Source organism: Ambystoma mexicanum, chromosome 5q, assembly GCF_040938575.1.
Source record: "Ambystoma mexicanum isolate Mex_15411 chromosome 5q, UKY_AmexF1_1, whole genome shotgun sequence".
Classification (NCBI taxonomy): domain Eukaryota; kingdom Metazoa; phylum Chordata; class Amphibia; order Caudata; family Ambystomatidae; genus Ambystoma; species Ambystoma mexicanum.
In genome coordinates, this window is record NC_090933.1 from 778,207,507 (window position 1) to 778,351,685 (window position 144,179).

Below are 144,179 nucleotides of genomic sequence, written 5' to 3' on the forward strand. Positions count from 1 at the left end.
CAATGCCATCGGCCTCAGGTGTAGGGCTTGGTTCCGTGGGTGAACATAGAGTTCCTTGTGCACATCCTTATTGGCCAGTTTATCATTGGAACGCCTGGATGCCCCTTCCGCACAATGTTTCGTTGCCTACAGGGTCAGCACCTTTGATTTATGTGGATACGTTGGTTGGGGGGGGGCAGGTGTGGCACCCTTCCCCGTTATATCACTGGAATTTTTCTCCTTGAGAGGCCTCCTCAGGTTCCAATGCAGTCCCCGGAGGACACCTTTTTCGGTAAATTTCAAAGGCTCATGCGTACCGACCCCATGAGGGAATATTTCAAAGGGCTTTTTAGGGAGATATTTCTGCCCGCGCCTCCGGCTCCACCCGTTCCTCCGGTGGTTCTGCCGGCGCCTCCCTTGCCTACAGTACCTTCCCTGACTCTTCCGCCTTTGCCCCCATTGTCCCCTGTGGACAAGGCAGCGCCTGACACGGTTCAGCAGGATCTTGACCTGTCGGATGATGCGCAAGGCGATCAGGACAACAAGGACCTGCCCCGCTCTATTAGAGCTTTTCATGACCGGGTACTGGACATGATGTGCTTCTTAGATGTTCCGGTGCGTGAGGCACCCGCTCCGCAGTAGGGTGTGCTTTCTGGGGCGTTCACCCTGTCTCCTTTGGAGCGTACCGACCTGTTCTTGCAGAAGAATGTTCTGGCCCAGGTCCGCAGAGTCTGGGAAAAGCCACACTCTGGACTTTTCGTCAATAAGTAAATTGACGCGCGATACAGGCTGCATTCTTCAGAAGAGGGGGCCCTGTCGTCTTGTCCGCCCCCCTCCTCCACAGTGGTGGCTGCGGCCACTTTGCAGTCCAGGCCTGCAGCATCCTCTTCCACGACGGCTACTCAGGTTCTGGGAAAGGAGAATAAGCTCCTTGACTCCCTTGGGAGAAAACTTTTCGCCAACTCGGCCTTGCAACTCGGGCAGGCCAATGCCAAACTGGTGTTAGCGGGGGCTAATATGCAGATGTGGAAAGGTCTGTCAGAGTTTGAGGAGTTCATCCCAGTCGAGAAGCTGGAAGACTTTAAGGCGGGATTATCCGATGCCAGGGTCTTGGCCCAGGATCCCCTGGAGGCTGCGGCTCATCACGTAGACACCTCGGCTCGGGGCCTTATGCTGGGGGTTGATACCTCACGGCAGGCGTGGCTGCATGCCACTAAATTCTCAAAAGAGGTGCAGGACAAGGTGTTGGACCTTCCGTTCGATGGTAAGGAGCTCTTTCATTCTACAACAGATGTAGAGCTCACCAAGACGAAGGATAGCACTCAGACGGCTAAGTCCTTGTCGGTCCTTGTTAAGACCCCTTTCAAAACCCAGAGACCATTGTCGCAAAGCCGACCCTCCTCTGGCTTTAGGGGCTTCCTTGACCGGAAATCTCACAGAGTGGATACCCCTTTGGGGAATAACTGCCGTAGGCAACAACGGACTCAGTTTTTTTCCCGCTCTTCAGCCTCCTCCTCCGGTTCAGGTGGCAATACCACTGAAAAACCTACAAAAGGAGGGTTCTCCGCGCTCGCACGAGATCCCGGTGGGAGGACGCATTATGTCTCATTGGGAGGCATGGCAGACCATCACCGACGACAGATGGGTCTTGTCAGTTGCTCGGGCGGGCTTCCGCTTACCCCTACCCCACCCTTCAACCCTCCTTTTCAGCTGTCGGGCTCGCCCTCCCTCAAAGCTGAGGTTCATAGACTTCAGGACCTCAGAGCTGTGGAACCCGCTCCTCTCGGGGAACGAGGGGAGGGCTTCTACTCCCGGCTGTTTACGGTGCCCAAACCCAACCAGGCTGGCCTGCGCACCATCCTAGACCTTTCCCAGTTCAATCTTTTCCTACCCCAAGAGAAATTCAAGATGATCACGCCCAGCCAGATACCGTCCTCCTTGCAGATGGGCGATTGGCTCAGTGTGGTGGATCTTCAGGATGCGTACATGCATATTCTGATTTGGAATCCACACAGGAAATATCTCTGTTTCCCTTTGGGAGAGGAGCACTTCCAGTTTCGGGTGCTTCCTTTTGGCCTCAGCTCAACGCCACGTGTCTTCACGAAGATGATGTCGGTGATTGCGGCCTATCTTCGTCTGCAGGGTATCCATGTGTATCCGTATTTGGACGACTGGCTTCTACGCAGCCCTTGTCCGTTGTCATGATGCCTACCCGCGGGCATCAGGACCAAGCCCATCAGCTCCGGGAGCAGGCATCCAGATACTTATTAAAACCCCAACAGCCCCGGCTGGGGGCTGTGTGGGTTCAGTCCTCGCGCCATAGGCGCAAGACTCATAGACTTTACTTACCTGATGCAGACCATGCTGCAAGTGAGTCCAAGCCAACGTGAGGCCTGGATGGGACTATTTTATTACAGGGACTATTTTTTACTCTGGCGTGGTTCTGGGGAACTTCTTACATGGAACTACTTTGGAGGCTATTTAAACCACGCCCGAACAGCAGCACACGCTTCACGTTATTCTGCATCCAGCAGCGTAACACTCACCGTGCCCGCAGTCAGCATCCAGTCTTCTGCCACGCCCGCCTCGAATCTGGAGCTCCTAAAACAAAGAGGAAAGTAAAGGACAAGGTTAGAAAACAAACTATTTTCGAATTCCTCACCTGATTCCGGATCCATCTCGCCTCCGGACCTGGAAAGAACATAATTTCAGTATGCGTCGCATCACCAGCTGCAGCGCCGCGCCATACTCACCAGTCCTCGCAGAATCTTTCGATTCGGCACTGCCTCCATTATTTCTTTGCCAGAAACCAACAAGGTGAGCCGGGAAAACCAACAAATATAACTCTTATCACCATAGACTTACCTAATTTACCACCGGAGGCATTATTCTGTAACTCTCCACATCTTCCATGTGCCACACCTGCAAAGAGAGAGAGAAAACAACACGTTAAACACGTGCAACATTTACCGGACAGCATCGGGTAATACAGACTCTTACCTGAGCGCCATCAGCTACCACGAGAGCATCTTCTCACGAACTCAGCTGCAAGACAAGGAAGAAAGGGGGGGAAACAAGAGTGAACATCGGACATATTGAACTCTATGAACTTGATACTTGCCCTCACCAGGAACCTCAGAGTCAATACTCTCCGGAACTCTCCCACACCTTCAAACCAGTGAAGTAACTGGCATCAACGCACCCCTGCAATCCATGCAGGTTTGAGAGCTCATCTTTCAAGAGTATAAGGTGAGATTGCTGAGAGGGCACTTCGGAGGTGATTAGTGGGGAGGACTGTGGGGAGGTGCCATCTCTAGAATCCACGGGTGGCTAAATGCATCTCTCCACTTGCACGAGAATACTTCTACGGGTCAAGCAGACAAGATTAGGAGGGCCAGTCAAGTCAGTCATCTCTGCACTATGCATCACGTTGGTGGAGTCCGCAGCCGTCCGGGTCCGACCGACGGCCCTGTGGGAACCAGGTGAGCGTAACATCCGTTGAAAGCAGCGGCCAATCTTCAGTCTCTCCTTCAGCTCCTGTTCCATCTTGGGCTGTCGGTGAACTGGCAGAAATCTTCCATGACGGTCTCGCAGGACTTGATTTTCCTGGGTTTTCACTGGAACACGATCGACTGCAGAGTGTACCTTACCGGGGACAGGATGGCGGATCTGTTAGCCACGTGTCAGATGTTTGCGCAGTCGGACAGGCTTCTGGGCCTCGTGGCCTTGTGCGTGTTGGCTCTTCCTCTTGCTCGTCTCAAGATGAGGCGGACCCAGATGACTCTTCTTAGTTCTTGGCGTCAGGCTGTGGACCCGGATTCCAATCTGATAATGATTCCGGCTTCTATGAGAGTGGACCTGGAATGGTGGTCATCTCTCAGCAACCTGTCGGTGGGTGCTGGGTTTCAAGACCAAGCCCCTACGGTGACGATCACGATGGACTCCTCCCTCCTGGGGTGGGGTGCGACGTTGGATCCTCTTCAGGTCTCGGATCTCTGGTCGCCTCAGGACAAGCTCCTCCACATAAATCATTTAGAGCTTCTGGTGATCTTCCTAGCGCTCAGAGTGTTCAGACCGATCATAGCCAACAAGGTGGTCCGCATACGCACGGACAATGTGGTGTCGATGTATTACATCAACAAGCAAAGGGGAACCAAGTCTCCCCCTCTCGTGGACCTGTCCATCCAGATTTGGGAGCGGGCTGTGCTTCATGGTGTTTGGCTGCTTTCAGTGCACATCCCGGGCCATCTGAATGTTACAGCGGATGCCCTCAGCCGGCAGACAGTGGTCAGCTACAAGTGGGAGTTGAAGGCGGAGGTCCTCTCATGGATTTTCTTGCGTTGGAGCACAGCGGAGGTGGACCTCTTCGCTTCGGCGGTAAACAAGAAGCTTCCTCAGTATGCCTCCAGAGGGGGGCTGGGAGCCTCCTCTCTGGGGGATGCTCTCGAGATTCCATGGCACAACATGAGAGCTTACGCCTTCCCGTCTATGCCTCTAGTCCATCGAGCAATTTGGAAGCTGAAGAACTCGGTGAACTTTTCCCTTCTGCTCATAGCCCCATGGTTGCCGGCCAGGATTTGGTTCTCAGAACTTCAACACCTGTCGGTGTATCCGCCAATCAGGTTACCAGTGACCCCCGATCCTCTTCATCAGGGGGAACAGCAGATGTGGCATGCCTCCCCACAATTGTTCAGCTTGGCTGCATGGTGCCTGAGTTCAAGTCTTTAGAACATCTTAACTTGTCTGAGGATAACATGCGTATTATCCAGGCAGCCAGGGAACCCTCGACTATATCCCAATACAGAAGTAAATGGCTCAGGTTCTGTCATTGGTGTTTGGAAAAACAGTTGGACCCAAAGAGGGCTATGATTGACACGGTGTTGTTCTTCGTATCCTTTCCTTCCTAGCAGAGTCGGGTGTTCACCTTCTGTCATGCATAACTTACCTTTCAGCGGTCTCCGCTTATCTTTGTATGGACCAATGTTCTTACTCTCTGTGTAATCCAGTGGTTAAGAGGCATTTTGCAGGCTTGACACGTCTCTACCCTCCAATTCGTAGTCCGCACCCGCCATGGGATCTAAATGTAGTCCTGACGGTGTTGTGCCATAAGCCTTTTGAACCAATGGCCAAGGTGGACCTCAAGTACCTATCCTGGAAAGTGTCCTTTTTGGTTGCCGTTACGTTAGCAAGGCGGGTGAGTGAGCTCCAGGCCTTGTCGGTGGAGCATCCCATTTTGGTCTTTCAAAAGGATAAGGTATCCTACGGACGAATCCTGCTTTCCTGCCGAAGGTGGTAACTGAATTCCATCTGAATCAGTCGATCTCCCTGCCGGTCTTTTTTCCGAACCCTACCTCAGAGGCAGAAAGGGTTCTGCACTGTCTCAATGTCAGAAGGGCTCTTAAGTTCTATCTGAACAGAACTTCCGAGCTTAGGAGTTCTTCTCAACTGTTTGTGACTTTTGGTAACCCTCAGGGTAAGCAGGCATCTAAGGCGACTATTTCTCAGTTTATTGCCGCCTGCATTACAGAGTCTTTCACCGTCCAAGGGCTGAAACCTCCTAAGGGTATTCATGCACACCTGGTGCGGGCAAGGCTGCCGCAGTTGCTTTTCAGAAATATGTCCCCTGGGAGTCCATCGCTAGGGCAGCTACTTGGGCCTCCCCATCTGCTTTTTGTAAGCATTATTGTCTTGAAATGAGCTCAAGAGCTGATGCTCAGTTTGGTCAGGCTGTGCTGAAGAACCTTTTTCAGTAAGGGATATTTCCATCCACCCGTAGTTCCTGTTAGGAGTGCTTTGGAATCTTTGGAATCTCCCATAAGCATGGAGGAAAGGAGACGGGATGTAGGAGTATAACCAGGTTACTCACCGTAGTGGCTACCTTACTCCTAGTTCATAGTCCCCTTTCCTCCATACGTCCCCTCTAATAAGGTTCCTCTGTTATTGCTAATAGGTCTCTGACCTGGCGATAGAAAAGGACTGATGGGCGATGCGGGGGCGGAGCCAAGGTGTGTGGGGTTACGGCCGCGTGCCGGGCCCTGCGCAAGAAAGAGAGGAAGGACACATTTTTGAAAAACATTTTTGGATGCTTTTTACAAAGTGCTCCGGTCCCGTCCCACAGGACGAAGAGATGTCCCATAAGTATGAAGGAAAGGGGACTATGGACTAGGAGTAAGGTGGTCGTTACGGTGAGTAACCTGGTTATTTTCCTGAATACTCCTACGTCCCGTCCCCTTTCCTCCATACTTGTGGGACATTCCGTCCTTTGGGATGGGACCGGAGCAGTTTTTATCAAAAAGCATAAAAAATTTAAAAAGTGTCCTTTTTTATGCAGGGTACTGCACACGGCTGTAACCCCGCCCTCCTGAGCTCCGCCCCGCGCATCGCCCTTCTGTCCTCTTCTCCACGCGGTTGGGGCTGGACGCACTTGCATCACTGAGAAATAATTTTTGTTCCCGTTGTCCTCTTCTGCTCTGGTTCTGCGGTCGCTTAGTCCCCCCTCTATGCCAGAGCGTCTGGGATTTGTGTCCTGTTCTTCATGCGAACGTTGCTTCGCTAGGGCGGATCCCATTCTCTTTGCTTGGAGTGTCTCGGCCCGGACCATCGCTGGGATTCGTGTTTCTACTGCGACTCCCTCTCAGTCCGGGCACTCCAGCGCCGCCTTCTTCGGTCGGAGGTCAGCATGTTCCTCCACCTCATTTTCAGCTTTTCATTGACGAAAAGAAGAGACGCTCGGTAAGTTCCTTACTTTTTAGGGGGAGGCAGCCGGGGGACTCCTTCCCGGGGTCTTCTAAGTCTGGGAGGGGCTGCAGTAGCTCTACCACCAGGGGTTCCCCTGAGGTGCCTCTCAGGCCTAATAGGCGTACCAGAGTTTTCTCGGAGGCTTCCCATGATGTACCTGCCAAAAAACGGACCACATTCTCTGGTTCACCTGTCAGGTGCTAAACTTCAGCCCAGTTCATCTGTGGCTTTAGATTCCGGGGTTTGCTCCGAGGTGTCCGTTTCTGGAGCTTTCCACACAGACACTTTGGTACGCCCTGAGGCCTCCTTTTCTGGAGCTTTCTGTACCGAGCCACAGCTCGAGACCCCTCATGAGGGAGCTACGTGTACTGGGAGAAAACCAAGGTTTCTCTTTTTGAGGCTAAGGTCTATACCAAGAAAACCGAGGGACCTGCTCTGAAGGTCTTGTCTGTGAGGTGGATTCCTCAGCATTCCTGCGCTCAGACACGGTGATACCGGTTCTCTCGAGGGGGCAAAGAGGGTGGTCATAAACCCCTACCTCTGCTGTCTCCCACAGAGAAGACACGGGCAGACGGGATAGCATTTTAAAACCAGTGACGGCCCAGCCGTCTGCTCCCAATTCACTGGATGACCCTCGAGCAGATCAGGATAGCAATGAGCAGCCCCGCTCTGTCAGAGCATCCCATGACCGGGTCCTGGATATGATGGCCCTCCTCGACATTCCAGTACCTGAGGCCCCCGCTCCACAGGAGGGGTTGCTTTCGGGGTGCATTCACCTTGTTGCTACAAGAGCGCACCGGCCTGTTCCTCCAAAAGGAGGTTTTGGCTGAGACCCGTAAGGTCTGGGATAAGCCCGCACACCGAACTACATATTAATAAGAGAATTGACGCCCGTTACAGGTGCCACACCTCTGAGAAGATCTCCTTGGCGTCTTGTCCGCCCCCTCCCTTGGCAGTGGTAGCTACGGCCACGCTTCAATCCAAGCCAGCCTCTGCGACCTAACAGCTGCAGCTCAGATTCTGTCCAAGGAAGACAAGATTCTGGGCTCCTTGGGCACGAAAGTCTTTGCCAACTCAGCACTGCAACTTCGTCAAGCAAATACCAAGCTCATCCTGGCTGCAGCTAATATGAGGCTGTGGAAGGAGTTGGCTGATTTACAGGAGTGTATTCCTGCGGATAGGCTAGACGACTTCAAAGCCAGTTTGTCGGACGCCAAGGTGTTGGCACAAGATCTGCTGGAAGCTGGGGCACACTACGTAGATACCTCACCTCGAGGACTTATGATGGGAATTGACACCTCCCGCCAGGCATGGCTCCATGCAACAATGTTTTCCAAGGAGGTGCAAGATAAAGTTCTGGACCTTCCCTTCGACGGTAAGGAATTGTTTCATTCTTCTATGGATGAGGAACTTACAAAGACCAAGGTGAGCACCCAAACTGCCAAATCTTTGTTGGTCCTGGAGAAGGTCCCAATTAAGGCACCTTATACACAGATATCAGGGTCTCAGTGTCGATCCTTCTCTGGCTTCAGGGGGTTCCAGCACTGCCAGGCGAGTAAAACTGAACCTCTGGTTGGCGGCATCTCGTCTCATCTGGAGGCGAGGCAGACCACCACCGAAGACCGGTGGGTTTTGTCTATTGCTCGGGCAGACTTTCGCTTGCCCCCTACCGCCAACCCCACTCTTCAACGCTCCCTACCAACAGATCGGGACACCCACCCTCAGAGCCGAGATTCAGAAGCTTCTAGAGCTCAGGGCGGTGAAACCTGTTCCCCTTGGGGAACAAGGGGAGGGCTTCGACTCTCGTCTGTTCATGGTGCCCAAACCCAACCAGGCTGGCTTGTGCATCATCCTCAACCTTTCCCTTCCCCAAGAGAAATTCGAGAGGATCACACCCTGCTAAATGAAGTCCTCTCTTCGAAAGGGCGACTGGCTCAGTGTAGTAGACCTGCAGGACGCTTATATGCACATCCTTATATGAATGCTGCATCGAAAATATCTGCGGTTCTCCCTGGCAGGGGAGCATTTCCAGTTCTGTGTGCTCCCGTTTGGTCTCAGCTCGGCGCTGCGTGTCTTTACGAAGATGATGTCGGTCATTTCAGCTTTCCTTTGGCTACAGAGTGTTCATATATATCTGTATTTGGACAACTGGCTCCTACGCAGCCCTTGTCCTCTAACGGCTTTGAACAATCTCCAGTCTCACCTCCAGCTCCATCTTGGGCTGTCAGTGAACTGGCGGAAATCTTACATGACGGTCTCTCAAGACCTGATTTTCCTGGGTTTGTTTTGGAACACGATCGACTCCAGGGTGTATTTGACGGTGGACAGGATTGCAGATCTATTTGCCACTTGTCAGCTCTTCGTCCAGTCAGAGCACTTGACGGCTTGGTGGTCCGAGAGACTAATGGGCCTCATGGCTTTGTGTGTACTTGCTCTTCCTCTTGTGCATCTCGAGACGTACTGAGCTGGCTCTTCGTAGCTCTTGGTGTCAGGCTTTGGACTCTGATTCCAAGATGATCCCAGTTCCATACTGCATGATGGTGGACCTTCTATGGTGGTCTTCGACCAACAATCTTACAGTGGGGGCCTCCTTTCAGGAGCCCTGCCCACAAGTGATGATTACCACAGACTCCTCCCTTCTGGGATGGGGCGCAACGCTAGTTCATCTCCAGGTTTTCGATCTATGGATGCTGCAGGACAGGCATTTTCATATAAATTATTTGGAACTCCTGGCTGTTTTTCTGGTGCCGAAAGCTTTCCAACTGTCCATCACGAACCGGGTGGTCCACATCCGCACGGACAACTCAGTGTCTGTTTTATATCAACAAGCAGGGTGGCATCAAATCACCACCTCTTGTGGACCTTGCCGTTCAGATTTGGGAATGGGCCATCCAGCACAGCATTTGGCTACTGGCGGTGCACATTCCGGGTCAATTCAATGTGACTGCAGACTCAATCAGCCGACAAACAGCAGCCAGCTGCGAGTGGGAACTGAACACGGAGGTCCTCTCCATCTTTCGCCAGTGGGGAACTCCGTAAGTGGACCTTTTTGCGAACTCTACAAACAGGAAACTTCCTCTTTATGCATCCAACAACGGTTTCAGGGCCTCCTCCCTAGGGGGCGCTCTCAAAATTCCACGGCACAACATGAAGGCCTATGCCTTCCCGCCTCTTCCACTGATTCGTAGGTCACTCTGTAAGCTCAGGAATGCATCGAATTGCACACTCCTGTTCATAGCTCCTTGGTGGCCAGCCAGATTCCGGTTCTCGGAACTTCAGCATCTGTCGATTTGTCCTCCGATCAGACTGGCGTTCATTCCCAACTTGCTTCACCAGTGCAATCAGCAGATGCGGCACCCCTCCCCACAATCATTCAGCTTGGTGGCCTGGTGCCTGAATTCAAATCCTTAGCGCGGTTTAACTTGTCCGAGGACAATATGCACATTATCCAAGCGGCCAGGAAAGCCTCTACGAGGTCTCAGTATAGGTGCAAGTGGCTCCATTTTTGCCACTGGTCTTTAGCTAAGCAGCTCGACCCCAGACATGCTACGATTGATACTGTCCTTTCGTTCATATCTCATCTGGCAGCTTTGGGCATTCATGTCTTGTAGGACTTACTTGCCGGTTATTGCTGCCTACCTGTCCACTGACAACTGTTCCTTTTCTTTGACGAACCCTGTCATTAAAAGGCATTTCGCAGGTCTATTACATCTTTTCCCACCTGTACGCAATCCTCATCCAAAATGGGATTTAAATGTGGTCGTCACCGCCTTATGCCATAAACCATTTTAACCTATGGCTACGGTGGATCTAAAGTACCTTTCATGGAAGGTTGCATTTCTGATTACAGTGACTTCGGCAAGGCAAGTAAGCTAGCTTCAAGCTTTGTCTGTGGAACACCCATTCTTCACCTTCCATAAGGATATGGTTGTGCTCCGTACTCATGCTTCTTTCCTTCTTAAAGTAGTGACTGATTTTCATTTGAATCAATCTATCTCGTTACCTGTCTTTTTTTTCCGAAACCCGGCCTCAGAAACCTAGAGAGTGTTGCACAATTAAGATTTCAGAAGAGCCCTGAAGTTCTATCTTGACGGAACGCCTGAACTCTGGGCTGCCTCATAACTCTTTGTTACGTTTGGAGACCCGAAAGGGAAACCTGCTTCAAAGGCTACTATCTCCCGATGGATTGCCCCCTGTATTTCAGAAGCGTATACCATTCGGGGCCTTCAACCTCGGAAGGGCATGCATGCCCATCTTGTACGTGGCAAAGCAGCTGCTGTTGCCTTCCAAAAATATGTTCCCTGGCAACCATTGCCAAGGCGATTACGTGGCCTTCCCCATCAGCCTTTTGTAAGCATTACTGCTTGGACGTGAGCTCCAGGGCCGATGCTCAATTCGGTCAGGCTGTTCTTAAAAACCTTTTTCATTAAGGAGTTTCCATCCACCCATATTACCTGTGAGGAGTGCTTGGGAATCTCCCACAAGTATGGAGGAAAGGGGACGGAACATAGGAGTATAACAAAGTTACTCACCCTAGTGACTACTTTACTCCTAGTCCATAGTCCCCTTTCCTTCATACGCCCACCCGCCGTCCCCTCTAATAAGTTTCCTGTATTATTGCTTAGATGGTAGCAGACCTGGCGATAGAAAAGGACTGGCGGGCGATCCGCAGGGTGGGGCGGAGCTCAGGAGGACTGGGTTACGGCTGTGTGTGGTACCCCGCCAAAAAAAGAGGACATTTTTTATTTTTGATGCTTTTTGATAAAAAGTGCTCCGGTCCCGAAGGACAGAATTTCCCATAAGTATGGAGGAAAGAGGACTATGGACTAGGAGTAAGGTAGTCACCATGGTGAGTAACTTTGTTAGTCCAACTAAGGGCTTAGTAAAACCAGTCAACATAGACCGTACAAGACTCCACTCTTAGTATAAGGCTCTACCTCCTGAGTTCAGGGTAGCATAAACAGAGCAGCCAGGCGTATCTTAGGACGAGAGATGGCTGTAGAATCAGTACAGTGAAATTGTAATACAAATGGTCCAAAGAAACACTGAAACACTATGTATTATAAAAGTAAATGGTTTATTTTAAATACAAGTAGGCCCAGATAAATCTTGGGGGAAATAAGTACTATCACAGATCACATAAACACATCATGAAGAAACACAACACTATGCTTGAAGGTGCACAGTCCAAAGCATATAACCTTATTTGGAACACCTAACAGGAGTTCTAGGGAAGTCAAAACCAATAGTTACTTTTAAATTGCTTTCAGTAATACAAGGGTAGTAGACCCTATCAGTTGTACCATGATGCTCAGCAAGAAATCACATAGTAATATCAACTGGACAATATACTTTTCTGATCTAGTGAAACACAGATACTAGGAACAGTATAAACCTATAACTCTGATTCAGGATAACGCAGTTATACGAGGAAAGTTGGACCTTGGGGTGTAAGATTCAATTGCAGTTTAATTTCAGTTCACAGATTAAGAGAAGCAATAACTCTAACTTATTTTAGGATAACACAATTATACTCAAGGTAAGTAAAGCATTTACTCTTTTTAAAGGAGCTATAAGCAACTTAAAGGCAGGTGTAAACCTAAGACTCTTTTTGTGTCTGTCTAAACCAGACCAGGGAAAGCCAAACCCAATGTTACACTTTATGAATGACTCAAAGATATTCTAGGTAGGTAAAACCTAATGCAGGCTTATTCTGGACAGGCTAACAGCAGGTCAGGGGAGGCAAGACCCAGTTGGGAATACTCATACATATATCCTAGTAGGAACAGTGAAGTGAAACCCACAGCATTACCTTTGGAAAGAGGCACAACCAAATCACAGGTGAGTAATATAATCTTACATTTACTATCTGTTAGAATGGCAAAAGAGTTTCTAAGGAAAGAAAGATTTTGCATATACTTTTCAGAATGGCACAACATTTCTAAGGTTAGTAATACATTGTGTAACTGTTCACTCTGAGTTACAGTTACTAGCCAACTTCTTTTGCAAGTAAGTACCTTTTAAACACTTTCTCGTTTCTGGCCAAAAGGCCCAATCCTTAGAAGGCTTTCTCTTATTCTTGGTGCATCAGTGTTCTCAGTGGCAGAAGGGGGATCCCTAGGGTCTAGTATCCAACAGGCCGGTCAGGATAGATTTTTAAGTAGCAAAAGTCAGAGTTCCTAAGGAAGACTGTTAGAACAAGTAAGTATTTTACTTTAGAGTTAGTTGGGGGACCAGGGGCTTCACAGAAGACACCATAGGAGGATTCCAGCAGGGGCCTGGGTGTACTGGACGAGAGGACTCCCAATCACAGAAAACACCCCAATAGTACACAAGAGAGTTAAGGTAAGTAAATATCCAAGCCAGCATAGTACCTCAGCACACAAGAAGATTTTGCAGCAGGAGGACTTCAGGATCTGCAGCCAAAATCCTGGTCGTAAGAAGACAGAATATCGGCAGTCGGATTCTCATCATTTGCAAGGTCCAGCACTCTGCTGAGGGGACTTTTTGGACTGGGATCGTGCCTCTGGAGAGCCAGCACAATGCCCACAAAGTTTCAGCAAGATTCGGAATTCGGAAGACTGTGCACCGCACAATGGCTCAAGGTCCCAAGGTATTGGGTATTGCAGCCTGCAAGGTCGCAGCACAACATGGGGATGGCTCAAAATGCAGGTCTTCTTGAGTTTAGTGGGTATCACAAGGCTCTGGGTCAGGGTCATCGTTTTTGGAGTCCCCAGGTCGATTGGAAGGAAGGGCTAAAGTAGGCTCCGGTTACACAGCAGGCTCTCCAGTCGCTGGAAATTGTTTCAGCTGCAAATTCATCATCATCTTCTTTGGTTCTGGTTCCAATAGTCGACTACCTCTACAGCTTCCAGGTTCAGACATTCATGCAGAAACCCAGCCAATCAAACAGCCTTGCAACATTCAAGCCTGCAGGGTTGGCAATCCTTTCCGGACATCGAGCCTCCCAGTTTGAATTGGAATCTCGCACTCGGGCTGGAAGACAAAAGGCTGCAGAGCTTTGGACTCCTCCCTCACTTCCTGCTTTCACAGATACTCTGGAGCCTGGGCGGGGAGTCCACAGGACTCCTGCCGAAGATACATATCACACAAAGGAGTTTTCCACCCTGGATGTCAAGGGAAGGAACAAGAAAGGACAAGGAACACTAAAATGGCAAAGAAAACAAGACGCGGACCATTTTGGTCAAATGAGCACACATGGGTGCCCTTACCGGGGCTGTGCAAACAGCCTGCGGTAAAGGTGCACCAAATTAATAAAAAGGTTCATTACCACCAGCCATTAAGGTAAGGTAAATTTGTCCTGTAACATAAATGTTACATTTAAAATGAGAAAGGGGATACTCAGTATCTCCCCAGCACTCCACATAAGGCGGGGGGGCTGCTGATCTCACTTAATAACATGGAAAAGGGATCCAAAGATCCTTTCTACCCTTGGGAACTGTAGTTCTCACAAGGTTTGCCAGTTAAAAGGGGAGCCCCTAGGGCAACCCAGCAACAATAAGCACTTATTGGCAAAAGGTTGTCAAAGAGGACACTTTTAAAAGGTACTATGGAGAGTCTTAAAAATGACGCCCATAAAAAGGGTAAAAGATTCTGTGTATGTGGAAAAAGGTTCCCACTCACAGAGGTATAAGGAAAAATAATCCAACAATAAAAGCAAAAAGTTCTGGGGTTGATCCAGGTCGGGAAGATTTATCATTACTATGAAAATCTTACCTAACACTGAACAAGAAAGGCCCTCATGTACAGCATTTTTGAAGTAGTGTGTTCTGGTTTTCGTCCAGAAAAGGGTAGTTCAGTACTAGATGTTTTAAAGATTCTCTAACCGGCTCTTGTTTGAAGAGTGTACAATTTATTTTATTTTTTAAACTTTATTGTACACCAGGTGAACAACTCACAGTAATGGCAAAGTATTATATTCAAGGCTCCACATATCATGCAGCATTACAGCTTCCCATCTCGTCTGAACTTGGGTTGTTAGGCAGCATTTATACATTTGTGCAACTCCCCAGGGCAGGCCACGGCACTGTTCCGATACCAAAACCAAAAAGCCATTTATCAATCTTCATCATTAACAGAGTCTGCCAGGCACTGATGCGTTTTGTCATATGTCCTTTGGGCAGCAGGGCCCGGGTAGTAGGGACAGATCCAGTTCCTCTGTCATATTGGCCCACATTACTTCATGGAGCCAATCTATCCATGTGGGGCGACATTTCCATGTCCAACGCTGCAAAATGGTTCTTTTTGCAAGTAACAAGCATAAGTTTAACAATCTATGGTGTGCTTTACCCATTCTCTCAGTGTGCCTCTAAATATATTGCACATGTACAAGTTATAGTTTTTGCCCCAATATCATATCCAAAGTATCTTTGTCCTTCAGCTTGGGGCGGTCCCATATCATGTGCATCAGGTTGGCTTCAGAGCTGTTATATCGCGGGCACTCTCCTGTACCTTGGGGGCTGAACTTGGACACCTTAGCTGGAGTGTAGTCTATAATTTTAAACTGTATAAATCGGTGTCTTGAGTTCATAGAAACTCTCCTTGTCAGTTGGCACTCACGCTCCCATAGTCCCTCTGGGATCGCGACCCCCAAATATGTTGCCCTCTGTTTTGTGATGTCGGGCCTTTACAACATGTCATTGTTTTTGCCAACTTATACAAAGTTGACATAGTTGTCCTGCTCCCACCTGATGCAAGTATATATCTTAAGCAAGCGTGTGAGTCCGGTTCAGATGGGAATTCGATCCAGCGTGATACCATTGCTGTTATAATGCACAGACACTGGAGTTTCTGTAAGGGCGTGTCCCTGATATGCAGACTCATAGTCTCCCCGTCTACAAACTAACGCCCCTAACATCCAGATCCCCAACAATTTGGATCCTGGCCCTGCCATGTTCTCAAGTAATTTGTCCGTGGTGGGTTTCACCACCGACATCCCCCATAATGGCAAATTCCGGTCATAAGGGGCCTGTGTGTTTTGTCTTTGCATACAGCCTAATTCAAGCCTTCCATGTCACCCCCACTGGGTCTAATTCGTGTCCACTTTGGTATATGCTTCCTGCCAGGAGTAGTATTAGTAGGGAAGGTTTCACCTGAAGCTTTTCCAATCGAACATGAGGCAGCTCCTGATGATCCATAACCCAGTATGAGGCATAGTGCTGCCAAAGGTTCCTAGACATAAAATCGAAATCAATAAAATCGAAAGTCAAAATGTCGAAAAAATAATCTCGAAAAAAAAAAAGTCGAATTTTTTTTTAATATGTTTTTTATTCGAAATGGGGGGGTTCCCCCCCCAACCCCCCTTTTTTCTATATTTTACCCCTTTTTTTTACTTACCAAACCCAAAAAAATATATATAAATAATAAAAAAACAAATTCGACTTTTTTTTTTTTCGACATTATTGATTCGACTTTTTTGTCATTCGACTTTATTTTTTCGATATTATGACTGGACACCGCTGCCAAATAATACAGCTCGAAATCTGGTGCCCCAAGCCTCCCAGCCCAATTTTCTAGGCTAATCGTTCCCACCTCATACGTACCGATCCCCCTGCCCACATGAAGGTTGAGCATATACCCAAGATCGGTGAAAAATGAGCACCCAGACCACATAAGTATGTTATATAAGTAGTACAAAAGCTTAGGAAAGACAACCATTTGGATTAGGGATAATTTCCCAGCCAGTGGAAGCGGAATGTGACCCCATCTCTGCAGGTTAATTCTACAACTGGTTAAGTAACTGCCGTAGTTGAGGTCATACGTCAAGGTCTTTGTGCGAGCCACCCTGATCCCCAGATGACAAAAGTCAGATGAAGCCCAGTTAAGTCTGGTTACAGTATCCATCTGATGCGTATTCTCTGTCAGTGGGAATATTTCTGATTTGTTGCAGTTAAGGCATAACTCTGAGTGCCTACCAAACTGCAATACCGCCTCCAGTATTTTAGGCAAGTGAACTTGAGGATCCCTGACATACAACAGGATGTCATCAGCATACAAGGAAATTATCTCCAGTCCCACTCCCACCCCCCCCCCCCCTTGCAGACCTGCCCTTCTGAACGGCTCTTGGATAAGATCGGCCAGAGGCTCAATCATCAAAGCAAAGAGCAAGGGCATCAGGAGACATCCTTATCTCGTCCCACCCTCCAGTGTAAGATTTGGGGAATAGATGCCATTCGTGCATACCCTGGCATACGGCTGTGAGTACAACAGGCGGATCCACAAGACAAAATTGGGGCTGAACCTGTAGTCGAGCAACACCTGGAATAGAAATGCCCAGAAAACCGTGTCAAAAGCCTTTTGCATGTCTAGTGCCACGGCGACTGCCTGGCTATCTGGTGGCACCCGTGCCATAATATTATAGAGACTGCATGTGTTTAGCGCTGTCTGGCGCCCTGGTATTAAGCCGGATTGGTCCCCATGAACCGTATGTGGCATCAGAGGTGAGCGAGACCTTTAGCTATTATTTTAGCATACATTTTCGCATCTGTATTTATCAGCGATAGGGGCCTGTATGATTTGCATCGGTCTGCCTCCTTTGCAGTTTTCAAGAGAAGTATAATTATTGCTTCTCGCATGGACTCGGGCATTATCCCGGCCAAAAGGGCCTTGTTCCATACGTCTGGTAAGTAAGTGGCCAATTCATCTTTAAATTCTTTGTAAAATTCAGCACTAGAGCCATCCGACCCCTGTGCTTTCCTGTTGGGTAAATTCACTATGGCGACTTTGATTTCCTCAAGCACCAATGGGATCGCAAGTAATTGCCTGGTCTCTGCCGATAATATGGTTGTGGGGATGTTACCCAGGTAGTTATTTATTTCAGCCTCAGTCGTTATGCTTTTGGGTGAGTTCAGGTCTGTATAGAATCTGTAAAATACTGCATTTATGTCCCCATCTAAGTGTGCTGGGTTACCGTCTGTGTCAACAATACAGGGTATATGTGTGCTTCCCCCTCTTTTTTTTCACTGCGTTGGGTAATAATCTCCCGGGCCTATCTGCTTCTCCATAGCGCCTCGCCACCATAGGTCTGTCCAGGTATTTCAGCTCTCTATCGGCTGTCTCCCTAAACACCTCTAGACATACCTTAATGTCATGTCCGAGTTGAGGGGAGGGTTGTGTAGCATATGTCTGCTGTAGGCTGGACAGTGTGGCCTCATGACACTTCAGTTCTGCCCCGATGACCTTTAGGACCCCAAATTCAGTAGATGGGATCACGCCCTGTATATGTGCCTTAAATGCCTGTCATAGTGTAGCTATAGATTCTACTGTGCCCACGAAGTATAATGCAATCTGATCCCTCAAGTTGGCACCAAATATAGGGTCTCTACGTGCTGCGAGCTTGAAGCGCCACAACGACTGCCCCTAACCCCCCGTCTTCAAGTGTAATGTCAGCAGTATGGGAGAATGATCTGAAATAGTGCAGTAAAGGATCTGACACTCCCCTGTCTCCGTCAGTAGGGCCCAGACACCAACCACACGTCTATCCTGGAGTGCATATCATGCACAGTCGAGTAAAACGTATAATCTCTCTTGTTGATATGTGTTGCCCTCCACCCACCCATCTATTAAGTCAGACCTATGGGTGTGTATGATTTTAGCAGGATTGGTAGGATCTCTAGGTGAAGTCGAGGTCAGATCCAGATCTACGTCTAATATAGGGTTCAGATCCCGTCCAAATATCACTAAGGCCATCAGGTAGTTGAGCAGAGACCAAATATCTCTAAATAAAACCCGGGGTCATCTATGTTAGGGCTATAGACGTTTACTAATAGGACCTCCCGCCTGCATAGTGTGCCATGTACCAGGATATAACACCCCCCCCTTCTTCTACTACCTTTCCAATAAAAGTGAATTGTAAGGTTCGTTGCATCAACGTACTCATCCCCCTGGGCCTTGTGGAGTATAATGGTATAGTGTTTGCAGCTCCCCCAGCCTTTTGCTACACTCTCTGCCTGGTGTTTCATCAAGTGCGTTGCTTGAAGAAAGAGAATCTTAGCCCCCTCACTGTTCGCATATGCAATTACCTTATGTGTTTTAATGGGATTCCCCAGCCCTTGGACATTCCAGGATAGTAAAGTAACCAGTGTACTATGTCTCGATGTTTGTGCCATGTTTGCTGTTGCCACATTTTATTATTAACTAGGCCTTGTTTCCGTTTCAGAGATACTGTGTGAGCCTTCACCAAGTGTGTTTTCTGTTTACATCCCTAACTAACAACAACCCCATCCCTCCCCGAACCCACCCTCGGGACCTTCCCTCCCACCCCCAACCCCCATTCCCCAACAAACTTCCACCCAATAGCGCCTGCAGAGGGGGCAGCCGTTGCCGCGCCGGGTGGTACCATGAACAATGAGACGGACTGAGGTCCAAGACACGTGTGAACCCTCCAATCAGTAATACTAAAATGTTTTTGGCAACCATTAGTGATTAATAACAATAAATGTATCTCCTGGAACTTTTCTAGCATTCAGTTGGCAGTTCCAGCACGGTCCCCTGGAAGTGGGATTTTGGACTCAATGAATGACGGTGCTTCCTCTGACACAGTGAAAAAATAAGTTTTGTTGTTAAATTGGCTCTTGAGGAGGCGCGAATGGAACAACATGGTGTATAACACGTTTCTTTCTCGCAGTAGCTTTTTAACTCCCTGAAACGTGCGCGTCTCACGCGGCACTGCCACTGTGTAGTCAGGATAAATATGAATAGTATTCAACCCCAGCTGAAACTTTCTTTTCCCTTGCAGCAGTATCAAGTCCCTGTCCCGATATTTCATTATGCGTGCAATAACAGGGCGGGGGTAATCTCCTGACTTAGGTTTGACCGCCATGACTGTTTGCTCGTTCCACTATGAAGTGAGGCGACCAACCAGGTTCTCCCAGCAGCAGCCCCTCCACAGCTGTTTCCATGTTGCCGCGAAGTGCGTCTTCGGGAACCCCAATAATGCGCATGTTATTTCTGTGAGATCTGGATTCCAGGTCCTTGCATTTGACCTTGACCTGTCTCATGTCACTAGTTAGAGTGGACACTGCTCCTTGCAATGCTGTCACATTATCCTGTGTGCTACTTATGCGCCCTTCCGCTTCAGCGATAGATGTGTTTCTCTCGCGAGTTGTACCCATCTGGAGGATACATCAGCCGTGATACCATCCAACTTGGTGTTGACTGAGTTGAATCTTTGCTGTACTGTCTCCAGCACACAGTGCAGGTCTGGTGTGCTCGCTATCTGTGGGGCCTCCGCAGCACCCAGCATTGAAGACTGCTCTCCAGGGCCTACAGCAAGTTTTGCTGCTCTTGTGGTAAAGCAGTCCATTGCACCCCCCCCTTCTTTCCGCCAGCCCTCTTTGTCATTGTTCTAGTCAAGTTCTCCAAGTTGTATAGCTAAATCTGCCCTGGGTACTGGCACTCAGAGGACCCCCACCGCTCTCCAAAGAACAGATCCTGGAATCTGGAGATCTGCTGATTCACCCGTGCTCACAACACATTTGTAGGCACACTTCTCTACTCGCAATTAAATGCATGTTGTTAAACACCTCCCTTTGGTACATGGAAGCGCCTCTAGCCAGTACTCACTGCTGTTAATGCTGATGTCTTAGCTCCAGTCAGTGTTGTGCCAATGGGGTGGGTCCAGGCTGCGCCCATGAGTCTGCACCCGGCGGCTCCTTCCCCACCCCCTCTGACTCCTATCACGGTCGGGCCCCTCTCGCAACGGTTTAGGTGCTCTGCTCTGTCTCTGCCTCCATGGAGTTATATTCGCAGTGGGATTTGTTACCGCCGGCCTACTGCCTTGTGTAGCGGTTCCACCTCTCACTTTCGGGATCGGGCTGGGTTATGCAGCTTTGCTGCCATCTCCAGTTTCTGAGTTCCTTTCAGTGTGCCAGCTGCTCCTGCACAACTGGGCCTTACGCAGCTGTCTCACTCCGGCTTCTCCTCTTTCCCAATCGAGCGCATCCAGGCACACGGACCCCGGAGATGCAGAGTGATATGTGCTGCCGACAGGCAGGACCAGTGCTGGTAGTAGCACCACCAGTGCTTGGTGATCTTATAAGCAGGACGATATCTCCAATTTGCAGTTATGGAGGGTCCAGTCAAGAATAATGACTGTTCAGGTCCACCCTTGCAGAGAGCTTAAGAGGGGTCTGCCATCTTGGCTTGCCAATCCACAGCGCCCCTGCAGAGTCTTCAATTTAAGGTCTGATTGGCATAATCTGGACGTCCGCCCAATCGTTCAAGGGTTGGCAATTGATTCAGATGAAAGCGCATATAGAGGGTACAAGATTTGTTGCACTGGAACAGGTAAATGTATTGTGGCAATCTGCCACTTTTCCTGACAACTGTTGGGTATTCCCTGTATGTTTTGTAAGTATTGGGACTTTCGACTGTCTCTACCCAGTCCATGTTAAATAGTTTGTTTGGCCTCTCCTGGGTTGTTAATCAGTTCCTCTTCTGATGGTTGAATGAGAATGAAGGTCCTTCATCTTGGCCCTAAAGATGGAAAAATACTGTAGTGAATTACACTCAATGAACTTACTCAAGTCAATGTACAGAGAGTTTGGAAGGGGTGATGAGCATTTTTGGATAAATATCTCAAGGATACTTTGGATTTAAGAGGGATCAACCCCAACTCGTGTCTAATGATCGAGTTGGGAATTGAGTTTGATAGCCCAAGACTCTCCTTCCATATGGGGCCTTGAAGGAGGTTTAGATAATGGCCAAAATCAAACTGTGTAATGTCTAAGCCATATAATAGTGAGGGTTCCACTTTAGTCGGATAGAACTTTATTAGCGCAAGCAATGAGTACTTACACAGTTGGTCGTGGAGTCTTTTCAATTGGTTGATTAAAGGATGGGATTTCTCTGTCACGGTTGTCCTCCATTAAATTTTGGATCTGCCGTTTGTCGAAGTGTAGCCCAGGTATCTAAGGGAGGATACCCTTTCTAGTCTGCACTCGCTCACCCTAAGGCACATTGTTTTGGTTTTCCTTTTGGAGGTAAAGATGATTATTTTGGATTTCTCTCCATTCATCAGGAGGTTGTTATGAATGGTGTCTTCAAAGAGTTGCTCCAACTTCCTCTGCAAACCCAATGGGGTTTGATCGAAAAATACAAAGTCATTGGCGAACGTCAGTCAATTGAGTCTTAAGTGGCCTAATTTAGCCGGGTAGCTACTGTTGAGAGGCCAAAGTTTGTCTAAGTCAGAGATGTAGACATTATACTCCTACGTCGTGTCCTCTTTCCTCCATACTTTTGAGACATTCCATCCTGCTAGACATGACCAGAGCACTTTTTGACGCATCAAAAAATATATTTTGTCCTGCTTTTATTTTTATGCGGGCCACTGTGCATGGCTGTAGCACCGCCTTCCTGAGCCCCGCCTAGTGCATCGCCCTTCAGTCCTTTGCTCTGCGTGTTTGGGTCAGACACTTGCATTGTGGGGATTTTGTTTTTTCCCATCTTGTCCCTTAACCCTTCCTGCTCCGGTTCTGCGGTCATCTTCATCTCCGTCTTTGCCAGAGAGTCAGGGTTTCGTGGCCTGTTCTTCTTGCAAGCGTTGCTTCGCGAGGGAGGATCCTCATTCTTTGTCTGGAGTGCTTAGGCCCCAAACATTGGTGTGATTCCTGTCTCTACTGCAACTCGCTATCTGTTTGGGCACTTCAGCGTAGACTCGGCAGGTGGGTGGGCGTGTTCCAGCGGTTACCTCTGGCTCACCTTCAACAGCTCAGCGACGAGAAGAGGGACTGTCTGGTAAATTCCTTACTTTTTAGGGCACCCCAGCCGGGTGGGTGACTGCTTCCCGGGGTCGTTTGGGCTGGGAGGGTCATTAACGTTTCTAGCCTTACCAGGGCTCGCCCTGAGGTATCCCGAAAGGGTTCTAAACTGGATACCAGCATAGCCTCTGAGGTTCCCCTTCCAGGGGCTAAGGGTACAGGAATCACAACCAAGGTTCCTGGTTTCAAGACAAATTCTACCGGGGTAACTCCTGAGGATCCCCAGTAAGGGGCTAAACATACCAGGATTCTTCTCGAGGTTCCCCGGAAAGGGGCTAAATGTACCGGGTTCGCGCCTGAGGATCCCCAAATAGGGGCTATAAAGAAAACCAGCAGAACTTAGGGCCCCCATTCTGGGTGTCTTGATACCGGGCGTCAGCCTGAGGTTCCCCCCAAAGGGGCTAAACTCCATACTGGTCCTGCTGAGGGGGTAAAAAGGCAGGTAAAAGTCTGAAATCTTCCAGTAACGTCCCAGCCAAGGTTCCCTCACAGATGGCTGAATTCAATTTCGAGGCTAAGAAGGCGGACAAACGTCTGAGGTCTTTCTTTACCGGCTCTGCAGAGGTTCCCTCACAAAGGGCTAACATGTACTCCAAATCTCCTGTAAATCCTGTGGTGACAATGGCCTCACGTAGGCCTGTGACGTAGATCTCCACAGGGAGTGACAAAATGGTGGCCCAACCTATGTGGTCGGAGGCGGCCATTTTGTCGAGTCCCTCCAAATCAACCCAGTGTGTCAGGGGGGTCCTGGGATAAGGGCCGAGCCGCCTTTTTCATTGTCCAGCCTGGATAGAGAAATCCTTTTAGGCAAGCAATCGATTGGCGCTTGAGATTTCCTTTGCTGCAAACAGTTGCGCTTACCCCAATGTCCGCTCCTCTGCATTATGACGATCCAGCAAGGGGCTGACCATTGTGGCAGCCTAACTCAATGGAGTTGTGGCGATACGGTCCGTTGGATCAGCCATTACCCACTCCTCAGTTTAGGCCTTGCCCGGAAGATGCGTTCTTTGGCAAATTCCAGGCCCTCATGCACTCGGATCTGATGAAGGCTTATTTTGGGGATCTCTTCAAGGAAATGTCCCCTAAGCCTCTCGAGCCTCAGCCTGCTCCTCTACCGCCTCACCAGGTACCGGAAATATCTCCTCCACTTCCAGCAGAGCCTCCTCCTCCAGTGCCTCCCCTGCCTCCATTGCTTCCACTTTTGCAGGTGCTGCCAACTCCTGCTGTGCAGCCACCTGAGCTAAAGGGGCCTGATACACAACGTCTTTTGGAACAGCCTTCAGTTTCTGCCAAAAAGAACGAGGGGCAGATGGATGAAGATAATGAGGGCCCGCCCCATTCTGTCCGAGCGTTTCTTGACCGGGTGTTAGATTTGATGACGTTGCTAGAAATTGCAACTCCAGATCCCTCAGCCCTGCAGGAGGGAGCTCTCTCATGGGCCCTGGCCTTAAAGTCACAGAAGTGCTCAGATCTGTTTCTTCAAAAAGATATACTTGCAGAAGCTGGCAAAATATGGGAGAAACCCCATAACGGGCATCACATTAACAAAATAACTGACGCTCGCTATAAGCTCCAGTCATCAGAAGACATTACTTTAGCTTCCTGCCCATTCCCTTCCTCTACGGTAGTGATGGTGGCTATGCTTCCATCTAAGCCTTCCTCCTCCAGGACTGCGGCTTCTCAGGTATTGTCTAAAGGAGATAAGATCCTCTTCGGTATCAGGGGGAATCTTTTTTTTGACAATGTAGGGCTTCAGCTATGTCAGGCAAACACAGAGGTCATACTTGTGGCAGCCAACCTCAAGTTTTGGAAGGAACTGTCGGACATCCAAGACTGTATTCTTCAAGACCACCTGGAGGTCTTCAAGGAAGGCCCTCCTGATGCTAGGGTGTTGGCTCAGGGTCTGCTTGAGGCTGCAGCCCATCATGTGGACACTTCAGCCCAGGGTCTTATGAGCGGGGGTGATGTTTCCCACCAGGAGTGACTCCACACTACAAAGTTATCAAGAGAGGTTCAAGAAAAGTGGCCTTCTTAATAGCGGTTACATCGGCCAGAAACATAAGTGAGCTGCAAGCCCTCTCTACTGAGCATCTATTCTTGGTTTTTTTATATGGACAAGGTGGTGCTTCGTACACATGCTTCTCCCTTCCAAAGATTGTTTCAGAATTCCGTATCAAGCAATCAATTTCCTTGCCGGTCTTAATTCCAAACCCGGCTTTAGATGCACAAACAGTCACATTAGCAGGGCACTAACATTTTACCTATGGAGAACAAGTGACCTCAGAGGCTCTTCTCAACTGTTGGTTACCTTTGGGAATTCAAAAGGAACCCCTGCCTCCAAGGCTTCCATCTCACAATGGGTTGCTTCATGTATCTTGAAAGCGTAGAAAGTGCACGCCTGCAAGCTCTAAAAGGCATCCAAGCTCATCTGGTGCAAGGGAAAACAGCGGCTGTAGCTTTTCAAAGGTATGTTCCATGGGAGACCATTGCCAAAGCAGCTACATGGTCCTCACCTTCAACTTTCTTTAAACACTATTGCCTTGGTTTCAATTCCAGGGCTGATGCCCAGTTTGGCCAGGCAGTGCTCAAAAACCTTTCTGTAAATGATTTCCATCCACCCGTTTCATAGGTCCTGGCTTAGGAATCTCCCAAAAGTATGGAGGAAAGGGGACGGGACGTAGGTGTATAACAAAGTTACTCACCATAGTGACTACCTTACCCCTAGTCCATAGTCCAGTTTCCTCCATGTGCCCGCTCGCCTTCCCCTCTAAAAAGTTTCGTCTATTTGCTAATTTGTCCTTCGACTTTGGCGATAAAAAAGGATTGAAGGGCGATGTGGTGGCCCAGCGTAAACATAAAAGAAGGACAAAACAAAAGTGTAGATGCTTCAAAAAGTGCTCCGGCCTCTTCCGTGTGACAGAATGTCCCAAAAGTGTGGAGGCAAGGGGTGTATGGACTAGAGGAGTAAGGTAGTCAGTATGGTGAGTAACTTTGTTAAAGAGTGCAGGGGCCAAAACGCAACCTTGTTTAAGGCTTACAAAGGTCCGGATTGGTCTTGACACTGTGCCCTCTTTGGTCAGTTTTACTTTAAGAGTAGTCTCGCTGTGAAGAGCTGCTAACAGCTGCACTAGCTTTAAAGGCGCTCCCCAGTCCACAATTTTGGTCCAAAGCACTTCCCTGCAGACCCGGTCAAACGCACTGCTCATGTCCATTGATTGCATGTAGATGGTGCCTATTATGCCTCTCTCCATGGCTACTAACAGGTGAGACATGGTATTTGCATTCAAGGCTGTACCCATGCAAGACCTGAATCCGACTTGGAAGCGGGAAATTATGTCAGAGTAGGATAACCAGTTGTTTAGGTCTCTCAAGAGGAGTCACGCACAGATTTTGCTGGATCCATCTAGGAGTGCTATGGGCCTGTAGTTGGTTGGTTTGTTTGTGCACCCTTATTTGTAGATTGGGACTACAATGGATTCAAGCCATGTCGATGGAAGTTTGTGTGTTGCAAAGATTGATTTAATTTAAGTTACGTCATTAGAAGCCCTAGCCAGGCCTCAGGATCGTTTATTCAATAAATGGATGCCAAATAAATACCTACTTCTTATACTTTCCCTCACATACACTGTGATTTTATTCTGCAGCTCCCACATTCTTTTTTCCTAAAAATATTGTTTGAATGGATGGTATCCTCCCACGTATTCCTCATCTTTTGATATCTCCACTATCCAGCTTCAGTTACTTCGGAAACATTTTCGGCAGGGAGTGTTGTGCGTTGATGCGGTCGACTCGATGTCCATCGAGGGCCTCCATCTCGAAGATGATGTCATCGAAGATATATATAGTACGCACAGCACCTGTTGGCTTCTGTTCCGTTTTTATGAGTAAGCCAAAGACCGGGTTTAAAAAATCCCAAGACTGCGATGCCAACATGTCGCTGATAGACCGACATCGAGTATGCTTGTGGTGTCTCATTGTGGAACACAAGACCTGTCGGAAGTGTCAGTCGATGACTGGGAAAGCTCTGAAGGAGCATAAAGAGAAATTGACGGTAAGTAAACTCCCCAAAAAATCCCCTTCTACTACCCAGTCGAAAAAACGTTCTTCCGACGAATCGAGAGACGACTCTCCTAGACGGAAGAAGACTAAAAGGTTCAGGTCACGGAGTGGCTCCCACTACTCCTTATTGTAGAGGAAATCGCAGAGGAAGCGTCACAAATCCCCTACTTTGTCATCCTCTTACGGCTCCTCCCAAGAGAGGACTATGGGCCTCATCACAATTTTGGCGGTAATCCTTAAATCCAGCGGTCGCGCTATTACCGCCGGATTTAAGAGTCCACCAAATCAGGACTTTGGCGGATTTCGCCCCAGCTCTGAGCTGGGGGGAAATCCGCTGAAAATTCGCGCTATTACTGCCGGCGGGAAATCCGCCGGCGGTAAGAGCGCGAAAATTCCCCATTGGGCCCAATGGGGAAAGGGGCATTCCCGAATGGGCTCAATGGGGATTAACATTGCCGCCAAACTTGTGATCCGGCGCTATTAGCGCCGGGGAGTCCGGCGGTAGGGCTAATACCGCCAGCGGTATTACCGCCGGCGTTACCACCAAAGTCGTGATCAGGCCCTATACCTTGCCCCACAAAGGCCTCTACTCCGACTGAATGGTAATCATTCAGGCAGAAAATACTGAACATTTTCGAGTGCCAGAAACCCTTGAAGCAAGTAGGCCACTCTTACCATGCTTTCTGAAGCCGGTAAGGAAAGGGCTCAAGCCAAATCCTGCACACCCTCGAGCCTGGGACGAAAGCCAGATTCCCATTGAGAGCCAGAGGTATCTAGATGCATTTGGCTTAAGGAAGTCTGTTACAGTGGTTACATGGATATAAGGGTACATGTAGGTAAAATGCAACATAAGTTTAGGTGCACAGTTTGGAAAGCCTCACCTCATGGTACGGGGTGCTACATCAAAACATGTTGTTACAGGTAGATAAAATGTGACAAGTTTAGGTGCACAATTTTGGAAAGCCTCACTTCATGGTATGGGGTGCTACAACAAAACATGCTGTGAGAAGGTGGGAGACACGCAGAGGCAAGCTGGTCATAAGAAGTACAACAATAAAGCAGCCACCACAGTCAGACGAAGGCAAGAGGATATGTGGGAGGAAACAATCCCTTCAAAGAACAAGTTGCTTTACACCTGGTAATGTTCTTTCCACTGGATGTTTCTCCGACGTATTCCTAATCACCCTTCGCAGCCTACCCTGCAGTAGAATTTCCATGATATTGCATCTTACGCTCCTTCCGAGTCTAGTATGGTCTAAACTGCTTTATTGCGGGTAGTTTTACCTAAGAATGACACAAAAAAAAAAACAGTACTGAAGCCAGCGGGCCCTACGCATGCTATATATACTTTTGATGACATCATCGTCAAGACAGAGGCCCTCGAGTCGACTGCATCAATGCACAGCGCCCACTGCCGAAATGTGTTTCTGAAGCAACTGAAGCTGGATATTGGAGAGATCAAAAGATGAGGATTACGTGGGAGGAACATCCAGTCAAAAGAACGTTGCCAGGAGTAAGTAACTTTTTCATTTAACATACTGTGGGAAATGGCATGCACAAATAAACCATACATCACATATACGTTAGCGCAGGATATACAAAGCTCATTATTCCATGTTGCATCCAGCAATCCTCCAAAGACTGTCATCCACCCCGCCCCGAAACATCTTAGCCCAGAACTTTGCACCCTGCCCTCAATGAAGGCATTACAGTAATGAAAATTTTGAATAAGCAGAGGTTCTGCAACCATGGCTGGGTATTTCTCTGCATATTCAATAAAAGGCTTCCAAACAGCTACATATTTGGCATATCAGCCTTCACACAGGGCAGTGGTTTTATCTGCCACCAAGATGTCCCATGTTTTCACCCACCACATCTGGACTATTGGACCTTAGAAAGTCTTCCAGTTTCGGGCAATGGTCGGCTTAGCTGCTAGGAGAAAGTGCCCAATTGGAGTAGTGCGAGGTTGACATCATGGACGGAGACACAGACAACAGATTCAAAGTGTTACAACAATATTTTAGTAAGAAAATGTCACAATGGAGTGAGCCATATCTTGCCCTAAGCAAATGTGAGGTTTCCCTAACTAAAGAAACTAAGGAAAGTCTGTGTCGGAAACCGTAACAACTAATACAAAACAATGTGTAGGGATATCAACCATAAACTAAACAGCAATTCAAACAAAGTACTGAGCAATTTGCAGCTCGGGGTTGCTCTTTGTCTCATTTTCCTCCAAAGTCAATAAATTCATCACACTGATCAATTTACCTTTGTTTGAAGCTTGAAAGAAACACAGTTCCACACTTTTGCAAAGGTTAGGGTGCCCTTCCCCAAGTTCAATAACGTTGAGGGTAATATGTCATAGGGTTTCCTTCTCCCAAGTTCAATGTTCAAATATAACACAAAAAGAAGTATCTTGAAACTTTGTCTAGCAATTGGTTTTCCACAAAACTTTACAACTCAGTGCTCACTTCCCTAAGTCTGAGATCCACTATAGCTTGTAGGGGTTGCTCGGGCTTGGCGCAGTTTCAGACCACACTGTCTACTCATTACAGGTCACGCAACCAGAAACCTAGCATTCGCTTTCAATAGTTCTGGATTCGCTGTGTAGTAGTTCTCTGGTCTTGGCGCAGTTTCAGACCACACAGTCCACCCATTACAGGTTGCACAACCACGAACTTCAGGCTTCCTCGAGAATTTCAATATTCTGCCAAACAAGTAGTTTCTCAAATGTAGTTTTCACACTTTAACATATGAGTGGTTTCTCAATCTTTGTTTCACGTTGTACTTGTAGTTCATTCAACTGTTAATTAGTTTTCAGTTTGTTGTTCATTCCATCACAAATGCAGCTTTTCTTATTTCATTTCATCAAACAAATTGTTATTCCATGTATAGTTCTTTACGTGTTTCACTTAAATAAATGCACCTTTATTTCTTTTTTCCAATTCGGTAATAAAGGTAACTTTACTTGTTTGATTCATTAAGGGTTGCTTCGCTTGCTTTTACTTAGTTTGGTATTCAATAAAGTAAACTTTGCATGTTTTACTCAGTTTGGGATTTGAAAAAGGCAACTTTGCATGTTTTACTCTGTACAGTATTCAATAAAGGCATCTAATTCATTTATGTATTCAGAATGATACCACTTCATCAATTTCCATTGATGGGTGCTGCATTCACTGTCCCTTGGCGTGCCTCAGTGATTAAAGTGTCCCTGACACTTACCCAGACTCAGCAGCTCCTTCCCACGGCTTCGCACCCTCGTTTTGGAAAAAAAAGGTTGCCAGGCACCTCTCTCCACTCACTCCAGCTCTCATGCACTGCTCCGCCTTTGCCATGCCTGACTTTCATGCATCTTCTTCGTCCCAGTATCAAAGTGATGAGAGTAATTGGTGTTTATTACTCTGTTGCTTCTTCCTTGTCTCAGTACTTGAATAGGGAAAGGGTTTAATATTAGTTACTTCTAATTGTGTCTTCCTTTTCTCAGTATTGTTAGGTATTCCAAGAGGAGAATGAAGGGGGTATACTTTATAATGACCCAGAAAGGTTGGAGGATGGTTAGGTTGGTTATTTCAGGGATCAGCGGATTATTGTGTTTTATCCTAATGTACTTTATCCCCAATCTTTCTCCTTCTCTGTTTAACACGCTAGGAATGATACTATCTACCATCCTTCTCGAGGCAAGGGAACAGGGTGAACAATATCCCATAACCACTTCTAGGATAGGGTTTCCTTTCCAAAAGGAAGATGCAGAATACGTGTCTCACCTAAGGGCATACCATCTCCAATCCCCAAGGATTCTCTATCCAGGTGATCCTCCCTCGCTTGTTCACCCCTGGGTTAGGATCCAAAAGCGATGGCCTTTCCTTGGCCACCTACATAGAGCATCCAGGGGGAGTAGATGTGAGAAGACCCTCAGGTTTCTCACATACCCCTCCCCTTTAAGACCGACTTCCTGCACTCAGGATCAAGGTTCCCTCTAATTATTTTTCTGTATGTGCGGAACTGGCTTGCTGTTGTGCGCACATTATTTTCCATGTCTGCAACTGACTAATGAGGTAAGCCACTTTGTGAGCATGCGTATTTAGTGACCTCCCGTTGCAGAAGAGAGTTTGGGAAGGAATTTCCTCTTACCAGCCACAGCAATTCTTGACAAATCTTACAACACTTTTTCAAAACACATAGGGCCTCATTACGACCCTGCCGGCCCGGAAAGAACAGTGGCAGTAATACGCCGCCACCGTTCTTTCCGGACCGCCTCATTCAGAGTCCTGCAGGCGGGAGGTGTCACTCCCGCCTGGTCTGACCTGGTGGGTTTAACACCACCCGCCTGCAGGTGGACATGGAAACACCGGCTCTATCATAGACGGAACCAGTGTTTCCATGGTCCCCATCCCCATGGAGTCCTATCGGACTCCATGGGAAGGGGGATTTACAGAATTGCGCCTCCGGAATTCCCGGGTCACCGGGGTCATAATGCCCCGGTTATTCCGGGAATCACGGAGGCGGAATGGTAATACGCGTCTGGCGGTAACCTGCTGGTTTTTCCGGCTCGGTTATCGCTGGACTCGTAATGAGGCACATAGGCTAAAATAGAATATGTGATGTGTGATTAAACGGAAAACTCATCAACCAGTCCAAGACTTCAACATCTGGCACAGTACCTTGCAGACATTTTATGCCACCGGAAAATCACTCATGTGTACTACAAAACACAAATATCTCTTGTCATGAACTGATGTGGCTGTCAAGGCATTCAGACAGAATACAACATTTTACGATGGATTAATGGCAATTGAAAGCAATGTGTGAAACATGCTGATAGGAGTTAAAGTGCCACTTTAATGAAGTAATTCAAGGGCCAGGAAAACATGCTTCTAATAATGTGTCTAATAATTTGTCTAAGGATAATAATTGCATCAGAATAACTGATGATCAAATATTCATGTGCCTATGCTTACTGTCCACATTATGTTGTTGTTTGGGTAGTGATAACACCAGCCTTACAGCTAAGAGACATATACACCATCCATTTTTACTCCCTAAAAAATGAAAATGTGCCCAACAAAAATGAGAAACAAAGAACATTGTGTCGCTTCAACCCATAAAGCTCCACTGATATTTTTCAGAATTAGTGACCAGTAGAGCAATGGCATAGGCAGGAACTCTTAAAATATTAATGCCTGATCTCAACAGGAATTGTAAGGGGAAGAACATCTTTTAATAAGCAGAAAGTATCCCTATTGGCCAAGCTAATTACTCTTTACTCCCTGAAAAATCATTTGACTCCAAGTAGGGAGACAAATCTGATAAGAGCCCTACTTATACCGCTGACATAGGAAGTTAAATGACAGGGCACATAATAAAGTCTATAGTTTTGCCCACCCTTGAGCCTTACTGAGGTTTATTATGGAGCCCTGCTGAAGAAGATCACATATATACCTTTTTTAGTTAATAGCATCAATTCATCAGAGATACAACTGATTAAGTGTCTTCTTCTGTAACTATGAATCCCTCTTCTGTAATTCTTTATCAGTTAAGTATGATGCAGGGGGATGCTAGAGACGATACAGACAGAACAAATGGTTATATTGAAAAGCCCTCAGCAACTGAGCATAGAAAGAAAAAGAAGGTGCTGTTGTTTAGACGGGTACTAGAATTTACTATCCATTAGCAAACAAGCAACACATTTCCTTCAGTGTACTGCCGAAACGTCTGACTTGGTTTTTGAAATTTGCTGCATTGTTCATCACCTGGAAGGAGTGATGACCTGAGCTCTTCCACCCATAATCTTCCCCGGCCCCTCTGCTAGCTTCCAATACTAGTTGATAGAGCACTGTAAAAAGTGAGGGATTGTAGCAGTAAACACTCACTGGGATATTTGCAGACCCAAAATACTTTGCAAGCAAGGCAAATTTAATGCGTCAGCGTATTACATGCATTTTAAGAATGTCATGACTCTGCATGTACGAAATTCTTTTGCAGTGCATCCAAGATTGTTTGCAACATACTCCACCCTTATATCATTGTGTAGGATTACACAGTGCTCAGTGAAACAATGTTTGCATAACAGCGAGCTACCATATAATGTGTGAAGGTCTATGCCCAAAGGAACTCTGAACACTTGGATACAAGGCAGATTGTGTGAAAAGCATACTCCTGTCTGACTATCCAGTGCTCTGATACTATGGACAAGTAATCACAGGCATAGTCCATACCCATTATCCCTTGTAGGCAGTGTTCCCTCTAAGCTGTGCGCATGTGCGCTTGCCCAGCTTCCTTCTGGGTGCCGCTCAGAAGATTTTTAGCAGCGCACACAGGCAATTCTCACCTATTAAAAAATATTTAATAAGGCACAAGCCATGGCAATTAATTGAAATTTGCTTTTTCTTAAAATAAGCAACTAGTCTTGATAGTCTGATAATTTGCATTATATACTATGCAAGGGTGACCGTAAATGCCTAAAATCCCTAAAAGCAAAATACACCAATAAAAGGTTAAACACCAATATGAAAACTGGCTCCGTGAACAGAAGAATCTAACCAGGATATGCCTGCACACATTAACCAAATAATGTTCCCTCCCCACCCAGGACTCCTAAGCTTGATTCTACCACACTTTTACCTTATGACTAACCTCTGTCCCAGAAAACATTAAGATAGTACCATACAACCTTGACTCTTCCTCTTAGCTCTTTGAAAGGTTAGCAGACGTGTACCTACATCCACTTGTTTTATGTTTGTTGTAATATGAATAACGTTCACATGCCAGCATTTCTGTTACTCATTGTGCCTTACAAAAAGCATCACCCACATGATACAATCGAACTACCAGCTAAAATATCGGCTACTGACTGTGAGTAAGCAGGCTACCTGGATTTGTAACCTTATCTCATGCTTCCTCTTCTTTGTACGTACATCACACAAGTGCTTTGAAGCGCCCCTCCCTTGCAAGTTAATACATTATAAAACTCAAATATTAATTTGCCCTGTAAGGATTTTGAGAAGACAAATGTGATGCTCAGTATCTTCTACTTTAGCATTACTAACATTACCCTATAAGTGGAGAACAACATTACAATATCATTTACTTTGCCTACAAGGGATAATGGGTATGGACTATGCCTGTGATTACTTGTCCATAGTATCAGAGCACTGGATAGTCAGACAGGAGTATGCTTTTCACACAATCTGCCTTGTATCCAAGTGTTCAGAGTTCCTTTGGGCATAGACCTTCACACATTATATGGTAGCTCGCTGTTATGCAAACATTGTTTCACTGAGCACTGTGTAATCCTACACAATGATATAAGGGTGGAGTATGTTGCAAACAATCTTGGATGCACTGCAAAAGAATTTCGTACATGCAGAGTCATGACATTCTTAAAATGCATGTAATACGCTGACGCATTAAATTTGCCTTGCTTGCAAAGTATTTTGGGTCTGCAAATATCCCAGTGAGTGTTTACTGCTACAATCCCTCACTTTTTACAGTGCTCTATCAACTAGTATTGGAAGCTAGCAGAGGGGCCGGGGAAGATTATGGGTGGAAGAGCTCAGGTCATCACTCCTTCCAGGTGATGAACAATGCAGCAAATTTCAAAAACCAAGTCAGACGTTTCGGCAGTACACTGAAGGAAATGTGTTGCTTGTTTGCTAATGGATAGTAAATTCTAGTACCCGTCTAAACAACAGCACCTTCTTTTTCTTTCTATGCTCAGTTGCTGAGGGCTTTTCAATATAACCATTTGTTCTGTCTGTATCGTCTCTAGCATCCCCCTGCATCATACTTAACTGATAAAGAATTACAGAAGAGGGATTCATAGTTACAGAAGAAGACACTTAATCAGTTGTATCTCTGATGAATTGATGCTATTAACTAAAAAAGGTATATATGTGATCTTCTTCAGCAGGGCTCCATAATAAACCTCAGTAAGGCTCAAGGGTGGGCAAAACTATAGACTTTATTATGTGCCCTGTCATTTAACTTCCTATGTCAGCGGTATAAGTAGGGCTCTTATCAGATTTGTCTCCCTACTTGGAGTCAAATGATTTTTCAGGGAGTAAAGAGTAATTAGCTTGGCCAATAGGGATACTTTCTGCTTATTAAAAGATGTTCTTCCCCTTACAATTCCTGTTGAGATCAGGCATTAATATTTTAAGAGTTCCTGCCTATGCCATTGCTCTACTGGTCACTAATTCTGAAAAATATCAGTGGAGCTTTATGGGTTGAAGCGACACAATGTTCTTTGTTTCTCATTTTTGTTGGGCACATTTTCATTTTTTAGGGAGTAAAAATGGATGGTGTATATGTCTCTTAGCTGTAAGGCTGGTGTTATCACTACCCAAACAACAACATAATGTGGACAGTAAGCATAGGCACATGAATATTTGATCATCAGTTATTCTGATGCAATTATTATCCTTAGACAAATTATTAGACACATTATTAGAAGCATGTTTTCCTGGCCCTTGAATTACTTCATTAAAGTGGCACTTTAACTCCTATCAGCATGTTTCACACATTGCTTTCAATTGCCATTAATCCATCGGAAAATGTTGTATTCTGTCTGAATGCCTTGACAGCCACATCAGTTCATGACAAGAGATATTTGTGTTTTGTAGTACACATGAGTGATTTTCCGGTGGCATAAAATGTCTGCAAGGTACTGTGCCAGATGTTGAAGTCTTGGACTGGTTGATGAGTTTTCCGTTTAATCACACATCACATATTCTATTTTAGCCTATGTGCCTCATTACGAGTCCAGCGATAACCGAGCCGGAAAAACCAGCAGGTTACCGCCAGACGCGTATTACCATTCCGCCTCCGTGATTCCCGGAATAACCGGGGCATTATGACCCCGGTGACCCGGGAATTCCGGAGGCGCAATTCTGTAAATCCCCCTTCCCATGGAGTCCCATAGGACTCCATGGGGATGGGGACCATGGAAACACTGGTTCCGTCTATGATAGAGCCGGTGTTTCCATGTCCACCTGCAGGCGGGTGGTGTTAAACCCACCAGGTCAGACCAGGCGGGAGTGACACCTCCCGCCTGCAGGACTCTGAATGAGGCGGTCCGGAAAGAACGGTGGCGGCGTATTACTGCCACTGTTCTTTCCGGGCCGGCAGGGTCGTAATGAGGCCCTATGTGTTTTGAAAAAGTGTTGTAAGATTTGTCAAGAATTGCTGTGGCTGGTAAGAGGAAATTCCTTCCCAAACTCTCTTCTGCAACGGGAGGTCACTAAATACGCATGCTCACAAAGTGGCTTACCTCATTAGTCAGTTGCAGACATGGAAAATAATGTGCGCACAACAGCAAGCCAGTTCCGCACATACAGAAAAATAATTAGAGGGAACCTTGCTTGTAGGCAAAGTAAATGATATTGTAATGTTGTTCTCCACTTATAGGGTAATGTTAGTAATGCTAAAGTAGAAGATACTGAGCATCACATTTGTCTTCTCAAAATCCTTACAGGGCAAATTAATATTTGAGTTTTATAATGTATTAACTTGCAAGGGAGGGGCGCTTCAAAGCACTTGTGTGATGTACGTACAAAGAAGAGGAAGCATGAGATAAGGTTACAAATCCAGGTAGCCTGCTTACTCACAGTCAGTAGCCGATATTTTAGCTGGTAGTTCGATTGTATCATGTGGGTGATGCTTTTTGTAAGGCACAATGAGTAACAGAAATGCTGGCATGTGAACGTTATTCATATTACAACAAACATAAAACAAGTGGATGTAGGTACACGTCTGCTAACCTTTCAAAGAGCTAAGAGGAAGAGTCAAGGTTGTATGGTACTATCTTAATGTTTTCTGGGACAGAGGTTAGTCATAAGGTAAAAGTGTGGTAGAATCAAGCTTAGGAGTCCTGGGTGGGGAGGGAACATTATTTGGTTAATGTGTGCAGGCATATCCTGGTTAGATTCTTCTGTTCACGGAGCCAGTTTTCATATTGGTGTTTAACCTTTTATTGGTGTATTTTGCTTTTAGGGATTTTAGGCATTTACGGTCACCCTTGCATAGTATATAATGCAAATTATCAGACTATCAAGACTAGTTGCTTATTTTAAGAAAAAGCAAATTTCAATTAATTGCCATGGCTTGTGCCTTATTAAATATTTTTTAATAGGTGAGAATTGCCTGTGTGCGCTGCTAAAAATCTTCTGAGCGGCACCCAGAAGGAAGCTGGGCAAGCGCACATGCGCACAGCTTAGAGGGAACACTGCTCAGGATTGATTTTGAGGAGTTGCTTCACACTACTTCCCAATGCCATACATCATTATTTGTTTCAAATGGATTTCCTTGCCCAGTATTAGATGGTAAAAAGGAAGTCTGTAGGGGACTGGCTTCCTGTAATAATGATGGAAAATGTGGGAAGTCAGTGGCAATGGTTTCTTCCGGGAATAATGGCTGAAGGAAAGTAGGTAGTTATCCCTTTTTTAATTTTTCACGTGGTATTAGGTTGGCCCTAACTGCAGTTTGTTTACTACCTGAATCTACGAGGGCTTGTACTGGGACTCCAACTACGGCTGATTCATAGGTAAACTGTGAAGAGGTTCCACAGAACAAAATACTTTGAACTTCTACTTCATCATCACCGTCAGGATAATCCTATTCTTCCCATACCATACACCCGATCTCCATGGGTTCCTCTTTTCTTTTCTGAGGACAGTTTTGGCTAAATGCCCCAGTTCTTAACATAAAAAGCAAGTTGGTATTAAGGGTTTTGTTATTTTCATCCCTCTTCATTTCTTCTTTAGGTTTGGATTCAGTTCTTCTTTCTAATTTGGTGGTCCTCCCACTATATGGATCTGTAAACTGATGTGGGAATGAAAGAATGTTTAGGGGCTACTTTAATTTCTCTTCTTTCCTCTGGCTTATGTAAAGAATGAAAGTACTTATTATCATCAGAAAAATGTTGAGCCATCTCAATAGCTAATGCAAGGTAGGTCTATTTACTTGTAAAACTGCTCGCTGGAGTGAGGGAGGTAAAGAATGAATAAACTGTTCCAAACTTAAAGCCTCTAATTCCTCAGGTCAAGTTTTCCTTCCCAACCAGAATGATCATTTTTGACTCGTTTTGCGAGTTCAATCCTGAGCCTAATCTTAAATTCCTATTTTTATGTCTGTAAAAATGACTATTATGACCTGTTAAAACAGTATCTCAGGTGATATGCCTAAAAAGGATAAGCTGCCATATTGATCGGTTTACTTTATTCAGGTACTTCAGTCCAATCAGGTCTCATCAGGTACATAGGAGATTAGGAAGTACAGACATAGGAACACACTGGCTGCCACCACCCAGGCTCACATATTTCAACTGATCTGGGTGGAACTCTATTCACACATATACGTTCCAATCATTCAGCTAAGATTTCACATATGACAGCACTCATTACATAAACCTCATACAAGCAGGATACAAGCACAGGAAAGAAAGTCAATAACAACACCTCCTTCCGTTACCACAACAAGCAGACCACACAGATGAAGTACATCTCAACACACCTTGCAATCAAAACCACCTCAACACCTCCTTCCGATACTGCAAAACATACACCCATCACAATCAGACAGCACAACACACAACCAGCACAACTGTGAAACCTCTGACACCAAGAACAAACTAGATAACCAAGGGAGTGGCTGAGCAAACGGCACAACACCGACATTGCTACTAATCACTACCCTTTCTACAAACCTTAGACACCTTTCACCCATCCATGCCACTGGCGGGTCACCAGCCTGCCACACTGGAGAACTAAACCTGCCCCTCTGGGCTACCAAACTCAAACCATCCTAGGAAACTAAACACCTCCGAACCGCCACTGGCAAACCTCAAGCCTGCCACACCCGAGCACAAACTGCCTCCTATATGGGCTGGCACGTGGCCCGCTACAACACCTACAAAACAACCTCTCTAACCTACTGAACCAGACCATACAACAAAGGCTCACAAGGATCAGGTGCATACTTACACCACACCTGAAACACACTCAATCACTGCATACCTACACAACATCTAAAACACACATCCTCACCTGACCCATTCCCAACACACACCAGCAACCAGATTACACACTGGTCAACCAAACCACAAGTACACAGCCTCAAAGTATTGGCCAGACACCCCGAGCCCTCAAAACGAGACCAGCTCGACACTGCCAAAAAGATGTTGGGGTTGCCCAGACTTACAGAACTACCCAAAAAAACGGAATCTGGGATGATTCCAGGAGTAACTCCAAAGTTGAAAAGTAACAAAATAAATCCTAGGTGGGATGCAGACACACCTGCATCACCAGCAAACTCTGCACCAGAGTCACTCGACGTGCCACGACTGATCACTACACACTACAGCTCCGCAGACTCTCTTGACCAGCCCACCACTGATCCATACACAAATACAACTTCCATGGCTGCATACACCCATGCATCACCAATGACTCTACCCCATAATCTCTTGACCAGCCACAACTAGTCACCACATACAACTCCTGTGGCTGCATGCGCACACTGCATCCCCACGCCTTACTCACACCTCAAAAAAAACATGTACATGACTAATCACCGAACAACATAAGTAACTTTCTATACGGGCTAAATCCCACAAAGCAGAAAATCCCAAAGCCTAAAAATCCATGCTGCTATTTCATAGGAAGCAACCCTAAAACCTGAAAATCCTCAAATTCGTTAAAACGAACATGTTAGGCAGCATCCATAAAACACTCTAAATGCACATCATAATCTCAGTTATCACCATTCATGCACAACCATACCAACTGTTAAAATCTTGGTGCCATAGTTAAAAGAATATCACCTAATACATGTCACCCAATACCTCCTGCAAATCTCAAACGTGTTAGACTAGAAAAGATGAACATCATCACACACTGATACTAAAGCCTATAAACACGCGTCCACAAAACATGCAGAGAAAATGTCATTTCCATAAAATGCTACAAACATGGGTACAGAACACTTCGAACCATTACAGCATAGCCTCCAAGAAAATGCATTATTTGCTTGGCTCCAGCGGTGTCATTGCCATGCAGAAAGAGCAACCATCCCGCACAATCAAGGCGGTTGGCCTCTCTCAGTGCTGCTCTTACTTCACCGGAAACCGCTTCTCTTTCCCCAGAAAGATGCTCTCTGTCGCCGCACTTCTGACCCAATGCAGCAAAGTTCGAAAATCATGCCCAGAAACAGCATGATGCGCAAGCTATTTTTTGCGCAGCCGTGCATGACCTTAAAACTTTTATCCATTCTGTTCTCTAGCATCCCCGAAACAGATGTAACCAGGGCTGTACCCATACATATTCCAAAGTAGGTCTCAATTACCTTCGAATCACTGTAATCTCGACACTCCCCCATGACCAGTACTTCAACTCAAAAGTCCCCAACTCATGAGAGTGCTCACAGCTCCTGCGGTAATTATACATCACGTTTTGGGTCCTTTGGCTTAAAATCACTGTTGTACAGTAAGAGGAATCCAATGCTTCCTGGGGCCCGATTCTGGTGGTATTACACCCTATTCTAAAGGTGGTGCAATATTCCGAAGTCGGAATCATTGCGCCACTTTTGGAGTAAGGGTGCCGGTTGCTAGGAAGGGCTGGAAACCGACCTAGCAACCGGCAGTCTCGTTAATCATGCCTTTGCATGGTTATTTATGTGGCACTCCTCCAATATAGCAAGCGCTCAAAATTGGCACTGACTAGGCACACAATTGGTGCCGTACCAAGGAGTGCCACAAGAAGAAGTTCTTAGGTGGGTGAGAAATTGGCTACCATACTCTCCACAGATTTTGGAGTTGAGAGTAGGAGAGAGAGGGGGGAGAGGAAAGTGAGAGACAGAAGGCAGCAGTAGGCAGGGTTGTGTTCTAGATTTAAATTGTATTTTAGTCAGTTGCCCTCAAATAGATTTAAATTGCACCATAGTGTTACATCCGCCCTACGTCCCGCAACGTGGTGACGTAGGGCAGCTTAATAAAAGCCCCGCCCCCTGGAGAGGGAGGCAGTTCCGGGCGAATACATGCCAGCGTGTGTGTGTGATCATTTCAGCGCTCCTGCCTTGGCCGCGTTCCAGGCCACGCGGCCTACTGGACCGGAGCCAGCTCCTCGGGCTGGGCCTCCGGAAAGCCAGCATCTAACAATGGCGACGAGGAAGTGAGCGAGCATCCACGCGCTCCACCACCATTTTTCACACGCGGATGCCACACGGACGCTCCGTGTTAATTTTTGGACACCCGGTGGGGGCCCCCACGATCACGTGACCCCCACCCCCCCCCCAAAAAAAAAAAAAAAAAAAAAAAAAATTCACTTCCCCTCCCACACATCGTTTTCAAGGGGGTGAATTTTTTTTTTTTTTTCTCTCTCGTCTCGTGTCATCACGGTCATCACCTGCACAACGCCCCTCGCATGGCACACGGGTCACGAAGCGCCAATCCATCGGAGCACAAGTGCCGGTAGGACACTGCCTCACCACAGGGCGCGCACGAACCCAGAGGGCGGAGTATCGTTGACAAAGCGCACGCTACACCATGGCGACTGGGTCATCTACCCCTGGACCCTCAACACCGTCCAGGATGGCGGCAAACCTGTCTATGGCGTCACCGCCGCCTCGCACGCAGGGGAGTTCGTCGACGTTGATCCAACCATTCAACCCATTCACAGACCCATCGTCCAGTGGGCCCAGATGGCAGCTATGGCTACAGAAGTTTGAGATGGCCATGGAATGTAAGGACATCACGTCTTCCAGAAAGATGAAAGCTCATCTACTCCTCAGTGTGGGCGACGAGGTGCTGCGCATCTTTAACTCCCTGGATGTCGATGACGGCCAAGACGCATACCGGAGTGCGAAGGACGCGCTAACAGCACATTTTCTCCCGCAACTAAATCCAGACTATGAAACCTTTATCTTTTGCACGACCATCCAGGCCACCGATGAGACTCTCGACGCCTACCACACGAGGCTGAGGAAGCTGGCCATGTCGTGTGAGTTTACAAACACTGAAAGGGAGATAAGGAGGCAAATCATAAATGGAATTCACTCGGAGAAGCTGAGGCGTCTCGTGCTCAGTGAAAAGGGCATCCCCCTACAACGCATCCTGGAACTGGGTCGACAGAGGGAGCTCGCCCACTCCAGGGCCGCCAACATGGAAGTGACCCTACAAAAACTTCAGCGTCACTTTCTACAGCGATGGTTGCTCAAATCTCAGACAGACAATCCGCGAGAAGTGAAAGTGGCAGCGGTTATACCCAGAACAGGTGGCAGCCTCGAGCACCAGGACCAGCTGAATGTGGATGGTGTGGTGGTCAAAGGCACGGAAGGCGAAACTGCCCGGCGCAAGGCACCACGTGCGGAGCATGTGGCAGGAAGGACCACTACGCGAAAGTGTGCAGATCAGTGAACACGCCACTGCAGCCTCCACAAGGATCCCAGGAAAAAGGGTCATCGAAAAAAAAGAAACAAGCCAGCGCGAGGAGAGTTGCTGTAGTCAACTCCTCGACGGAAGAAGAGGGAGATGACCTCTCAGCCCTACGACAAACAGCAGGCACGGAAAACGAAGGAAAGGGCCGAAAGGTGTACCTAGTATCTACACTAAACCAAGGGCCAGCACCGTCGAAAAGAACCGCCAGGCGACGAAAATGCATGGTCAACATACAAGGCCAGGACATACAGATGACCATTGACACGGGGGCCTCGGTAAACGTCATGCCAACCACCGTTTTCCAAACCCTCGCACCACGACCTGAGCTAAAATCCACAGACACTCGGCTATTTGCCTACGTCAGTCGGAAACCTCTACCAGTCATCGGGAGGTTCCGCACCACTCTTGAGCATGGCGAACAGAAGTTGTGGTCGAAGATCTATGTTGTCAAGGCGGGAATTGAAAGCCTGCTGAGCGGAGATGCGGCTGAAGACCTGGGCGTGGTCAAATTCATATGCCACATTGACGACACATCCGAGGTCGAGAACTTCCTCAGGCAACACCCCAAGCTACAGAGGGGGATAGGCTGTCTCAAAGGAAAGACCATCAAACTGCATATTGATCAATCAGTGCAACCACGCGCGGTAAGACACCGAAGGACACCCTTCCACATGAGGGAACAAGTGGAGAAGGAGTTAAGGTCACTCGAAGCCGCTGGTATTATTGAAGAAGTCACGGGACCAACACCGTGGGTTTCCCCGATGGTAGTCACCCGGAAGCCCAAACAACCAGGAAAAGTTCGGATCTGCATTGACATGCGCCTGCCCAATGCAGCCATAAAAAGAGAGCGACACATAACACCCACAATTGATGAAATCATCACTGACCTCACTGGATCGTGTGTGTTCTCAAAGGTAGACCTAAAGGCGGGGTACCACCAGCTGAAGCTACACAGAGAGTCGCGCTATATCACCACGTTCTCAACCCACCTAGGTCTGAGGAGGTACAAGCGCCTGAGTTTCGGCATATCATCGGCCGCGGAGGTCTTTCAACAAACCATCCAGGAGGTCATCAGAGGCATACCAGGGGTATTGAACGTGAGCGATGACATCCTAATACATGCACCGGACACCAAGGAACACATCGTGAGACTGAAGGCACTACTGGGCAGGCTGGAAAGCGCCGGACTCACAATCCATCGAGAGAAGTGCGAATTCCTAAAACCAGAAATAACCTTTTTTGGATACAGGTTCGACCGCACCAGCAGATCACCTGATCCCCAGAAAGTGGCGGACATACAAGCTGCCAGCCCCCCCACGACTCCCACCGAGGTGCGCAGTTTCCTGGGAATGGCCACCTACTGTTGCAGATTCATTCGGAACTTAGCAACCCTATCCGAACCGCTGCGGGAGCTAACAAAGGCCAGCACCAAGTGGGACTGGGGGCCCGAATGCCAGGAAGCATTTGAGAGCATAAAAGACTCCCTGTCAACTGATACCAAGATGGCCTACTATGACACCGACCTCCCGACAGAACTATTTGTGGATGCCAGCCCAGTCGGACTTGGAGCAATCCTGATGCAGGTCACGAAAGAGGGCACAAAAAGGTCGATTGCATATGCATCCAGGGCGCTCACAGCAACGGAACAAAGGTACTCCCATATAGAAAAGGAGGCAATCTCCGTTTTATGGGGGTTTCAACACTTCCACATGGACCTATATGGGCGCAAGTTCACGGCGATCACCGACCACAAGCCCCTACTATCAATCTTCATTGGGTCATCGGCACACCCACCAGCCAGAATCACCAAGTGGCTGCTACACCTCCAGCAATATGATTTCGAACTTGTCTACCAACCGGGTGGCGGCAACCCCGCGAACTTCCTGTCGAGACACCCACGACCAGCCACCCAGCAGGAAGTGTTAGTCGCCGAAGAAACGGAGGAGCACATTTGTCAAGTGGTCCACACCATGAGGCCCAAAGCGATAAACATTGAGGACATTGCAACAGAAACCCAGAATGACCCCTGTTGCGATCTGGTAAAAGACGCCATTATGTCAGGCAACTGGAAAGACTTCATGTCGCACACACGCAACAGAACCGAGGGGGCCAAGGAGTTCCTAGCGGGCATGTTCACGGTTCGACAAGACCTCTCAATCACTGAGGGAGGGCTCCTGCTAAGGGGTGACCGCATCATCATACCCCCAAGGCTGCAAGACAGGATAGTTGCCTTAGCAAATGAAGGACACCAAGGGCTGGCAAGAACAAAGGCACGGGTCAGACACCGGGTATGGTTCCCTCACATCGACGATCGTGTTGAGGACCTAGTGAACACATGTCTACCCTGCCAAATAACGAGTGGACCACCAGACCCAGAACCGATCCTATCGGCCGAGCGTGGCCGGGCACGATGGGAAGCAATCAGCATTGACTTTTGCAAAATCAGAGAGGGTCTACATCTACTGGTGGCAATCGATGATCACTCACGCTATCCAGAGGTTCGAGATACTGGAGTCCACCGCCGCGGAAGTGGTCATCCCGGTGATAGAAAAGATGTTTGCCACTCATGGTGTGCCCACGACCATTAAAAGCGACAATGGACCCCCATTCACAGGGGAGGAATTTAGGTCATACATACAAGAACTGGGCATCAAATACCACCACATCATGCCAAGGTGGCCGCAGGCTAATGGGGACGTCGAGCGATTCATCAGGACCATCAACAAGGTACTCCGAGTATCTAAAGCAAACGCCAGCCCGTGGAGGATTGACCTATTCCGGTTCCTAAGGAACTATCGGGTCACCCCCACAGCACCACGGGCATACCACCGGCGGACCTTATGTTCGGTACTATCATCAACTCGTCGATTCCCCATCATCCAAGCAGAACCCCTGACGACGTCGACCATGCACGCGTGGAAGCGAGGAGAACACGGGCCAATGCTCACATGAGCGCCAAGAGCAAGGCCCTCAAACCACAGAGTGGGCGACCAAGTCTTCATGTTGCGAAATCCCACGAAATCCAAGTTAGACACCAGGTATGAGGAACTGCCATGGACCATCAGCAACCGGCGTGGGACCATGATAACCGTCACACGGGGAGGTCGGGAAGTAACAAGGAACGCCTCCTGGTTCAAGCCCGTGCCCCAGCACCTCTGGACGGATTGCGAGGGGCCTCACGACGACAACGAGCACCAAAGCAGCGACGTGCCGGCGTAAGACCCCGAGGAGGAACCCGCGGGGGATCGCAGCTGGCAACCACCGAGACTGTCCAGCGGTGAGGACACATGCAGCGAAGGTGAGCAGACTTACGAACCGAGCGGGGACAGCCCCCAAGCGAAGCGGTACAGTCTGAGAGAGACCACGAGACCGCCTGCGAGGCTGAATGACTATGTATGCTAAGCCAACAGCAGTGGCAGGAGTTTATAGTTGAGCATGTTGTTTATGTTTGTTTTGTTAGGCTATTTTGAAATAAAGGAGGGATGTTACATCCGCCCTACGTCCCGCAACGCGGTGACGTAGGGCAGCTTAATAAAAGCACCGCCCCCTGGAGAGGGAGGCAGTTCCGGGCGAATACATGCCAGCGTGTGTGTGTGATCATTTCAGCGCTCCTGCCTTGGCCGCGTTCCAGGCCACGCGGCCTACTGGACCGGAGCCAGCTCCTCGGGCTGGGCCTCCGGAAAGCCAGCATCTAACACATAGATAAGAAATATCACCTAGATTTGCTTTGTATTAGTCTGCTAAAATTGCGATTGTGTCTGTGTGCATGTAAAAATTATGCAATGTGTATGAAGTTTGACTGAAGCACACAATAAAACCGGCAGGCTGCCACAGCCGTCACTCCACTGGCAGGGCTCCAGGCAGCAGTGCTTTTGTTTTGATTGTCGGCAACAGTTTCGTTAAACAATGATTTCCTTGTTAATTAGCGAAACTGCTGCCAAGATCTTCATCCACCTGTTTCCAATGGAAACAGGCTGATATTACCGAAAGCACTGTCATGCTTTGCGATGACGCCCAGGCCCACTTCAGAATAGCAGTGGTGCCTGGGCGTCACGAAATGGCGCAGTGAATCGTGCTATTTAGCACGTTCACTGAGCCATGTTGAGAATCGGGCCCCTGGTCACATTGCAACGCATTGGTGGGTGCTTTCTTCAAGTATTCACGTTGCTCAGGGGCATGCAACGAACAATTCAGGCTCTGTGACTTCATCCTGTGAGCAGCATCGGCATTCCAAATAGTCGCCGAATCCCACAGCCACCCCACTGATGTCATCAATGTTGCACTGGAGACAGAGCCGCAAGGAGCTCCGCAGCTCCAACCGTCGACACAGATGGACAGCAGATAGTGTCACACAGTGCGGAACGCTCCCCAACAGTCTTCAGGCACTCCGGTAAAAACATTTCCTTTGGCATTTTGCTTGCTAGTATATGGACATAATGGGCCTCATTACGACTGAGGCGGAATGGGTTAACGGGCTCCGCTAAAGGAGGCGGACCCGTAAAACCCGTTCCGCCTCATTACAAGCTCCCCTTGCGGGACCCGGTAAGTAACGCCTGGTCAAACCAGGCGTCCTTACCGGGTCCCGCGAGGGGAAGAGGGAGCAAACAACGGGCCGCTCGTAATCGGCCCGTTGTTTGCACCCTCTCCCATTCCCATTGAGCCCTATGGGGGCTCAGATGGGAATGGGGAAGGTCTGGGCCCTGGTTCCTGGAGGGAGGAATTACCGGGCCCTCCGAACTCGGAATGGCCCGGTAATTCCCCATTCTGGGAACCCGGACCCGATTTCGGCGGCAGCCATGCCGCCAATAGCGGCATGGCTACCGCCGAAGTCGTAATGAGGCCCAATGTCTTTGCACACTACTCGCTTCAGTGTACCACGAGAAGCTTTTGACCAACTGGACACCAGTCTAGTCTTTGGGCACCGTGAATAGGGGTGGACCCCTTGAAGTCCACCTTCTTAAAAGCCCTAACCACTTTAGGTGCACTGGGCCGCATTCCTCTGGGTGCCTATCAGTCACTGGCACCATATAATTGCCTTGAAAGAAACACTGTGAGCTGTACCTGGCACCATCAATCGCTAACAGAAATCTGGGTTATGCCATAATAAACTTTTGAAATAACATGGACTTAACCAAGGACTGGGAATCAGCTAAATCATTATATCAACTTCACTCCTTGATTTGATGAAAATGTTGAGTGCTATTTTACCTTCATTTTTTTTTTCTTTCTCTCTTTTTATATATTTTTATGTTATATTGAAAAGTTGATTGTAATCAACTATATCAATAAAAATAAAATAGAAAAAACAGCTTTACTTCACCAGGGCTCCAGCAGAACCCTCCCTCACTGCCCGCCCAGGCAGCTTTCTCCTGGGCCTCTTTTAATCCTCTGTGGGTGAATAGCAGAGCACTTTCTCGCTTCACTGAGCACCTCTGCAGGACTCTCCTTCACCTCACTCCTCCTTTAATCCTGGCTAACAGGGCAACCTCCTTAATCTTCCCTGGGTGGTGGGACTCAACATGGGGACAGTGGGATCCCTCTCCTTTATGTCAGTCTCTCAACTTCAACTTCCTCCTGCTCTACACTCCCGGCAGCAGTGTCTCCTCTCTCCTTTCCCTGGACCACAAACACAAGTACCTGTTCTCTCCAGGGTTCTTCATCAAGGTCCTCATCGCCAAAATGTTAAAACAGTATCTCAGGTGATATGCTTAAAAAGGATATGCTGTCAAGCTGCCATGTTGATCAGTTTACTTTATTCAGGTACTTCAGTCCAATCAGGAATCATCAGGTACCTAGGAGATTAGGAAGTACAGACATGGAACCCACTGGCTCCCACCACCCAGGCTTATGTCTTTCAACTTCCCTGGGTGGAACTCTATTCACACATAAACATTTCAATCCTTCAGCTAACATTCCACACATGACATCACTGTCATGACCCCAGTCACCGAGCATAGTCCTCATTCAGGATGAGCAGAGCACATTATATCAATCAGCAGGTCAAAGGTGGGTGTTAGCCTGGCACGTATGGCACTTATACCATTCACAGCATCTACTTCCATAGACTCCCATGTTGTTCAATAGTCATTTCATACACTTAAGATGGCCGCCGCAAAACCCATTTACAAGTAGCAGCATGGTTCTGTTCATATTTGCAGAGGGAGCTACTTAACGCTACCAGCGTTTCTCCTCACAGAACGTGAGAAAAAGAAATTAATAGAGACATTTGTTTTACGAAAAGCTTCAGAGTACCATAGTTCACACAACAGACTTACCAATAGTTTTTTTTTTTTTTTTTAATGTTTTTATTTTATTTTAAAATCAAACAAATACACTACAAATGTTTCAAAACATAGAAAGCATCATATTCCAACACATTTTCATCAAAACTCCCCAACTCCCCCATCCCCCCTTAAACTAGAGCCGGTTCTCACATGTCATTTACGGGAGCATCATTGGGTAGCACAATACTTAGGCAGTCATCATCCGGGTCCTCTGTTTCGTTGTCACCCTGGTGAGGGTTTGCCAACGAGGCCACCAATTGCCGCCAGGCCAGCAAGGGCCCTACTTCCTCCTCGCCCCCCCTGGTGACCGCTTCAAACCAGACTACAGATTCAGCCTCCGCCCACCTCAAGAGGTCCGTCCACCATAACTCCACCCTAGGTTTGTGGGCCGCCTTCCAGCCCATGGCAATCCTACGTTTGGCCAAAACATAAGCCAGGTCCTTCATCTTGCTTATGTGTTTCAAATGCCGGGGTCTAGGGAAAAGCCCAAGCATGCACGACCAGGCCGATTCCACATCCAGCACCACCCCCCACCAGCCAGTTTCGTCTTAACCTCGTCCCAAAATCTATGCACCTCCGGGCAAGCCCAAAACATCTGTAGCAGTCCCGCATTCACCTCCCCACACCTGGGGCATTGCTGCGTAGCTGGTCCCCCAAACTTTGCAATCTTCCCGGGGGTTAAATAAGCCATGTGGGTAACGTACAATTGAAGCTGTTGGAATCTCGCATTTCGGGACACCTTTTTGTGGTACCTCTGGGCCCGTTCCCACTGCCCATCCGTCATGGGTCCTCCCACCTCCTCCTCCCAATCTTGTCTCAATTGGAGCAATTCCTTCCCTGCCCTTACTCGCAGGAGCTCATATATCCTCGATATTTCATGCCCGCCCTCTGATACATTATACATGGTTTCCAGGGAGGCGTCTGGGTCTTCCGCTAGCACTGTCTCAGGCCATCTTTCTCTAGTCTTTCACAAGCCTAGTGTAGGTTATATATTGGCCACCATGTACTCCCGTCTCTTCCTGCAACCTCTGAAAGTCCACTGCCTCCCCTTCCTGCCATATGTCCCCGAGGGTGGCTAAGCCTACATGTTCCCAGTATCTGCGGACCGATTCAAGTAGTTGAGAGTCGCTCCCGCACAGCGCCGCCAAAGGGGCCTGCTGGGAGTACGGCTCCGAGTCCCCCCCAATCTTCCATGTCCTGTGCCAGATCTCCCACCCCAGCCTCAGTAGCCGCCCCTTGCCCACCAGTTTGTCTCTGCACAACCACACCACTTCCATCAGAAAGTATGGGGCTGTGTCTCCACGCAGGAGCCTGGCTTCCGCCGAGTCTTCAGCCGAGAGCCACCTGGCCACGTACTGCAACTGCCCCGCCGGGTAATAGAGTTCAAAATTAGGCAGGCCTATCCCCCCCTGTCACATGGGTTCTGGAGCTTCCACAGAGCAACCCTATTCCTAGAGCTGCCCCACACGAAACCCCTACACACGCTATAAAGTTTCGCAAATAGGCTCCTAGGTATCAGAAACGGGACGTTTACGAAGAAGTGCAAAAGTCTAGGCAGGACCACCATCTTGAGCAAGGCCGCCCTCCCCATCATGGTCAGGGGCAATCTGGACCAAAATACCATGCTGTTCTTGATCCCCTCTATCGCCTTTTCCGTGTTGTGCTTGTGTTCTGCCTCGACCTTGTGGTAAATATTTATTCCCAAATACCTAAATGTCACGGGCTGTCATGGTATTGGCAGGACAGGCAGCCTCTGAACCGGGACATTCCTGTATCTGCCCAAAGGGAACAGACTGGACTTTCCAGGGTTCACCGATATGCCCAAGAGGATGGCGTACCGTTCTATTACCTCTAGCACGTACTGTAGGTTTTCCTCTGGGTAGCGCAAATAAAGGAGCATATCATCCGCATATAATGATATCAGATGCTCTCCACTGGCAGTGCTTATCCCCACCTCCCCATATTGTTGTCGCAGGCATATTGCCAGCGGCTCTAATGCCAGTATATATAGCATGGGTGACCAGGGGCATCCCTGTCTGTTCCCCCTGCAAAGTTGCCAAGAATCTGAGACTGTGGATCCTGTCTTGACCCTCGCCATCGGGGTGCTATAAAACAACTGGACCCATCTGAGGCATCCAGGTCCCATTCCGTAGCCCTTCAGGACCGCTTTCAGCCAGGGCCATCGTACCGAGTCGAAGGCCTTGACCGCATCTAACGACACTATAGCCGGCTCGCCCGTGTCTTCCTCAGTTTGGTCTATGACATGGTGTAGCCTCCTGTGTTTATCGGTGATGTTCCTACCTGGAACATATCCCGTCTGATCTGGGTGTATCAGTTTCTTAATCACCCTCTTCAGTCTATTAGCCAGCACGCCGTGAGTATTTTTGCTGTCCTGGTTAAGCATGGACAACGGTCTGTAAGACCCACACTCCACGGCCGGCTTGACTGGTTTCAGGAGTGGGATGATTACAGCCTCACGGAGGGACAATGGGAGTTCTCCCTGCTCATAGGCCTCGTTGAAAGTGGCAAGCAGTGGCTGAAGCAACTCTTGCTGGTACGTTTTGTAGAACTCGCTGGGCAGCCCATCTGAACCCGGCGCCTTGCAAGTGGGCAAGTTCCGAATCACTACCTCCAGCTCATCCGAGGTGACGGGTGCGTCTAACTCAGTGCGTTCTAGATCATCCAAGGTGGGCAGCTCAGTGTCCCCCAATGTGTCCAGTATGTCTTGACACATATCCTCCCCCGTGTCCTCATACAAGTGTCTGTAAAACTTAAGGAATTCCTCATTTACCTCTTTCTGGGTGTTGCATATGCAACCTCTCTCGTCCTGAATCTCACTAATCACCGAGCGGGGGGTCTCACTCTTATACAGCCAGGCCAGCAGTCTGCCTGGCTTGTCGCCCCCTGCGTGTATCCTCTCCGTATATTTCCTGTAGTTTAGTCTGCACAGTCTATCCCAGAGTGCGCTGCAGGACAACTGTAGCTCCTCTACTTTGGTTCTATTGTCATGAGCGGTGCTCTCGCAACGCGTGAGATCCTCTAGCTCCCTTTCCACCTCCTGTTGCCCCTTAGCTTGGGAAATAGCTACCCCACGCACCACCACCTTAAACGCTTCCCACAGTGTGCCCACAGAGATTACGCTTCCCGTATTTATATCAAAGTACTCTTCGATGGCATCCCTCAGGCCCTCCCGAAACCCCTCGTCCTGCAGAGCCTCGGTCCTTAGTCTCCATGTAGGGATCCGCGGACGTGGGGGCTGGTGTCTCCATTCTACCACCAAGGGCGAGTGGTCCGATAGTACTCAGGCCTTGTATTCCGCTCCGTCTCTCACTATCTCGGCTGTTACAAACATGTAATCTAACCTTGTGTACAAATCATGTGGCGCTGCGTAGTCTGAGTACTGTCTATCCGTGGGATGCAGTCTTCTCCACGCATCCTCTAGGCCTAGGTTCTTCAGTAAGGTACTCAGCGCTTTAGCCGCCGGTGCCGTTTTTCCTGCCCTGTCCTTGGACCTGTCCATTCTGGGATCTATGGTACAGTTAAAGTCCCCCCCCACACTACCGTACCCCCTGCCAGGGGTCCAAGTTTACCATAGAGGGGCCTAAAGTAAGCCGCTGTATCGTTATTGGGGGCGTACAAATTTATGATGTGCACTTCTCTGTTTTCCAAGAGACCCGTTATCACCACCATTCTACCCTCCGGGTCCACCGTAGAATCAAGCACCCGAAACGGCACATGGGGCGCTACCTAAGTAATAACCCCTCTAGCATACGCCGAGTACGCCACCCCCACAACAGTGCCCTTCCATTTCCTCCTGACCACCTCCAGCCTTTTCCTAGTGAGGTGGGTCTGTTGCAGCAGGGCTATGTCTACGCGCATCCTCTTTAAATACAACATCACTTTGTTACGTTTAAGATAGCTGTTGAGGCCCCGTAAATTCCAGGTCACAATTCTGAGGTTACCCGATGCCATCCGGTCGGTCTATCTCCATCCCATCCCTTCCCATAATGCTCCCCACGTAGGGTCGTTCCCTGGCTCTTTCCCTTCTATTCACGAACAGTGCCCCCTCCCCCCTTCCCCAACTTCACACCACTGCACACAATTCCCCCCCCCCTCCCCGCCAACCCCCAACAATAGCCCAGCTCCATCCCTGGATCTCAGGCCTACCCACGTCTGGTCTCGTGTACGAGAACGAGGACCCCGCGGGGTGTCACCAATCTAACAGTGACCTAACTAAATATACTACTATTGGGTGCAGGGGTTGCTCCCCAGGAGCTCCCAGTCGTCTATTTAGGAGAAGTGAATTCAACGGGACCCGCCGGCAGATACCGTGACTCCCCCCCCACAGCACAATATCATACTATATTCCAGTCCCAATGTCATAGCTATGGCCTCACCGGTGCCTCTGCAACGTGCTACTTATCTCCAGCCGCTTCTGTCTGGGCATCCGATTCTTGAGGTCGACCTTGCATATCCAACCATTCCATCGCTTCGGTCGGCGTCTCAAAGAAGAGGGATCTGTTCTTATGAAACACCTTTAACCTGGCGGGGTAGAGCAACATGTAGCGGTGGTCTGCTTCTCTAAGCCTCCTCTTCACTGTTCCAAAGTTCATTCGACTCCGTTGTACGAGCAGCGTATAATCCGGATACGCCGTTACATTCGCTGACCCCCTTTCTATCGTGCCTCCTTTCCGGAAAAATTCGAGAATCTTCTCGCGGTCACGATAGTTCAAGATCTTTGCGATCAACGGCCGCGGGGGGGCTCCTGGGGCCGGTCTCCTCATCAGGGCCCTATGCGCCCTTTCGACCGCGAACCCCTGGGTCAGCTCCCCGCCTGTAATCTCCTGCAAGAGCATGGTTTCAACGAAATCCGTGGGGTTCGATCCTTCCATTCCCTCCGGAACCCCCACTATGCGAATGTTGTTGCACCTGGCGCGCCCCTCTGCCTGCTCTGCTCTGTCCTCCAACTTGCCCACTCGTTGCATGAGGGCATGAAGCTCCTTGGCGTGTGTATTGCACGCCTCCGTGGTCGGGGCCAACTCCTTCTCCAGTTCCCCAGTGCGCTCCGCGATCGTTCGCACATCCTGGCGCAACAGGTTCACCTCTTCTCGGACCACTCCGATCTTAAGGTTTAGGCCCTCTTGCAGCTCTTTCATGGCCAGGCCCAGCTTCGTCTCCCAGGCCACCTTCAAGTCGGCAATTGCTGCCAGCACCTCCTGGATAGTACCCGGCGGGTCCATCACCGCCGCGGGGCTTTCTTTGCTCTTGCCCCCTTCCGCGCCCGAGGGCGACCTAGCGTAGGCCTCCATCGTGGGTTGCTTGATCCGGGGTCGCACCACCTTGGAGGACATCCTGCTGCGTCGGTTGGGCCCACGCGCCCTGCTGTACCCTCGGCGCTGCAGAGTACCTCGCGGGGTTCACTCGCCGGCCCCTTCACAGCAAGGTTCCGCTGAACCCGGGTTCACTCTGCTAGCCCGCCACAATTCAGGGCCTCCTCAATGGGGGCTCGCCCTTTTGTTCTTGCCTTCAGCCAGAGGCGCATGCGACACGTCTATCTGGTTGGGCTCGCCCACGTTCCGACCAACTTTGTCTTCCTCAGCTCCACGGACCATTTATGGCCCTTTGTCCACAGGCGGCCATCTTGGGTGCTGCCCTTCCATTGCGCGACCACCACCTTCTTCGAAGTCTAGTTCCGTGGATATGCAGTCTCGCTGGTGGGGAGGGCACTCACCATGTGCCCCCCACTTTCATGCGCCCTTGGATGCACCGTGGGCTTGAAAGTCCGCCAAAAACCATCACTTCTTCCCAGGATCAGGATCGGATCATCGGGAGCTCCTCCAAGGTACGTCCTCTCACGTAGCCATCAAGCCACGCCCCCCACTCCTTACCCGATAGTTATTGCTGATGCTGTTATATTCAGTTAAGAACATTTATTCGCTTGCAGTCGCAGCATTTTCAGTCAGAAGTTTCACTCACAGACGCAGCATCTCCAGTCAGAAGTTTTCGCTCGTAGTCGCAGCATCTTCAGTCAGAAGTTTCATCCGCAGCCACTACATCTTCCGAAGGTTTTTTCCTCAGATTTCTGAAAACCTGCAGACAACACAAGAGGTATTTCATTAAAAAACAAACTTAACAGTTTAAGAGATAAGACGTTTTATAAGCATTTACGTACCTGAAGGTTCTTCAAGTTTTCACCTCACAGTTGTTACCACACTCCACCTTCAAGTCTGCAGTTACTCTGTATTGGTGAACTTACATTAAAAACATTTTCTCATCGAGAGTAACTCCACAGCCATATGCAGTCATAATTATTTTCCCAAATTCCTAGAACCTGCGAAAAAGAGAAAAAAGACAAAAGCAACTAGAAACAGATATATCTCTGTGGAAATGAAAGACAGGAGACAAAACACGTGCTGCAATAATCTTTATTATTGCCGTATGGTTGATCAGGAAAGAGTCAATAACTGAAAGGTGTAGTAAATCAATAATAAACTGAAAGTTCTGGCGGTTGCTTCACCGTGGGGTTTTTCCTTCCCCAATTGCCCTTGGGATAAGGCTGTGGTCCTCTAACTCGGGTTATCTGGGTAGGCCCACCACTCGGGGTTGCCTGCGTGCTCCTCGGTGTTCTGTGAATATAACAGACAGCCTTCTTTAGAAAAGGCGGGCTTTTATATACTTCACTGGTTTCAAATCCCCACCAATGAGCAGACGTCTTGCCTAGCTCGTCTGTTATTGGTTGGGAAGGTTTGGACCTGCCTCCCTTAAGACCGGGTTTCCCTGCCGTCAGTTTCACCTGCCCCTGTAGCATGGGGACTGTTCCTGAAGCGTTACCATCGGCGGCATCCATGCGGCGCCGGGACTTGGGGTCATAGGGGTGGCCCCTGATGTTGAGGTTCTTACTCCTCCTCGGCCGCGGGCCGCGGCCTGTTTCCTGACAAGGTTCCCGCCCCCTTCCCAGTCCGGGTCGGCGACTCCAGTAAGGTGGGTAGCTAACCCCGCCGTAGCGTTCTGCTGGGGCGGCTCCGCTCCCGTCAGGCTCGCCGAGTTCGTCCGATGTGTGCGAGTTGGTGGCTTTTCCCAAGTCCGCTGCTGGCACCTCTTCACACATACTCACCCCGGGATCTGGCCGATCGGGCCAGTGAGAGCACCTGGACAGGTAGTCTGCCACCAGCTGAAATCTGCCTGGTCTATGCAGAGTCAGAAAGTCAAAGGGTTGTAGGGAGAGGAACCAGCGGAGAACCCTCTGGTTGGTATCTTTGTGTCGGGCAAGCCATTGCAGAGGTGCATGGTCCGAGAACAACGTGAACCGACGACCAACCAGATAGTACTTGAGTGATTCAATCGCCCATTTGATGGCCAGGCATTCCTTCTCAATCGTGGAGTAGGCCGACTCATGTGGCAGCAACTTTCGGCTGATGAAGCATATGGGCCGCAGTTCCGATTCTTGTTCCTGAGACAGGACGGCGCCCAAGCCATGGTCCGAGGCATCAGTCTGGAGGAAGAACTGCCTCTGAAAGTCGGGACAACATAATACCGGATCAGATGTGATCCTTTCCTTTAGAAGGTCTATGGCCCTTAGGGCGGCTTCGTTATTGGTCAGGTTTGGGTTCCCTTTGAGTCTCAGCGCATCGGTGAGTGGCGCGGCTATGGAAGAAAAATCGGGAATAAACCTCCTATAATAACCAACGAGCACCAGAAAAGCCCGTATTTGTTTCCTATTCACAGGTGTTGGGATGCGATGAATGGCCTCGGTTTTGGACATCTGTGGTTTCAGCATTCCACCCCCCACCACGTGTCCGAGGTACTTTGTTTCGTGAGTTCCCATCGTGGTCTTACTGGGATTGATGTGAAGGCCTGCTCTATGTAGGTCGGCTACAACCGTTTCCAAGTGGTTCAGATGATCCTCCCAGGTTTTGCTGTATATGACGATATCGTCAAGGTAGGCCGCTGCATATCCCTCATGCGGTCTTAGGATGATGTCCATAAGTCTTTGGAAGGTGGCAGGTGCCCCATGTAGGCCAAAAGGAAGAACCTTAAACTGATACAGTCCCCTCGGTGTGGAAAAGGCGTTTTTTTCTTTATCCTGGGGTCGCAAAGGGATCTGCCAGTATCCCTTTGTTAGGTCTAGAGTACTCAGATACCGGGCAGCGCCGAGTCCCTCTAACAACTCGTCCATCCGTGGCATTGGGTATGCTTCGTAACTAGACACGCTGTTCAGCTGCCTGTAGTCCATGCAGAAGCGGATTGAGCCATCAGGTTTAGGGACCAGAACGATGGGCGATGACCAAGCGCTGACTGAAGGCTCAATGATGTCTAGGTGCAACATTTCATCTACCTCAGTGTTTATGATTTGTCTCCGGGCTTCGGGTATCCGATAGGGTCTGAGCCGTACCACCTGTCCGGACTCTGTTTTTATCTTATGTTCAAGTATTTTGGTCCTCCCTGGTAAGGTGGAAAAGGATTCTCTGTAGGGTAGTAGCCTATACATTAGCTCCGTTCTCATGATTGGCGATAGGGCGTTCCCCCACTGGACGTTGTCCAGCGAACCGGGGTCCGGGTTCGCGGTTTCCAACGTTTCTATGTCGCCGATGGTTCCTAGTGCTGATACTAGGGGTTCATTCCACTCCTTTAACAAGTTGATGTGGTATATTTGGTCCGGGTTGGTTCGGTCAGGTTGGTGCACCCTATAGGTCACGGGACTGAGAACATCCGTGATCTTATGCGGGCCTTTCCATCTGGCCAGTAATTTGTTGGCGCTGGTAGGTAAGAGTACGAGTACCTGGTCTCCTGGGCTGAAACATCTCATTCTGCTCCCCTTATTATAGTTTTTCTCTTGTATGTTCTGGGCATGAGAGAGGTTGGCTTCCGCCAAAGCACGCAGTGCGCTTAAATGTTCCTTCAGTTCCTCAGTATATTCGGTTAGGGTCATTTCTTCGGAGGCCTTCCATTCTTCCTTAACCAGGTCTAGGATTGTTCGGGGTTGTCTCCAGAACAGGAGCTCAAAGGGGGAAAACCCTGTGGAGGACTGCGGCGTGTCTCGAAGGACCATCAGAACAAGAGGTATCGCCCTATGCCAGTTCTGGGCACCTGGTCCTGTCACCCTTCTCAACATTTTCTTTATCGTTTTATTATATCTTTCGACTAAGCCGTCGGTTTGGGGATGATACACGGATGTTCTTAGCTGCTTAATGTGTAGGCGTTCGCACACTTGTCGTAGTAAGGTCGACATGAAATTCATCCCTTGGTCAGTGATGATTTCTGAGGGTAAGCCAACTCGGGCAAAGAAGGGTATGAGTTGATCACATAGTTGTCTGGCTGACGTCCCCTTAAGGGGAAATGCTTCAGGATAGCGTGTAGCGTAGTCGACTACGACCAGCATGTATTTATACCCTCTACTGGCTGGATCCAATGGACCGACAATATCCATGCCGATTCTCTGGAATGGTACTGTAATAAGGGGCATCTTTTGTAGAGGAGCTTTAGCTGGTTTTACTCCACTCGTTAGTTGACAGGTAGGGCATCTTTTGCAAAACTGGGCCACCTCCCCATAGATTCCCGGCCAATAAAACCGTTTGAGTATATTTTGCTGCATTTTCAGCGAAGCCATGTGGCCTCCACAAGGATGGTTGTGGGCTAATTGCAGTACTATGGGGCGTTGCTTTCTGGGTAAAACTAACTGTTCCTTAACAGTCCCATCATCTGCCTTATATCTTCGGTACAGTAGACCTTGATGAAGCACAAATCCTGGTCCCCTGGAAAGATCTGGATCCCCTTCCGGTGTAGCCCTCTCTCGGGCTACCTTGAGGGTGTTGTCCGTTAGGGTTTCTGTCCTAATGCTATCCTCATTATCCTCTAATTTCCAGTCGATGGCTCTAGTCATAACAAGCCTGACACCAGTCCATACGGCTTCGTCTCTTTTTATTGATGAGGGTTCCTGGACCAGACATGCCCCTTCCGGGTTCTGGCTCGGGACCTACTTCCCTTCTCCCCTCCTTCGTCATCAGTGCCTGGTCAAAGTTAGGTAAATCAGTCCCTATGACTACCGGGGCAGGCAGAAAAGGTAGGACGGCAGCCCTCAAGGGTGACAACTCCCCGTTTATTTCAATAGCCACATTTTTCATCAGATAATGTTTTATATCTCCATGTATACATTTAATAGGTATGGATACGTTAAGTAAGTTGGGTTTGCTACTTACAGTAGGTGATATGGCGGTTTGCCGACTGCCGCTGTCAAGTAGACCACGTGTGGGTCTGCCGTCGACTCGTATGTCCACGATGTAGGGACCGGGTACGCTCTCTTCTTGTAGCGCGTGCAGGTACCCAATATCCATTGGTTCAGCGGGTCTTCTCCTGGGACAGAACCGGGCTATGTGGCCCCATTCGTTGCACTCAAAGCACTGAGGTTGCCGATATCCTGGACTGGTCCCAGCAGACTTGTCTTCGATTCCAGACCTCTTCTCTCCTGGCCTCCGAACCGCCTCCTCAGGTTGTCTCCATCTCAACTGTTGTGGTCTGACCCCTTTGGTCAGTGGGGCATCAGTCATTGGTACTGCTATGCGCGCTGTTATCCCTGTGGGTGGAAACCTGTGGTACCCAGCCTTTTGATACGCCAAGGCAATATCCACCGCTTCAGTTAGGGAGGGTCTGTGATGTTGCCTCACCCACCTCTGCATTTGTCCTGGCAGGGCTTCTACGAACTGCTCAAGCATAATCTTGTCAAGTATCGGTTGAGTTACGGCCGTCGGAGTTAACAGCCACTTTTCTGCCAGGTCTTTTATTCGATAATACAACTGCCTTGGGTTTTCCCCAGGCCGTAACTTGGTGTCCCTTAGTTGAATTCGATAGGCCTCTTCATCAAGGCCAAGCCGATCCAGTACAGCCGCCTTTATCTCACCATAGGGAGTATTACCGGTGGGGTTTGCCGCCTGGTAGGCTCCTTGCATGACGCCGGACAACAAGGGGGCGACATATTGTCCCCATCGTTCGGGGGGCCACTGTGCGTTCCTGGCTATTCTTTCGAAACTTGTAAAAAAGAAGGCAGGGTCCTCGCCGTCTTTATACTTTTGTAGTAATGCGGATGGGACCATTGGTTGCGTCCTAGAGCTAGCCACCATATCGGTTAGCTTCGATATAGTGTCATGATGTTTATCCTGTGCAGTAGTTTGCACCGTGCTTTGTAACTGCAATGCCTGCTGGAAGGCTTGGCGGTCAGCAGCTGCTTGTTGGTTTTGTAACTGAACCAACTGCTGCAGTTGCTGCTGTCCTTCCGACAGCGTTTTGATCAATGCCTCCATCGCGCCGCCGTTTATCCCACCTTCGTCGCCAGTTGTGGAAATGAAAGACAGGAGACAAAACACGTGCTGCAATAATCTTTATTATTGCCGTATGGTTGATCAGGAAAGAGTCAATAACTGAAAGGTGTAGTAAATCAATAATAAACTGAAAGTTCTGGCGGTTGCTTCACCGTGGGGTTTTTCCTTCCCCAATTTCCCTTGGGATAAGGCTGTGGTCCTCTAACTCGGGTTATCTGGGTAGGCCCACCACTCGGGGTTGCCTGCGTGCTCCTCGGTGTCCTGTGAATATAACAGACAGCCTTGTTTAGAAAAGGCGGGCTTTTATATACTTCACTGGTTTCAAATCCCCACCAATGAGCAGACGTCTTGCCTAGCTCGTCTGTTATTGGTTGGGAAGGTTTGGTCCCGCCTCCCTTAAGACTGGGTTTCCCTGCCGTCAGTTTCGCCTGCCCCTGTAGCATGGGGACTGTTCCTGAAGCGTTTCCATCGGTGGCATCCATGCGGCGCCGGGACTTGGGGTCATAGGGGTGGCCCCTGATGTCGGGGTTCTTACTCCTCCTCGGCCGCGGCCTGTTTCCTGACAAGGTTCCCGCCCCCTTCCCAGTCCGGGTCGGCGACTCCAGTAAGGTGGGTAGCTAACCCCGCCGTAGCGTTCTGCTGGGGCGGCTCCGCTCCCGTCAGGCTCGCCGACTTCGTCCGATGTGTGCGAGTTGGTGGCTTTTCCCAAGTCCGCTGCCGGCACCTCTTCACAATCTCCAATGTAGGAATCAATTCAAGCCCTTAAAGATTACAGTATCTTCATCTGCTTACTTACCCAAAGAATCATTCTTAAAAGAATAGACATTTCAAGGCAGGAAGCTAGAGAGTTCATCAGCAACCCAAGTTACTGTTGTTTCTCCATCTCAACGCGCCCCTGTAGAAAAGCAGGATGCAGAGCTCCACAATAATAAAACACAGGTGAGAAGGGAATTCAGCCCTAGAGTTAGAAGGGAGTGATTTAAGGAGTATACACATCACATATAGTATTATCTCAGTTAATAGATGTTATAGCATTTCTATTGTTGTCATTTGTTTGTTCAAACAGAAACAGAATCCTAAAGGCTCCAAGGTATCGGGTCCACAGGCTGGGAAGGTATTACGCTCCTGAGGAGTCCAGGTAAGTGTTAAAATCACACCTTACATACACCTCATACAAGCAGGATAAAAGCACAGGAAGGAAAGTCAATCACAACATGACCCACCTGCTGTAAAGGTCCTTCTTTAATCTCCACAAAAGAGGCAGTTCCTGGGAGGTTCAATAGTTGATCTGAAGTCTGTAATTCTCCTTTAAAAGAGGTCCCAAGTAACAGATCTTTGATTCATCCCTCCAGTTAAATTGTTGGCCTATCCACTCAAAATTCAAAAAATAAATTCCTAGCTCATCTCTCTCTTTATATGGTTGTAAGACTCCCTGAGGAATATTGGGTTTTCCTTCGATGGCTATTAATTTTTCTAACCCCGTTTGTAGCCTTTGCTCAGCTTCAGTCTGACGTTTGGCAAATTGTGCCAATACATCTTCTAGAGATGCCATAGTTTCGGGAGAAGATAGGCTATCACTTGAGCCTCTATCAGAAACAGATCCAAAGAAAATTCTAGATCCTTTGTGGAATCAGATTTTACCTCCAGATTATCTGTTCTAGGACAGACTCAGGAGAAGAAGTGGTCAAACTTCCCTTGTTGATATGGGTCCTAAGGCTCCTGGTCGAATAACTGTCCGGAGCTCTAACTCTAATCTGGTTTTATCTCCATGCCTTAAGTGATAAGTGGTAAGAGGAAGGGTATCAAGGTGCATCCCACTTCTGACACCATATGTGAGGTTGTCATCATGGAAGGAGACACAGACGACAGATTCAAAGTTTTACAACAATGTTTTATTAAGAAAATGTCAGGATAGAGTAAGGCCTATCTTGCCCTAAACTAAGGTGGCCTTTCCCTATCTAAAGAAACTAAGTAAAGTCTGTGTCAGAATGTTCAACTGAAAAGTCTGTCTGTGTCCAAAACCTATGCTTGCCCTCGCAACTAATACAAAAGAATGTGTAGGGATGTCAACCATAAACTAAACAGCGATTCGGGCATACAGTTCTAAGCTACTTCCAGCTCAGGCTTACTCTTCGCTTCTTTTTCCCCAAAGTCAATAGGTTCATCACAATGTTCAATTTACTTTTGTTTGAAACTTGAAGAAACACAGTTCCACACTTTTTCAAAGATTAGGGTGCCCATTCGCAAGTTCAATAAAGTTCAGGGTAATTTGTCATGGGTGTCCTTCCCCAAGTTCAATGTTCAAATATAACACAAAAAGAATTATATTGAAACTTTGTCTGGTAATTGGTTATGCACAAGACTTTACAACTCGGGGCTCACTTCCCCAAGTCTGATATGCACCATTTGTGGTTTTCCTTCTTTTACTACAGCAAACTTCCTTGTCAGCTTGTAGCGGTTCCCTGTTTTTGGTGCAGTTTCAGACCACACAGTCCAACCATTACAGGTCATGCAACCAGAAACCTAGCATTTTTTTTTAAACTTTAAAACTTTATTGTTGTTTTTCGATACAAATTATCTTTACAACAATTTTTTATATTACTTCAAGAATTTACGATCTTTTAAGAATGATAAAACCATAAAAACAATCAGGACAAACGTAATAAATAGCTCCCATAACAGTGGTGTTTTGCTGAAGGACCATATTCGCAGTCTAGGTATTATGATATGCAGGACTTATACATATCAGCACATTGATTCCACCTCCAACAGAGTATCAGATATATAACTAAATTAGGATCAATAATTTCCCCATCAGGATAAACATACTTTTTGCACTTTCATTCGGTTGTAGAATGCACTAGTACCTCATTAACCGATATATCTGACCGCTCATCCGCCAATCCATCTAAGCGGGAGTTCTTACGCTTTAAGTTCTTTTCAATATCATACAACAATTGTGTTAAATAGATGATCAAAGACATTCTATAGCCCCACATACATTGTATCCAGAGCATTTCACATTGATAGGCTAATACATTTTGATATTTCAACAAGTTAGTTTGTCGTGCTTTTGTAAAAAAGACCCAGTATATAACAAGATGTTTCAAAGTTTCTTTTTGACGATTTTTGCAAAATCTACATCCTTCAACTTCTGAAAACAAACTATTGGACCATTTCTTGGTACGCTCTGAAGTTGAAAAGAGGTTGAATTTAAACCTCATGTAAAGCGAACGCATTTTATGGCCAGGGCACTGTCTCAAGTATGGCAGTAGCAGTGAAATCTAGCATTCGCTTTCAATAGTTATGCATTCCCCATGTAGTATTCTCTGGTCTTGGTGCAGTTTCAGAACACATGGTCCACCCATCACAGGTTGCACAACCAGGAACTGTCCAGGCTTCCTTGAGAAGTTCAATATTCAGCCAAACAAGTAGTTTCTCAAATGTAGCTTCACACTTTAACATATGAGTGGTTTCTCAATCTTTATTGTTGTACTCGTAGTTGTTCATTCAACTCAGCTGTTCCTTAGTTTTCAGTTTGTGGTTCATTCCATCACAAACGCAGCTTTTCTTATTTCATTCAATCATCCAATCCATCCAATTTATTCCATGAATAGGTCTTTACATGTTTCACTTAAATAAAAGCACCTTTATTTCTTACTTCCAATTCGGTAATAAAGGCAACTTTACTTGTTTGATCCGTTAAAGGTTGCTTTGCTTGCTTTTACTCAGTTTGGTTTTCAATCAAAGCAACTTTGCATGTTTTACTCAGTTCAGTAATTCAATAAAGGCAACTTTGCATGTTTTACTCAGTTCAGTAATTCAATAAAGGCAACTTTTCTTGCTTGACTCAGTTCGGTATTCAATAAAGGCATGCAGAAAAAAGAGACCAAGGCTTATGGACACAGCTCCTATGCAGGGAGGGCAGGAGCCCATCCCTCCTTCATGCATCGGCAGCTTCTGGAGAAGCGTGCCCAGCCGCATCATCAGGGTAAGCGTGCCTGATCTTCATCTTGTGCATGAAACTGCACTGAGGCCCACACTACTACCTGTGATGCTTTCCTATTAATGATTTCAGAATTTTGACCGCAGTCTCTAGCCTTCACCTCCATTTGCCGTGCATTCACACAAGGACGTCATCTAAGATGGCCATCGCCACACTTTGTTGATTGGTTGCTAAGCAACCGCGTGCGCGAGCTCCGATTGGGCCCATCCTCCTCTTTACACAGACCAGCGCCACCGGAACGCATTAGCCGGCTCGCCCCCCCGAAGTCTTGCCTCATAAGGCTAGTGTCATGATGCCTACCCCCAGGCATCCGGACCAAGCCCATCAGCCCCGGGAGCAGGCATCTAGACATTTAGTAAAACCTCAGCAGTCCCGGCTAGGGGCTATCTGGGTTCAGTCCTGGCACTTTAGGCGCCAGGCTCATAGTAGAAATCAGTCCTGGCGCCTACGGCTCACCGTGCCTGCAGCCTGCTCCAGTCTTCTGCCACGCCCGCCTCGAATCCGGAGCTCCTAAAACAAAGAGGAAAGAAAGGGACAAGGTTAGAAAACGAACTTATTTCTATTCCACACCTGATTCTGGATCCATCTCGTCTCCGGACCTGAAAAGAACTTCATTTCTGCACGCGCTGCACCTCCAGCTGCAGCGCCGCGCCATACTCACCAGTCTTCACAGCATCCTTCGGGTCGGCGCTGCCTCCATCCTTTCTTCGCCGAACTTCGGCACCTAGGAGACAAAAGAAAACCACAAGGTGAGCCGAGGGAACCAACAAATATAATTCTTACCACCATAGACTTACCTGATTTACCACCGGAGGCATCCTTTTGTGACTCTCCATATTTTCACGTGCCGCATCTGTAAAGAGAGACAAAACAACACGTTTTCCACGTGCAACATTTACCGGACAGCGCCGGGTAATACAGACTCTTACCTGAGCGCCACCAGCTGCCACAAGAGCATCTTTTCACGAGCCAGCTGCAAGACAAGAAAGGAAGGGGGGAACAAGAGTGAACATCGGACATATTGAACTCTATGAACTTATTACTTACTGGTCCTCACCAGGAACATCAGAGTCAATACTCTCCGGAACTCTCCCGAGCCTTTAAACCAGTGAAGTAACTGGAATCAATACGCCCCTGCAAATCCACGCAGGATGGAGAGCTCATCTTTCAAGAATATAAGGTGAGATTGCTGTGAGGACATTTCGGAGGTGATCAGTTGGGGAGGACCGTGGGGGTGCCATCACTTGAATCCACAAGTGGCGAAATCCATCTCTCCACTTGCAGGAGAATATTTCTACGGGTTAAGCAGACAAGATTAGGAGGGCAGATCCAGTCAGTCATCGCTGCACTACGCATCACGTGGGTGGAGACCGCAGCTGTCCGGGTCCGACCGACGCCCCTGTGGGAGCCAGGTGAGCTTAACAACTAGAGCCTGTCTGTGCCTGTCCGGGCCGCAATGGGTCCAAGAGCCCACCCATGCTGCACCTTTAACAAACATCAGCGCAAGCTACGACCACCAGGGTAAGCATATACTCACCCACCCACCTCCAACAACAAGCCTGCTCCTACGCCAATTCCAGATATCGGCAGTAACTCATCTGGCGAGTGTCCCGCTGACTACTCACTCCCTAAGACTTGGACATGTATCCTTGCGGACCTAACTGAGCACAATATTTGATCCACAAAGTGCCTTTCTCTTTTTACGGTGTCTGCCAGTATGCTCCTTAGTGTCACAGTAACACAATTCTGGCCATTCACATGACAATATACCACGTCATATAGCACGCTGTATTCTGCTTTTGTACTCGTACAATACTAGCAGTAGCATTTTCACCGTTGGGTGGCGGATGCACCCCTTCTAAGTCAACTGTTTGCTTAGTTACGTACTATCTTGCCTTCAAAACCCTAACCCGCTTATTAAAAAGTATCGAATCTACTATTTAGCATATCTCTGCCTCCTATATCACGCATGGTGTACCCTGTCTCATATCATAAGTAGCTAGCACTGCTTATTACCTCAGTTTTAGCATGTCCTCTATGTCAACACAGTTATAATTTAATAACATGCTGGTATTGAGAGCACTGATCTGCATGGTCCGTGCTGCACTCCACCTTGGATTATAGCATTTAGCACTGCTCTTCCAGCTCAGTCTTTTGCGTGCTTAGTATAGCTGGTTATTTTACGAGACCACCTGTATCAAGCGTGTTGAACCCATCTCATGCTAGCACCAACTGCCTTTGTTTACTATTGCATTTTTTTAGGCCCATCAGGCATATTGCCTGCCATTGCACAGCTAAGGCCCACCTGGGCTATTGCTTGCCATTGCACTGTTAAGGCCCACCTGGGCTATTGCTTGCCATTGCACTGTTAAGGCCCACCTGGGCTATTGCTTGCCATTGCACTGTTAAGGCCTACCTGGGCTATTGATTACTGTTGCATTCTCAAAGGCCCCCTGTACCAGTGATTGCCTTCCACACTGCACTGTCACTGCACCTGCATCACAGTATTCCCAATGCCTGACCTAATTACCGGCTTACCTAGTGTTCCCTATTAAGCACTACCATGCTGCACCTGTAAAACATACCTGCTCCACCAACTCTCTAAGCTCCCCAACATTGCTAGTACAGTCCATACTGCTAGTCCCGCTCATGCGTCTAACTCCATTCCTGCCCCTTCTGATCCTCTGCACATGCATGGTCACCTGGGCTGCCCCTACAGCCACAATCAGAAATACACCCATTTATGATACAACCATGTCTCACTGCATTCAACTATCGATGTCCAAGAAACGTCCCCCCTCCGACAGCATACCTCCATCCAAATTCCTACAATCAGGCATCCCACACACACCCACGCACACCACTCCCACCCAGTCACCATTACCACCTCACCCCCGTCCAATGGATTAAACAATTTGCAACCAAACCCACACCTAACCAACCATGCACACTTCAAAACAGGAATATCAGACTAGACTCCAGACTCCGATTCAGCCCCACGCAGGCTCTTCCGCCTGACAGAACCATAGCCTCAATGCCCACCCTGAGCCCAGACCCAATAAACATCACCTCACCCACCAAAATCAACACCTCTCACAAAAAATACTCCCCCCCAACAACCCTGTCACAATCATCAAGGGTGGACTCATTAATGCAAGATCCTAACCTGCCCATGCCCTAGATATTGCTGACATCATAACAGCCAATGACCTCGATTTTCTGGCAATCACTGGAACTTGGCTTGACGCGGCACTAGCCATACCTGAAAACTACTCCATCATCCACCAGGACAGAGACTGTAATCATTCTAAAGGCGGAGGCTTCGCATTCATCGCCAAAACTACACTAGGGAACAGACCCATGCCCAGTAACACCATTAAATCAGCGGAACTCTTATCCATCAAACTACACATTTCAGCATCCCGCACCATCACCATACACCTAGTCTATAGACATCCTGGGCCCCATCCACATTCCAAGAGGACATCACTCTCATCCTTACTGCCAACACCAAGCCAGGTTCCCAAATTATCATGTTGGGCGACCTATATCTGGGCTTCCAAGGTCCTAAAGACCGCAACGCATTAGACCTAGTCAATTCAATCACTGAATTAGGCTTCAATCACCATATAACTAAACCAACGCACAATATAAAGGAAGGACGTTAGATTGGCTAGCCAACCTCAATTGCAACATTAATATACTTGCCAACACACCATGTGCTTGGATGGACCATCATCTCATTACATTCACCTTGAATGAAACTAACCAGCCAAATATAGCCTCTCCCCTATGCACTAGAAATAACCGCAATATAACAGCCGAGAAATTACATCCACTGCTACAGCCCATCCTCACTGCGCCCTACATGCCCACAGATCCCACTGTCATGGTAGACATCTATAATAACACAGTACTCAAGGCCATCAATACATTAGCACCTTTAAAACCATGCAAAGCCAAACCCTGAGTCCACCTCAACTCGTGGTTCACTCTGCACTTTAGGTCACTACGTAAAGCTAAAAGAAATGCTGAAACTGTATGGAAAAGCCTCTCCACAGTCTTCAACAAAAGCAACTTTATATTGGCTTCCCTCAGTTTTAAAGAGGCTATTTTACAAGTTAAAAAGGACACATACAATGACTGCATCATTCATGCCAAATCCAGCACAAAAGAACTCTTCAACGACCTCAAAGAGCTCGAAACCCCCACTTCACCTCCTGACACATGCGTAAAAGATACCACCTGGTGTGACAACAGCCAGAAAGCCTTACTAGGAAAAATCTCAATGCTACAAGAGAAAATTGAAGCTAAGAAACTAAGCCTGCCACATAACATCTCCCAGCCAACCACACCGATGCCACCAAGGCCCACTCACAAGACGTTTAACTTCTCTCCCCTCTCAATCAAAGAAGTGGAGGATCTAATCTCTAAACTAAAACCCTCTAAATGCTAGGGTGTTATTTGTCCCGCCCCGTCATCAAAGAACATCTTTCATCAATGCCTCCTTTGAAATGATCACAGTTCCCAACAACCTAAAAGACACCTGGTTCCTACCACTCCCAAAAAAAGCCCACACTGGACCCCAGTATCCCAACGAACTATAGACCGATCACCACTGTGCCACTTCTTCTAAAAATCTTGGATAGAGCAGCTTACCTGCAAATCCAAGAGCACCTATAAGCAAATGACCTCCTTGGACTTAGACATTCTGGCTTAAGACCCTTTCATGGAACCGAAACGGCACTGATTGACCTCAAGACCCAAACTGAAAACCTCAAGGACAAAGGCAAACTAGCCCTCCTCCTACTATTAGACTTGTCTGCTGCACTTGACCTTGTCAATCACAAAGGTACTCTGCAACCACCTGTCCTCTGCAGCTCACTTCTAGGACAAAGCTAATAGTTGGATCCAATCATTCCTCAACAGTAGATCAATGAGGGTTTTCACACCGACAGCCTCAGCACAACCAGCACCAATCACATGCAGAGTCCCACAAGGATCGTGTGTATCACCTACGCTTTATAATGTGTTTACGAAACCACTGTTTGTTGATCTTGACTATTTGGGTGTCACATACTCAAACTATCCCGAAGACACCCAAATACTAATTCTGCTTACCGGTGACTATGCCACTGACGCCAAAGCACTAAATGACCTTTATAGCATCATCCAATCCTGGATGGCCAAGCATGGTCTTTGTCTAAATGATGACAAGACCGAGCTACTCATCCTGGGCTCACCCTCCAAAATTAATAACCTCAACGTGCAGTTCAATTCTTTTAACATTGATGGCAACAATGTCAAAAAAAGGTAGCAGGCGCTCCTCTCTAGAAAGAACATGGCATGATAACCTGTTCTGAGATGAGAGTTTGCAGCACACGCTTTTTGCTCACTGTGCCTTTCATAGATGCGACATATCCATTTGCATATCAGTCTTTGTCCCACCCTTCTATCCTATGTTACCACTCCCAATTTCATTATTGCCTCCTTACGCTGTATTTTCTTTGTAATCCAATGTGTATTCATACAACACTGTATATAACCTATGTGACTTATTGTAACATGTAACATTTTCTGTAAAGCAAAGCACCCAGATGCCTCAGGGCTCGGTGCGCTCTATACATGAATAAATACAAATACAAATGAGCCATCAGTGTGGGCCGCACACCCTAATACCCACGAAGCGTTAATCTATTTCAATATATTTCTGATGCTTGCAATATTGAAATAAATCTAGGTAGAAAAAAATTCTGTCAAACAAAATTATATCAAATAGTTCATATTTAATCCAAATAGAATGAACTAAACAGTGGTTCTAGCATTCGTAGCAAAGAGCGAGAATAGGCCTATGCATTTCGGACTGTTGGTCCTTCGTCAGAGCCTTATGCCCTAGCTTGTCAACAAAAATCATTGTGATGTGTGGATCAATCAATTAATATTAGAAACATGTCATTGTTCCACTGAACAATACGCGGTTGATTTCAATTACATATGCAAAAATGCATTAACAGGATGCCCACATGTAACGAAACAAAAGATCACGAGTAACATCTACAATAAGAGATAACAAAACAATACACCAAATCAAGCATGCTTCAACAGTTAGTTATCCTAAATTCCATTATTGCTTCTAAATCATAATGATGAAAAAATTAATTTGCGTGGTTGCGTTAATGGACAATTTTTAACAGAGGTATCATCACCATGTTGCATGCGTCACAAAGTAGGATGCTCTTGTGCAGCAAGGATCATTACAGTGAGCGTTTCCCATTCACCCGGTTTACTTAGTGGTGCTGTTTAATGTGATCACTGTACGGCGTAGACAACTGTGTCGTGAGAGTGTGTAAATGAGAACATAATTCTTACAGTTAAAGGCATCCTAGATAATGTGTGCGCATATTCAGGGTTTTGACGTATAACTCCTGATGGTGTATAGCATTGCATCTAGAATGCGTGGCATCCCTATATGGTAAAGGCACTGACCTGTATTAAACAGCACAGTCTGTGGTGTGTTACTTCGTGCAACGCGATCTATAAAGGAACGTCAGTGTAATTAACGATGTCTGTTCAGAACAGTTATTGCAAACTATTCACATTGTATGTGGTCAACAGATCTTACCGCGGTACTCGATCGTGTTTGCGTGATGCACAGCAGCAGCAGAAGCCCGAGCTGTCGTGCCCGTCCCTACTTAGACGGCCTTGTTGTCATGGAAATGGCAACAACGGAGTGCCTGACAAGATGGCGTCACGGTGGAACAGCGGTGGCCATCTTGGGGAGGTGTAGTCCAATAAAGCGTAAATGATGTGCATTGGCTATGTTGAAACTTAATTGTAATGTTGTCATGCTGCATACAATTAAATAAATTCCAAGGATTTGATCTGAGTTTGTAAAAGAAAATATGGTTCTCTAATTGATTATAGTGTTGTTTGCTCACTTATGTCACGCCATATATGCACCTATTGTTGCTCCCTCCCCTGCCTGTGCCACACATCGGAAATGACAGGCACAACCTTAATATCTGTAAAAAATTATATATATCATGCACTTGTGTCTCTATAATCGTGTGTCTGGTGTTTACCCTCTCAGATGTACCTATGTTGAATGAGAGGAGTGCATCTCCTCGGTTTCTAATATTATAACTTTCAGAACATATTAACAAAGAAAGCAAATGTAAGTGTAACAGACAGAAATGCATTTATAGATATCAACAAGGTGCATATAGGAATTCTTGGGTCTCCATATTGTAGTAGTCATGTTGCTGTCACACATAGTACAAGTAAACTTTCACAAACGTCTGGAACATCTTCAACAGTTAGTAGTCCTTATGATGTTCAGCAGAGATGTAATCTGATACCTTCCTTGTCTGGTACAGTTCTGTAGAGTCTTTAAAATCGAGAACTCTGGATCCTTACTACAAGAAACAGTTAAGATCTCAATCCTCGTTCATACCGTTAGGCGGCATAGTGACCAGCCGGTCTATCCAAAAGGCTTCACGCTGTTGCCTTATTTTCTTCATGTCTCGATGTTGTTCTTTGTTCTCAATTACTTCAATCACTTGAAACTTCACTTGTGCTGCATTGTGATTCTGTTTAGTAAAGTGTCTTACTACAGATGATGTGGGTTTTTTATTCCTGATACAGGATTTGTGTTAATTCAAGCAAATTCTAACTTTCTGCCCGTTTCCCCCACATAACACAGACCGCATGGGCACTTGATACAATGCACTGTGTTCCCCGTATTAGAGGTAGCAACATTTTTCAGTTTGATCTTCTCCCCTGTGCTGGGATGTGAAACCGTATTCCCCTTGATTGTTCTGGCAGTTGCCACAGTTCAAGCATGGGAAGGTACCTTGTCTGTTGTTCTTTGTAACGTTCTTTTTGGTTTCTCTCGTGTTGACCAATAGGTCTCTTATGTTGCTACTCCTTTGGTAGGCAAAGACTGGTTTTCATGTAAACACTTCCTTCGTACGATTATCACTAGTGAACATTTTCCAGTGCTTGGTGATGTGCCTTTTAATTTGTGCACTTTGAGTTGAAAAACGGGAGATGTACACTACTGTTGGTGCTGCTTGTTTGGTTTTGGTCTGTAAGAGATCTTCACGTGATCATGTACCTACGTTCTCTGTTGCTGCCTGTAGATCTACTTCTGTATACTCTCTTTCCTGCAGCCTCTTCCTTACAGCCTCTTCCTTAGCTTATCTAATTCAATGTTGCACTCAACTGGGTAACTGATTCAGCATTTAAACCTTATCATTTGGCCATACAGTAGATTGCTGAAGGTGTTAGGAGGGTGAAAGCTCATGCGATGCAGTAGATTATTCCTATCCGTAGGTTTGGTGAACAATGGTGTAGTAATACGTAGATTCTCAACATGGACGTCAAGGTAATTAATTCCATGGTCCCCTATGTCAGCAGTGAACTGAATTCTCTGATCAATACTGTTGATGTCTACTAGGAATTGTGTAAGTGAGCCTTTGTATCCATGCCAAATTCCAAAAAAATCATCGATATACCTTACTCAGGTTTTGATTTTTGCTTTCCATAACGGGTTGTCGAGAATAGGTTGTTTTTCAAAATGGTGCGTGAAGCTATTAGCATATGATGAGGCCATAGTGGCGCCCATAGCTGTCCCAGAGATTTGTAAATGAAATTAATCCCCATATTGGATACATGAGTTGACTGAAATTAATGTTAGTAATGACTTAATGAATTCCTGGGCTGCTCTGATATCACCTTCTTGGACTAATAGCCATTCCACAGCCTCCTGCCCCAAATTGTGCAGTATACTTGCGTAAAGGCTACAGACATCAATGGTAAAAAGAATTTCGTCTTGGGTAAGCGTGATATGTTCAAGAATGTTCAAGAAGTGAGTGCTATCTTTGGCATAGGTAGTGATCTTTTGAATAACAGGTTTAAAAAAAATACTTGATATTTATGCCCAGCTGCTACGATATTCCTCCTGTGGCTGCGACGATTGGTCTTCCAGGTGGACTTATCAAGCTCTTATGTGTCTTCAGCAGAAGGTAAAAATAGTGAATCTATGGTTGTTTATTGTGCAAGTATGCTTTTGTTTTCTGCGTGATGTATCCCATTTCTTCTGTTCTGGAGAATAGTGCATCAAGGTTGTGTGCAATCTCACTAGTGGGATCATGATAAATTCTAGCATATACTGTTTGATCATCCAATTGTCTCTTGCAGTCTTGCTTATAGTCATCCGTGTTCATTAGGACAATGGCTATTCCTTTGTCAGCAGGTCTGATGGTAATGCTGGCGTCTGTGTATAGTGTTTTGATAATTGACAGTTCCCCTTGACTCAAGTTGTTATTCTTCATTCTGCCAAAGTGAACTTTGCTGAGATCTTTCAGTACCATCTTTTCAAATATATCTATGGCTGATACACTAATAGGAGCAACAAAAGTACTTTTAGATCCAAATTCTACAAGCTTGCCATCTGTGTTACCTGTTGTATCTTTTGTTGGAACTTCTGCAAAAAAGACTTTCAGTTTTAACTTGCGTACCAATTTATGTAACTCAACCTTGGTATTAAATAAGTTAGTACGAACTTGAGTCCTTTTTGTAACGTGCAGTTTTCTTGCGCAGTGTGAGTACCTGCTTTCCAGGCACCTCTCTCCGCTCACTCTGGCTCTCGTGTGCAGCTGTGCAGCTTTGTCTTTGCTTGCCGACAGCTTCTGCTTTCCGTCCTGCACTTTAACTCCAGTAGGACTCCCAGGGTCTCATTCGGCGCCTTGGCTTTTCAGCTTCTCTAGCTCCTGCACAGCTCCTTTTGCTTCTTCTTTCCTGGCTCTCTTTCAATGTTCCTCTTTTTTATACACCTGTGGTCCGGTAACAGGCTGCAGGTGTATTCCATCAATTACTGTTGCCTGGCTCTCATCACCAGGACATGCCTGACCTTCATGCATCTTCTTCGTCCCAGTACCAAAGTGGCGAGAGTAAGTAGTGTTTATTAATCTGTTGCTTATTCCTCCTATCAGTACTTGAATAGAGAAAGAGTGTAATATTAGTAACTCACAAGTGTTTTTTCCTCGTCTCAGTACTATTAGGTATTCCAAGAGGGGATTGAAGGGATATACTTTATAATGAAGCAAAATGGTCGCAGGATGGTTAGGTTGGTTATTCCAGGGACCAGGGGAACATTGGGTTTTATCCGAATGTACTATATCCCAATCCATCTCCTTCTTTGTTTATCCCGCTTGGAATGATATCTCCTATCCTTCTCTGAGGCAAGGGTACAGGGTGAACAATATCCCATAACTACTTCTTGGATTGGGGTTCCTTTTGAAAGGAAGATGCAGAATACTCTGTCTCGCCTATCTCCAATCGCCAAAGAGCCTTTATCCAGGTGATCCTCGCTCGCTTGTTCATCCCCAGGGCTAGGATCCAAAAAGCGATGGCCTTTCCCTGGCCACCTGCATAGAGGATCCAGAGGGAGTAGACGTGAGAAGACCCTCAGGTTTCTCATAGTAGCAACGGGCCCCGATAAAGGGAATACCCCATCGCCTGCCTCTCCCAGCAACACCACCTGGGAGTACATTGGTAGCGACAGGCCTGTAATTTCTTTAATTTTCACCAATACCTTCTTCCAATAAGATTCGCTTTCCCACACAAACATGGAAGAGAGTTCTTGCGTTGTTATTTCCCCTGTCAGCAACTAGCCGAGTACTCAGCTGACATGTGGTACAATCTCTCAGTTGTAAGGTGCCATCTATACCATCACCACTTCCATCCGGGCTATGCAGGTGAGTTTGCAAGGTTGATAGACCCTCCTGGGCCTATTTTTGGTATTTTTGTTTAATTCTCTGAGACCCTAGTTTATACCCGGCCCACTGCTGCGTCCTTCCCCCCCCACAGCCCGCCTCCCTCCCCACCTCTGTCCCCCACCCCCGTCCCCCACTCCCGGCCCTGATTGGTTGTCCAAGTCCAGTGTATCTGAATCCCTGACCCCGCAGCTCGACCTGCACGCCACTTCCACCGGGCTGTGCAGGTGAGTTTGCAAGGTTGATAGACCCTCCTGGGCCTATTTTTGCCATTTTTATTTAATTTTCGGAGCCCTGGCCCTTTGTTTATCCACTGGCCCACTGCCGCGTCCTTCCCCTCCACTGCCTGCCTCCCTCCCAGCCCCCAGCCCTGATTGGCCAGACCTCGTCTGTTCAATCACCCTCCCAGTGCAGCCCTCTGCCCGTGCAGCCTCTGCAGCGAAGGGATCCAAGGCAAAGGGTGGCTCCACATCGTGTCTGCAGGTGTCAGCAGGGGAAGCCAGTGGCCAGCCGTCAACCAGCAGCGACTAGTATAGTAAGAGGGGCCAGGGTGGGGAGTTCAGCAATTCCTCAACCCTGGAAGCCCAGACACTTAGCAAACCTACCTACAGCCGTACCAATACTGTGATTTCTATCCCCCGCCTCCCTCACTCCCACTATACAGGATTCTCAAATCTAGCTGTGTTTAGTCTTGTACTCAAATCTAGCTGTGTTTACTGTTGTACTCATTTTGCATTGTTGGGAGTAGGCCTCTCTCCCACTATACAGTATTCTCAAATCTAGCTGTGTTTACTCTTGTACTCATTTTGCATTGTTAGGTGTAGGCCCCTCTCCCACTATAAAGTATTCTCAAATCTAGCTGTGTTTAGTCTTGTACTCAAATCAAGCTGTGTTTAGTCTTGTACTCATTTTGCATTGTTAGGTGTAGCCCTACTGGATTCTCAAATCTAGCTGGGTTTACTCTTGTATTCAAATCTAGCTGTGTTTCGTCTTGTACTCATTTTGCCCTGTTAGGTGTAGGCTTCTCTCCCTCTATACAGGACTCCCAAATCCAGCTAAATCTAGCTGTAACTAGTCTCTGCACTCAAGCGAATTTGTTGAGACTGACTCGATATGCATCTAGAGGGATCTACACTATGATGGCATTGCGATTGCTGGCCCGCTCTACGCTGTGATAGTATTATAACTGATAGCCTACACTGTGATTGTATAGTAAGCACCAGCCAGCCCTACACTGTGATTATACTGGAATTGCTGGCCTGCCTCGCACACTAACAAATTTGTTTAGACTAACTTGATCCACTTCTAGAGGGCTCCTCACTGTGATGGTATAGTGGTTACTGGCCTGCTGTACACTGTGATTGTATAGTAATTACTAGACTGTCCTACATCGTTATAGTATAGCAATCCCTAGCCTGCTCTATACTTTGTTAGTATAGTAACTGCTGGCCTGCTCTACACTGTGATAGTGTCGTAATTACTAGCCTGCTTTACACTGTGATAGTGTCGTAATTACTAGCCTGCGTCGCATTTGAGCAAATTTGTTAAGACTAACTTCTTCCACATCTAGAGGGGTCCACACTGTGATAGCATTATACTTGCTAGCCTGCTCTACGCTGTGATAGTATTATAACTGATTGGCTACACTGTGAAACTACAGTAATTACTAGCCAGCCCTACACTGTGGTTATACTGGAATAGCTAGCCTAACCAGTACACAAACAATTCTGTTTAGACTAACTTGACCCACATCTTGAGGGGACCACACAGTGATAGTATTTGATAGTATTGTATCAACCCGCCACCAATACTTCCGAGAACAAAATCGATAGCTACCTGAACTGAGTCCTAGACCACCCGACAACCAAATGCCGAGTACCCCCGAACTCCCCTGGACAGTGCACCTGTAGGATACACACCTAACCCACAGATGGAACAGCAGACAATACCCGAAAGCACCCAAGCTTACCAACATCAGAGGAAACACCAGTACTGCCTTAGCACAAGACATTACAGTCGACCACTTGATCTGTTAACTCTGCACCGAGAACCAAAATGCCCCAAAGCAGGAATGGGCATGAATACACAAACCCAAATGACCCCAGCAGTAACAGCCTCAAGTGCAGGAAACACCCCGCCAAAAAACAATGTCATCAGAACAAACTTCGAAAGAGAAAAATCCTTCTATCTTACACCATACCTCGCGACAACCCCAGAACCTGGACACCACAACGACACCGAGATCTCAAGAAAAGCAAAGAAGCCCAGACAGCCAGAAAAAAGATGGCAACACCCAAGAAGAGTGTGGGAAGACTCCAACCCGCTCACCCCATACATCACAAGAACAGAAGGGCATCATCATCACAACACAACAGACAAGACGATGAAATACTAGTAACCAACAACCCAGCCATTAACCTAACAGACCGATTAAATGAAGAAAACCTTTCTGATCGTCAACCCATCAGCATCAGTAGAGAAGCACCACTATTGAACAGCCAAGCTATCAATCGACCAGACCGCTTCAATGAAGATGCAGCCTTCGCTGATTTCATCTTCATCCAGTCACCGCCAATACAGAAGCACCGCAACCAAACAACTACAAACTAAAACAAGGAACAACTAATAAGCAAAACCAAACCAAAAAGATCCATTGCAATTTAATCAATGCAAGGTCAATGTCCAAACATGCCAACGAAATATACAATCTCCTATGTGACGGAGTTATCGACATCCTATTTATAACTGAAACATGGCTAGATAACTACAAGATCACCCTCAACAACTGCCTGCATGAAAATTTAAAATGCGTCCAAGCAAACAGAAAAACCAAAAGAGGGGGGGGGACTTGCAATCATCCACAAGGAACCCCTGGCTATCAAATTGGAAGACCCACTAAGCATCAATAAATGTGAATCTTTAATACTACGCCTTTCAGTAAACCCCAAAACAAACCTGAAATTCATACTGATGTACAGACCACCAACCTACGATGCAACCTTTGTAGAAGCCTTTGTGGAAGCAATCACCATCTTAGCCATCAATCATAATCTCCTGATCATCCTCTGAGATTTCAACATTTGGTTCGATGAAGAAACCACAACCACACAAACATTTCTAACCAGCCAACTATTAGCAATGAATCTACAACAACTAGTCAAAGGAACAACCCGCTCGGCAGGGCATACACTTGACGCAATCTTCATCAACAAAGAACTCATCACCATGGCACCCTCAATTCAAATACTCTGGAGCGACCACCTCATCATTCCCTTCGTATTCACAATGACTACTCCGGTAAACAGTCAACAAGACTAACCACTGACCACCATAAAAAGATACTGGAGAACCATCAAAATCTCCACTGAACTTCTAGAGCTCTGCAAACTGGAACCAACATTTATGGAAGAAGCTGACCTAGACAAAAAAGTAGCCCTACTCCACACCTGGATTGTAACAACTATCTACGACATCGCAAAAGAAAAACATTTCACTCCCTCTCGTAAAAAAGCAATGGCAAAATGGTTCATTCCACTACTCGGCACCATGAAAAGAAAAAAACGAAAACTAGAACTAGATTTGAGAATCAAAAACGACACTGCAAATAAACTGAAATTTCTGCAACATATCTGCTCATACAAAAAGGAAATACAAAAAGCAAAGTGGAAACACTACGACAACCGAATCTTCAAAGCACCAAACACCCAAAAAGAACTCTTCAAAATCATAAATGAAATAATAAACCCACCTGGCTGTAACAATACACCAATTCCCTCAATGAAAATATGCAACGACCTAGCGGACCACTTCAAAAACAAAATCATCGTCATCCAACAAACCATACCACTTGATCATACTACAGACCCCACCTATCCTGACGAGGAACATCCAAACAAACTACAAAGCTTCCCCGAAATATCAGTGGAGACTTTCGTCAAACTGGTAAACCAAAGTAACAACTCAGGTTCTCCTGAGGACCCCTGCCCCCGGACATATACAAATCAATTCTTAAACAAGGAACTCCCGTGGAATATCACAGGAATGTCCTCAACCTTTCAATCTCGACATGGAAAGTGCCACATTCCGCACATCAACATATATCAGACCACTACTCAAAGATACAGCAGGAACTGTAGAGGACCTCTCCAACTACGGACCCATCTGTAACATCACGTACACAGCCAAAGTGCTCGAAACGTACATGTATAAACAACCCAAGAATTCTTAGAAGAGTACTGCCTACTAGACCAGGCGCAAGGTGGTTTCAAACAAATGAGACGAACGGAATCAGCTCTCCTCTCAATACGGGATGACCTAAAAACAAACGCAGACTTGGACAACAGTACTGCCTTGATACTTCTAGACCTATCTGCAGCATTCGACACAGTTAACCACGACATCCTCATAACGAGATTAGAAAGACCGGGAATAACAGACACCGCCCTACTGTGGATCAAATCATTCCTAACAAACAGAACTGAAACCGTATGGATGAAACCTTTCAAATCCAACCCAAGATACTCCACATGCAGATTACCACAAGGATCATCCTTCTTCCCACTAATATTCAACATTTACCTATCTCTACTAATCGAAATCATAAAAAGACATGGCCTCACCTGCTACAACTACGCCGACAACACACAAATAATCTTCAAAATACAAGACACTCAAGAAAATAACTCAACACTAGAGAACTGCCTTTGTGATGTATTCAATTGAATGAACTCGAACGACCTCAAAATCAACCCAGGCAAAACAGAAATAATGATTGTCACAAAAAACAGAGGAGATAACCACTACATCCCTTGGCCAAGGGACCTTAGTACAACCCCAACACCATCTTCAATTGTAAAAAACCCAGGGATCCTGATGGACAAGAATCTTACTCTAAAGCCACAGGTAAACGCTCTACTCAAGAAATGCTTCTTCCTCCTGCGAGCAGCAAAAAGGATCTTACTGTTCCTGTCATTCGCCAACAAAACAATCACCATCATCGCTCTCGTCATGTCCAGAGTGATTAGGGCAACAGCCTATACCTGGGTACGCCTGATTGACTTCTAAATAAACTACAACGCATACAAAATGCGACATCCAGAATGCTTCTCAAACTACCCCGAAGAGAACACATCACACATGCGCCAAAAACACTACATTGGCTACCAATAAAACAATGAATATAATTCAAAACTATGTGGATCCCACACAAAGCATACTGAGTGAAAAAGTACGCCTACATCAACCAACAAGAATGTCAGATCAAGCAACGACATCCGCCTGGCACCGAAACCCTACAATAAAAGAAAACTCTGAGGATCTTCCTTCTCTCACCAGGCACTGAAAACTTAGAACGACCTACCAAAGAACATACGCAACACAAGAAACCCCCTACTATTCAGGAAACTGCTCAAATCCTGGCTCTTCACTCCTTAACTAGAAGACCGCCCGCATGGACATACACACAACTAAAACGATGATGAATGAAGACACTTATCCCCACCAAGAGATCAAAAATAGAATCTAAAGAAGACGCTTCACGACATACCGAACGACTGACTGAGAGATAGCCATGATAGGAGGACACTAAAGACTGAGTACATAGGCAGACCAAGACGGAAGGACTAGGATGATTCATCATTAGAACCCTGGCCCTGAACCACACCCAAGCTCCAACAGACCTATGTCACAATAGATAGGAAGGGGGCAGGGAGCATCCAATCCTCATCTCATACAACAGAGAGAGAGAAATAGACATACCCAATCACATTACACAAAGTTCATTAGAATACAGCAGGCAGCGTGCCGTGCCTCACACACAACAGTCATACGCCCAATAAAGGAATCAGCAATAACCCCACCCATAGGAATACAATTTAAATGGAACATGTTATACTAGAACCAGGATACACGTCCCACTAACCCAGCTTTCAAATCTCTGCATACCTAACCCACCCAAAAATTCACACAATCATCTCTCACCCAGCAAACCACATGCACTTTACCACACCGCATCAACAACAAACACATAAACAGCAACAACAGCACACGAGGTCTCGCCTGATCCGATACTCACACCAAAGCTCAGGGCACAGTGTATACTGAACTGAAGCCGCCAACAACACACCACTTCTCTCAGTCTCCTACTCCCCCTTCACCTGGCTAACCCTACACGTCCCCCCTGGGGACTAACTCTGTTGGTGATGGTGCACTATATAAATACCTTAACATTAATGTTTGTAGGAGCTCTCCCTATTTAGATGATTTGTGCATCCGAGCCCATATGCGCAGCCACGCCTCATCATCTATTACAACCCCCAAATCTTCCTCCTATTTACACATGTAGGATAGATGCATTATTGGGTCCCCTGTGTCCAATAACTTGTACATGTGAGAGACTCGGCCCAAGACTCAATGGGGCATAGTGAAACCGCGCAGATTCTGGTACAGCAAAAACATCCTTAGACTTATTAAAGGTTAGTGGGCATCCATCCCTATATAGCTGCGGTAACCTTTCCAGCCCGCCAATGGTTTAATCCTCAAGGCTCCCCTTTTCACACCCTGTTTGGAAATCTGGGTTATTCCAGATGGGTCTGAGTGGTCCTATTCCTAGTACTGTTCCCAATCTGCAAAGCGGCCTCCCTATGTAGTAAATTGTATTTCTGGTTGCTGTCAGCAGTGGGAACCCATCTGCTCCTGCAAGGCCGCCACTTTCCACATAAGGAAGTGAATCCAATGCCACTGCCGAGTGGACCTGCTCAATCAATTGCCACTTTGGCCTCATTTCAGTATCCCCCCAACCCCCGCAAGTCACCACATGTGAATGAGCAGCTAAATTATAGTGAAATACATCGGGAGCCCCTAGTCCCCCCTACTCTACATGGCCTCAGCAGTACTCTCTTGGAGATCCTCGCCTGTTTATTTCCTCATACTGCTGAACCAAGAAATGCCCTGCCCGCCCCATCTTACTAAATCCTCTGGCGGCTCCTTGAACAGAGGCGTGAAGTTCTGAAAAAAACCTCTGTGGCCCTTCTTGGAATCTGCACGCCCAAATATGGAATGGCTTCCTGGTTCCATTTTATCAGAGCCAGTGCACCCAAGGGAGCCCTATCTTGAGGCTGCACTGAGACATCCAACCCATACGATTTGTTATAATTGACCTTAAAGCCTGAGATCTGCCTAAAGTCTGCCAGTTCTTGCAGCACTGTTGTCAAGGAAGCAAAATGGTTCTACAGGGTCAACAGAATGTCATCTGCATTAAGTGAAATCTTGTATTCTGCCTGACCCACCTTTATCCCTGCTATAGCCTCGTTATTTCTAATGTTACATGCAAGCGGCTCCATACTCCACTCGAACACCAGTGGGGACATTGGGCACCCTTGACTGGTTGCCCCGGTTATTGACAGACCTGAGATGGGTCAATTGTTCCCGGTAATTGGCCATAACTAACATGGTGAACATATGGCCAAAGCCAAACACTTCGAGAGTATGCTGAATGTACCCCAATCCACTCCGATGAATGCCTTTTGGGCATCCAGTGCCACTATCCCCTCATCTATCACCGATATCTGATCCACCTCAAGTAGGGTCAGAATATGCCTCACATTATAGGTACTGCACCCCATGCTGAACCCAGTCTGATCACTATTTATGACCCTTGGGGGAACCTCCATTATACGGAGTGCCAGAATCTTAGAGAACATCCTGGAGTCTATATTGGTGAGAGTAATGGGGCCTAATGAGTCCAAAGCATCAGATCCTTCCCCGGTTTGGGGAGCAGAATAGTAGTAGAGAGTCCCATAGTAGGAGTAGCCCTGCCTGTTCCCAAGAATGAATTAAAGAAAGCCGTCAAGGGGGGGGGGGACTAGGATAGAGCAAATCATTTTGTAAAAGGGAGCCTTAAACACATCCAGACCCGGTGCCTTGTTTTTCAAAGTTTTAATAGCCCATTCTACTGAGCTTGGTTAAAATGGACCCTCTAGAGAATCATGGTCCACCCTTGATGGTCTTGGTAGTCCTGCTCCCACCAAATATTTAATTTGCTCGTCTGAACCCAAATCCCCCCCCCGCCCTCCAAGAACACCTCCCTGAAGAGGGACAGAAATATCTCCATTTGTCAGCATCCGCCCGCTTCAACACCCCCTGACTGTCGCGCAGAGCCAAAACAGTATTACAAGTTTGGAGGTTTTTCAACTTGGCCACCAGAAGGCGATTAGCCCCATTCCTATTGGCAAGCAATATTGTCTAGCTTTTAGCATTGCTTGGGCTGTCATGTCTGCTAGATGTTCTTGCAATTTCTTATGCACTATTCTCAGTTTACGCAACAATGATTGTGATCTTCCCCTTTTATGCTCCTTTTCGGCTGCCTTTACCTCCTCTTCTAGTCTTTTCCAGACCAACTGTCGCTCCCAGGTATAGGCTGCAGCTTTAATGATTAACTCCCCCCACACCACTGCCTTCATTGCGTCCCAAATGATTCCCAGGGAAGGGCCCAAATATTCTCCTGGAAATAATTTGTTTTGTGGAAATCGATATAATATTGTGACCCCAATCGCATTGTTTGAATGTATGTTGGCCTACGCCAAGTTGTCTAAAGAATACTATGTACATAGGTTCCGCGGCAAGGTCTTGACCTTATTGTATTGTGTAAGCCGCCATCTTGGATCTAGCCGCCATTTTAGGTACTCTTGCAGTGTGGAAGTCACCCTGAATCACAAAATGGAGGCCGAATGACATTTTGAGTAAGACTCCGGCCATGGTGACCTCCGCACACGTGAATAAATAATATGTCTGCAGGCCACTTGTTAGGGTCACGAACTAAGACCTTGTCCTCTCTTTAACCTGTGTGTAAATATGTAACTGTATCAACGGAACTGATCAAATTATGTAAATTGCGTGTTTGACCAGGCTACGAACCCTAGCCACAGTTCCAAGAATGGTTAACTTGCGAGAGGGCTGGCCAATGCAGGACAAAACGTATAAAAACCCAAGCATCCCGATGATCGGTCTCTCCCACTTTCAGTGCGAACCTTACGTTGAAGGTTCGCGTGTTAGTCAGAGGGCCGAATAGCTATTCGTATGTCAATTGACTTTGGTAACTTTGTAACTTTGAAATAAAGCGCTTTGTATGTCCTTTGTAACCTGTGTTGGTGTGTTTCCTCTTGGGCTTCCCGGCCTCATATCAATTTCTCTGTTTCCACAGTTGGCGCCCGAATAGGGACCCTCAAGATTCATGCCGGATCATTGAAGGTTGACGCAGACTATCGAATCGGGATCGGACGGTGTGATTCTGCGGGCCCGACCGATCGAGACGCGATACCTCGGCAGCGCTGCACGATCCGATCCTTGGGCGATAGTTGTGCGGTCTGACACGGCATCTTGACGAGGGTCCAAATCCGAGGCGGGCAGATTTGCCGAAACCACCGAACGCAGGTAAAAATTCGTTAGTTGAAGTCCTTTGTAAACCGTACGGTCCTCCTTAGGTTTGGTCAGGTGCAGTCGTGACCCGGCTCTTAATTTAACCCTGACAATTTGAATTTGGCGTATTGTATCTGCAGACACAATTATTGGACCAGGTAACACCAATTCTTTGAGAAATGCCTGGGAAATTGTCTAGCTGCTTTAGGGCTCTGTTCCGCAGCGATCGACAATCTTTTGAATTTAGCCGTCCGGCACCACAGGAGGGGTCGCCGGCGTGTACTATGTACTGTAAGTATGGCATTGGTAGTATTGTATTTAATGATATTTGGCACAGACAGACCAGAAATGCCTCCGAATTTCAGTGGCCAATCAATGGTAGTTTTGAGATCCCCCGTATTGAATACTTAGAATCGATCTTGCTTAAGAAAAAGGCTAGGCCAGCAGCCTTTGATGTGTTACAAAATTGGAAAAAGGAAGCATTGCAGCAGCTTAAAAGTAGGGATAAACATGCACGTCGTCATAAAACAAATGCCGAAAAGGCATTGTTGTATGACAAGGAAAAACGATTAGAAGAAGCCCAGAAAATGGATAGAGCTTTCTCGCTCGGGGTCCAGAAAATTTACCCCTCTAAAGATTTCCATGTTTCCGAGGAGTTTATTGAGAAAATATTGAACGAACGGAGGCCTGATTCTTCAGCGCCACCTCCGTATGCTCCTGTTGTGGGCACTTTGCCCGTTCCTGCTATTGTTCCCGTTGCTATTCCTACTCCCCCTGCACATCCTACTGCTCCTAGTTCTTTGGTTGTCGCTCCTCTGTCTATTACACTGCCTCTCTCCCCTGCACCCTTGTTAAGTCCACCTACACTTTCGATTCCGGGGAGTTGCGTGTTCGTTAAAACAGATCCCGGTGCAGGGTCAACAATTGTGACTCGTAGTACTGTTCCTGCGGGCAGGAAACAGGAACTATTTGCTTGGGCTAAGCATTGCATGGAAAAAGGTGATCAAACTGATGCATTTTCAACATTATCTAATTTGCTCGATTTTCCCGAGAAAAATGTTTTTATTGAAGGACTGGGGATTCACTTAGGTGTAATGTGGGGTAGATTGCAGACTTCGGATCTCCCACAAGGGGTGAGAGATCTGAATGCTTTGGCACTTTCGAGGGATACGGAGCAGAAAGTATGTAGACATGTTGATAGGTTGTTTGAGTTTAGGAGGGATTTTGAAAAGTTACAAAACGAGGATGATGAGGACGATAGGATATATGTACAGAAACGGTTCCTTTCGTGCCGGAGATCAGCACCTGAGGAAGTACGAATTTGTACCAAAGACGCGATTCGATGGATCTCGGATTCATCGATACCGCCAGATGAGGTGTATGACACATACAGTCAATACACGGTAGAGATGCAAAGAAAGGTAATCCAAGTGATGGTACAGCACTTACAGGAGGAATGTATAAGGAAGAAGGTTGGTTGCCCCATAGAGTTATTAGGTATTTGTAAAAGAGCTTTTTCGCCCGACACTTCTACAGCTGCTTTAGTGCTCGATTTGGCCCTATTGCTCAGTAAGCGGTCGGAGGTCCCTATATCTCAGTTGCCTATGAGAGAGGTCCCTCCAACCCTTGTCCCAAAAGCAGAAATCCCCGCCGACGCGGCGGCTGGTACCCCCGCGGTGGATATCCCTGCACATTACGTATCGCAGTTTGTTCACGTCCCGTTCTCTCGACAGGAAGTGAACACGATTAGACAATCAGTCCCTGATATTAGGAAAAACCCGACAGGGTTTTATAAAGAGATAGAATCCGTCTTACAGTCTTCTGTGTTCACCTTAAGTGACATGGACTTATTGTTTCCAGTGCTTTTGCCAGTTGATGTATGGAAACAGATACGGACAGTAGATGATGTGCCGGGGGTAGGGGATACATGGGTAAATCTGATTAGAATAGATGGGGAACGGCCAGCTGGTGAGAAACCACCCCAGGTAATACTTACCTTACCCGATAGAATAGTTGCTAAACTAAAAACTATAATCCCAGAAAAAAAGGATTATTTGGGACAAGCTTACGGCCTGCGTCCAAGGGAAAACTGAAGGTACTACTGAATTCTTTAATAGATTTGAACAGGTGTTCTCTGACTTCAGTGGACAGGATTTAGGCACAGAGTCGGGGAAGAGGTTGTTTGTGGACAAATTTGTACGTGGATTGTTGCCCGACATCCAGTCACAAATTATGTCCTCAGAGAGCGCTTGGCAGGCAAAATCTCAGTCAGAGGTTTTTGCATATGGCTCAGTATTATGAGAATTGGGTTAATAATGAAAAAGAGAAAATCGAAAAAAGAAGGGGCGACTTGAAGACTAAGGTATTGTTGCAGCAAATTGTCAGAAACCCCAGAGGAGGTACGACACAGACTAGAGGTCAGTACATTCCAAGAGGAAATACTCCTCTGAATTCTATAAATATTAATCAGTGTGCTTATTGCCGCCAGGAAGGTCACTGGCGAGCACAGTGCCCTGCCCTTCGTCAGAGGTCAGGAGGCACATTTGGAGGTATGGGTAGGCGACCAAGGGGCCGCCCCGGAGCGGGGGGCCCTGATAGGGGTCAGCTTCTACAAGATCCACAACAACCTTTTTCACGGGAAAATCAGACTCCGAGTATGGACTCGAGAAATATATTTGATCACCCTTCTGCTGCCTATCTTTCTGAAGAACTTCCCTTTGACGAAGTTCTGCCTTACTAGGATTGCCCGAAGCAGCGTTTGGAACCTTTACCTATTCCCGTTATTCAGAAGGGCCCCTACGTTGAATTATTGGTGGGGAATAGGAAACACCAGTTCTTGATTGACACTGGAGCACAAAAGTGCTCCATTGACCATTCTAGGGTTCCAAACATTCCACTGTCAGGGCAAACAAACGTTTCTATAGGGTTCTCTGGTATACCAACTGTTTGTCCGGTTTCTGCGCCGGTATCTGTTTCTTTGGGTCCTTTCACAGACCAGTGCCCTTTTCTTCTTACTTCAAACTGCGGAGAAAATTTTCTAGGGTTGAATTTGTTAAAGAAACTAAATGCAGTGATTCATTGTTCCCCTGACGGAATAAGATTAACAGTTTCACCACAGCAACCCTTTAACTCCCAGTACTTGACCCGACCTCTACCTCCCGAGTTTGACATTGTCCCGGAATGTTTGTGGGCAATAGACGACAATGATGTTGGGATATTGCACATCGAGCCTGTTAAGATAGTCTTGAAACATGGGGTTAAGCTACCGCGCATTCCGCAATATAAAATTTCAATTGAAGGTGAGCGTGCTCTGAAATGCATTGTCTCCGATTTTGTACGTCGTGGAGTGATCGAAGAGATTACAGGTAGCTTATGTAATAGCCCGATCTTGCCAGTATATAAGAAAGGCGACAATGCAATTCCGTACCGGTTTATAATAGATCTTCGTGCTATTAACCGGGTGGTAGCCCCACAATTTCCAATCGTGCCTGATGTAACAACGATCTTAACAATGATCCCTGCTACGGCTACACACTTTAGTGTCGTAGATTTGAAAAACGCCTTCTTTAGTATTCCGATACATGAGGAGAGCAGGTATTTGTTCGCGTTCACCTTGGGGGGACGCTCGTTTACATTCACAAGGGCACCTCAAGGGTATACTGAAAGTCCTAGTATCTATAGTAGAGCCTTAAAGGAGCAGCTCGACACCCTTGAATTGCCACCTACTTGCACGCTGCTTCAATATGTAGACGATTTGCTCTTGGCTGCAGACTCTGAGAAAGCTTGTAAGGAAGGCACTATATTGTTGCTTGTTCATTTAGCTGAAAATGGTCACAAAGCTTCACTTAAAAAATTTCAATATTGTTGCCAGGAAGTTGCCTATTTAGGCTACCTCCTGTCAAAGGAGGGGAGAAGATTGACACCTGAACGAATAAAACACATTTCTGGCATGTCTGTCCCAAAAACACAGAAGGAAGTCAGAGCCCTGATAGGGATGGCATCCTACTGTAGACTGTGGATCCCGAATTTTGCCCTAGTGGTAAAACCAATGTTGGCTTTGACGAAGAAGGGCATTTCTCTGCCACTGCCATGGGAATCGGAACATCAACGATCATTTGAGCTTCTCAAAACCGCGCTATGTTCAGCACCGGTTCTGGGTACACCAAATTACGATAAGGCCTTTGTGTTGTTTGTGCATGAATGTGATGGATGTGCTTTGTCTGTGTTAACACAGGAACATGGAGGGAAGAATAGGCCGTGCGGCTATTATTCCTCCGCCCTCGATCCTGTTGCATGCGCTTTGCCGCGATGTCTGTGCGCTGTTGCTGCTGCCGCTGCGTCTGTAAAACAGAGTGAGGGGATGGTCTTAGGCCACGATTTAATTTTGATGGTACCTCACTCTGTTGATATTCTATTGAATAAAACTCAAACGCAACACCTTACCTCTGCCCGGTTGACAAGGTACGAATTAGTCCTATTTGCTCCTCATATCCAAATTAAAAGGTGTTGTGTTCTCAATCCGGCTGAACTCTTACCTCTCCCGCAAAATATTGTTTGCGGTGATGAAGGATCACATGACTGCCTGTATGCCACCGAACAAGAAACAAAGGGCAGGATAGACCTCTCAGATACTCCTTTGGAGAATGCGGAAGGGGAGCTGTTTTGCGATGGCTCCTGCTTCAAACTTCCGAATGGCACATCTACAGCTGCTTATGCAGTTACTACTTTGAACAAGATTGTTGAAACTAAAAGGATTCCGCATAACTCCACGCAGGCCGCGGAGATTATAGCATTGACCCGCGCTTGTGAGCTCTCCCAAGGGCATAGAGTCAATATTTATACGGATAGCCAGTACGCCCTTGGGGTGGCTCACAACTTCGGAAAACTGTGGTCGGAAAGAGGGTTTCTGACCTCACATGGGACCAAGATTCAGCATGGTCCCTTAATAGTACAACTACTTTCAGCGCTCTCACTCCCTGAACAATTAGCGATCATGAAATGTGCAGCACATCGCAAGGTCATAGACAATGTGGGCAGAGGAAATGCTTTTGCAGATTTGATAGCTAGACAAACAGCCACAGACCTTAGCACAGACATGACCACCTCAAGGGAAGTGAGAGATGTTTGTATAATAGATGAAGGCATTGGGTCTGTGCGAGACATGCAGACTGATGCCTCAGTTGAAGAGTCTAGGAAGTGGGCTGAAGGCATGGGAAAATTGGATGATGAAGGGTGTTGGGTGGACGCATCCAACGGGAAATGGTTGCTTCCTGATTCTTATGTGTTAGCAATGGTTACAATGGCACACGGTCCAACGCATGTGTGTGCCCAGCAAATTACGAAGATATTACAGCAGGTTTGGGTGAATGATAAAATTTTGGAATCTGCAAAGAGACATGTTCAGAATTGCATGATTTGCCTGCAGCACAATGTGGGTAAAGGGACAGTGACTCCAAGGGGAAACTTCGGGCCCCCCTCTGTCCCCTTTGAAACCATTCACCTTGATTTTATTGAAATGGAGCGATGTAATAACTTGAAATATGTTCCCTGTCAAAGATGCTACCTCTATGACCACCGCAAAGATCCTGGTGAAAGAGTACTTCCCTCGATTTGGGCTCCCGAGGATAATTTGGTCGGACAACGGCCCCCATTTCATCGCAGCCGTAATGTTGCAAATATGTGTTGCCCTAGGGATTGAGAAACGTTTTCATTCAGCTAGGCACCCTCAAAGTGCGGGGTTGGTAGAGAGACACAACGGTATTCTGAAAAACAAGCTTGCAAAAACATGTGCCGACACTAAGCTAAAATGGCCCGACGCTTTACCTATTGTGTTGTTAGCTATGCGCACCACACCCCAGACTAGAACTGGGCTCTCTCCGTTCGAGGTGGTAATGAGAAGGCCTGCTAATATCTGGGGTCTCCCTAAACCTAAAGCCCTGAGGGATGTGGATAATGTATTGCTCATAGATTACTGTAATCAATTGACTAAAAATCTGTATTTCATTTACCACCAGGTGAATGCTGCCTTACCTGTACGGTTTACGGGCCCAGGACACAATATACTACCCAGTAGCTGGATCCTGGTGAAGGCCTACGAGAGGTCTTCCTGTCTTGCGCCTCGCTGGCGCGGACCCTACCAGGTATTATTGGTCACCAGGACGGCAGTGCGGGTGGCAGGAAAGAAGAACTGGATACATGCAACACACATTAAGAAGATCCCTCACCCGACGCCACACGCTACAGAAGAAACAGAACCCCTCGCTGGTGCTACAATCTCTGATCTCGAAGTAGCAGGCAGCATTGTGAGTGCGTCGGAGAAATTCTCTGAGCCTGAGGAGCTCGGGGAGCCGTCCATTTTGTCTCCGCACTCTCTTGATCAATCACTTCCGGAAAATCTTGTTTCGAGCTCTGCGACTTCCGTCGCCACCGACACGACGCTCCCCTCAGGGAGCGACGATACTTTGCTTTTGGATTCAATAAACTTGGGTACCATCAGGTACAACCTTCGACCACGGAAATAGAACCACGGCACGAGTATCGTGCATCTGGAAGGAAAAGAGTGATTGAAGTACTGTTGTCTTTCTTTTTTCGAACAAAAAAAAAAGGAGGGTTCTGTTGGCTAGGGTTGGGAAGGACTAAAGAAATCGCGCGGCCGAAGTGCCGCCAGCAACGAACATTGGGGCCGTCGATCGGGATGACCATGATGCCTGCCGCCTTCACCGCTGCTCCCCGTATTGAACTATTAGATAAGGAGGTGACCAAATCGAACAATGAACAATGTGCCTGGGCCCCGAAAACGTACTGTTGTGTTCTCGTTCTGATTATTGTTACTTTTGCAACTGCTGCCGTGGGACTTTGGTATTTTGAAGAAATTTATCCTTTGAAGCCTCTGTTACCGACCAAAATCGTACCAACTGTTTTTACTCCCTCTGTACACCTTCACACTCTGTCCCCTAGGGACTCTCGGCATAGACAGAAATATCATAATAACACTTTGATGATAGTGATGAATGCTACGCATGCTATTTTTAATAAGAGTAATTGTTGGATCTGCACTCACTTACCACAACATGGGAACAAGGGACTGGGATGGTATATACATCCCTTACCTTTAACAACTTCTTGCTATGCCTCTCTTAGAGCACTCTTCTTTGGCCGATGGAATGATAGCATCTCAGGGAACTTCGATGGGACTAATTTGAATGAATTTGAAAAACGTGAATTGACTCCCCTGGGATGCTCGCTTTTCGCAAATAGAAGTAAACCTAACGTCGCTTCTATTAGGCCGTCTGATAAACTATCTTTTCCTTTCCAAAATCTAGTTTCTTTTAAGATGGCTCCGATAGGCAATAAGGATGCCATGCCTCCTTCTTATTCTGTGAATCATAGTCCTGATTCAGTTCCCTTCTGTGTACAAAGAAATGGCACTAGGCCAATGGGAGACTTCGAGCCTTGTGTAAATACTGTAAATTTGACTGGGGAAAATAGGCCTTTGTATGTAGGGGGACCTGTTTATTTTGTTTGTGGTAGTTTAGCTTTTCCCTGGTTGCCCAAGGATTGGCAGGGGACTTGTTATTTAGGGATATTGTTACCAGGTGTATTTATAGCCAGTACCTTAGAGGTATCTAAGGCTCGCCCGCGACGGGATAGTAATGGAGACACCCCTGGACAAGTGTTCGGGGATATAGCCAAATCAGTAGTGCCCTTTTGGGGACAAATAGCAAATTCAGAAAACATTAGGGGATTAGCGAGGGTGTTGGAGAAAACGATCAACCGGACCACGGACATACTTTACAATATGACCTTAGAGCAAAAGGCGATAAGATTGGTAGCACTTCAAAATCGAATGGCATTAGATGTCATTTTAGCCGAACGAGGTGGAGTATGTAAATTAGTGGGGTCGGCTTGTTGTGTTTTCGTACCAGATTCTTCGCCAACAATTTTTAAAGCAATTCAGAATTTACACACTCTCAGTTCTGAAGTCCATATCCCTGTAGGAGACTGGAACCTTAGTACTTGGTTTTGGGATTCTTTACGTTCTTGGGGGTGGAAGGTGCTTTCTGTCATTTTAGGTATTTTAGGGATTCTGTTAGTTCTTTGCTGTTGTTTTCAATGCCTCCCGAGTATATGTGGAATGATGGGGGGATGTTGTGCTCAGGTAATGAGCGCAATAGGGCATAAGATATACACCCCGAAGACAGCATCTAAAGAGTTCATGTTGCAAGAAGTTCTTATGAACAACTTTATGGCTATTGACATTTCGGACAATGATGCGGAACCTATGGATGATAATGCCTTCAGTTATTTTCGAAAGCATTAGGAAATGATGTATTAGCACTTGGCATAGGCCAAAAGGAGGATCTGTGGAAATCGATATAATACTGTGACCCCAATCGCATTGTTTGAATGTATGTTGGCCTACGCCAAGTTGTCTAAAGAATACTATGTACATAGGTTCCGCGGCAAGGTCTTGACCTTATTGTATTGTGTAAGCCGCCATCTTGGATCTAGCCGCCATTTTAGGTACTCTTGCAGTGTGGAAGTCACCCTGAATCACAAAATGGAGGCCGAATGACATTTTGAGTAAGACTCCGGCCATGGTGACCTCCGCACACGTGAATAAATAATATGTCCGCAGGCCACTTGTTAGGGTCACGAACTAAGACCTTGTCCTCTCTTTAACCTGTGTGTAAATATGTAACTGTATCAACGGAACTGATCAAATTATGTAAATTGTGTGTTTGACCTGGCTACGAACCCTAGCCACAGTTCCAAGAATGGTTAACTTGCGAGAGGGCTAGCCAATGCAGGACAAAACGTATAAAAACCCAAGCATCCCGATGATCGGTCTCTCCCACTTTCAGTGTGAACCTTACGTTGAAGGTTCGCGTGTTAGTCAGAGGGCCGAATAGCTATTCGTATGTCAATTGACTTTGGTAACTTTGTAACTTTGAAATAAAGCGCTTTGTATGTCCTTTGTAACCTGTGTTGGTGTGTTTCCTTTTGGGCTTCCCGGCCTCATATCAATTTCTCTGTTTCCACAGTTTTACCCTTACCTATGCTCTACATTGCACCGGATACCTCAATGCTGGGTCGTACAGTTTCCATTGGCGCCTACTCCGTTCCGGTCTGCCCACAATTGCCAGAGTGAGTGACACAGGTGCATGATCTGAGAGCGTCCTTCTACCTATTTCCACTCCCCGTATACAAGGATATAGCACACTAGGGATGACCAGTAGATCTAATATGGCGAATCCCCCATGAACATGCGAGTGGAAGGAGAAATCTCTATCATCCCCATAGAACAGCCACATTGGGCCTCATTACAGGTCGGGCGGTCTTGAATTAACAGTGGCGGTAAACCCGCCACCACTGTTAATTCCGGACCGCCCGATCCCGAGACCTGCAGGCGGATGGTGATCTTCCCGCTAGGTCTGACCTGGCGGGTTGAACACTTCCCGCCTGCAGGCGGACGTGGAAACACCAGCACCATGACAAGATGGTGCCAGTGTTTCCACTTCCCCATTCCCATTGAGTCCTATAGGACTCAATGGGAATGAGGATTTACCGAATTCCACCTCCGGAATTCCCGGCACACCAGGGCTGTAATGCCCTGGTAATTCCGGGAGTCATGGAGGCGGAAGTGTAATACGAGTCCGGCGGCAACCAGGCGGTTTTACCGCCGCGGTTACCGCCAGACTCGTAATGAGGCCCATTGTCTCCAGCCCCAGTTGCTGGAGTAGCGTCACAAAGGAAGTTGCATGTTTAAAGTCTAGTCTAGAAGCAGGCAAAGATTTATCCAGCAGATGGTTAGGCACCAAATTAAATTCACCCCTAATCAAAATGTGACCCTCAGCGAAGGCCAGCGTCTGTGATGGGAAGCCCTCCAAGAAATCATCCTGCCTCACATTTGGATCACATAGAGATATCAGAGTGTACATTGCGCTCCCAGATGAGGCCTTTGACACACACTTATCTCCTGTAGGGATCCCACAAAACCTTAACCCTGGTCAGAGGGATTTGCTTATCCAGCAGTACACTCCCTGCTTTTTCTCCCTACCTGTAGCGAAGAACCGTTGCAGGAATGCTTTTGTACGCAGCCCCTTTTCAGCCTGTACAAGCAGGTGAGTTTCCTGCATGAATACGATGAATAGAGCCATTTAGCTTGGTTTTCTTAGAACGGACTGCCTCTTCACTGGGGAGTTTAATCTCCACTTTCCCAGCTGAATATGATCATCCCCCTCTACTTCCGACTAATTTCCAGACATGGCTCACAAACTACCCAGCTTCCCCCCACCCAAGGTCTCCCGGGCCAAATGCCTGCATACATGCTATGCATGCACATAGTCATCCCCACAGTAACCATTTGCAGCTTAACCCCCACAAAGCCCCCCATCTCCCCAATACAACCAGTAAACATTTGTCAAACAAATTCTTAGATTCACCCGCCCTGGTACATGGTACAGGAATCCGGCTTGGAGGGAACCTAAACACGACCTCAAACAGCACCCCCTTTCTCTTCCGTAACCCAACACAGTACAATCCATTTAACCCAACACTGCCCTCTAACATGCTATATGTGCAAGGAGAACACAACCAAGTAGATAACATACATCCCCATTACTCCTGACTTTTAACTTTCTCAAGTTTCCGGGTTGGACCCTTCACTTTCCTCCCCCTACCCACCTTCATCCACTTCTGCGACCCACTCCGCAATCTCAGTCTCCTCACCCACCGCAACCCCCCCCCCAACAGGCTCTCCCCTTCCTTCAGAGTTCGAACAGCCCATCACCACCCTTGATATGAGAAATGGAGTGCTGTAGGAAACCCCATCTGCAGTTCACTTCCTTGTTGAGCAGCCATTCAGGCAATGGCCGCAGCGCTCTCCGTTTCACCAGAGTGGAAGAGTGAAGAAGCCAAGTTTTGATACAAGGAAAGGGTCATATTACGGAAGGTGATTGCGAGAGATGATCTAGCAGCAGCCATTATGTCCAGTTTTCAAGACAGGAAGTGAACACCATCAGACCAACGACTAGGTCCCTGTCTCTTCAAGAGCTCACAGACACCATGCTGTCTTGCACATATTATCCATTCAAGACAAAAAAACATTATTAATGGTGGTTCTGTTCACTATATTTGTTAGACTTTTTGTATTTGTTAAACTTTTGTTACAACTATGTTTGTCACCTTCTTTTTTCTAATGCATTTCCAAAATAAGATGAATGTATTTTGATCTAAAATGCATATTATGAAATATCAAAATTTCTTGAAAAATTTAAATGCATAAGATATGCTGTGCACCCACTAGTACTAGCAAAATAAAAAATGCTACAATGCACTCTCTAAGGGCTTTTTTTGCTCGTGTTTTAGAATACCTATGGCAGTTAGCTAAATAGAAAAGCCACTGCCATATTTAGCATGCGAAACAATTTAGCCTTTACGAAAACACATAGGTAAAGAGCCCTAAAAGGAAGTGGCAGGACACCTTCCCCCTTATTTCAAGTATTATCAGCTCCCAAGTCATTCCACTTGTTCATGAGTTTACCCTCCAGTTATATAAGTCTAAGGTATAGCAACTGCTATACTAGGGTTCTCTAAACCAGTAATCCTGAATTGGTTTTCTAATCCTCTCTAACTCTTTGACCAAAGCTTGCTTCACACTTACTTGCTACCCTGGACACTCCATCTCTACAATGGAACAAATCCTAAGCTTTTCGGAAGAAGAACCCACTTTGTTTAACCTCAATGGTGCGCAACAACACATCGCCTCGGCAGCATCAGGGGACGACTTGCTGAAGCTAAAAAAGAAATGCTTTCGAACAGAAGTCCATGGACATTTTTTTAGGGAATGCCTAAGGGTTAATATGGTGCCATTAGGGCTCATTGTTCATAATGAACCAGCGCTATTTTTGGAAGACCAGGAATATATGCTTGGCTTCAGCCAGATATCTACTAAATGCTCACGAGATCTTATGGTCTTAACCATAACCACGGCCAAAAGGATACATGCTAAGATCAAACTGGAATTGGAGACAGAAGAAGAAAAATTCCTTAACAATACAGACCTACAAAACGCACAAGATAAATTGAAAGAAATCAACACCACCTTTAATCAATTTATGGCTCTGACACTAGATAAAAAGCATAAGAAACTGGCCAAGGACATTCAAAATTTTAAAATAGAAAACATCTACCCCTAGATATACCCATCTTTAACCTTTCAGGGACCACACTATCCCAAGCTGAAACACAGGTCCTAACCAAAGGACTCTCGTTTGTTCCGTCAGACCCATTGTATCGGGCTGTGGGCCCATTCTTGAACCATTATGCAAATTTGTAGATCATTTTTTGAAACCCTTGAGCCAGGAAACCCCAACTTATCTAAGGGATACCATGGCCACAATCGCCATCTTTGAAGATCTGACATTCAATCCAACAAGGGACCACCTGGTAACCATGGACATCGCCAGCCTCTACATGAGCATCCCTCAAGATGCAGCCTTAGAATGCATCCACCATCACCTCGTACATCATATGAGACAAAGCCGAGTCCCAGCTAACTTTATAGTGGAACTGTTAGAACTGGCCCTAACAAACAACTTCTTCTCATTTGATGAGAACTTCTATCTGCAGGTCAGTGGCACAGCGATGGGAGCAGCTTTCGCCCACAGCCTGGCCGTGATCTTCATGTCAGAATACGAACAACAACATATTCTTAGCCTACATAATCCATTCAGAGACAAGATTGTGCATTGGTATTGCTTTATCGATGATATCATCTTTCTATGGCAAGACATCGACACCCCAGTGGAGAATTTTCTACACTGGTTGAACCAACGAACGGAGGATATCAAATTCACACTCTGCAAAAGCAACCAGACGATTAATTTCCTAGACTTGGAAATCAGTGTCAAAGAAGAAACACTGTTCTGTTTCCTATACAGGAAAGAAACAGATAGAAATACTCTATTGCACTACAGAAGCAACCACCCCAAGAACCTTAGAAATAACTTAGCATTTAGCAAATTTCTACGGCTGAGGCGTAATTGCACGGAACTGGAACAGTACAAAGAACACGCCAGCATTTTGAAACATAAACTTCTCAGTAGAGGATACCCCAAAAAATTAATTCGGAATACTACAAAGCGTGCACAATACACTCCCCGTGAGGCTCTACTCAACCCAAAAGCACGCAACACAGAGAGTGAACAACTGATGACCTGTGTAACTACCTTTGGCCAAAATACGACCAAACTCAAGACCATCATCAAGAAATTTTGGCCATTGGTACAACTGAGCCTTCCGAATGAACCAACCCCGAGAATGGCCCCTAAGAGAGGCAAGAATCTGAAGGACATATTAACCCATGCCAGGCTCAACAAAAAATCTCAAAGGACCAGACTTTGGAATAGGAGGGAAATAGTGGGCCACCACCCATTTGGCACATGCAATGTTTGTAGGTTCACGAGAAAAACAACATAATTTCAAACAGAAGGAAAGGAGTGGGTAATTAAACATTTTTCAAATTGCAAAACCACTAATGTGATATATATCATCGAATGCCCTTGCGGGCTCAGATATGTCGGCCAAACTCAGAGGCAAGTCAGCAAGAGAATTGGCAAACATCGCTCCAGGATCCGATGCCGAGTCCATTCAGCACCATTAGTTTCACACGACATGGAATACTAACACAGTGCAGATGACATACTTTGGTGGGTGGCTGATACAGTAGTCAACACCACCAACGCATATAATGCCCTAAACCATAAGGAATCATGGTGGATCTTCAAACTCAAAGCCATAACGGAGGGCCTCAACGAGGCCATGCCAACCATCTATGGATGAGCAGGGCCAACCCCTCCTTCACCACCTGGCCTCGTTTACACACAATTATACCAGCATTTCCAAACCAATAGGATTGCCCCTTGCGGCACTGCTGCTAAGCTAGGAGCCATCTATGTTACCAAATTTGCTAACACCCACAAGCTACAGCTTGCCACCAATTTTTAACAGAATCACCTTGGGATCCTTCACTACTTCACTCCCCCACAAATACCCACATGACGCTACAATGCAAACAAAAGATTGTTTATGTAAATGTGTTGTTGTTGTGTAATGACAATATGAGTGTCAGCTCTCAATGCTGTATTCTCAATACCAACACTGTTCATTGTTGTTGTGTTTTTGTCCTTTCTAAAATCAAGTGTCAGCCCCCAATGCTGTATTCTCAATACTAAGAATGTTCACTCTTGTTGTAACGTTGTCTTTTCCAAATCAGTACTTTCAAATTTGTTTCATCTAATTGGTTTGTTTGGTTTCTCCTACTTGTCCATCTCTCCGTACATATATACCCATTCACGAGAGTTCACTCCACCCCTCTCGTGTCAAATACTCGCAAGCAACATCTTGATTGCGAATAAACACACCACAGGAGGCATCCACCCTACCAACGCTATTACAATTGACCCACTTAGAACCACGAGTAACGGGGTGCATGAATAATGTCTTTACACCTTTACACTTCTGTATAAGCCCTCGCACTTACACGCGATTCTCCTTTCCAAGTCGGGTTAGCAGCAACCCAGGTAGGCCATGGCCGCCAGTGATCGATTCCCTCAACACAAATCCACACAGCCCCAACAACACAAACGGTTGCCATGACAACCCGCGGGCACTGTACTAGTGCGCATGCGCAGGGACTCAGACAGTTGTCACCCGTGCAAGCACACTTCAAAATTCGAGACACAGCTGGGTTTTATCCACTGAAGCTGCATGAACCGTAGCAGCCGCGCAGCTCCTGGATACGAGTGGAAACCCGTCTCTAAGCACCCACAGGTAAGAGATCCTCGGTGGGATAGCCACGTGGAGACTGGGAACGGCAGACTCCTACCCCGATTTCCTGGCCCCACGTCCCCAACCTTAGCTCCAATTCACAGAAGACGGGTCAGTGTGCATTTGCACACCAAGCCCTATGTGTTTTTGCAGAGCACTTTGTGTGCTTGATCTAACCCTTCCCTGGCTTATTTCTATCTAGGGGTCCACAGCTGTACCAAGGGACGGCCCAGCGCATATTCCAGCCCCCTGAGACCAGTAGCACAACCGTGTTTCCCTGCCTGCACGCTACCGACCAGGCACCTCGAACAAGGGAATGTTTCCCTGCTGCACACAGCCCTGCACTCTCTATAGGCTGGACACCATTGTGCCACAGGTACTTCATGGTCCCGTGTCTAGGACTAATATTAGCTTTCTATTTTTTATTTAAACCATAACATCACTGAGACATATATTGTTGTCTTCTCTCTCTATTTCCACTTTTACCATCCAGCATTTCCAGTAGATTCACCAACTACATGCAGCTCTCTCCCTGTTGAGACCCGCTTTTCAACAGTTCTACAGAACTCCCCGTCTTCAACAACGGGAAGTTAATTTAAACCCCGGACTTCCGTCCAGGTCAGTAATTAAGTGCCAGCAAGCCACAGGACAACTCCACTGTTGTACTCTCAGTTGGTCCCAATTAGTTTTTAAATGCATGCAGGTCACACTAGCACTAGACTCATTCCTCTCTTTAGATGAGCTCTACAGCAAGTATGCCCCCCATTTTTTACTTAAATACATTTCTTATTCTTACATTTTTTATTCTTTCCCTTTTGTTACACACAGGGGAGACCAAGTCAAGGCCCATGAGAAACGCTCACTGCCGAAACGTCACGGGACTAAAAAACTTTGAGGGCTTCATTTCCACAATCCCGTTCCATTACTCGATCTGATTCCTGACGTTGACCAACGACTAGGTCCCTGTCTCTTCAAGAGCTCACAGACACCATGCTGTCTTGCACATATTATCCATTCAAGACAAAAAAAACATTATTAATTGTGGTTCTGTTCACTATATTTGTTAGACTTTTTGTATTTGTTAAACTTTTGTTACAACTATGTTTGTCACCTTCTTTTTTCTAATGCATTTCCAAAATAAGATGAATGTATTTTGATCTAAGATGCATATTATGAAATATCAAAATTTCTTGAAAAATTTAAATGCATAAAATATGTTGTGCACTCACTAGCACTAGCAAAATAAAAAATGCTACAATGCACTCTCTAAGGGCTTTTTTTGCTCGTCTTTTAGAATACCTATGACAGTTAGCTAAATAGAAAAGCCACTGCCATATTTAGCATGCAAAACAATTTAGCCTTTACCAAAACACATAGGTAAAGAGCCCTAAAAGGAAGTGGCAGGACGCCTTCCCCCTTGTTTCAAGTATTATCAGCTCCCAAGTCCTTCCACTTGTTCATGAGCTTACCCTCCAGTTATATAAGTCTAAGATATCGCAACTGCTATACTAGGGTTCTCTAAACCAGTAATCCTGAATTGGTTTTCTAATCCTCTCTAACTCTTTGACCAAAGCTTGCTTCACACTTACTTGCTACCCTGGACACTCCATCTCTACAATGGAACAAATCCTAAGCTTTTCGGAAGAAGAAACTTCTGATATCATTCAAAGACCCACTTTGTTTAACCTCAATGGTGCCCAACAACACATCGCCTCGGCAGCATCAGGGGACGACTTGCTGAAACTAAGAAAGAAATGCTTTCGAACAGAAGTCCATGGACATTTTCTTAGGAAATACCTAAAGGTTAATATGGTGCCATTAGGGCTTATTGTTCATAATGAACCAGCGCTATTTTTGGAAGACCAGGAATATATGCTTGGCTTCAGCCAGATATCTACTAAAAGCTCACGAGATCTTATGGTGTTAACCATAACCACGGCCAAAAGGATACATGCTTAGATCAAACTGGAATTGGAGACAGAAGAAGAAAAATTCCTTAACAATACAGACCTACAAAACGCACAAGATAAATTGAAAGAAATCAACACCACCTTTAATCAATTTATGGCTCTGACACTAGAAAAAAAGCATAAGAAACTGGCCAAGGACATTCAAAATTTTAAAATAGAAAACATCTACCCCTACTTATCAGCAGACTATAAAGACAGAAAAGAAAAAAAAAAGAGCTGCCAACCAAACCGGACCCAGGAGAGGTGGCAGAAAATGGGTTTTGTTCTCGGACACCTCAAGCTCGGGTTCATCGGATGATCAATCGCAAGCAACAGGTAGATGCCAACAAGGAGGATACTTTCAACCACCACCTCCCCAGGTCCCTTTTTTAGGGAGAGGGGGCCCCAGAGGCCGATACTGGGGCCCGCCGCCGCCAATGCCCATGCCCTACTACCCTTTCAACTACCAACAATGGAGTCAACCACCCAGAGGGCGCCACAACAAACGGAGACCCCAGTAGATATATCCATCTTTAACCTTTCAGGGACCGCACTATCCCAAGCTGAAACACAGGTCCTAACCAAAAGGACGCTCGTTTGTTCCGTCGACTAGACCAAACTGGTTCCAACTAGATCAAGAAGTTTCAACTTTCTTTAGAACCATAAGACGAAAAGTATTCTTCCAAGACAGAGAACCGATGGAACAAGACGAAGATTCGGGTCTAAGAGTGCCCTCTAACTTCAATCCGAGAGAAAATGAGGTTGCGCCCCACATTATAACTTTTGAAAAATGTGTCAGAAAAGAGATTTCCAAACTACAGGATTTAACCACAAAAACAAGACCAAATCTATCTAAGGATGAACACAAAGCCCTCAAGCAACTCGCCTCCAACAACTAAATTGTCATTAAAATGGCTGACAAAGGAGGGGGAATAGTAGTGCAGAGCCTTTCCCAATACAAGGACATGGTCAATAACCTTCTGGATGTTACCACCAACTACAAAAAACTTAGAAAAGACGCTACTAAGGAAATTAAGATCAAGATACAAGAAGCCACAAAACTTGCTTTGAACGAGGATGGATTTCAGAAAAGGAGTGCAGAACCCCGGCATTTTATGCCCTACCAAAAATACATAAAAACCAACAAAACCCCCCAGGCAGACCCATTGTATCGGGTTGTGGGTCCATTCTTGAACCATTATGCAAATTTGTAGATCATTTTTTGAAACCCTTGAGCCAGGAAACCCCAACTTATCTAAGGGATACCATGGCCACAATCGCCATCTTTGAAGATCTGACATTCAATCCAACAAGGGACCACCTGGTAACCATGGACATCGCCAGCCTCTACACGAGTATCCCTCAAGATGCAGCCTTAGTATGCATCCACCATCACCTCATACATCATATGAGACAAAGCCGAGTCCCAGTTAACTTTATAGTGGAACTGTTAGAACTGGCCCTAACAAACAACTTCTTCTCATTTGATGAGAACTTCTATCTGCAGGTCAGTGGCACCGCGATGGGAGCAGCTTTCACCCCCAGCCTGGCCGTGATCTTCATGTCAGAATACGAACAACAACATATTCTTAGCCTACATAATCCATTCAGAGACAAGATTGTGCATTGGTATCGCTTTAACGATGATATCATCTTTATATGGCAAGACATCGACACCCCAGTGGAGAATTTTCTACACTGGTTGAACCAACGAACGGAGGATATCAAATTCACACTCTGCAAAAGCAATCAGACTATTAATTTCCTAGACTTGGAAATCAGTGTCAAAGAAGAAAAACTGTTCTGTTCCCTATACAGGAAAGAAACAGATAGAAATACTCTGTTGCACTACAGAAGCAACCACCCCAGGAACCTTAGAAATAACTTACCATTTGGCCAATTTCTACAGCTCAGGCGTAATTGCACGGAACTGGAACAGTACAAAGAACACGCCAGCATTTTGAAACATAAACTTCTCAGTAGAGGATACCCCAAAAAATTAATTCGGAATACTACCAAGCATGCACAATACACTCCCCGTGAGACTCTACTCACCCCAAAAGCACGCAACACAGAGAGTGAACAACTGATGACCTGTGTAACTACCTTTGGCCCCAATACGACCAAACTCAAGACCATCATCAAGAAATTTCGGCCATTGGTACAACTGAGCCTTCCGAATGAACCAACCCCGAGAATGGCTCTTAAGAGAGGCAAGAATCTGAAGGACATATTAACCCATGCCAGGCTCAACAAAAAATCTCAAAGGACCAGACTTTGGAATATGAGGGAAATAGTGGGCCACCACCCATGTGGCACATGCAATGTTTGTAGGTTCTCGAGAAAAACAACATAATTTCAAACAGAAGGAAAGGAGTGGATAATTAAACATTTTTCAAATTGCAAAACCACTAATGTGATATATATCATCGAATGCCCTTGCGGGCTCAGATATGTCGGCCAAACTCAGAGGCAAGTCAGCAAGAGGATTGGCGGACATCGCTCCAGGATCCGATGCCGAGTCCACTCAGCACCGTTAGTTTCACACTAAATGGAATACCAACACAGTGCAGATGACATACTTTGGTGGGTGGCTGATACAGTAGTCAACACCACCAACGCATGTAATGCCCTAAACCATAAGGAATCATGGTGGATCTTCAAACTCAAAGCCATAACGAAGGGCCTCAACGAGGCCATGCCAACCATCTATGGATGAGCAGGGCCAACCCCTCCTTCACCACCTGGCCTCGTTTACACACGATTACACCAGCATTTCCAAACCAATAGGATTGCCCCTTGCGGGACTGCTGCTAAGCTAGGAGCCATCTATGTTACCAAATTTGCTAACACTCTCAAGCTACAGCTTGCCACCAATTTGTAACAGAATCACCTTGGGAACCTTCACTACTTCACTCCCCCACAAATACCCACATGACGCTACAATGCAAACAAAAGATTGTGTATGCAAATGTGTTGTTGTTGTTGTGTAATGACAAAATAAGTGTCAGCTCTCAATGCTGTATTCTCAATACCAACACTGTTCATTCTTATTGTGTTTTTGTCCTTTCTAAAATCAAGTGTCAGCCCCCAATGCTGTATTCTCAATACTAAGAATGTTCACTCTTGTTGTAACTTTGTCTTTTCCAAATCAGTACTTTCAAATTTGTTTCATCTAATTGGTTTGTTTGGTTTCTCCTACTTGTACATCTCTCCGTACATATATGCCCATTCATGAGAGTTCACTCCACCCCTCTCGTGTCAAATACTCGCAAGCAACATCTTGATTGTGAATAAACACACCACAGGAGGCATCCACCCTACCAACGCTATTACAATTGACCCACTTAGAACCACGTGTAACGGGGTGCATAAATAATGTCTTTACACTTCTGTATAAGCCCTTGCACTTACACGCGATTCTCCTTTCCAAGTCGGGTTAGCAGCAACCCAGGCAGGCCATGGCCGCCAGTGATCGATTCCCTCAACACGAATCCACACAGCCCCAACAACACAAACGGGTGCCATGACAACCCGCGGGCACTGTACTAGTGCGCATGCGCAGGGACTCAGACAGTTGTCACCCGCGCAAGCGCACTTCAAAATTCGAGACACAGCTCGGTTTTATCCACTGAAGCTGCACGAACCGTAGCAGCCGCGCAGCTCCTGGATACGAGTGGAAACCCGTCTCTAAGCACCCACAGGTAAGAGATCCTCGGTGGGATAGCCACGTGGAGACTGGGAACGGCAGACTCCTACCCCGCGTTCCTGGCCCCACGTCCCCAACCTTAGCTCCAATTCACAGAAGACGGGTCAGTGTGCATTTGCACACCAAGCCCTATGTGTTTTTGCAGAGCACTTTGTGTGCTTGATCTAACCCTTCCCTGGCTTATTTCTATCTAGGGGTCCACAGCTGTACCAAGGGACGGCCCAGCGCATATTCCAGCCCCCTGAGACCAGTAGCAAGACCATGTTTCCCTGCCTGCACGCTACCGACCAGGCACCTCGAACAAGGGAATGTTTCCCTGCTGCACACAGCCCAGCATTCTCCATAGGCTGGACACCATTGTGCCACAGGTACTTCATGGTCCCGTGTCTAGGACTAATATTAGCTTTCTATTTTTTATTTAAACCATAACATCACTGAGACATATATTGTTGTCTTCTCTCTCTATTTCCACTTTTACCATCCAGCATTTCCAGTAGATTCACCAACTACATGCAGCTCTCTCCCTGTTGAGACCCGCTTTTCAACAGTTCTACAGAACTCCCCGTCTTCAACAACGGGAAGTTAATTTAAACCCCGGACTTCCGTCCAGGTCAGTAATTAAGTGCCAGCAAGCCACAGGACAACTCCACTGTTGTACTCTCAGTTGGTCCCAATTAGTTTTTAAATGCATGCAGGTCAGACTAGCACTAGACTCATTCCTCTCTTTAGATGAGCTCTACAGCAAGTATGCCCCCCATTTTTTACTTAAATACATTTTTCATTCTTAAATTTTTTATTCTTTCCCTTTTGTTACACACAGGGGAGACCAAGTCGAGGCCCATGAGGAAGGCTCACTGCCGAAACGTCACGGGACTGCATAACTTTGAGGGCTTCATTTCCACAATCCAGTTCCATTACTCGATCTGATTCCTGACGTTGACCAACGACTAGGTCCCTGTCTCTTCAAGAACTCACAGACACCATGCTGTCTTGCACATATTATCCATTCAAGACAAAAAAACATTATTAATGGTGGTTCTGTTCACTATATGTTACACTTTTTGTATTTGTTAAACTTTTGTTACAACTATGTTTGTCACCTTCTTTTTTCTAATGCATTTCCAAAATAAGATGAATGTATTTTGATGTAAGATGCATATTATGAAATATCAAAATTTCTTGAAAAATGTAAATGCATAAAATATGTTGTGCACCCACTAGCACTAGCAAAATAAAAAATGCTACAATGCACTCTCTAAGGGCTTTTTTTGCACGTCTTTTAGAATACCTATGACAGTTAGCTAAATAGAAAAGCCACTGCCATATTTAGCATGCGAAACAATTTAGCCTTTACCAAAACACATAGGTAAAGAGCCCTAAAAGGAAGTGGCAGGACGCCTTCCCCCCTGTTTCAAGTATTATGTGCTCCTTCAGCTCCTTCAGGACAACACATCTTTGGTCAGGGAAGACTGGGCCCTTGTCCGATGAGTCCTATCCAGTTCAATGGGCGAGTTATTAGTAAGGTCCAAGATGGAACGGAAGATGAGTCCTATTGAGTTCAATGGGCGAGTTGTAAGGAAGGTCCAAGATCGAACGGAAGAGGCCTGCCACAAAGTCCAGAAGTTCATCATCCCCACACAGCTGAAGAGATACCACGTATGCAAATGTTGTTCCTGCGGGATTGATTTTCACCATCATCTTGTTTATCCTCCAAGGCTTAAAACGCTCCTCCAAATCTTCTGTTTTAGTGTAGCATTCCCCCACCTCATACTACTGCTCACATAGCGTATCTTCCACCTAAAAGACTCTCTGCTCCGTCTTCGACACTCTCTTATCCAGCGCCTGGATCTTATGGCAAAGTCCTGTGCTTTTATGATTTTCCTTCATGATTTCCACCAACCGTTCCTGTAAATCCGTCTTGGTGGACAATCGAGTGAGTAGAGCCGGAAGTGGGTCCACGGTATGAACTTGAACTGTCACCACCTCACTGCGTTTACTTTTGTCAGCTGGTTGCATCATTGTGGAGATATCGCTCTGTTTCCCCAACTTGGAAGTATTCGCAATGGTGCAGCCAGGAGCCAAGTGCAAGTATGGGAACTTACAAAATCTTCATGCGCTATGTTCTAATCCACATGTTGCGCTCTTCCAAGGTTCACATTCCAGGACACCCCACTGGGGTTCACACCATGCCTTAGCCATGAGTAGCTGTGCCACAAGTGCTCTGCAGTTAGCCTATGTAGTGCACTTAGGAGAAATGGGAAGGGTTGACAATGTTTTGCTCTTAAAGGGATTGAAGGCCATAGATGTACTGCTGTCAGATGTTTTGTCCCAGATCCCCACTGCCAGCAGCGGTGTCAGGTACAGCAGCTCCCCAGCAGTCCCCTACTCCTTGGCAGAAGCAAGCTCACCCGGGTGAACTTGGGCTCACTTAAGCAGGGCAAGCCAAACGCCCTATGATGTCAGTCTCCCTAGGCTCTGTCACCCGCCTCCTGCCATCAGCAGCACCTAGTTCCCCGTGCTGCACTTTTGAAAGGCCCAGCCACACACTTTCTTTCCTGTCGCTCTGTCCTGAGCACTCCGCTTCATGAAAATGGATTCACGTGGTGAAGCCGGCCGGTGTCAGAGCCCACCAGAACCTGCCACAACATCTGCAATATTTATTTCAGCAACGTTAGGAGGACCCACACTCCATCTGGCTCGCCAAGCTACTCTGATCCCTCCCAGCCTGCCAGGCTGCAACATTCATGCCGGCCACAGCGATCTTGAGAGCTCCCGGGCCCGTATTCCAGGGTGCCCGATCATCTGCTTGCAGGCACCTCCGAACATCAGGGGAACGGCTGTGGGCTCCTCTGCTGCTCCTTCAGCCTGCCCACGTCTTAGGCATCAAGTTGGGCCACTGGGGGATGGGGTACGTTGCTTTGTTCGCCTTCACATTGCCAGAGGCTCTCAGGAAGCCATCTTTCTCGATGACCCACCTAGCTGCACACCCAGGATGTCACAAATTAGCTCACCACATATGGGGCACCAGCCCTTCCAGATACTTCCAGTTATGGGCAATTGTTATTTTAGCCACCACTGACAGAGACCCAATTAGGGTGGCCATCGGACCCGACAGTGGTAGTATTTGTGGAGGGCCCGCTCCAGGTCACCTTGGCGGGCCGCGGATAGTGTCGGAACGCCGACACTAGATCAGGACACCGTGCACACGCAGTGTGTGGGATGCAGGGATCACCCTGCACGGGCCAAATCACTGGCTACTGTCAATCCAGCTGGGGGCACCCAGCTTAGGTCGACTGTGGGGGGGTGGCACCTGGGCCAAGGCGGACGGCCTTGGCCACGGACACGTGGCAGGGCCCACAAACAATAACCACACGCACACATTACTTGCCGCTTCCTGGGCCTCTGCTGCACTGCCCTCTGCGTGCCAGCAGAGCCCCTTTTATTAAGTGAGCGTCATGATACAGTCATGACGCTCACGTCAGAGAAAACACTAGACCGACACACAACAGTATTCCCTCCCCTATGTCACCCAAGAGAACAACCAAAGGATCCATTGGGACCTGCAGACCAGTGATCTCCTTAATCTGAGACAACACCTTATTCCAAAAGTACTTTACCTTACCACAGGACCATAGCATGTGTTACAGGGAACCCACTTTAGAACAACCCCTCGAGCAACTAGCCACATATTCATTTTGTGAAATCTGTGGTGTTATGTACCATCTGTAACACAGTTTGTAAACACTTTCCCTTTCCGTAGCACACCTGGGCGACTTACACATATGCGCCCATGTATGATACAATGTATCATCATCTATTTCCACCCCCAGGTCTTGTTCCCATTTGAGCTTATATGGTAGATATTCTGTGGGATTGCTCCTGTCTAATAATTTGTACAGATTTGAAATTTTGTAATTTGGGGTCATGGCTTGAATTGTAAGCTTCGAAGCATTCAGGTGTCTATTTACCCGTATTATAATTCATTAGTGATAACATGATTTCTAAACAAGCTTTAACTTTGCATTTTTGCTCTGTGGAGATACTTAAAAACAAAACAACCTGAATTTACATCTGCAGTACTTTTACAGAATGTAACTGCTGATTCAGTCGATCTAATATCCCTCAGGCGGAAGAGTGGCAGCAAGTAATATTTCCTCAGTCTGGTATACCCTGGACAAAATAACATTTTCCAGGTTCCCACACGCTTTACATTGTGCATCTGCCATTTGACCATCTTGCTGTAAAATCTGCCACCTTAAGGGTGTTATTGCGCAGTTGAATAAATAAGGCTTGGGCATGGGGGCAGAGCTAACCACAATGCTGTGAGGACTTTTCTTTAGGAGGCTCCCACAGGATCCTTCCAAAGATCCTCTAAAACAGTGGTGAAAGCGCTCAATATTTGCTGAAAACCTGAGCGGACGGCTGGAGAAGCCACAGGCAGTACAGTATTGAAGCCGGGGCTCCAGAAACAGCCACCCTGCTGCAAACGGGAGCCAGCAAGGGGACATCGTAGGAGGCAATGGCGGCCGCCTGGAGATGATAGTGGTTGGCGCGCGTGACAGAGGCCCGAGCACCCGAGGCGCTGTCGACACAGGCATCTGGTAAGCCTGTTTGGGACACCCATGACCTGTCCCAGATTTGCAGATGCGTCTCATGGTTAGAGGTACAGCGGGAAGGCAGAGCGCTGTGACACAGCCAGGATATTGCCTTCCGAAGGGAAAGAAGCAGGGACAGCTGAGTAGCGTTGCCAGAGGCGGATGAGGGACAGCGGCGAGGAAGGCGATCCCCAGATGCACCTGCCTTCTAGCCCAGATTAGTCGACCTTGGGGAAAGGAGGACCTGTAGCCGGCATAGGACGGTGAGTGGGCCTGTCGATATATATAAGCGCTGCGAAATCACGCATCCCTCCTCCCAGCCACCCCCCCCTCACCAAGTACTAAAAGTGGCCCCTGGTGGCTTGCTCCCAACGCATGGGGAGTGAGCTGGGGTGGGGTGAGTTGGGCCTGACAACATGTGCCATGAATTGAAGGGGAAGGATCCCAGGAAGGTTGCACTAGAACACTAGAGGACCTGCTGCCTGAGGACACACACTTTGCACTCTCGCCTGGACTGAGAGCCCACAGAGACCACAGGGGCTGCACGAAGGTGGTTGAGCAGTGCCAAAGGAAGGAAAGGTAAAATAGAGGTCCCTGCTGCCTGGGGGACATGCGCTTTGCTCCTCTGCCTGGACTGGGGGCGCAACGAAGGTGCACAGAGGCCATTGGGGCGAGTAGCACAGTGCTAGAGCAGGGAATGGCAAAACAGTGGTCCCTACTGCCTGGGGTCACTTGCTTTAGCCCTCTTGTCTGGACCGATGTGGGGGCCCAGGGTGGTGTTGGCCACACGCAGTGGCTGACGGGCGCACAGAGACATAATCGTTTGAGACTGTGCTATGAGGAGACAAAGGTGGCGCGGAGGGCGGCACAGCAGGTAGCACACGTCGGAGAAGCAAAACAGAGGGAAGATCAAATAACTGATGATGGAGGACTTTGCAAGAAAGGAGGGTCATTTCTCAGACCCAGCGAAAGCTGGGCCATCGCAGGAACAGAACAGCGCACAAAGACCACGGCAGGAAGAGGGAGCAATACTGGCAGCCATCGCATGCGTAAAAGCCTCGCTAGAAAACAACATTGATGCAATGATTGTGGACATGGGCTTGCTACAACAAGATGTGCGCTCCATAGCGGACATGCTTAACACAGCGGAGACACACATGTAAGAGAACACTGCAAACATAGGAAATAATATGCAGAATGAGGCACAGTTAACAGACAGACAAACTGCTGGAGCAGCGAGTTGAAGATGCAGAAGTGCGGGCAAGGAGGAATAACATCTGAATTATCAGCCTGCCGGAGGGAGAGGAAGGGCGCAACGCGACAGAATATGTGGAGAACCTGCTGATGCAAGAGATAGGAGCGGAAACACTGACGCATGGGTTCACAGTAGAACGAGTGCACAGATACCTTGCGAAGAGACCCCCGCCAGGCGCGCCACACAGACCTATAATTGCAAAAATCTTGAACTTTAAAGACAGGGTACACATATTGGCATTCTCTAGAGGCGGCAGGGTTATACAAAGAGCATCCGCGAAGCTGGCCATGTACCCGGATTACACCCTGGAAGTACAACGAAGCAGAGCACAGTTTGGCCCTGTCAAAGAACGGTTGCGCCGCTCCAACTTTAAATATATGCTCATTTATCCAGCCAAATTGCGAGTGGTACATGAGGGGAACTCTTGGTTTTTTTAATCTACAACAGAGGCGCAGGACTGGATGAATAGTAAAGGCATAGCGCCCTTCCAGGAAAGATGAGCACGTTGAAGGGGAGCAACAACATGGGAAAATGCTGTAACTGAAACATAGCAAGGAGTACGGAGATCCATGAGTTGAAGCGGGAAGCCTTACTGAAGGAGGAAACTGGAAGAGAGAACAGCCCTCTCAGGACAGCTGGCAGAGCCCGCACCCACACAAACAGGTTTCTATTCCTTTTTTTCTGAGAGTGTCGGTTCTGGGCACTCGCCCTGCACGTTGACCACTGGCGAGCGGGGATGCGAGAAGCAGTTGGGCGTGAACGTTCTAAGTATTGTTGGGCCAATTTGGTAGAAGCAAGGAAAGCATATGCTATTGTTACATTTGAGGTTATGTTTTCGGGGAGGGGGATAGGAGACCGGTATCAACTTCAAGGGACAAACTCTGAAGCAAACATGGGAAGAGACAATGCTTTGTCTCTTTTCTATTGTGTACACAGGAGGGGAGGGTATGTACAATTGAGGAGAAGGAAAGGAGGATGGGCGGTCCACGGGACGAGAGGGAGGAATTGCTAGTGAACATGGCAACTGGGATTAAGAGAATGACTTGGAACGTGCAGGGATTAAACGGTTATATTAAACGGCTGAGGGTGCGCACATACCTGAGGAGGAAGAAAGTGGGTATCACGCTGCTGCAGGAAAAGCACCTCAAAAAGGACAGACAACGCACACTGGACAAGAAATGGGGAGAAACACTGGTGGGTTCCCCATATTCTGCGCACGCTAGGGGGGGTGGTGGTGTGGGTGGCACCCATGGTTCCTCTTAAAATCTTGGAGACGAGGAAAGCTGATGAGGGCAGAATGGTCTTGGTGTACGGCTTCTTGGGGAACTAGGAGGTGTGTGTGGTTTGCACATATACACCTAATCATAATGCGGGTGCCTTTTTTGACTCCCTGTCATCCCGACTGAAAACATATCGTAGTGCAATGTGGATATGGGGGGAGGGATTTCAATTGTACAATAAATGCGACATTAGATAGATTGGATGGGAAATATGCAAAGATTCCCCCCTCCCCGAGCCCCCCGGCAAAATCCCTGCTGAAACAGATAGGCCACTTAGAGCTAGAAGATGTCTGGAGGAGGGAGCACAGACAAACAAGAGGGTAGAATAGCTGAGGCAGAACGCAAGCAAGCGATGGGGAATATGGAAGAGGGAACCTTGGTGGAACTTAATCAGAAATGCATGGCTCAGTGGGAGAGGCTGGGCAAGTTTGACTATGCACAATAGACAGAAATGTTACATGGTGAAGGGGACAAGTTGGGAAGGCTGCTAGAGTGGCTATGCTTCAAAGGTGAAAAGAGAGAAATGATTTGCGCAGTTAGGGATAGCACAGGAGAGATTTTATGAGTCCTTATATGGGAAGGGGTGAAACACAGGCCGCACGGAGGTGGAAGAGGCCTTTCTGGACTTACCACTACCTACCCTGACACTGGAACAGGTGGGGCTGCTAGACGCGCCAATGACAGCTGATGAGATCCAGGAGATCATAAAAGCGCTGCCATTGGGAAAATCCCAGGGGCAGATGGGTTACCTGGGGAATTCTATAGGGAATATGCGGGTACACTGGCCCCCAAGTTAATGGACATGTATGGGGAGGCATATGAAGATGGGAGACTACCACAGAGCCTCAGAGAATCTACAATAGTAACCATTTTAAAGACGGGGAAGCCCCCTTTGGAATGCCGATCATGCAGACCCCTCTCCATGATAAACACTGATTGCAAGATCCTGTTGCAGCAATTTAAAAAAGTGATTGGTGGGATGGTACACACAGACCAGACAGGATATGTCCTAGGCAGAAATACTAGCTGGAACTTGCAGAGACTGCAGCTTGTAATAGATTGCACGACCGGCATACAGGAGGAATGTGCAATGGCCTCCCTAGATGCGGTCAAGGCATTTGACTCTGTTGAGTGGGATTGATTGCATGCCATGCTGAGACGCTTCGGTGACAGACCGACCTTTCCGAGATGGATTAAAGTGATATACACGGTACCAAGAGCAAGAGTAAAAACAGGGAAGACCATCTCTGAGAGCTGCAAGCTCAGGAACGGTAAAAGGCAGGGCGGTCCCCTGTCCCCCATCTCGTTCATTTTCGCTCTAGAACAATTGGCAGTATATTTGCGCTGGGAATATAGGGACACCGGCATATCTCTGAAAGGGGCGAGGCATGTCATATTGCTCTATGCGGACGACATGCTGCTGTATCTCAGTAGATCAAGGGGCAACTTACCTTATGTTATAGAAGTGTTGGATAGATATGCAGAGCTTTCAGGGATTAAGGTTAGCAGGGATAAATCCATCTTATTCCCACTGTGGGCCATGCAGATTCTGGATGCGCACCAGCTTCCAGATCTGGGCATACAATGGACACCTCAGATGTTCATTTACTTGGTATTGGAAATATGCCATGCCATTACAGACACACATGCACGGAACACGCAGAGAGTATGGGAGGGCCTCGAGAAGAGCATGGAGTTTTGGAAAGACTTGCCGCTGTCAATGGTAGGCAGAGCAGCATTGATTAAAATGGTGGCACTGCCCAGGCTGTTGCATCATTTAGAGAATATCCCATACAATGTACCTGGGACCTTTTTCCGTAAGATTGATAGTGCTCTTAGAGCTTTTTTGTGGATGGGCAAGAGATGCAGGATAGCCTTGAAAACACTTCAAGGTAACCAGGCCAGAGGGGGGATAAAGGTGCCAAATTTCGAGGTGTTCTACTTGGCGGGAAAGCTACAGTTTGTCATTGGATGGATGGAGGATGAACCTACGGTGCACACGCAATTACTCCAACCGTGGGTGGAACCACTTTATTTAAGGGAGATACTGTGGGTGGAGGAAGAGAATCTCAGAAACACGCCTCATCTGGTGTCTCATGGAAGGAAGATCTGGAAAAGAACATGGAAGTTGGTTGGGGGTGGCAGATCCCAATTCTGCATATATTCCACTACCCGGGCTGGTAAATAAGTGTCTGGGAATGAGGGAGGCAGTTATAACCCACTGGGAAGTAAGGGGGGTAGTAATGGTAGGGCATTTAATGGAAGAGGGGAGGCTACGGGAATTTGAGACCCTGATGGAGGAATATGAGATGCCAACAGGTCATTTCTTAACATACTTGTGCGTGGTGAAGGAAATTGTAAGGAGATGGCCCGCGGCCCAAACAAAGATAGAGCAAGATGACACATTAGCGACCCTGTATGATCTCACGGAGGGAGGTGACAGGGTTTCTAGGGTATACGAGCTGCTGATGGACAACCGAGTGCAGAAGCTAACCAAGGTTAGAACGGGGTGGGAAGGACACTTGGGCAGATGCTTTATGGATACGGAATGGGGAAATGTACTATACTATACAAAGAAGGTGTCTAGGAACATCAGGTTTAGGCTGATCCAATTGTACGTCACACACCGAGCATACATGATGCTGCACCAGAGAACACACATCCGAGGGGCGGACAAGCAAAGGTGCCTGAGATGCTCAGCAGAGGAGGCAGTAATGTTTCATATGTTCTGGACTTGCCCAGTTATTCAGAAGTTCTGGACAGGAATTGTGGCTAGGGCGGCCAGGGGTAGGGTGGACATGAGAGGGTGGCCACCAGAGGTGTACCTACAGAGATTGTTCCCAAGGGTTAAAAAGGGCAAAAGAGGAGGAGCATATATGACAAAAATGAAAAACTTTATATGTATATTGGCCAAAAGACAGGTAGCCATGGCCTGGAAACAGGCACAAGGTCCTAGGGTAGAAGCATGGTGGGAGGACCTATGCAGATGGGTGATGGCGGAGACAGTGGTATGGCACAGGGCAATGGAAAAGAGTCAACAGGAGAGGAGCTAGGTTGTGCTGCAATTAAATCCGCTTATCCGGAATATGTTGGAGGCAGAGAGTCGGAATGATGGGAATGGGGATGGGAAGGTGGATCAAGAAGTCTCAGCCTGAGGAGAACTGAGGAGGGGCGGGAGAGGGTAGAACCCCAGGCTGGGTGTGCATTATGATGGTGGGTCACATGAAGCTAAGCGCCTGATGCGAGATGATAATGAAGTATAGAGAACGAGCACAAAGGGAAAACGAGAACGTTACATAAATTGGCAAGGCAGTGTGGCCGGGACTGTTAAGAGAATGCACTAAATGGATGTACATGAACATAAGATGCTATGTTTGATCCCTTGAGTGGGACGGAATCGTGGACGAACGGGGAAAATTAGCTGAGTTAGCCCATAGGCTAGTCAAGTCCAGTTCCTCAAGGCACTATTAAAGGATAATGGATTCCCCTTCTTATAAAGCTGTAGTAGCGTTTAAATACCCCCGCGATCCAGACACCAAACGCCCCGTTTCTATGCTCAGTTGGAAGGCAAGTTTGTTCCAAATAGGTGCAAGAGGGCCCGTTCCCAGTGATATCCCCCACCGACGAAGAGCCCTCCTCAGGTAACAGATAGTGTTTTTTCTTGAAGATACAGTGAGTGACATACTCCACCCAAGTCAGTCGACATAAGGGGTTTGAGACAAGGGTATCGTTTGGAGGTCATAGTCTGAGAGATCTTTGCTGCTAAATTATACCAGTAAATATCAGGCACCCCCATTCCGCAATTACCTCAACAGGATCTCTCTGGAGTTCCGTGCTTCAGAGCTGAGAAGTAGTATAAACATCTGGGAACCAGGTTCATTTACACAGCTGTAATTCTGCCGAACCAAGAGATTTCTTGCCCACCCCACCTGTCCTGATGTTCAGCTAGTTCCATAAACAGTGGAGGAAAGTTCCACTGGTAGGCGCTAGTTACCACCCCTGGGATCTGCACCCCCAGGTAGGGAATGGCTTCCTGGCTCCATTGTATGGGACAAACTTCCCCAGAGCGCAATCAGCCTTGAGGTGAAACCAATACGTCAAGGCCACGTGATTTGTTGTAATTAAAGGAATAGTTTGGTCAAAAAATATTATTGTCCCTATGGGTTGGCCATGTGCTTGTAACCATAATTCAATCGATCGTACAAACATTTCCTATGCACCTTACCTGAGTTTTCTTGAACACAAGCAAAATCAGGCAGCAGGGCGTGGCCATTTTGTGATAATCTTATCACTTGCCGCATCGCCCTGGGTGACCTGCGTTTGCAGCACTAAATCATATCCCCGCCACTGAGCCTGACATCACAAGATGCATACCGCCCATTTCACAACGCCAAAGAACGTCTTGTGTAAACATTGTCTGCGCCTCAGCTAATGACGTGTTACCATGGAAACGGCAGGAAGCCTCTTTCCTCGATAATTATAAACAGAGCGTTTCACAACACACAACAGCAGATTTTCTTTTCCATTCCTCTCGCTGTATTTCTTTGAGTATTCTGTGACTCGTTTCTGTGCTCAGGTCAGCTACCTTTGTTGCTTGTAGCCCGTGTGAACAGATACCAGTACGACCGCTATAAATTATTTTTGTTTCTTTACCACACAATGGCAACAATAATGCCCTACCTGTACGTGTCCCGAGTATTCCGAGGAGGAATTACTGGAAAGAGCAATCTCTGTAAACAATGGGGATTTGGACAACAGTTGGGCAGACATTTCAACAGATGAAGAGCCTGGGCCTAGTCGCAAGGACGGTGTTTCCACCTGGTGTACCTGCAATCGGTGCGTGCTAATGCCAACCGAGGTGTGGAACTGCTGCTGCCGAGAAAACTCTGGATGCTTGTCCTACATATCGCAAGGCGATCCACAGCCACAATACGTTACCGAGCTGCCAGACTTCACGGCAGTCTGTCTCACACGGTCTGTGTTGAGGATTTTGGTGGTGCTTCGCCCTCGTAGTCCAAGTAACGAGTAAGTATAGTCTGGTTGTGATGTCAGTTAGGCCACAACTATTTCACGGTTGTCCCCTATATTCTCGTAACTTCAAGATATCATTGTCATATCCGTTTAGTCTTGCAATTCTCTAGTAACAGTCGCATAAAAGTCGTTCAATATATGTCTAGTTCGCATTTGTCCTGGCAATAATGCCATCGCATACAAGAATTGTCATTGACAACTAAGGTTTAATACACTTATATTGGTCATTTAAAAACAGATTGTATCTTTCTCTTTCATAGGTGGTACCGGCTGGTGGCCTATCGTTCGTACACATGGTGGCTTCATGGGAGGCTTGGACACCGCGTTCGACGAGTAATACCTGCCTGTGTCGTTGGCGCCATTAGACAAACTTTCCCCAGTTACAGCGGTCAGTACAGGGGATTTTCCCTCGCTGAGCTGCAACCAGACCTTTACAATGTCTAGTATTTTTGTGCCATCAAAATAAGAAACCAAATAAAACACAACATATTTATCAATGGTTGTTTCAGATTTTAAGCAAATCAAGTGTGTCTCCATTTAGCAGTGTTCTAGTGCCTTGTCTGCACGCCTCCTGGCCCATCCATCCCACCCCCCACTATCAAAGGCAGTTTGCACCAGTGGATGTGCTCTGCCATGGGGTGCTGTCAGGGGCGCGAACGGCCAAGGTGGCAAACAACATGTACACTTCAAAAGGTATCCTACGCCCAGGGGCCATTGTTCACATGGTCTCCCCAGACCCCGTGTCTCCAGGCAGGCCTCCCCTGAAGCAGACCGTGCCCCTGCAATCCACATAAGTGTGTCTCCATTCAGCAGTGTTCCGGTGCCTTGTCTGCATGCCTCCCGGCCCATCCATCCCACCCCCCACTATCAAAGGCAGTTCGCACCAGTGGATGTGCGCTGCCATGGGGTGCTGTCAGGGGCGCGAACTGCCAAAGTGCCAAACAACATGTACACTTCAAAAGGTATCCTACGCCCAGGGGCCATTGTTCACATGGCCTCCCCAGACCCGTGTCTCCAGGCAGGCCTCCCCTGAAGCAGACCGTGCCCCTGAAATCCATATAAGTGTGTCTCCATTCAGCAGTGTTCCGGTGCCTTGTCTGCACGCCTCCCGGCCCATCCATCCCACCCCCCACTATCAAAGGCAGTTCGCACCAGTGGATGTTTTCTGCCATGGGGTGCTGTCAGGGGCGCGAACGGCCAAGGTGCCAAACAACATGTACACTTCAAAAGGTATCCTACCCCCAGGGGCCATTGTTTACATGGCCTCCCCAGAGCCCGTGTCTCCAGGCAGGCCTCCCCTGAAGCAGGCCGTGCCCCTGCAATACATATAATACCACGACATATACACATCATTCATTCACAGAACAGACACACCCCTTTTTGTTATTCTTTATAAACCACTGGATATTCACCATGAGAACATCTTTGAGCACTGCAAGTCAACTCGTGAACGTGCTACTCTGTGACCCATTCGAGTGAACTCGTCAGTGTGCTACCTGTGAACATCTCCCTGTTCTCCTGCCACTAATTATTGTGCTTGCTGAATCCAACTGTTTGTTGGTCAAGATAAGGGCATGTATCCTAATCATATCTCCTTCATTTGTAAATTTATATCTATTCCGAAGTATCGAACTCCGTAGTGCATTGCTATTGACTTGAGTTTTTTTTGTTATGTTATCGATATATCAATTTTTATCAGTGTCCATTGGCATCGTATTGCATCCATCGCGGACCGTGTCTATAATATAAGCATGTTTCCTTTTCATGCATGATAGTACATTCAAGGGACAAGTAACATGTTCTGATTTTCAACACATCAATGAATCGCTTCTGTAATTTATCACATAATACAGCCGCACACGCTGCACTGGTTTTGCTGTGGTGTCCAAAAGAAAGCGTGCAATGAGCAATGTATGGTCCAATTCATTCTTTTTCACATGTTTATGCAAAATAATTTTCTAATAATGTTGACCTTTATTTTGCAGAATTTACAACAATGCCTAAGTGTTCTATTTTCGGTTGCCCTTCGAAGACGCATGACAAATCCGAAGGCATTACAATGCACGTATTCCCTAGAACTGTTGATCGAATAAGAGAATGGGTCAGAGATTGCGGATATCCATCGGAAGAGCTTGAAAGTAGAGTCAAACAAGTCTTGGCGGACAAGAGGGGTCATCAATACCGCATCTGCAGCCTGCACTTTGACCCTGATATGTACGAAACATCCTTGTACACAAAGCGGAATCAACTAAGAACAACTCGGAAATTGCTCCCAAACGCTATTCCGACTTTATTCATGAAAATGCCGCCACAGGTGTGTCACGCTTCCGGATTTAGCTTTACGCCTGTATTTTTGGTGTAAATGTCAATTATAGTACTTTCCATATTTATGTGATTGAATAGCTGTTGAAATAATGACTATTTTGCTAAACATCAGTCTTTGTTTTGTAGAACCCACATAGAAAAATGATTTATGAGGACGGATAACTATGCTATATAATGTATTCAGTCTCCTTACATGCTATTTTGTAATGTTGGAATTTCTAAATGGAATAATACTTTCTCTTTACCACTCCATGACTATCCACCGAATATGAAGGAACAAGATTCAACATCCATGTCTTGCCGGGAGTCATCAACCACTTCAAGTGCGTATCAGGTAATCTTACCTAGCTATTCTGTTCCAGACTGTTTTTATGCACGGAATTCTAGATAATGTGATCATATTTTCACAACGTATCATTGCTTTACGCAATGTTTCATTACTACTTTACTGTTGATATGTACCTTTGTCGTCTTCCAAATTGTGTGTTCCGTTTCCAATCATTTTGTCCTTACTAATGCAAGTACTGTGTTTCAGGGAGATGCTGAAGCGTCCACTACAATACAACATCCCTCTTAGTCGATCCGGTGCCAGTGTATGGGTCCTCATCGCTCAATAGGACGAGATAATCTGATCATATTTTCATATTGTGTAATTGTTTTACACAATGTTTCATTCCTACTTTATTATTCATATGTACCTTTGTCGTCTTTCCGAATTGTGTGTCCAGTTTCCAATCTTTTCGACCTTACTAATGCAAGCACTGTGTTTCAAGGAGATGCTGCAGCGTCCTCCACAATTACATTATCCCTTGTAGTTGTTCCGGAACCAGACCTTACAGTTGATCCGGAGCCAGAGGTATGCGTACTGACAGTACCATCTAATGAAAGAAAGTCGGTCTAATGATATGTGTAATGCCAATGAATTATTTTAAATGGATACTATTTTTTGTAGGGATGTATACTAGATCTGTATATTGAACCAGAGGAACGTGGATCTGAGTCGGTGCGCCAGTTTGCTGATGTTAGAGTAAAGAAGGTTTCAAAGAAAAGAAATAAAAATAAGGTTAGTTATAAACACTTTATATTGTTGGCAATAGTTTTGTGCTAAGGCCTTCATTATAAGCTTTTTTTAATGTAAATTGTACAACACTGTATGTTGGATTTACACTGAACATCCCTTTTCCTATCTGTCCTGTAGTTGCCCGAAGGAGTACGGACTATGCAGACACAGACAGCGATACAAATGACAGATGCTGCTTGCCAAACTGATTTCACCATGGAGGAACTATTCATTGAGGCGTGTCGTGTTCACACTCGAGATGCCTATGTCCAATGTGCAGAAAATTAATCTAATATGACCGGTGATTCCAGCAAAGTGTTCTTGGACCATTGCTCTGCTCATGCGCCTGCTCCGCCAGAGGAAGGTGAAATTGAATTTATAGATGATAGTTTAACATTACTAGATGAGCACTTGACACAATCGACACCCGCCAAAAAATATGCCCTCCAAAAACACTCCACATTGATGTTTTCTCCTATCCATCGTCAAGTAACAGATGTTGAAATGACAGAAACTGAAGCATCAACACTATTGACCGACGAAACAGACAAAGATATCGACTATAATATGTCCGGTTTGGCTGATATGTCCACAACAGTTCAGTCCGAAACCACATTGTTGCCAGATGACAGTATAATAAAAGAGGCCAAATACATAGTATTCGACAGCAGCTTGATGGAGATTATACAGATGCTGAAATGTGTGCATTCGGTGGGAGGGGAAGTATGTGGAAAGCCGTTGGTGAGCATGACTCGTCTAACACAAGGCAGTAACCTCAAAATACATGCCACCTGTGAAAAGTCAAATAAAGCCTTTTCATGGTCCGCTCAACCGATGCTGGGGAAACTGCCAGCTGGCAATCTACTGTGTGCAGCAGCTTTGCTTTTCAGTGGTTCTAGTTTCATGAAGTTATCCAGTTTCTTTCAGTTTGTGGGACTCCATTTCATTTCTAAAACGCAATACTACAAATACCAACGTGATTATGGTGCTTGGAAAATTGAACAATTGGCTATTCAAAGTACATTCCCCGACACACGATTCAGGCTAGCCAGCGATGGACAGTGTGACAACCCCGGATTTTCTGCTAAGTACTGCACTTACCATCTTCAGGACATGGAAAGTAAGAAAATTGTGAGTTCGGTGGTCGTGCAGGTGTCCCAATGTAAATCCTCGGTGGCCATGGAGAAACTTGGTTTTATAAAATCAATGGAAGATCTACAATCGAGGGGAATGCAAATCGACCTCATAGCCACGGACAGACACGTTTCAAAAGCCAAGACAATGAGAGAGCAGTATCCAAATATTAAACATCAATTTGATGTATGGCATGTTGCCAAATCAATCAAAAAAATCTCGGCTGCAGGGGAAAAAAAAGGTTTGGAAGGTATTTCGCAATGGTCCCAGTCTTTCAGCAACCATCTGTGGTGGAGCTCAAAAACATGTGATGGGTCTGTGGAAATTCTACTGATTCTACTGGAAAAATGGCGGTCACTAATGCACCACTGTTCCAACGTTCCCCACTGAACAGAAAACCAACATTTCCACCAATGTGAACATGGCCCTTTGTCCCCAGAGCAGGCACGGAAGAAGAAGTGGTTGATCCCATCTTCACCTCCACACAAAGCCCTTGAGAAGATTGTGTTTGATAAAAATCTATCAAGAGATCTTAAGGGACTCACAGAATTCTGCCACACAGGAGATTTGGAGGTGTTCCACAATATGTGCCTGAAGTACAGACCAAAGAGATTGCATTTTGGCATTCCAAGGGATGAAATGTCAGACTTTACTTGCAGTATTGGCGCATAACGAGAATGTAGGCCGGGAACAATCTAGGACTGCAGGAAACTTAGGGATGCTTCGCTACACTATGGTCTTTACGAAAAGAAGAAAAAAATGTGTTGTCAAACCAGTATATGAGAAAATGGAATTCGATTTTGTGAAAGATCTTATTGTAAATGTCGCCGAGATGCATACTCATGGAATCGCGCACAAAACTGTTCAGAGCACACATACATTGCCACAAAACATTGCCAGCGTGCTATGTCCACCCAAAGCAGAGCTTGTTAAATCGTTCAAATCATGGTTGAAATGATTACCGTCTGTTTTTAGTTTTTCAAAACATTTTTCTATAAACTGTACAAATAAAGTATGCAATTTCTCTTTTGAAATTTATCCTCTCAGTGCTTTTCTAAAAATATATTACAACTATTAAGATTGCTTTCACATTTCACAGTCGAGATACTGTGGAACCTTCATTTTTCGTGTTAATGACCAATGGGTAACAGTGTTTAAGAATATTTGGGTTTTGGTGGTTGACTTGCATGCTCGTCCTACAGAAGGGATTAGACCTAGGCCACAAAACATTCTAGGTAAGCAAGAAGTACTGACTGTGAAAACATGCCATGGGGTAGGAGGCCATGAGATAAGCAGAGGTGGGCCTATCACTACACACATTTTGACTCATTTTATGTGTTACATCGACTATAATTTCGGAATAGGGGGCATTCTGTCGTTGTCAATTTTTCCCCTACAGCTCAGCAGTGCCATGAAAAACGAGCAGTAACAGCCACAAAATTCCCTGTGCTTCAAAATTCATGTTATCATGGATGAGTTGGCACGGGATGTTGCAAAGTAAGAATGTATGTTCATTTTAAGTGAAGGTCACCAGCTTTGAATTTTTGCTTGGGAGATGGGAGGACCACGCTTCCAGCGAACAGTATAAGGTTGTATTGTTTTTTGACCTTGAGAGGCAGGGACCATTCCGAAAGGGATTGAATTGAAGGGGGGGGGGTGTGATAACGTATGATGTGATAAGGTTGCCCATTCTGAAACTGCACCTAGTTACATATAAGTTCACTTTATGAGAAATCATTGACACGAACGGAGGAGGTCTGCATTACGGTCTGCAAAGCGCCAAGAGAATGGAAATGCTGAATATAATGTAAGTTTCTCTTTAGACGATTTCATACCAGAACTAGTCGAAATACGAATAGCTGACCATTATTGCTGGGTCACATTGTACTTGTTCGTTCTGTGTGGTATATTGCAATGAAGTGCTAGTACAACCTTTGTGTGCTGGGCTATCTACCGGGCACATGGGCAGGCCAGCACCGAGATGCATGTAGACCACCACTCGTTTCTCCCTGGCTCTACGCTAATAAATCATTACATTGTTTTTGCACCTCAAATTCTTGCCCCAGTTTACGCATTACGTTTAGAGCTCAACATTCTCGATCGCACTAGCCTCGGAAGCAAATTGCAGAGTACTTTGATATTCCACGTTGTATTCTCTCGGTTCACATTGTATCACCTCTGCGCTAATAAAGAAAATCATTAATTGTAATAAAGATCGGCTACTGAGACACATTTCGATTTTTATCTTTTGTAAACAGGTACATTGTGCCGTTCTACAATTGTCATCTATTCCAGACCCCGACCGATGGCTTCTTCAACCACCAGCTGCAGCTACATGTCAATCACTGGATCTACTTAACCATATTTTGGGACGATAGACAAGTTCCAATCTGTCCGTACGCAGTACCGACGATTAGGAGCAACATAACGTTTACGGTGGTCTAGTGCGAAGTTGATGCACCAGCCTTGCAATTCACCGAGCGACTGAAGTGCTTCATTTAGACAAAACGAACACCCTGTGCACCCAAAAGGAATAGCGTGTGACTCACAATAAACATTTGCGGATTTGTGGAACGAGAGCAAAGAAAACATTTTCCAATTTCTAAGTTTATGTCAGACGCTGAATGTTATCGAATCAATTAATGTGAAATAAATGTACTTTAGCAATTGTACAGTCTTGCTTTTTCCTTTTAAAGTACAGTTTCATATTCCTAATTGTGACGCGCTGTGCTGTGAGACGATGTGTGTTGTTTTCTTGGTTCCGCGTCTAGTTGCGTAGGTGACGACTGGGCGTGTTTGGCTACGCTGCCCAGCAACGTCACGGAGAGAGGCGGAGAATATAAATGATTTGGTGATGTCAGGCTCAGGGGCGGGGGATATGATGTACTGCCGCAAACGTAGGTCACCCAGGGCGACGCGGCAAGTGATAAGATTATCACAAAATGGCCGCGCCCTGGTGCCTGATTTTGCTTGTGTTCAAGAGACGAAAACTTGGGTAAGGTGCATAGGAAATGTTTGTACTTATCGATCGAATTATGGTTAAAAGCACATGGCCGAACCATAGGGACAATAATATTTCTGACCAAACCATTCCTTTAAGCCTGAAGCCTGAGACCACTCCAAATCCGTCCATCTCTGTAAGCAGTACTTCCAAGGAGGCACATGAATTCCGAAGCGTCACCAGGACGTCATTGGCGTACAGAAAAATCTTGTATTCTACGTCGCCTACCATAACCCCCTCGACATACATTATTTTTGATTCGGCACACAAATGGCTTCATGGTCAGCGCGAATATGAGAAGTGACCAGGGGCATTCCTGCCTAGTACTCCGGGAAATGGCCTGGTTCTGAGTATATTGGCCATTAACCCTGATAGACGTTGACTGGGTGTGGTAGTTGGCCAGGACCAACTCACTAAAATTAGGCCCAAAGCCAAAAGCCCAGAGAGTCTGACAAATATACCCCCAATCCACTCAATCAAATGCCTCATGGGCATCTAGAGTTGTGACACCTAGTTCCGTCCCTGCAGAAAGTCCAGGTTACCTTGCAGCGGACGGTTTGTTTTGATCCTTGTAAATAAGAAGATTCTCATGCTGGTTTGCAGTGTCTCAAAATGTGTTTCTTTTATTGTCCATAGTGTAGATGCATAGTCTAAAAAGGTGGTCAGCCGACACGTGTTTCGACCCCGGAGGGTTCTTCTCAAGGCAAGTTAGGAATTGTTGGTCTCTGGGATATTGTCCCAATGAGTTCAAGGGATGCCAAGTAGCAAATGGTTCTAGTACGAGTGCGGTCAGTGTTCCTGGCAGTTTATGGACATTTCATCTAAACCCATTGCATCTAATGCAATTCCATCGAAATTTTTCCATATAAAAAATGTTCATCTAATGCATTTTTACATTTTTTTTTTTAGGGGGGGTCCCCCACACAAACCCCCATTTTTTACCCTTTAAAATGCACCTGAACAAAAATTAACCCTTCACCCCCCAAAAACATGTATTAGATGGGCATTTTTTAGATGGAAACATTTCAATGGAATGGGTTTAGATGAATGGACTAGATACCGTTCCTGGCTGTTGCTTTGTTCCTCCACTTATGCTCTGTAGAACACAGCATACCTGTAGGAACACGGCAACAGCCAGGAACATTGACCGCACTCGTACCAGAACCATTTGCCACTTGGCATCCCTTGAACTCATTGGGATATCCTCCAGACCAACCATTCCTAACTTGCCTTGAGAAGGACCCTGCAGGGTCGAAACACGTGTCGTCTGACCACCTTTTAAGACTATTTTTTTATTTTTTTATTGTAAAACTACAGTTTTATACATATTTTATGACAACATTTTTGTTAAATTTCCAATTTTTTCCCACCCTTCATCCTCGTTCTTGTTTTGCTTTTGGTTACAATTTGCCAACTCTCTAGTCTATTTCCGAGGTTCCTGATTTAGCAACAGCATGTCCATATAATCTATTACTGTGCAGACTAGTTGTGTGTTTACGCCCGATAACAGGTTTTTCCACCATCTTTCGATGTTGTTGCTGAACGGAGTGAACTTTGCCAGGTGTATTTTACGCTGAGCGATTGTTCCTGTACACTCTGTAATAAGATGTTTAATGGTTTCAATCCCATTGTTACAAAATCTGCAGAAACTGTCCTTTATTATTATATCTTTTTGTCTCCATAATGTTTCTTTTGTTCTTAGTACGTTTAATTTCAATCTCAAAAACTGCATACGATAGTGCTTTGAAGGGCATCGTGTCAGAAATCGCGCTGGCGTGTTTAATTTGTTTTCAATTGGCCCTAGACTTGCCATTGATTTGTATGAATCTCGTATTTCTTTGTTAATAATCCAGGACCATCGTTCGAACTTTTTTTTTCGCTATTTGAGGTGTATTTTGCAGTTCCATTAGTTTAGAGTTCCATTCAGTTATTAGATTAGTTTTCTTCTTGAAGATCTCGTATGCTGGAATTGCAGGATTTAGGTTCATTTTCCTCCATGTTATAAGCGATTTCCATATAACTTTCGAATGTAACGAGTTCAGTGATAGTTCATGCCTTACTGCGGCAGCTGGGACATGTCTAGGTAGATTCAACACTCTATGCCAGAAAATGCTTTCCAGCAAGTGCCATGTTGTTTCTGAGATATTCCACCCAGCTTCCGCACCGAAGGTTATTGTTGGTACCACTTTTTGTGTATAAAACAGTATGACCGGAGCCAGCGAGAATTTACCATGTTCTTTCTCTAGTTTTGCTCCTTGTAGCGCCAGCTTTTTCATACAGTTTTTTAGATCTTCAATCCATGGTCCTTCGCTGATAGAATTATTGAAGTGTATACCTAAATATTTTATGGAAGTTACCCTTTCTATCTTTTCACCATTTATTGACCACGAAAAGTCTCGATCTTTCTTGTTTCCTTTAGAGCCTATTGCTAGTATCTTTGTTTTGGCCGTGTTTATTTCGAGGTTGTTCATTGTCAAATATTCATGCAGTTTATTTAGCAGTCGTTGGAGGCCGACTTGTGTAAAATCTAATATTACCAAGTCGTCGGCATATGATATGCAGGAAATTGGTATATTATTCAGTTTTGGAGGAAATGAGTTGAAGTCTCTCAAATAAGTTGGCAGATCTGCTATAAACAATTTAAATAGCTCTGGTGCAAGAGGGCACCCTTGTTTTACTCCCTTCTCGGTTTGGATGGTTTCTGATAGTTCTCCATTATTGCTGAGTCGCACACGTATTGATGTATTAGTGTGAAGTGCTATGATGGGTTCAAGTAGATTAACCGGGCATCCCCAAGAAGTAAGTTTTTGCCATAGCCTACCATGATTTATTCCGTCAAAAGCCTGTTTCATGTCGATAAAGGCTAGAAACCTCCGTTGACCCGATTTGATGGTTTCCATTTTTAGTATACTTAAAATGCAAAGATTTGCATCGACTCCGACGCCAGCGGTGAATCCCGTTTGTCTTGGGTCTGCGATCATTTCTTCATTTGCCCATTTTGCAAGTTTCTTCCTCAAGAACGATCCGCAGACTTTACCTATGGTGTCTAAAAGGGCGATTCGACGATAGTTGTTTGGATCGTCCTGATCGCCCTTTTTATAGATCGGCACCACTATGGCTTTTAGCCAAGACTCGGGTATTTGCTTAGTTGAGGCTAGTCGAGTAAAGAGGATGAAGACTGACCATTCCGCAACATTTTGTTTTAACATTATGTTTGTGATCAAGTCTGGGCCCGTCGCTCGTGAATTTTTTAATTTGGTTATTGCATGGGCAATCTCATGTGCGTCTATTTTTGTGTCCCAGTCCATCATTCCAGTGTTGAGTTCTATTGGTGGTTCCCACTGGGGTCTTTATATATATTTACGAAATGTTCGACCCAAATGTTTTCTGCTAGGCCATTTACAACTGTTGGCTGGCATTTCAAATTTCCAGCATTTAGTATTGACCATATGTCTCTGGAATTTTTCTTTATCATGAATTTCATTATGTTTTCCGCACGATCTTGCTCAATGATTGCCTTCTGTGATTTTACCCAATTCCTATATTGTTGGCGCCGTGTTTTTACCCTTTCTCGAGCGTCATCCGCTTTGTGATTTTTTTTCAACTGTCTCACATCGCTTCTTAGTGCTTTTTTAGCGTCTTGAAGCACTTTGCTGAAGTTGTGTTTGTGTGCTTTACTGGCTGTGCATAAATGGTTTTTTACGAGGTTTGATAGCAATGGGGCATATTCACATGTTTTTTGATCCTCGTTTCCACAGAATTTTTCAGTAACTTGCCGTATTTGCGGGCCGTTTATTCTCAGTCTGTTTCCAGTCGAGTTTACTGTTACCAGGGCTGTTGTACTTGGCTCACTCTTGTTCCAAAAAGCCCGCCAATTTAGGCGTATCATCTCGTGATCACTGTTTCTTGTTCTGATCACTTCCATATCGATTAGTTTCCCATACATGTCTCCAGACGTCCAGACATAGTTTTGGCTGCACCTTTATAGATACCTCTTCAAGTACATTTTGCCGGGATGTCTCCTTTGATGTTTCCGTTAATCATGCGCAAATTTCGATTTGCCATCATGACTTGCCAGGCATTCGCTCTTCTACATAGCTGGTTTTTTGGGATTCTTAGATTTGTTTCTGAGATTGGATCCCATTTAAACCATGCACAGTTTAAATCTCAACAGCAGGTGATCCATGCGTTCCTGTAATTTAAAATGACATTATCTATGAGCCCCATCACTGACTCTGAATTTGTCAGTTGCGATCTTGGCTGGATTCCAGTAACAGTTAATTATTCACATGTGTTCACATTGCCCTTTGTTTGGCAGATTGTATTTTATTAGTGTTCCTTGCACAAAGGGGTTTGGATTTTGTGATTGTACTGGTGTCCACCCTTCATTAATTCTGATCATCGTTAAAAGTCCCGAGAAGAGGTGGCCAGTTCTATTTTTGCCAGCGGGATTAAGGAAGGTGCTGAAGCCATCTTTTTTTTTATTTTTATTTTTTAAGTTTTTTATTAAATCCAACAAAATAATACAAACCAAACAGGCAGAGCATGTGTCATCAGGACATTTCACATTAATGTCCGGCGCCCTCCTCCCCACCCCCCCAGACCGAGCCTAACCCTCTTCACAGTCCATATCTGCACCCTGTGGCGGACACTCCTACTCTGTGGATTCACCTGGGTCTGGAATTGACCCAAACAGTTCCGCTATTAGTAATTTCCAGGCCATCAGGGACTCTGTTCCCTCCTATCCCCCAACACTGCTTGCCTCCTGCCATACCATACTTTCCGCCTCCGCCCATTTCTGCAAGTCCTTCCACCACACCTCCACCCGAGGTCTATGACATGTCTTCCATCCCATGGCTATTCTCCTTTTTGCCAGCACGTATGCTAAGTCTTTCAGTTTGCTCACATGTGCTAGCTTCTTAGGTCTTGGGAACTCCCCTAACAAACAGGCCCACACCGTGTCTATTACAATCTTGACCTCCTTCTCGGCCAATTTACGTTCCACCTCGCTCCATTAGCCTGCGATGACCGGGCACGCCCAGAACATGTGTACCATGCCCGCATTCTCCTCGTCACAATTGGGGCATGCCTGCCGACCCACATTCGCGAACTTCGATATTCTTTGGGGTGTCATATATGCCCTGTGCGTGACATACAGTTGTATCTGTTTTAACCTAGCATTTCTAGATACCTTCTTATGATACCCTTGTACCCGTTCCCACATCCCGTCTTCCATTGGGGCCCCCACTTCCGTTTCCCAATCCAGTCTCAGTTGGGTGACCTCTTTCCCCACTCTTTGCATCAGCATCTCAGATAATCTAGATATCTCTTGCCCCCCTTCCGCTATGTCGTAGATCGTGTCTAATATGACGTCTGGCTCTCCCTCCAGCACGGTTTCAGGCCACATTTCTTTAACTCTTTTCACCATTCTATAGTATGCGATATACTGACCCGAATGCAACCCAGAAACATCCTGCAACTCCTCAAAGGCAACAATTGAACCCTCCTGCCAAATATCTCCCCTGGTTACAAGCCCCACCGGCTCCCAGTGGTTCCTGATTATCTTCCTTAACTGTACATCCGCCCCCGTTAATGCAACCAACGGCATCTGCGGAGAGCATGGAGTTGTATTTTCCAAGATCGTGCACGCTCTGCGCCACATCTTCCACCCCAGCAGCATCATCCTGGGACGCCCTTTCAGTTCTGCTCTGGGTGCCCACATCATTTCTTTCAAGTAAAAGGGTGTGCAATCTTTACCAAACAACCTGGTTTCAGAGGTTTCGTCATCAGAAAGCCATTTAGCAACATACTGCAGTTGGCTTGCCACATAATACACCTCGTAGTTGGGCAATTTTATCCCCGCTCTCTCATGGAAGTTCTGTAACTTCCATAATGCCACTCTGCTCCGTGTGCCATGCCACAAAAAATCCCTATTGCCATTGAGCTTGTTGAAGAACTTCTTGGGGATCAGATATGGGATGTTCGCAAAGTAGTGCAGGAGCCTAGGCAGGACCACCATCTTGAGCATTGCTCCCCTCCCCATCATAGCTAAGGGCAACCTCACCCAAAACCGCATGCAATTTCCAATCTTTTCCAGAGCCACCTCAGTGTTATGCCTATGCTCTTCTTCCACGGTGTGGTAAATGTCTATCCCTAAGTATCGGAACATATCATGGTACCGGTAGTACCGGTAGTACAGGTAACCTCTCCAACGGAATTCCCGTATACCTGCCCAGCGGGAACATGCTCGACTTCTGGGGGTTCACCGCTATTCCAGAAAGACCCGAATATCTATCCATTACCTCCAAAATATATTGAAGATTTTCTTCCAGGCACCTCAAGTACAGCAACATGTCGTCTGCATATAAAGAAATTAAATGTTTTTCCCCTTTCACTTCAATGCCTATTGCATCATACTGTTGTCTTAGGTAAATCGCTAGAGGCTCCTCCAGGGCCAGTATATAGAGCATAGGGGACCACGGACAACCCTGTCTGGTACCCCGGCCGAGCTGCCACCTTTCCGATATCACCGACCCTGTCTTAACCCTGGCCAGCGGTTCCCGATACAAGATCTGCGCCCATCGTACATATCCCGGTCCCAGCCCATACCCTTCTAGGGCTGCCATCAACCATGGCCACTTAACCGAATCAAAGGCCTTTATTGCATCTAAGGACACTATTGCCATTTCCCCAGTGTGTTCGTTACTATCTTCAATAATTCGCTGGAGCCGCCTGTGATTATTCGAGATGTTCCTGTTTGGGACATATCCCGTCTGGTCAGGGTGTATTAATCTACCAATTACCCTTTTCAATCTATCTGCCAACACAGCCGTCAATATTTTGCTGTCTTGGTTAAGCATCGACAAGGGGCGGTACGAGCTACAGCTGTGCCCCGGCTTATTGGGTTTGGGTAGCGGTATTATGGTCGCTTCTCTGAAGGACTCTGGCAGACTACCTGTCTCAAATGCTTCCTTCAACATTTCCAACAGCGGGGGGAGAATCTCATCCGCATACACTTTATAAAATTCACTCGGGAGTCCATCCGTCCCTGGCGCCTTGCTACTGGGTAACCGTCTCACTACCTCCCCCAGCTCTTCCAGGGTGATCAGTGCGTCTAGCTCTTCTCTCTCTTCCTCGCTTATCTTAGGCAACCCAATATCCTCCAATGTTTCCATTATCGTGTCTCGGCAGTTACCCCCATGGTCTGCATATAATGCCTTGTAATAGTCTACAAATTCTTGGTTGACTTCCTCCTGGGTATCTGCTACACTTCCGTCCTCTCTTATGATGGTCCTAATCGTAACTCTGGGATTTTCACTCTTATATAACCACGCTAAGAGTCGACCTGGTTTATCCCCCCCTGCGTGCTGCCTCTCTACATATTTCCTATAATTCAAGTTACACAATCTGTCCCATTGCTCCGCACATTTCTGCTGCAGCATAAGCATCAGCTCTAGTTTCTCTTTAGTGTCGTCTTCCCCTCTTAACGCCTCCTCTAGCCTCTCTTCTGTCTCCCGTAAATCAGCCAAAATGCCACCTTGTAGCCCCTTGGATTTTGCGATAGCTACCCCCCTCATCACGGCCTCCCACAGTGTACCCGCGGAGTCCACGCTACCCGTATTCTCCTCAAAAGAATTCACAATCTCCTCCCTCATGTCTTCTCTGAAGAGGGGGTCCTTCAATGCCTCCGCTCGTAGGCGCCATGTTGGAATCCTCGCTCTCAGAGGGCTATATCGCCAAGTGAGAAGCAGGGGCGAGTTGTCCGAGAGAACCCTTACTTTATATTCTATTTGTACCAACTCTGCGGCACTTCAGGCGTAGTGAAAAAATAATCTAGCCTTGTGTGCAGCTGCTGCGGGGCAGAGTAATGAGAATACTGCCCCTCTAGGGGTGGCACGCTCTCCATGCGTCCAGTAGCCCAAAATCATTCAACAAAGTCTGCAGTGCTTTGGCCGCAGGAGCAGGTCTATCCATCTTCTCATCCGACCTGTCCACCCTTGGGTCAAGTACGCAGTTGAGACCACCCCCCCAAATCACAGCACTCCCCACGCACTTGCTCACGTTAGTACACAGCGTCCTAATGTACGCCGCTGTGTTCTGGTTCGGGGCGTATATATTCACTATGCTTATTTCCCTATTCTCAACCAGCCCTCTCAAAATGACCATCCTCCCGTCTGCTTCCACCACCTCTTGTAACCGTTGGAATGGAACATGCGGCGCCACCCAAATAAGCACGCCCCTAGCATAGGCAGAATAGGATGAGCTCACCATCACCCCCTTCCACTTCCTAGCAATCGTATCCACTTTCTCACATGTCAGGTGAGTCTCCTGTAGCAATGCAATGTCTACTTTTTGTCTACGCAGGTAGAGCAAAACCTTATTTCTTTTCAAGTAACTGTTTAGCCCTCTCACATTCCATGTTATTATTCTAAGGTCACCCATGGCTTCTCTCCGCCTCCCACCGGCGACATCCAACTCTGAGGTCTCCACTCCTGTACATAAGCTTGTTCCCAAATTCCAACTCCCTTTAACTAAAAACACACCAAACTCCCCAGAACTATGTACACGCTAAACTCCCCTCCTCCCTCCCCTCCCGCTACTCGTCCCTCCCCAACTCCCAACAACACCCCCCTCAACTTTTGCCCAGCTCCATTCCTGGATCTCAGGCACTCCCACATCTAGCCCCGACTAACACTACGTCCAGGGCCCAGTAGGATAAAGCGGCCCTAGTGGCCACGTAACTAACACTATTTGGGGGAGGATTACTCCAGTTCCGTTACTCCTGTTCCGCCGAACGTTACGCCTTGTGTTAGTGCTTAGACAACCCCAAATATATTTACACTATAGTCTAGTCCATTACGAGCCAAGGCCCGCATGTGAATAAATGTGTAACCAGTCTAGTTTCCCAATGCAAACCAGATCACCCTCGCACTTAACCCCCTGTGTAAATGGCCAAGTCCTTCAGGAATCACCGCCTCGCCGGTCACCGTCCGCCTCTTTCTCAGGGCAACCCTGCAAATCCAACCATGTCACCACATCCTCCGGGGTTTCAAAGAAGAGCGCCTTGTTCTTGTGCAGCACTTTGAGTTTCGCCGGGTACAGGAGCATATACTTGATGCCTGAATCGCGCATCTGCCTCCTTTTGACAGCCACATAGTTATATCTCTGCCTCTGTACCAGCATCGTATAGTCCGGGTATGCCGTGACGTTAGTAGATGCCCTTTCGATTGTTCTGCCTTTGCGAAAAAATTCCAGGATCTTTTCCCTGTCTCTATAATTCAAGATCGTGGCAATGATCGGTCTCGGTGGGGCCCCAGGTCTTGGTTTCCTCATCAATGCGCGATGCGCCCATTCCACCGTGAACCCCTGTGATAATTTGTCGGCTCCTATCTCTTGACTGATCATGTTTTCAACGTAGTTCGTAGGGTCCTGGCCTTCTGCTCCCTCCGGCAAGCCGACCACGCGTATATTATTCCTTCTCGCCCTCCCTTCCGCTTCCTCAACCCTATTTTCCAAGTTGGCAACCTGCTGCTTCAGCACGTGGATTCCTTTGGCATTACCACTGCTAACCTCCGTGTTGGTTTGTACTGCACTTTCCAAGCCACTGGTCCTGTCTGCGAGCGTCCTGACATCTTGCCGCAGCAGAGTAAGTACAGTCCCCACCGCGTCAATCTTAGTTTCCAGGGCAATCCGTAAGTCTGCCATTGCTAGGCCCCATTTCGTGCTCATCTCCGTTATCGCCTCCAGGATCTGCTGTTTGTCTCCCTCCGGGGCTTCCTCTGCACTAGCCCCATCCTTGCTCTGCGCACCCATAGTAGGGGTCCTCTGCGCCTTTGCGAAGACTTCCATAGTAGGTTGTTTAGTCTTGGATTTAGCCGGTTTCGCAGCCATGTTGGTACCCTCCGTTCGTGTGCAGTGCCGGCCAATGTTATCGTCAACTACCAAGGTTTTGTCAGTTGGTAGGATTTCTATCGGCTATCTGGTGTGTGAGTGCGCCGAATTGAAATGCCAGTCAAATGGGTTGCGACCTCCCACGTATGCCGTAAAAGCGACCTGGGCTCCTCTGTTCAGTGTACCTGAACCCTCATAACACGCGGGCCAAAGTCTTGGAAAGCAGCCCGACGTGTTGCAGGGCCCAGTTGCTTGCACACACGCCTGGTGTGCGCCACCGAGCGTAGGGCCTTCAGCTGCCCATGTAGATTTTTCAATATGGTGCTTTGTCCTGTTCAATAACGTTTCAAGCGGATGGATCAATTGGCATGGGACGCCTCCTCCCCGCGCTGTGGATCACCAAGCCCTCACGCTGTGAAAGCAGCCCAACGTGTTGCAGGGCCCAGTTGCTCACACACACGCCCGGTGTGCGCCTCTGAGCGTGGGGCCTTCAGCTGCACATGTAGTTTTTTCCCCCAATATGGTACCTTGCCCTGTTTATATTCGTTTCAAGGGCCGCGTCACGTGCTTCATGCCCGTGCGGTCAGCTGGCATTGATCGTGTTCCGAGCTTCATAGCCTGCAGCCTCCCGCAGCACACAGCAGATGTCACATCCACTGCCCGATCTCGTAGTTATAAACTGTCCAGCCCGTAACTTGTGCAAGCGGCAGGGAGCCGCGGCTGTATATCGCGCCCACTGTTAATTACTTTGTTCACTCGTGATACATGTATACACGTGAGGGTCCCCTCAAGCACTCCCTTGTGCACCCTCTTCTCAAGAAACCCTCTTCCGACCCCTCCTGTCCGGCTAACTATCGCCCTATCTCCATCACTCCCTTCCTGGGTAAGCTCCTGGAGAAACTGGCCATCTCCCAGCTTAACCTCCATGCTGAATCTGTTGGTAGTCTTCATGACCATCAATCTGGCTTCAGAGCTGCCAGAAGCACGGAAACTGCTCTCCTGAACATCCGTGAAGACCTGCTCTTGAACCTCGATTCCAACACTCCGTGTGCTCTCATTCTGCTCGATCTCTCCTCTGCCTTTGACACTGTCAACCATGCCATCCTGCTCAACCGTCTCCGGGAAAACCTGGGTATCACTGGTCAGGCTCTGCCGTGGTTGACCTCTTTCCTTTCAAATCGACCCTCCCAGGTCCAACTGGGGTCCTTCCTCTCCGACATCTTTTTCTCCACCTGTGGTGTCCCCCAGGGATCTAATCTCTCTCCCTGGCTGTTCAACCAGTATCTGGCACTCCTTGCCCACCGCATCGCCGCTCTCTGCCCTAATTTCCAGTGCTATGCGGACGATACCCAACTCATCTTCAGGCTACCCTCAGCCTCCCCCTCTCCTTCCCTCATCTCTGACTGTCTGTCTGCTATCCAAGAATGGTGTGCCGCCAATGACCTCTGCCTTAATGCCAGTAAGACTGAGATCCTACTCATCGGTACTCCCACTCCCTCCTTCCCTGTAGCTCTCTGGCCTGCCTCCCTTGGCCCCCTCCCTGCTCCTACCTGCAAGGCAAAAAACCTTGGGGTCATCTTCGACTCCACACTCTCCTTCTCTCCTCATATTTCTGACGTCGCCAAGAGGTCACACTACCAGCTGCACCTCCTCAGAGGTATTCTTCCCTTCCTCTCCTTCCCCCAGAAGCTCACTGTCTCCCGAGCCCTGGTTCTCTCGAAGCTGGACTACTGTAACAGCCTCTATCTTAATCTGCCTGCCTCCACTCTCCGCCCTCTGCAACTCATCCAGAACAGAACTGCGAGACTTGTCCTTGGCCTCAAGCCCAGGGACCGTATCTCTCCAGGACTGAAATCTCTACACTGGCTCCCAGTGGCTGCGAGGATAAAGTTCAAAACCCTCTGCATTGTCCACAAGGCCTTCTGGGGCCTGGGTCCTAAATACCTTCAACTCTCTCTTCCCAAATATCTTCCTTCCCGAGCCCTTCGCTCATCCGCCTCCAATTCCCTCAGGGTTAGCCGCTTCTCGAAGCAACGAGCTGGGGGTAGATCTCTCTCCGCGGCAGGGGCCTCCCTCTGGAACAGCCTTCCTGCCTCCCTGAAACTTGAGGAGAACCATCTCCGGTTCCGGAAGCACCTCAAAACCTTCCTCTTTGCTTCTGCTTTCTCTCTCCCTCTCCCCTGCTGAACAGCTAATTTAATTCCTCACTGAAACTGCACTGATGCTGCAACTGGACCACTCTAAACGGCCTCGGCCCTGGGCCCTGCCACTCTCCACTCGCACTGATGCCCTGGAACCCCTTTGCAATGCGGGACTGTCTCTGTATCCCTACAGCCCCCCCCCTCCCCCAGCACTTGTTCTGCACTTACCTCACACTTGCCACCAGCTGGCCCTATTTATTTATTTATTACGTTACGCCACTTACCTTGTACTGCACTTCCCCCCCTCCCCTTCCCCTTGCACTTTTCCCCCTCCCCCACCCCTGCACTTGCGCGATCTGAATGACACCTGGCCTAGTAAGATCGTTGTCTGTCTCCCCTTGTCCCCCCCTCCCTGACTCGTCGCGCCTTGAAACACATGTGTATAGGCGCGTTACAAATACCATATCATATCATATCATATCAGGAACTCCTCGGTATTCATGCATAATCTGTGTGTTGGCCACTGGCGGCTGGTGTATTTGCAGTTCCCTGGTGCAGCGAAATCCAGCTGATCGAGGACCCGGTCGCGAGCTGGCGCGGCTTCCAGAGCTTTTGTTGTGCAACTGTGTAGCAATTTCCAATCGCTACAGTTGTCTGAGCCTGAAAGCGCTGATCTGTCAGCACGATTCCTCGTAGGAGGGGACTGGTCAATCCTCGGCAGTCGTCTTCATCCCGCTCCGTGCAACGGAAGGTTTCGTGTCCCTCCAGGCTACGCGACCCTTCCTTTGTTCTCCGCCAACTTGGCGACAACAAATCCAGACGGCTGTTCCCACTAACGTTCATGTAACTCCCGATCCGCCGATGCAAATGACTCGCTCTTCCAGATTTCTGTAATCCGTATATTCCGACGCTCGTTTTTTCAATTTATGGGCATTTTGGTCAATTTTCAGGTGTAATTAGTCGGATGAACGACAGATCTCTCAGGAGCTCAGCCCAGAGCATGTCCTACTCCATGGCCAGTTGGCCACGCCCCCTGCTGAAGCCATCTTTTGATGGTTTTTTACGTAACCAGGTTTCTTGTAAGCAAATGAGTAATGTTTTTTCCTACGGGACAGGGAATTCTTTAAACAAGTGTGCAAAGCCACGCGTGTTCCATGATAAGAGGTTGCCTTGTCCTTCTTTTCTTCTCAGTCATTGCTAATTTGACCGTCTTTGTGTTCCTTGCTTTGTTTGAGTATTGGCCAGTGAGTAACGCAGAGCATTAATTTTGGATTCTGTTGAGGGGGTGGCCAGCTCGTCATGTTGGGCTCTTTCATGTTCAGAGCTTTCTGGAGGTTCCACCATCAAATCGAAGCCATATGCCAAACGTTTGTCTAAGGCATGTAAGAATGTGGATCGCACCCCGTTTGAGGTAATATGCAATAGCACCTGATCGGTGGTGTTTTCTGAAGCATATTCCACTATTTTGATGTCGTCCGTATGGATGGTCCGTAAAGAAGGTATACATTTGAATAGCTTCAGCACATTCGTCCGATTTAAATTCATCTCGTGTTCGTCTGTGTGGATGTTTTGAAGGTGAAGCTTTGTGGTTTGTGTGACGTTTCCCTTTTTCTGATACTGTTGTGTTTTTGATCTGTAGTGAACAATTTGTTTCCTTTGATTTGTTGTTAATTTTGGATTTAATTTTGTTGCAGCTTGTGCTCTATTCCCTTCTTTCTCTGAATTTAAGTTTTTCGTCGTTTGAAACTTTCGATTGCTTTCGTTTGGCCTTCGATTTGGAACACCTTTTGAGAAGTTTTGTTTTTGTTGAGCCTCGTCTTGACATTCGCTTTCAAACACTGCCTCATCTTCATTTCCATCGCTATTATGCAAGTATGTTGACAGGTTACAAAGCTCTATTGACGAAGTTGAGATAGTTTGCGCTGAGCTTGTTCCCGAGGTGTCTCCTCGCATTCGTTTCCTGCTTGGTTTCTTATTTTCGATTTTGTTGGCAGTGACTTGATTTTATGACATTATTGATTTTTGATTTGCCTTCTCCGTTCGTGTAAACATTGCTGGTCGAGTTGTTAATGGCAGGTTCCTTATGAATTTTTTTGCATTTGCTGTTCTTTTCCACTTATTTCTAGCCAAGCCAGTTACAGAGAAGAGTGGGGCCTTAGGGGCATCGTTTGTTGTACTTTCTTTAGATTGGTTTTTTTGAGCTTTTGTTGTTTCTTCGCTTCCACCCGTGAAGATTTTAAAGGCTGTTTGCTTGGCAACTTCTCCAGGGTTGGTTTGAGAGAGAGCTGGGAATGTTTCTGCCATCAATTCCTCACGGCATCGCGATGGTATGACTGTCATTTGTGTCTGTGTTTTTCACGCCTTCTCTTGTTCTTGTGTCTTCTGGGCAGGTGTTTGCTTCTCAGTTTGTTCTTGTGTGTTACGCTGATTTGCTCTTGTTTCCTCTGCCTCTTTTTTCTTCTCTTTGTTTGTTTGCCGACTGTTTATCCCATTCTGAAATTAATCTAGAGTCGACCTCTCGCGACCAGGTGCACATGCATTTTGTTGTGACTTATCATTTTTGACTCTTGTTTCCTGGATCTTTCCGTATCCTTCTTGTAGGGTTGCTGAAATAGGATGTTGTCCCTCGTGTCTCATCCATTTCACCGCTTCTAGAAATCCTGTGGACAAGTTGTCATTATTGCAGTGGTATCTTGCTGGTAGGTCACCAAGGCGCATTTGGCAATTTGCAGATACGTCTGCTTCTTTCTCCATTTGGCTCTGGAGAAAAGATGTGAATGCGGTCAATTTTTCCGTCCTTTCCATTAAGTTGGTTAACATTGCCCCTTGGTCTTTAATGGTTTCATTAAGGTTTTCGTATAATTTTACGAAGGGGATCATAGCTAGGGATGACGCTGCTAGTACATTGTTGTGTATTTGCATAGCAGCTGCTGCCGAAAGGCTTGATTTCGTAGCTGCTTCACTTGAGTCCCTCCTCGACGTTGTTTGTAGGTTCGGTGATTCTCCATTCATATGCGCCATGGAAGTGTTCAGTTCAATAGGTTGTCGTTGTTTTGGTTTTTCCAGCACTGGTGTCCTCGCGTGCCATCTTGGTGTACTCACTTTATTTCCTTGTTTCTCGCTATTTTCTTTGGTGTTTAAGCACTGTTGTGTTTTATGTGATGTTCCATTTGGTTTAGAGAGATCCTTATTTGTTGTGTTTTTGTTCCCGGAGGGCTCAGCCTTTGGGAACTTGTTTTCCCTAGGCAGCAAGTTGGGAAATTGCTTCCACTGTTGCCTCGTCCAGAATTACTGATACCTGTTCGGATCCATTTATCAAGCTACTTTTCAGATAAGTTTTCCCTTGTATGGGGGTGGCATTTACAGTTGGTGCTGGTTTGCCACTAAGGCAATCAGTAGTTTTTTCAAGTACCATTTGAATATCGTGGTTGGTGCCTTCTGGGTTTAGGTCTGAGATGTCAAATGTTTGTACTATTTGCTTTGTGTTCATTACTTGTGTGCTTTCAGAGATCTCCATTATTGACTCAGGGTGCAATGCTCCTAGTAAGTCTACATCGGTGATTTCAAAGGGAGTAACAAACTCTTCTATGCACTCTGTGCTTTGAACTTTATCTACCCCACTGATGTCTTGCGGGACCTGCACCAGGTCAGACAAAGATAATTGTGCCTTGGATTTGTTCCCTCTATCCTTTGATATTTCTTTTGGTGTATTAAATTCAATAGCACTCTCCGAGTGCAAATTTTGTTCTTGCGTTGTTTGCTGTTTTGTGTTGCTGTCTCTTTCGTTCATTTCGCTCTGATGTGAATGTACATTGGGAGGGGTAGCTTCACGGTTTCCCCCGTCACCCAGCGGAGTGAAATCTACTTGAGAGGGCAACAGTGATTGCTGAATACATCCTGTATTGTCATCACTGATCACTGTAGAGTCTATTTCAATATCTACAGCCGTCTCCCCATCTACTCGAATCGTGGCCTTTTGGAGTTCTGCGCCTGCCTTTGCTACCGACCATGGGTTTGTTTGTCGTCGCTGTTGTATAGTCTTTGTCCTTGTCTGTGGACCTTGTTTAGTCGTCATCCTTGTTGCCTTGAAACGTGCTTTACTATTTCACTGCACTCCAGTTATTGAATAGAAAAATGCTATGGTGTTTAGACAGTGGCACGGAAATAGGTATTTCAAATATGTATTATCGGTAGGGTCATGCTTCCAAACACCGATTTTCCTCTGAATACTTCTATATCTTCACTCTCAATCGGTTGCACGTTAGCACAATAGTACACTTACTTGTGATTTCTGTGTCTGTGCGAGTGTGTCAACGTGCCGGAGTCGATGATTTCCGCTTGCAAATCCCAGCCTCTCAGAGCCAAACGGCAGCAAAACAGTTCTTGTAAAAGCTGCACCGCCCTTTACTCCGCGGCCGGGCTTAACACTGCAAGGGTGGATGAGGCTGCAATTTCAGATGGGCAACAGGTCACGTGACTGCACACGTGGTAGCTGATGGGCTCCGCCTCCTCCAGGAAGCGAGCGCGGATTAACGTGGCAAGAGTCTTCCAAGACTCGCAGTGCCAGAAGTTGGTGGAGTTGAAAAACAAATGTTCTTTGAAAGTAGCAGCTTTCTCAGTGAAAAAAATGCCAAGACTATGCGTCTACACTATGGACAATCAAAGAAACACATTTTGAGACAATGCAAACCAGGTGAGAATTTTAAAAACAAACCATCCGCTGCAAGGTAACCAGGACTTTCTGCACTTTCTCTACAAGAGGCACTGAGCTAACCCCTTCCATCCTGTGATCTTGCACGGCACCATTGAAAAACAGCAAACCTACCACAGAGCTCAGCACAGGAGTGTTCAACTCTAGAGCCCAAACCTGCTCCCCTGTAGTTCCATCCCTGGCTTGTGGCTACATTCAATCAGATTGAGAACTCTCTAAATATTGTTCCGAGTACTACGCTCCACTATAAACACAGGTTGAATCCGCGTCAATACTCGGCAGAAACTCCATCATGCGGTGAGCCAGAATTTTAGAGAACAACTTGGCTTCATTATTTGTCAGAGATCGGACGGTATGAATCACAATAGGTAGGGTCTTGGCTTGGCTTTGGCATTAGTATGGTCGTAAAATCCACATTTCTTGGAGTAATGTTGCCGGACACAGAGCATGAATTTAACTGGGCTGTTAAATGTGGGACCAGAAGAGAGCTAACGTTTTGTGAAGCCATCAGGCCACGGCACCTTGTTTTTCAGGGTTTTAATAGGCCATTCCACTTCACCGGGCAGAATAGGGACTTCCAGGGATTCAGCTAGCTGTTTAGGTAGCCGAGGAACCTGTGCTTCTACCAGATATGCGGTTTGCCTCTCCCACGACAAGGGATCCTCCGAGAACATAGAGGTGAAATAAGTCTGGAATATTCCCAATTTGTCCACGTCAGTGCGTTGTATTATGCCATGCCCATCTGGCAGAGCCAAAATGCTGCTGTGCATCCTACATTTTTTGAATGTGTACACCAGAAGGTGATTAGCTTTACTACCATTGACGCAATAGTGTTGCTTAGTCTTTAGTATTCTCCAGCATGGGTTCTGGCATGGATTCATATACGCATGAATATTCCCCATTGTCAGGCTGAGAATCCTCAGCTCCATGCCTAGTGGCCATCTTCAGATTTTTACCGCAAGTTTCAATGTTGGGAGTCCTCTCGAATTGCTCTCTGAGCTGTTTTTGATATTTGGAGTTTTTTCTCCAAAATTAGTCTTTTTTGACCGTCGTTCCATCTCCAACCATTGCTCGACTATCGGCAGCGAAGATCACCTTCCATTACGGTTCATCTCGTCTAACTTTTCGAAGGCCCAGGCTTGGGCCTAGTTCGCACGTCAACGATGGCGGAGGAGAAGAGGAGTCTCTACAAGCTCTGCGCCAAGTGTGGCCTGTGGAAGATCTATATTGAGGTTCGGTACCTCAAGTGCCTGTATTGCCAGAATCTGGACCATGATGAGGAGGGATGCAAGATCTGCCATGGTTTTCTGTCGAAGACCAGGAAGGACCGTTACCACAGGTTAGCAGCGTGGCTGAAAGAGGGGATTCCGCTGCTGGACGATGATTGGGAGGAAGGTTTAGAGCTGCTGAAGACGCTGAACACCACCCCTCTCAAAAGAGATAGGCTGGAGAAGAAATATAGGGTGCCAGCCTTGGACCCCAGGTGCCTGAGATTGTAGCCTTCTCCAGACTCTGTGGTGTCTTGTGCCACCTGCAAGTGCTCAGCGAATCCATCATACTCGTCCATGGTGCCTCCGGACCAGGAGGTTAAGGAGCTGGAAGCAGTGAGGAAGCATCATTTACATCGCGGCTTTCACCATCAAAGCTGCCATCGCCCTGGCCACCCTGTCCCGGTATGATTGACAGCTTTGGTACAAGCTCGGTCCGATCCTGGATTTCCTACCAGAGGACAAGAAGGCGGATGCCCCGGCCCTATTCCAGGAAGGTGAGGTGGCCTCGGAAACATGCCATCAAGGTGGCACTGTATATTGCAGATTCTGGCTTCTGCCAGATGGGCAACAGATTAGCCTTGTGACGCCAAGGTTGGCTGTAGGCTATGGACTTCAGGGTGGACATGCAGTCCAATGTGGTAGATATGCCTTTCGACAGAAAAAATGTGTTCGGAAAGGCAGTAAACGAGACGCTCCAATCGATTAAGACCGACGCAGAGACTGCCCGGTCCCTGGGGACATTGAAGCAGAGAAGATCATTGTCCTTTCATTCCTAAAGGGGGAAATCAGGCAGATCATCCAAGGGATACTCTTCACCCTATTGCCAGCCCTCACACTCTACCACCCAAGAGGCCTACAGATGTCACTCACAAGCCTTCAGCAGCAGAGGCCAGCCTTGTTGCCCACAGGACGCAGACGCCAAAGCAAGCCTGAACCAGCCACCGATCTGGGCCCCCACTTTCGAACCCCAGTGGACGGCCGGCTTGCAAACTTTGTCGACAAGTGAAACAACATCATCACTGACAAATGGGTGCTGGATGTTCTTCATCAGAATTCCAACACAGGAGTCCTTGCATTCCTCTTGTGGTGTGGTGCGTCAAGAACTACACATGGCCCAGCTGCTGCCGAAGGTTCAGGCCATTTTAAGAAAGGGGGCGATAGAGCTCGTCCCCTAGCGCTTCTGGGGCTCTGGAGTGAACTACAAATACCTTCTGCTATGTTTGAAGTCAGAAGGGTGACAGCCGATACTGAACTTGAGATGTCTCTACAAGTATTTAAAGGTCCCAGAAGTTCTTGAGGGTCATCTTGCAGCACATTCTCGGACAACTGGAGGAAGGAGACTTCCTGGCAACACTGGATCTGGAAGACGATTATTTTCACGTTCCCATCCACCGGAACATCGGACGTTCCTGCGGGTCATGTTCCAGAGATGGCACTATCAGTTGAAGGCGCTGCCCTTTGGCCTGAAATCAAGCCAAGTGTGTTCACAAAGTGCTTGGCTCTGGTGGCAGCACATCTTCATCTCAGGGGCAACAACAGCTACCCTTATTTGGACGATTGGCTCATCCGCTCCCACTCTCAAACACTGGCAACCGGCACACGGCGGAGACCATTTGTCTGCTGACAGAGCTCAGATTCTCTGAAGTCCTGCATCAAGTCATCACAGAATGCTCTATTCCTGGGTTCCCGTCTCAATGTGGTCGCTTTCTTGGTGACCCCCTCGGAGGAGAGGGTGACGTCTATCCTGGGGAAGGTGCAGCGCCTGCCGTCGGCGCAATCCGCAACGGTGCAAGCCATCAAGTCACTGTTGGGCATGATGTCTTCCTGCGACTACCTCAATCTGCTTTGTAGACTGCAGCTGAGGCCTCCCCAGGGGTTTCTAGACGCACAATGGCTGCAGGTATCAGGCACTTGGACAGACCGCATCATCCTCAACCAGGAGTTCTGGCAGGCTCTACGATGGTGAGGGGTGGTGCCACATCTCACGCTAGGAGCTCCTTTGCAGACCCCACCATACCAGGAGACGGTAACCACGGATGCCTTCCGGGCAGTTGCACGCCAGAGGTCTCTGGCTTCTGGAGAAAAAGGACCTTCACATCAACTTCCTGCTAGTGGGTGTATTTAGGGTGATTTAATTTTCCTTGATTTTTTTTTTTTTCACTTTTATTTGACATTAATTGCTTTCACTATTCCTTCCATGCATCCAACCATGTCACCA